Source organism: Xenopus tropicalis, chromosome 7, assembly GCF_000004195.4.
Source record: "Xenopus tropicalis strain Nigerian chromosome 7, UCB_Xtro_10.0, whole genome shotgun sequence".
Taxonomy (NCBI): domain Eukaryota; kingdom Metazoa; phylum Chordata; class Amphibia; order Anura; family Pipidae; genus Xenopus; species Xenopus tropicalis.
Window position 1 is genome coordinate 93,866,267 of NC_030683.2, and position 144,179 is coordinate 94,010,445.

The following is a 144,179-nucleotide window of genomic DNA, read 5'->3' on the forward strand; positions in this document are numbered from 1 at the left end:
GGGGGGGGGGGATCATTCTGCCTCGTGTTTTCTGTGGGCCTTGGGGGGGGATCACTGTGTCTCTGGTTTTCTGTGGGCCTTGGGGGGGGGGGGGATCATTCTGCCTCTTGTTTTCTGTGGGCCTTGGGGGGGAATCACTGTGTCTCTGGTTTTCTGTGGGCCTTGGGGGGGGGGGGTATCATTCTGCCTCTTGTTTTCTGTGGGCCTTGGGGGGGGATCACTGTGCCTCTGGTTTTCTGTGGGCCTTGGGGGGGGGATCACTGTACCTCTGGTTCTCTGTGGGCCTTGGGGGGGGGGGGATCATTCTGCCTCTGGTTTTCTGTGGGCCTTGGGGGGGGGGATCATTCTGCCTCTGGTTTTCTGTGGGCCTTGGGGGGGATCACTGTACCTCTGGTTCTCTGTGGGCCTTGGGGGGGGGGGGGATCATTCTGCCTCTGGTTTTCTGTGGGCCTTGGGGGGGGGGATCATTCTGCCTCTGGTTTTCTGTGGGCCTTGGGGGGGAATCACTATGTCTCTGGTTTTCTGTGGGCCTTGGGGGGGGGATCATTCTGCCTCTGGTTTTCTGTGGGCCTTGGGGGGGGGGGATCACTGTGCCTCTTGTTTTCTGTGGGCCTTGGGGGGGGGGGATCACTGTGCCTCTGGTTTTCTGTGGGCCTTGGGGGGGGGGGGAATCACTGTGCCTCTGGTTTTCTGTGGGCCTTAGAGGGGGGTATCATTCTGCCTCTGGTTTTCTGTGGGCCTTGGGGGGGGGGGTCACTGTGCCTCTGCTTTTCTGTGGGCCTTGGGGGGGGATCACTGTGCCTCTGCTTTTCTGTGGGCCTTCGGGGGGGGGATCACTGTGCCTCTGCTTTTCTGTGGGCCTTCGGGGGGGGGAATCACTGTGCCTCTGGTTCTCTGTGGGCCTTGGGGGGGGGGGGGGATCATTCTGCCTCTGGTTTTCTGTGGGCCTTGGGGGGGAATCACTGTGCCTCTGGTTTTCTGTGGGCCTTGGGTGGGGGGGGGATCACTGTGCCTCTGGTTTTCTGTGGGCCTTGGGGGGGGGGATCACTGTGCCTCTGGTTTTCTGTGGGCCTTGGGTGGGGGGGGATCACTGTGCCTCTGGTTTTCTGTGGGCCTTGGGGGGGGGGGATCACTGTGCCTCTGGTTTTCTGTGGGCCTTGGGGGGGGGATCACTGTGCCTCTGGTTTTCTGTGGCCTTGGGGGGGGGGGATCATTATGCCTCTGGTTTTCTGTGGGCCTTGGGGGGGGGGATCATTCTGCCTCTTGTTTTCTGTGGGCCTTTGGGGGGGAATCACTGTGTCTCTGGTTTTCTGTGGGCCTTGGGGGGGGGGGATCATTCTGCCTCTTGTTTTCTGTGGGCCTTTGGGGGGGAATCACTGTGCCTCTGGTTTTCTGTGGGCCTTGGGGGGGGGGATCATTCTGCCTCTGGTTTTCTGTGGGCCTTGGGGGGGGGGGGGGATCACTGTGCCTCTTGTTTTCTGTGGGCCTTGGGGGGGGGATCACTGTGCCTCTGGTTTTCTGTGGGCCTTGGGGGGGGGGGAATCACTGTGCCTCTGGTTTTCTGTGGGCCTTAGAGGGGGGGATCATTCTGCCTCTGGTTTTCTGTGGGCCTTGGGGGGGGGGGATCATTCTGCCTCTGGTTTTCTGTGGGCCTTGGGGGGGGATCACTGTGCCTCTGGTTTTCTGTGGGCCTTGGGGGGGGGGGGATCACTGTGCCTCTGGTTTTCTGTGGGCCTTGGGGGGGGGGATCACTGTGCCTCTGGTTTTCTGTGGGCCTTGGGGGGGGGGATCACTGTGTCTCTGGTTTTCTGTGGACCTTGGGGGGGGGTATCATTGTGTCTCTGGTTTTCTGTGGGCCTTGGGGGGAGGGGGAAATCACTGTGTCTCTGGTTTTCTGTGGGCCTTGGGGGGGGGAGGGCGGAATCACTGTGCCTCTGATTTTCTAGGGGGATCACTGTGCCACGGATTTTCTTTTGTCCTATGGGGTGGGGGGTCACTGTGCCAGTCTTGAGAAATCTCTCGTCCTCCTGTAGTGGGCTATGGCTTCTCATCCCTTTTTATTATAACTTAAAGTAGAATTCAACCCCCTTGATTTTAAGTCCCCATCTGCCCCCCCCCCTCAGTTTGTCCCCCTCCCTGCCTCCCCCCTGTATAGTCTTGAGCCTGAATCCTTCTCCCTCCAGAAATAGTGACCGGAAAAGCAGAGTAAGTGCGGCGGAGCTCCCAGACGCCATGTTTTTGTCTTCTTTCTCCTCTTCGACTCATCCTGTATCTTTTGGCGAATGCGTATTTTTCAAACCCAGAAATTTGCTACAACTGCGCATGCGCCAGAACGCCGCTCCATTCATGAAGATTAAGAAGATGGCGGCTGGGAGCTCCGCTGCACTCACTCTGCTTTTCTGGTCACTATTTCTGGAGGGAGAAGGATTCAGGCGCAAGACTGTGCAGGGGGGAGGCAGGGGGGGGGGGCAGATGGGGACTTAACATAAAGTGTGCTTGAAATCTCCTTTAATTCACAGAACTATTTAATTTTAGTAATTGTTCAGTGGCATCAGATTTTTCAATTTATTTAGATAAGAATGTGTTAAATTGATTCTTTTTTCTCCTGTTTTACAGCTGCAGAAGTGGTAGTCGTTAAAGAAAAGCTTCGGTTTTATTTATTGTGTGCTAGATTTGTTGTCTGATCCTGCTTCGTGTTTTCATTTATGTTTTAATAAAATTCTAAATAAAATTACTTTTTTGTTTTGAAGTACATTTTTTTTGTCTACTTTTTAGGATTGAATACATAACTTTATTTACTTGGCTAGAAATAAACTATGCACATCTTTATTTGATTGTATTGTAAGTCCTGGCTAAAGACTTTCAGAGTACAGAGAGCTGTAGTTCTGTAATTCTGTAATATGCGTGCAATTCATTTTGCACAAACAGAGAAAAAGTATTTTCACCACACTTTTTTTAATGTGTTAAAATAAAGTAGAACTCTTGTTTAAGCTTTAGATTGTGAGAACATAAATAAATGTATCATTCATGTATCTAATCTATACGTCTGTATTGGCTGCTTTCATTTATTCTTTTAGAATAATCATTGAATCCTCCAGTGCCACTGGTTATTTCTTTGATTTGCAACTATCTACCCCTGTTCCGACAGGCGCTAGTCACTATTTTTTGGCCATAGGAGGATGCCATTAGGCTCAATGTCCGATTTCATTATTTCTAAACTAGTACAGTTCTGCCATGTTTGACATTCTAGGTCAGTGATCCCAACCAGTGGCTCATGTACAAAATGTTGCACTGCAACCCCTTAATGTTGCTCCCACTGGCCTCAAATCAGGTGTTTTTTTTTTTGTTTTTTTTTTAATTCTATTGTTGGAGGCAAGTTTTGGTTCCAGATAAAAAAGGTGTACTTGTAGGGGGGGGGGGGGGGGGGGTACAGCCTGGTGCTAAAGGTTTTTCCACACATGTGCACAGGACTTCACAATCTGGAACACTTTTATTTATACAGGCATGCAGTCATCACACGATTCTTAACAGATACATGTTGTTACCCATCACACCACCGCTGCCTCCCATCAAAAGACTCTTAAACTAAGGCGTGGCTCCTATTTATACCCTGCTGCTCACTAACTCCCTCTAGTGATGGGGGAACTGCACTACACTAAGTTTTCCCTATCTCATCTTTTCCCATCTAGTGGCCGTTCCTGGTATTACACTCTGACAATGTTCATACATACATGTTAACCTCTTACATGCTTTTCCATCCCCTGCATATTCATATAAAAAAAACACTACACATTACTTGGTCACACCCTTACATACTGCCAAAAAGAGCCTCAAAGTAGGTTGACAACCCACATAGGGGCTACCGAATGGTCAATCACTTATTTGACACCCCTTGTCTGAATGTTGCTCACAGGTTCAAAAGGTTGGAGATCCCTGCTCTAGGCACTGCTTCTCCACAGCTGTCTGAACCACTGTTCTGCTCAGAGGGTGTGGATTTTATTATAGCAATGCCAAACCAAGCCATTCAGGGCTTTATTTGCACATCTAAAAAACACAGCTTGAGGTCTACATCTGTGTTTTTTAGATGTGCAAATAAAGGTTAATCGATTTTAATATCACCTGTTGCGGCTTTTTTATGCTGACCTGGAGTGCACTGCCAATGTGTGAAGTCCTTGCCATCCTAGGCCCGGGCCTTTGTGGCCTCGCCACAAATCTGGGCCTGAGGATCAGGAATCAGGGAACCAACAAAGCAGTTTTCAGAGCACCTAGGAGCAAGCACTATAAAAGGCAATGAGTCAGTGCAGAGCAGGAGGTCATATAGCCAGACTAATACTTTACACTGATGACCTATGGCCAGATTAGCATTGGGAGAAAAAGGTATGCCTACTTTCAAATAAAGGGATAGCAATAGCAGTGAACATTGCCCTTAGCTGCCTGCTCATATAGAGTAGAGGTATTACAGACAACATGAAAATACCAGATTATTAATTCAACTCCAGGCAGGATGTGAGAAGTTTCATGGATTGTTTATACAGATACCATTCATTATGCCATATTTACCATTTATTTATGTTTTTTATGCAATAGTTATGTAAAAAAAAGACATTGTTTGCCCAGGTACAGTTACCATACCAACTTATCAGCAGTAAGCTTTTATTGCATCACAGAAAACATTTAACTGGTGTGAAAAAAATTACATTAATAAGGTTAAGGTCACTTAACTGGAAGGCAGTATCTGATTTATGCTTTAACGGACTTGTTTCTATCCCTATACTGGACCTGTCAGGTATTTGCCTATTACAGATTGTCCCTGTACTAAGTTAGAGAAGGTCCTTGGACTGGATGGGAATTAGCTGGTTCTTAAATGAACTGAGTAGTTTCTATGTCTATACTGGACCTGTCAGGTATTTGCCTAATACAGTTGGTCCCTTTACTGTTAGAAAAGGTCCTTAGACAGGATAGGAATTAGCTTGTTTATATATGAACCAACTAGTTCCTATCCCTTTACTAGACCTGCCAGGTATTTGCCAAATACTGATGGTCCCAAAATTGTTAGAAAGGTCCTTAGACAGGATAGGAATTAGCTTGTTCATAAATGAACCAACTAGTTCCTATCCCTTTACTGGACCTGTTAGGTATTAGCCTAATACTGATGGTCCCTTTACCGTTAGAGAAGGTCCTTAGACAGGATAGGAATTAGCTTGTTCATAAATGAAGGGACTAGTTCCTATCCCTTTACTGGACCTGTCAGTTATTTGCCTAATACAGAAGGGCCCTGGCAGGATAGGTCCTTAAGGTGCCCATACACCATAAGATCCGCTCGCTTGGCGATGTCGCCAAGCCAGCGGATCTTCACCCGATATCCCCACCTACGGGTGGGCGATATCGGGTAGCAAGCTGCTTTAAAAAAAAAAAATCCAATCGCTTGGCCCTGGGGCCAAACGATCGGATTACATTTGAGTTTATGGGGCAGTCGGTTCGGGGACCGCATCAACGAGCCGATGCGGTCCCCGATCCGACCGGATTTTCTAACCTGGCCAATCGAGATCTGGCCAATTTCAGGCCAGATATCGGTCGGCCAGGCAGCTCTGTTCTGCCCATACACGGGCCGATTAGCTGCCGAATCGGTCCGATTAGCTGCCGAATCGGCCAGCTTAATACAGTTAGTCCCTGTCCTGTTAGAAACGTCCATAGACAGGATGGGAATTAGCTTGTTCATATATGAACCGACTAGTTCCTATACCTTTACTGGACCTGTTAGTAAATTGCCTAATACAGATGGTCCCTTTATTGTTAGAGAAGGGCCTTAGACAGTATGGGAATTAGCTTGTTTATAAATGAACCAACTAGTTCCTATCCCTGTACTGGACCTCATATGAAGTAGCAATAAAACAGCTGAACACAGGATGATGGATTTCACACATCTTATATAAGAATAACTAATGTCTCAAAAAATAGTTAATTTAATGAGCAGCAAATTAGTTTCTATCTATTTAACATACCAAAAGATTCATATATTGTGTGGGCCTTTACAAGGATGGGAAATAGCCAGCTCTAATAGAATAGACTAGATTCTATCCTTATTTGGGACCTTACTTTGAAGGTCCTTGTACTGGATGGCATTTAGCTTTGTCAGTATAGAATGGACTAATTCCTATCCTGTTCTGGTACCTCACCACTAGAGGCATTTAGGTCCTTTCTAGGGATAGGAACTAGCTCACTGTTTTATGAATTGTCTATTTCCTATCCACTAGAGCAGTGCTGTCCAACTTCTACGGTGCCGAGGGCCGGAATTTCTCTAGCATACATGGTGGAGGGCCGCTAATTGAAGCCAGTTTTGACCACTCCCCTTTTTGAAACCACACCCACTTCACACAATGAAGTTTATCACAATGGTGCTAGCACAGCAAAATCCCAAATGCTTGGTCCTTACTGTGGGGATATCAACTGTCATTCATATGTGAAAGAATTATGTCATATTAAGATATACCCTTAAATTCCATATGCCTCCTCCTCCCCTGTGGATAGCAGAGCAACCCCCAGTACATAATTACACACCTTAGGGACCATTTAATGGCTATTTCCAACTGCTAACAAACTCCCACAACAAACCCCTGCCAGGTTCACCTCCCACAAGCAGCATAGGGCAAGCAGAGTATGGCACACACAGGCAGCACTCTGCCTGTCCTATGCTGTCTGTGTGTGCCATGCTCTGCCTTCCCTATGCTGCCTCTGTGTGCCATACTCTGCCTGCCCTACCCTGCCTGTGTGTGCCATACTCTGCCTGCCCTACCCTGACTGTGTGTGCCATACTCTGCCTGCCCTACCCTGACTGTGTGTGCCATACTCTGCCTGCCCTACCCTTCCTGTGTGTGCCATACCCTCCCTGACCTATGCTGCCCGTGTGTGCCATACTCTACCTGCCCTATGCTGGCTGTATGTGCCATACTCTGCCTACAGTACCTATGTCTGAGGTGTGAAGAAGTGAACAATGGGAGTGATTACAGCCTGAGCCTGAGGTGTGAACACTGCAGGGGGTGGACAATACAGAGATTAAAAGGTGTGAAAAACACAGTGGATTACATTTTTAAACAATACAGAGGGACTACAGCCTGAATCTGAGGTGAGAACCATGCAGGGGGCCAGTTAATCACAGTACTGATACCATTTAATGCTTACTCAAAGGTAAGCCATCAAAGCAGCCAGACAGGTGGGGGGCCACACAGAGGGGGGTCGCAGGCCGCCAGTTGGACAGCACTGCACTAGAGGGAGGGTCCTTTCTGAGGATGGGAACTAGTCGTTTCTGTACAGAATGGACTAATTCCTATCCAGTTCTGGTACCTCACCACTAGAGGTATTAGGTCCTTTCTAGGGATAGGAACTAGCTCACTGCCACATGAACCGTCTATTTCCTATCCACTAGAGGGAGGTCCTTTCCGAGGATGGGAACTAGTCACAACCCTGGTTGCTCTGACAACCTCTTCTTACTTCCGGGTGCCATGATGTCACACGGATCACGTGACAAGGATTCTTGCTGCATGGTGGTGATTGGGTCCGACTGTGTCACATGATACTGTATGCTGAAGGCAGGGCATTGAGGAGCCCTTGAGACGTTTCCATGCTACTTTAGTAAAGCTCTGAAGGTATTTTGCAGTTTTTTTTTATTTTTCTATATATGCATCTGTGTGAGTGTGTGCAGGAGGAAGACTGCTACTGGTACTGCACTGGCAGGTATCCCATTTCTATTTCCGACCTTTTTGTGTGTGCAGTACTCACCAAGTGAAGTTACAGCTCCTACTCTTGCTAGCTAAAGCGAACTTGGTACTTAGCTGTCAGTCATGTGACTTGTCAGTCAGAGAGCCTAGCTGGGTACAGTGCTCTGTCCGTGCTCCTGCAGGCACAGCACAGTAAAAAGCCAAAGCAAAATTACACATTGTCACACTGTAATATACACAGGTAGGTGAAAAAAATACTACTGTCAGTCCCCCGCAGTATTACTGTCTCATTGTGTCCAACTGTGTAGCAGAGCTAGCAATCATGCAGTCAGTGGGATGGGACACCCATTTTGCTCTGTGTGTGTGGGTGGGGGGGGGGGGGGGGAGTCATACAGTATAAGTGTCCCTGGCTGAAATAGCTTCGGCATGATCCCTTTCATGGCCTTACATAACAGCTTTTGTAGAGTGTGTGTGTGTGTGTGTGTGTGTGAAGGGGGGGGGTGCTTTGATCTGCATTTGGAGTCTCCCCCCCAATGTACAAACCCAAGCCAGTGTTTTTTTTTAATGTTTTGGTGCTGGCCTCTCCTTGGACGTCCAATATGTGGTGAGACTTGTGATATGTGAAAACATAATTGTAGCTATAAAATGCTATAGTTTCAGCAATTCCTGGACACAATTCTTTTTTTCGTCCCAACTGTAGATTTGAATACCAAATGAAGTTTCCTGAACAGGATTTAAATATAAATCTGAAACCATATGGTAGATAAATGTTTTTAACATATGATATGTGCTAGTGATAATTATTTTCAATAACATTATGTTCCTGTAGAGTTGCCAATGGATTCAAGCTGTGACTGTTTACATGCCCTGGGAGTTGGTCTGGGAGCATTGGTATCTGTTATACTTGTATGGGCTGCTCATCGCCTAGGGGTTATCTACCAGCTGTTTCACAAGGTATTGTATATTTTACATTAAACAAAAAAGGCCTCAATTACAATGAGCAGAGGTGCAAGTGATGGAGTGCTAAGGGGGCAAAGTTGCACCTCACAAAGCCTATACACTTACACCAGGTCCGTGGTTGGTACTTATGTGCTCTGCTCTGATTTGACCTTTACACCCTTTGTTTTAGATATAGGATTTTTTACACCTTTAGTTGAACTGCAAGTTAATATTTGATGATCATCTTCACCAAGTGTCACATTTATCCAGTTACAGCAAGGTAGTGGCAATAAAGTGGTTGCCTCTGGCCACTGATTTACTGTTTCACCCATAGTAGATTCCTTACCTGCAAGTGGTTCAAACAAAAAAAGCACTAAGCTCTCAGCACAAACTACTCTGTCTGCTTCATCTGTGCCTGAAGCTTTGTTACAGTGTCCTGAATTTTTTTTGCAAAATAAAGCTTTTTCTAAAGAGTTGAGGACTAAACAGACAATTTTGAGGGCTACGTCAAATGTGATGTTTTACACAGTGTTTTTTTTAAAAATGCCTTATGGGGCACAATTACACCAAAAATACATTGCCATGAATGGTACTGTAATTCACCATAATATATTTTTAAAGTAGGGCAGTATGTGTATTAAAACAGTTATGGGCACATTTCCATGCCTAGGAGGTAATATGCTAGGGCATTTGTTTATTTATAGAATTCATTGTGTACTCCTGCACTGGCACATGTTGGCTTATAAATATAGTGTATTGCAACATGCCTAACCAGTTGCTGCAAACTTAGCCAATTTGGGTAAAATCTGTGGGTGTAATGATGCTATGTAATCACACAGAAGATCCGTATCAAAGGAGAACTATTACAGTATAAAACATAATCAGTCAGGAAGTATCATTATCCTCTTCCTATTGCAGGTGTAAAATTCTATTTCAAAATCTTTTTTTCTGTTTCAGCATTTTATAGTAGAATTAACCCTGGTCCCAACTAAGTCTTTCAGCCCTTCTGCAGAAGAAGCCAGAGACCCCCTGCCCTAGCAAGATTAATGCCCCCACATACACATACATCCTTGCAATCCCTTTAATGCTAATGCTTATTCTGATAAGGAATCCATGTTAGGCTGTGGTAGCCATTGGGTCACCAAAAGGAGTTGCCTCAGCTAACATTTGAAGTGTTAATATTCTAATTCTCTGTTAAGCTACATGCTCTACTCATGTTGCTGATTGGCTATAGGCATGTTATAGCTCTGCTCTGTTCAGGGAATGCAGAACAATAATTACACTAGATATCTGTATCCCCAGTTTTGAATTAAATTACATTTACAAAAATTATTGCAAAAAATAGCTTCAAAACAAAGTTTCTGGAACTGTGACTGTAGGAACCATTTTCTGCAAACCCCTTTATCCTCTTGACACTTCTCTTGCTTTGACATTTTGAGAAATCTCATACTGCACAGAAAAACATTAGTAAAATATTGCATTTTAATTTTTATAGAATTCTTAGTAATGATAGTCAGTTCTTCCTTTTATCTTATGTGTATATGTTGTACACTGTCTACAGGTTGAAACTCAAAGTCCTTGCCATGGTGGAGAGGTTGTTGCCAAAGTACTTCAGGCTCATGGCGTGCGTTTTGTTTTCACTTTGCCTGGTGGACATATATCTCCTATAGTGGTCGCTTGTGAAAAGTTAGGAATTCGAATAGTTGACACCAGACATGAGGCTACTGCGGTGTTTGCAGCAGATGCTGTGGCCAGGCTTTCAGGTTTGCACTCCATCTTTGCTCACCTCTATCTGAAAAATCAACTGGCAGTGTATCACAAAATAAAGTGTTTTTCTGTTTTGGTACAGGCACAGTGGGAGTGGCAGCAGTCACTGCAGGGCCAGGTTTGACCAACACAGTAACAGCTATTAAGAATGCCCAGATGGCAGAATCACCACTGCTGCTGATAGGAGGAGCTTCAGCCACACTGCTACAGGTACTGAAAACATAACCTGTTTTTTACAGTTGTGCATTTTGATCTTATTTTTTTTTCCTGATTTTTTTATATAAGATATTAACCACCGCATTTTCTGAAATTCCTCTACACTCAGATGTCTAAAACTAAATACAATAGGTGCTTTCACCTATGGTGAAACACGATTAACAACCTTTAGTATTGTAGCTTTGTATTTGTCTCTATACCACCCTTTGTCTTTAGAGTGGTATAATTTGAGGCTGGTTTTTCAGATTCACATTTTATTCCCTGTAGCATTAACTTTTGCCAAAAATGCTCAGAGGTTAAACTTTCATTAACTGATATTCCATTACATTTTCTTTAAGACAGATGTAATTCTGTATTGTGACATGCGTTTTAGTTCTTTGGCATGTTTGGGTCTGGCATGGTTAATGATCAATTTGAGGAATATTGGCCTAGAACATATTTGTAATTGGATAGAGAACTGGCTGAAGGATAGATTACAAAGAGTGGTGGTAAATGGAACATTTTCTAATTGGACCAGTGTGGTTAGTGGAGTACCGCAGGGGTCAGTCCTTGGTCCTTTGCTTTTTAACTTGTTTATTAATGACCTGGAGGTGGGCATAGAGAGTACTGTTTCTGTTTTTGCTGATGACACTAAATTGTGCAGGATGCTGCCACTTTGCAGAGCGATTTGACAAAATTGGAAAACTGGGCAGCAAACTGGAAAAGGAGGTTCAATGTGGACAAGTGCAAAGTTATGCACTTTGGTAGAAATAATATAAATGCAAACTATCTACTGAATGGTAGTTTGTTGGGGGTATCCTTAATGGAGAAGGATCTGGTTTTTGTAGATAGCAACTTGTCTAATTCCAGGCAGTGTCATTCTGTGGCTACTAAAGCAAATAAAGTGCTGTCTTGTATAAAAAAGGGCATTGACTCAAGGGATGAGAACATAATTTTGCCCCTTTATAGGTCCCTGGTAAGGCCTCACCTTGAGTATGCAGTGCTGTTTTGGGCTCCAGTACTTAAGAAGGATATTAATGAGCTAGAGAGTGCAGAGGCGTGCAACTAAACTGGTGAAGGGGATGGAAGCTTTAAGCTGTTTTCTCTGGAAAAGAGGTGCTAGCGAGGGGACTGGACAGGTACATTAGAGGGGATTATAGGCAGATAGGGGGTGTTGTGTTTTCCCATAAAAGCGATCAATGCACCAGAGGCCACCCCTTTAGATTAGAGGTACAGAGTTTCCATTTGAAGCAGCGTAGGTGGTTTTTCACAGTGAGGGCAGTGAGGTTGGGGAATGCCCTTTCTAATGATGTGGTAATAGCAGATTCTTTTAATGCCTTTAAAAGAGGCCTGGATGAGTTCTTGAACAAGCATAGTATCCAAGGCTATTGTGATACTAATATTTACAGTTAGTATTAGTGGTTGTATATAGTTCATGTATGTGAGTGTATAGATAGGTCAGTATAGGTTGTGTATGCTGGGTTTTCTTGGAAGGGTTGAACTTGATGGACTCTGGTCTTTTTTCAACCCTGTGTAACTACTATGTAACTATGTCCTACGGCCTCTATATTTTAGGTTAAGCAACTGATTTACAGCACTGATATCACAACGAGAATCTGTTTATTCACTGATAATTAAAGCTGGCGAGTGACCCTTAGACCGTTGGTGCTTTTGTAGAAACAGTGCTAGGCAGAGCCAGTTACAAGTTTTTTTTATAATATTCCATAATATCCATTGCCTTTCTGTCTAGTTTTAAATTGAATCATTTTCTAAAGGTTTGCATTAACAAAATGCTTCTGATTTGAATGTTGTTAAACATGTGCTGGGCATATAATATGTCAATTTGGGCAGTTTATAATGTAGATGTCAGCTGCCAAAACCTCAGTAACTAACCACAGGATATTTTGGAGCAACATACAAAACGTATTCTTTATAAGCACATAGTAGTCATTAGTTTTGGTACGCAGTCTGATGCATCAGTGCATGTACATTATATAGGGTATTTGGTCATTAGCCACATAGGCTGCATGGTCCTCTTGGGTCATCTGGTCATTATGTCATTTACCAGTGGTACAAGAACAAGTGTTGGTGCTTTAAGGGGAGCAAATTCTCTTAAGGGCCCTAACGTAGAACACTTGCACTGGATGAAAATGTACCAGTACCACTCACACTGGCATAAGGGAGCCTTGGACCCTACAACTGCTATAAGGAGTCACTAAGTACGGGGTATTCTAGTACATTGTGTTCCATGGCACCCACCTGCTTCACTCTCTGAATGATTCATATGCTAGAAGGTGTTCTAGGGGATGTTCAGGTTTGTCACTGCTCCTCCCACTGCTGTTCTAATTGCTGCTGAGTGCAGCCTGCACTGTGTGACAATCCTTTGTGCTCCATTCTAGAAAAGCAAAGAGTTGTTTCTCAGGGTACAACGATATTGGAGAAAGATGCAGCAACTGCTAGATCTGGTCTATTAAAAGTATATTTTATTTGCATACATTAAAAAGGTATTAACATGAAGAGCACCTGCTGTTGCTTGGACAATATTAAAAAGGACAGTTTACTGCTCATTCATATATTGAACTTTTATAATGAGTGGTGTGAATCACCCCTGCTGATTTTTCCATATTTACATTAAAATATGTAGGCTGTGCTAAGGGAATTCTGTAATCTTCGTTTGATATTTGATTGCATTTTCACTGAATATGTGTATAATTTAAATAAATATTTCTTTAATGATCACCCCTTTTCCTACTGCAGGGTCGAGGTGCACTCCAGGACATAGATCAGATGTCACTTTTCAAACCTATATGCAAATCCTGCTCATCAGTTAGAACTATACGAGAGATTGTACCTGTGCTTAGGAAAGCAATGGCTGAGGCCCAGTCTGGAACACCAGGTGAACAGCGCTCCCCACATTTTTGTTATAAGATCAGAAAAAGGAGTTGATTTGTATTTGAGGTTCCTATTATCATACCATTTAAATTTGATTAAAAGGGATACAGAGGCGCAAAAGTTTAATGAAGCTGATCCAGTAATTTAGCTTTGGACTGTATTTTCAGACCAACATTCTCCTCTGTGGCAATTGTAATAATGTAGGGCACAAAATAGTAAAGGCTTCTAACCACTCTTAGCTGTATTGTAATGCATTTATGTTAAAGGAACAGTAACACCAAAAAATGAAAGTGTATAAAAGTAACTAAAATATAATGTGCTGCTGCCCTACACTGGTAAAAGTTGTGTGTTTACTTCAGAAAGTCTACTATAATTTATATAAATAAGCTGCTATGTAGCCATGGAGGCAGCCAATGAAAGGAGAAAAGGCACAGGCACATAGCAGATAACAGATAAAACACTATTGTATTCTACAGAACTTTTCTGTTATCTGCTATGTAACCTGTGCCTTTTCTCCTTTTTTCCAGCTTGAATGGCTGCCCCCAGGGCTACACAGCAGCTTATTATATAAATTATAGTAGTGTTACTGTAGCAAACACACCAGTTTTACCAGTGCAGGGCAACAGTGCATTATATTTTTATTACTTTAAAGCTCTTTCATTTTTTGGTGTTACTGTTCCTTTAAGAAGCAGCAGGGCCTACAAGTGCTGTCCAATCAGTTTACTGAACAACAATTTCCTTTGTGGACCTGGTGAAAAAGAGAGGGATATAGATATATTCACTCAAAAAAAACCATTGTTAACTATTTGTTTGTAAGTTCACTGTTTTCACTGTTTTATAGCAGTTTCAATAATTGGTTATTTTCGAAGAAAGTTTACTGAAGGACATGCTGGCATTTTATGGCAGCACGGTTAGTACTTCTTCCTTGAAGTGCTGGGAAATTTCTGTTACAGAGTTATACAGTGTTAGAGCTCAAAAGTGTACCTAAATTGCGTGTGACATTAATTTTTGTTTATATTATAGGACCCGTATTCGTAGAATTTCCTATCGATATTTTGTACCCATATCATATAGTTCATAAAGAACTATCACCTAAGGGAGCTCCAAAAGGAATTGTGGGAAAAGCAATCACCTGGTAATGTATAATGGTTATTAATGACATTTGTGGCCTACTTTTAGTGTTTTTGGAGGTTTTTTTCCACTCATTTCAGTCATTTTGGGGGCTAGCTTACCTTCATTCTGTGCTTTCATGAAAGGGAAAGTCCTTTTCTAAGTATATTATTCTCTTTAACCCCATCCCACCCATCTCTTTTTATGCTCAAAGTTGTCCTTATTTTACCTGTTACCTTCCCTTCCCCCTTGAATCTTATGGAATTTTCTAAATCCATTGATATTGTCTTTCTAGTATAGCATCCTGGCAGTTTGCAATGCTGTGTTAGTAGTTAAGGTGTCCTTGTTTTTAGCTGTGGCATACGGAAGTGGGTATGTACACAAGCAAGTAAATGGTTACCATGGTATCTATGTGGGGGTAGCTAAGGCTGTAAATATCAAATGATAACGAGTATTGTGTATGATACTTTTTGTTCATGTTAATCTATGGTAGGTTGACAGTCCTTATTGAGAATTAAAATAGCCCTCCATAAGCTGAAACTGACAGAACATGCAGTAAAACTGATCTGAAACAAACATTTTCTACATAAGAATCAATAATCTAAATTTCAGTTGTGTTAAACTTCCTACTTAAACACTTTTGAGATAGGAACTGAAACAAGAAGTCTGTGCCTGATAACCTACTAATTTTTGCAAGCTAAAGCAATCTTGCAAGAAGATGCTGGCCAGAGTTCATCCACTGAGCTGTCAATTAAGCTGTCTTTAATCTTGCTATGAGCTGTGCTGCCCTGACAAATATTGACACAGAAACAGGGGTTTAAGTACAAGAAGAATCTCAAAAAGTTTTGATAGTTTTGAATTTTTGATTTTTATAGATTGTGATAGTTCTATAAGGTAGTTCTGATATTTACATTATTTCTTCTTTTATTCAAATCTTACCATAGGTACCTGCAGAACCATCTGAACAATTTGTTTGCTGGTGCTTGGGAACCTCGGGATGTATCACCACTTCCACTCTCTATCCCTCAAGCAAGCCCTATGCAGGTCTTTAAAATATAATTTAAAATATCATTCACTTTCTAAGCAAGTGCTCTAGTTTTATTAGTAGCAATGCACAGGCCTGCTCTTCTAAGGAGCAGCAACAGTAGGATACTGTTTGGGTCCCTAGTCTCTAGCTTCTGGAAGTTATGTGTCTGGGAACCTGCCTTCTGAATTGGAACTTCTCCTAGACCAGAGATAGGTGTGGAGTGAGGATTGGGGAGGTTATGTAGGCAGGATATTTTTATATTCCAGCATTTTCTTAAGGGGAATTTGAAATGTGCATTACTTGTGACTGGTAGTCAATTTTGTTAACTATTTTGTTCTCCAGATCCAGCAGTGTATAGAGCTTGTAAGCCGTGCTAAGAAGCCAGTGTTTCTTTTGGGCAGTCAGGTCACATTACCTCCTATGCCAGTAGAAACTCTGCGGTAAGAGAGAAACCATATTTCCTACTGTGTCTTAAACTTGCATCAAACACTTTAATTACTTTAAATATGGCAGTGCTGCCCAACCTCTGTGGTACCAAGGGCTGTAAATTTTCTGACCTATGCGGTGTAAGGCCAGTAATTTAAGTCAAATGTGACCCTGCCTAGTTTTAAAAACCACACCCACTTTTAAGACTATGCCCACGTTAATGATGGTAGAAACTTCAAGTGAGATGGTTATCACATAGTTCAGAAAGCATGTCCTTCTTTTGCCTGCTTAAAGAACAGAATTAATTGTCAAAGTAATGTCCACTGGCCCACAGAATAATTTGGCACAGTAATGTCCAACATCAAATGGCACTGACAACACAGACGTAGTAAAGTCAAGCATCAAATGTCCTATAAATGAGGGCACTGCTACATAAGGCAAGGTAAAAATCTTACCTCAAGTGGCAATGCCCATACTTTACCAGGGGTGACAAACAAAATGCTCCAGATAACTTTTAAAGACAAAATTTGGGTTGCTAAACAAGAAATTTGTCTTTTCAATTGCAGAGAGGCAATCTGTGTTCTCTCCCATAGAAATGCAGCCACCACTCCTGCACCAACACTAAATTTAGTTGACCATTAGCACAAATGCAATGTGAACCCTACTCTTGAATATAGCTGACAACATCCACAAGAGTCATGTTTAGCAACTCGCTTACCTGTGTGATTCTGGCATTACTACTCAGAATAGGTGATTTGGTAGCCCTGTGACTTCTAGTGCAAATGAATATATAGAAATTATAAGATGAAAAACTGAACACTTCTGGTTTAGGCAAGGGCCACATATACTGTATAAATGAGCCTGGCACACCATTAAACTTAACTGTATAGGAGGGATACATTTTCTTTGTGACTTTAAGATTTTAAGTAAGACACCCATATAAACATATCTACAATACAAAGAGGGCCGCTCTCCCATATCAAATGATACAGAGATAGTCATTAAGTATGATACACAAATAGTCTTAATGAATGTGTCTTATGGACCTGTTTTGCACTCCTAGCACTAATGCTGCTTCTACTTTACTAAATATGTACTCTCTCCTCCAACCCATAAATTCTACTTACTCCCACCATGCCCAAGTCATATATCTGCCAACATTAAAACTCACGGAGCAATAACAATTATTAACACAGTAAATCTTGTATTTCAAAGTAGTTTTGTCCTTTGAGTAATTTAAGTTGCATTAACACTTTTACCCAATTTTGCATTTTTTACTCTGAAAAATGTAAAATAAGGGTTTTTACTTTATTACTTTTTCCAGTCTACTTTCTAACACAGAGCATTATTGCTAAAAATTAGACATTGCAGTTGACAGTTGCAATTATTTAGAGAATAGTTATACTAACTGAAACAGTTCTCAGTATTCTAAATATACAGAATGGAGCAATGACATACATTTTGTGTAGTCTGTGAAAGCTCATTTCATAACCCAGGGTTGTCATGAGTGTATGTTTGTGCACTTACTGTAAGGGCTGTGACACGCGGGGAGATTAGTCGCCGCACAACAAATCTCCCAGAAATGCCATTCCACAGACTAGAATGTAAATCGCCGGTGGGATGGCATATGAGGCGCCACGATTGCCCGAAGTTGCAGAAGTTGCATTGAGTATGCCATCCCTCCAGCGATTTACATTTTACATCGCCAGTGGGATGGCATTGCAGGGAGATTAGTCGCCTGCGACAAGGGAGATTTGTTGCGGTGCGACTAATCTCCCCGTGTGTCACAGCCCTAAAATCCAACAAATTCAACTGCTCAATAATGTTGTTGGATCATTCAATTTAGCCCCACCCCACTTGTATTGTAGGCAGCGGCCTTTGCTGCCTACTCCTAGTTATGGCCTGCCATGATGAAGTGCCTTTAACACACAGAAGGCACTTCTGTGCAGTTTCTAAATGACACATTGATTAAGTTGACTACAGCCTAATATAGCTACTAGTAGTCACTGTGGCTACTATGCTGTGAATATATAAAGTTGTGTAAACAGATCATGCACATTGTATGATTATTTTTTACAGAAAATCACTGGAGTCTTTGGGTATTCCTTGTTTCTTGGGGGGTATGGCCAGAGGCATGCTGGGAAGAGACAGCCCTTTGCACATTCGACAAAACCGCAGGGAAGCTTTGAAGGAAGCAGATCTTGTCATTCTGGCAGGTAGGGCATTCAGCTTCAGAAAACACAGATTGCATTCATTGTAAAAGCTGCTACAGCATTGAAACTGTATCATAAGTACTTTGTATAATAGTGCTGTATTATTGTATCATTATTTTGTTACTAGATGTCAAATCTTTTATAACTTATCTCCTCTTCATGCTTATTGTGTAATTAGCGGATCTTTCCCCTATATGTCCATATTAAGCTAGGAGATATCATACTGACCTGAGGGCCAAACAGTTTCATCACAATGATGGAAATGCAGACCAGGACGAGGACCATATCAATGAGCCAATGTACTCGTCACCTGACAGCCTGCATTTCCATCATTGTGAACTGATCATTTGGGTCTTGGGTCAGCATGATATAAGACTGGTTTTTGGCCAGACATTGGTCACGCAGGCTCCATACACTGAACAGAAAATTGCTAACTCAGTCTGGAAGGACAGAGTTTGCCGGTTTTATCCCTAATGATTCTTTTGTGTATCTGTGCAGTATTCTATGGAATACTTTTTTTAACTAGATTCTTAGAAGCGATGTAAATGTTTTAGAACTGATGATTAACATAAATGCCAGTAGGAATGTAGCGCTGGGTGTTTTGTCCTTGTTGGAGGAGAATCAACACGGTTGACCAAACATCCCGTCTGCCATTACCCTGACCCAGTTCTCTATCTATAGGTTCTCTGCATACAAAGATTGCAGTGTTTGGCTGACATTTACTTGTTATGGACTTGTTGGTTGACAAGCCACCAGGGTTTGCTGCTGTAATCAGCCTTCTCTCTGTCATATTACTAGCCATAAAGCAACAAGCGGCATCAACTCTTCAGTCTTTCCTACAACCACTTGTTGTGTTACATAGGGTATGGAATCTGGGTTTCCTTAGTAAGTATGTCATATTGCTGCTCAAACTTACAAGACACATTAAAAGATAGCACAAAAAGTGTAAATGAGTCTTGTATTTGGCCATTGCCTGGATATTACTTAATATACATTATATACATTAAAGCATGTGGATATGGCTTATGCAGTGATTCCTGAGTGGCTGTGCTTATGTGGAGCCAAATAGTGTATAATCTCAATGTTTGGCCTGCTGGAAACATTAGCACTAAACTGCTGCTGCTCACAGGAACTCACATAGATGGACTGCTGTTAGTTACAATGTTTACGGTAATATGCATATTGCAGTTATTGCGGCATCTAGATATTTCTGGGAAATGTGGTGTTTGACCAAATCATTTTGTTTCATACTTAATTTCTATTGCCTTGTATAGTTATGAAATCCTGAAACCAATTATCCATAGAGCATCTCCCATAGACTCCATTCTATGTTTTGTGCTATATTTTCTTTTATCTATTAAGGTACGGTTTGTGATTTTCGTCTTTCTTATGGGCGTGTCCTGAGCCGACGCAGTAAAATCATTGCTGTCAGTAGGGACCGTTCTCAGCTACTGAAGAACTCTGATATGTTCTGGAAGCCAAGTGTTGCAATCCAAGGTAACCTGTATTGAATAATGTCATTTTCACTCAAGAATACAAATTCAATAATGTGAAGATTTCCAAAACCAATGTTTTCCGCCCATCGTTACCAATACTTGCAGTCCTTGTTTTTCCTTGTTTTCTACTTTTGTTCTTGAAATCAGAAGTTGCCAGAACTTTTGTGGATTTCTGTGGAATTTGAGTTTGCCTTTGTGTAACAATTATCTTTTTTTGAAATACCTACCAACGTTCTCAAAAGAAAATTTTTGAAAATGATTTCCTTTTTCTCTGTAATACAGTACCTTGTACTTGATCCCAACTAAGATATAAATAATCCTTATTGGAGACAAAACGAGCCTATTGTATTCATTCAGTATTTAAATGATTTTTAGCAGAGTTAAGTTATGGAGAGCCAAATTATGGAAAGATCAGTTTTCTGGAAAACCCCAGGTCCCAAGTATTCTGGATAACAGGTCCCATACCTGTAGAAATATTGTGCAGTGATATTCCTCTGTGTAATGTTACTCCCAATGTTTTTCCCATGCAGGAGATGCTGGTTCCTTCATAGTTAAACTCTGTGAGGGACTCAATGGATATACTTGTCCCACTGAGTGGACGGAAGGCCTCAAGACAGGGGATGTAACTAAAGAGAAAACTAACCGGTAACTTAACAAAGAAATACAATTGCAGGTTTGCCTATTTGATTTAAAGGACCAGTAATATTTTACATTAAACAAATGCCTTCTAAACACTTTTAATACTAACATAAGCATCATACATAAATGTTAATGTTATAAGTAGACTTTAAATAAGCAACTGCTTTTGTGACATCCTCCGGTCAGCTTCCCCCTCCTCGATCTCCTTGTATAATGTCAACAGCAAGCTCTGCTCCCACAGACATCCAAACAGAGCAGGAGATAAGAAAGCCTTTAATGCCCATCCCTCTCCCTGAACCAACATGAACAAACCTATAAATCACTTTTTAAAGCATTCTTCTCACACCCTAGAGAATGCAAGTAACTAATTTCTGGTTTTAACCATAAGGAAACCAGCCACCGTGTTCCCTTTGTTTGTTGTGCCCTAAAAAATCCAAGGTCATTTTATTTATTAAGTAACCACTTATGATAATGCAATTTCTGTATGTTATATATGTTAATAAAAGTGTTTCAAGGGTTTATTTGTAATGTGAAAAATTTGTGTTACTTTTCCTTTGACAAAAGTCACTGCAGACTTGCTGGTTGCTTTAGAGTTCTATTTACTTGTAAGTAAAACCTTTACTGTTCTATTGCTGACATTTTCTTTCTTGTGCCTCTTCTTCCCCAAGCCCATCATTACCCTCTTTGTGCTAGTCTCCAGCAAGCTAATTACCCCAAGGATAAGCAGCCTTTACACTTGGATGAGGCAGGGGTGGGTGGGGTAAATGGCTCTGACAGGCTTGTGTCCTGATGTAACAATATCTCCAGCCCTCCATGTGTCCTTACTTGCTGTTTCAAGAGCAAGTATCAGTTCACATGGATAGTACTAAACACTCAACCCTTCTTTTTCATGTGTGTTTGTTGATACACTGATCTTTTTACTTTTCTCTCATGCTGTATGGTATAATTAACCAGACATCTACATATACGTTTGATTCCTCACTGTATGCATGTCTTCCTATGTGAGGTCCAGACACTAAATGAAAATGTGAATTTTTTTTTTTTTTGCTTCCAAAATTCTAGACAAAAAGCTGAAGAGAAAACTGAGAGGCATCTAAATCCACTTAAGGTTCTGCATCTAGTGGACGATGCTATGGCGGAGGACAGTATAATAGTTGCTGATGGTGGTGATTTTGTTGGAAGTGCTGCTTACATTCTTCGTCCAAGAGGCCCACTATGTTGGCTGGATCCAGGTGATTGTTATATTTGTAGTTTTTATTTTTGTATGTAAATGCATACTGTGCACGAGGTGCTGCTGTGATAGGGAAGAATAAAGCTATTTATTCTCCTCACAATCTCTCAGACTTTGCTGAGATTAGCTTTTAGCCAGACTGACTAACTTAGGACAGCTGCTGTAATTATTACAGAACTTGCAAGGTCCAAAAATAATGTTTGTAAGCTTTTTAATGTTTTAATTAATTTTTAATTAGATTCTTAATATAACACTGTTTTTGTGTTCTTTCTTTCCCTTAAAAATATTCCATTTATTAAACTTAGAGATATTTTTCAACTATGCCAGTCTTATGCTTTTATTAAGCAGCAATTTCTATATGTTATAATGTTTTAGGGAGCTGCAATACAACAGCTGTATGTTTTTACAAGCTTCACCTGTACCTGTCACTTATTGTTCCTGTGGGCATTAAATCCACCATATCATGGCCAGGGAATAAATCATTTCTGTTAAGATAATTTAATAGGTAATGCAATATAATATCCTTTAAAACAATATTTACAGTGTCAATTCCTAGGTGCCTTTGGGACTCTTGGAGTTGGAGGAGGGTTTGCACTGGGAGCTAAACTTTGCCGTCCAGATTCAGAGGTAACATGGCCATTCTGTATACACATATCTATATATATCAATTTTTCCCTTAAGCAAAACAATTAGCACAATTAACAATTTCCCACTATTATGTATTTGACTCAGTCTCAGTCTTGTGGACAAGGCATTAGACATGGTTTTTATGAGCAGCACTTAAATAACACTTTGCTGTAGGGGTCAGCAAGACATAGGCAGCCCTCCATGGCTGAATTGCTTCTGAGCAGAAAATCCAAGGGGTATCATGTTGGAAGAAGGAAAACTATGTGGGAGACCTAAGAAGTTTAGAAATATAAAAAACTTGCCCAGTAAAATGTAGTAATTACTTAATTCTTGGTTATATACTGTATATCTGTTTCCATTCTTGCATTAGGTTTGGATTGTATTTGGAGATGGATCCTTGGGATACAGTATTGTAGAGTTTGATACTTACACACGGCATAAGGTATTTATATATGAGGTCTTTATATGCTATATGCAATAGTGTGTTTGCTGTTTTGCTGTACGCACTTTCTCCCTTCTGTAATCATTCTGTTCTAAACCATTTTGTGCAGACTCCTGTGATAGCTCTAGTTGGAAATGACGCCTGTTGGAATCAGATTTCACGTGAACAAGTGCCCATGTTAGGAAGCAATGTGGGCTGCAGTCTGGCATACAGTGGTGAGTATTTCTTTCGCTGCTACATTAAGGTATTCTGAGAGAAACGAGGGCCTACATTTATACAAGAAAACTTTTTTTATGTGACAAATATATCTAAGCCTCTGTGACCTAAATTTGCAGTCTATTTATTAATATTGCTTCTAGTTGCAATGGGTGAAGAGCTGCAGGATAGATTTTAAAGACATAAAATGAAAGGTTAAGCAGCAGTGGGGTAACTATAGAGGAAGCAGACCCTGCGAGGGGGGGGGCTCTATAGTTTTACGAAATCCCCTCTCCCCAGCCAAAGATTTTTTTCTGCCAGGGGCCCTGGCATAGAGTTGTTATGCTACTGTTAAGCAGTGTCTTAGAGTAACACTTTCAACATCACATGATATAAAGGGCAACTTCTTGTTTATTCTAAATGTTTTCAAAATGGTGACATAAGTTATTATATTTCATCTAATAATCTGTGCCAGTTAAAATGGTGTAAAATAAGGCTAGAATAATAGTTTTAGCCTTTTTCAGGTCAGGCCTCACTTTGAGGTTCAGTATTTGGTTAGGCCCCCACTCAGCGCACAATTAGGTTTCAGGCATATGAAAACATTGCTTTATCTGCCATTTAGACATTGTTCCATAACAGCATAGAATGCTCAGTTTCACACTGACTGACTTTCAGGCTGGGCTTCCAGGAATATTAATTAAACCTAATAGGCATTATTTCTAAGTACCACCTGTACTGTCTTTCAAAACTAGGCCCCATGGCTAAACCTTACAGTTTAGAACCAATCAGCTAGGGGCTAAATTATACCTAGTCAGGATGTGATTAACTTGGTCACCTGTGTCGTTCTGGCCAAATCTGGGCATACAGTAATAGATCTGCTCATTTAATGATGTAATAAAATTGGATCTTCATCTGATTTGTCCATCTATGTGCTATGTCCCATTGGATTGGTGCCCAAACCATCAGATCTTAATAGGGGCCTGTGCAGAGCTGTTGGGTAAGAACCATATCAGCACACCAATGGTCTGATATGATATCCAGACATGGCTGATAGATATCTGCCCAATTTTTGCCTGACATCAATTGGGCAGCTGATCCTGAGGCCATACATAGGCCAATAAGATGCCAACATACAGGGGCTGATTTATCAAAGTACATTTTTTTTTTTTTTTTTTTTTAAGTATCATACTTTTTAATGTACAAATTTGTATTTGAAAATCCGAAAAAAAAAAACGTATCTTATCATATAATGTCCGAAAAGTACGTTTTTTTCGTATCTGAACAATGATAAAATGCAGGAAAACCTTTCTGCCTGTGATCCTTCAGTGCATGATTTTGGAAGCCTCCCATAGGACTCAATGGCACTCTGCAGCTCCAACCTGGCCCAAGGAAAGTCTCCCATAGGGCTCAATGGCACTCTGCAGCTCCAACCCGGCCCAAGGAAAGTCTCCCATAGGGCTCAATGGCACTCTGCAGCTCCAACCCGGCCCAAGGAAAGTCTCCCATAGGGCTCAATGGCACTCTGCAGCTCCAACCCGGCCCAAGGAAAGTCTCCCATAGGGCTCAATGGCACTCTGCAGCTCCAACCCGGCCCAAGGAAAGTCTCCCATAGGGCTCAATGGCACTCTGCAGCTCCAACCTGGCCCAAGGAAAGTCTCCCATAGGGCTCAATGGCACTCTGCAGCTCCAACCTGGCCCAAGGAAAGTCACGATACTGAAGCTTGAATGAATCCGAAACTTTCGTACTCAGCACGACAAATATGATTTCGTCCCACAAATTGTTGCACTTTTTGTTGCAGAGTACGAAAAAGTTGCGCAAATGTACAAAAAAGTTGCAGAAAATATGTAAAAGTTGTGACCTGTTGTACTTTGATGAATGTGCCCCATAGAGTAAATGAATTTGCAGCTTATATCTACTTGTGTATGGCCACCATTATTGTGAGGTGAGAAAGGAGACAGGGCAACCTCTGCTGCTTATTGTAAAGACTTTTTATTTTCCATCTTTTGACCTTTGTTTTTTTCCATGCAGATTATCATGTTGCAGCAGAGGGATTTGGTGGCAGAGGCTTCCTGGTCACTACTCAGGAGGAAGAGCGAATAAGTGACATCATCAAGGAAGCGCAGGAGGCCTGTCACAAGGGAAAAGCTGCACTTATAAATGTACTGATTGGAAAAACAAATTTTAGAGATGGCTCTATATCTGTATAGGGAACATGATCAACTCTCAGAGCCTCTGGGATTTTTCTCTCCTGCCCTTCCAGTAACAAGCATTTTATATTGGACCTGTATGAGTGACTGCAATGCAGTATGACTGTAGCTAATGGATTAATAGAATAATGAATTATATTTTGCAGGTAGCAAAACAAAAACAAAATAATGGCATTTTATTTTCTTTAATGCACTGACAAAAAATATAACTATTGAGTTGCTGTGAATGAATTAACATTAATGGGAAATGATATTAAATTAATAATCAGGATTTATCTACCTTTAAAGTGATAGCTCACCCTAAGATTATTTTTAGCATAATGTACAAAATTGCATTGCGTGAAAGTTTCCAGCTCTTCAGTTTGGCATTTAAATCTCCATCTTAGTGCCAGGGTTGTTGAAATAAATGTTTAAACGCTGATCTAAAAAATGAAAGATATTGTGTGCAATAAGCCATAGTGTCTAACCATACTTACTATCAGGGTATATTTCCTTTCTAAGTCTGTGTTTAGGATTTATTTGTCCTTTAATTAGCTTAGGTAATAAAATGTATTGTTCTTACTGTTAAAATGACTAAACAAAGGGCACATTTATTATTATTTACTTTACAGCTGAGGCACCAAACTGTAATTCTCCAGCTATTGTTGAGATGCATTTCCCATGAACTCACATGAGGATAATGGGATTTTTGGTTCATTTTCATTGCCCCCCTCCACTTCACAGTCACAACTGGCTGTTGCATTTTGTTTTGCAATGACATACCAAATATGTACAGTACTGTTATAATTTTATAATTAACAACAAGTGTTTTTTAAAATATCATTGAATATGGTGCTATCCCAAACTTATATGGAGAGTCATTTTCCTTCCAATATTTTGGGCAGGTACAATGATGGCCTGTGACTTTACTGTGTACATCACCATTGACTGTATTAAAATCTATGGCCATCATCTTTGGTGATGCAGCCAATCAAAGAGCATTCTTGAGATATTAGCAGTAACAACACAGAGCTTACCTTACTCTCACTGATGTAGCTAATACCAGCTCACGAACAGCCACCATAACTTCTTGCTGACACCAGTAGTAGTGAGTCTTCCTGAGGTGCCAGCAATGGCATCAAAAAGCCTTGCCTGCCTATCTCAGGAAGTGGGTTGTATTGCTAATGTAGCTAGGTCCTAACTGGACCGTACTGGGCACGGAGTCTTCTGTGTGGCCCCAACCTAAAGGGAGCTTTTTTTGTAAGCAACAACAAGCTAAATTTTTACAGACCAGTATAAGTGCACTACATGATTGTTTGCAAATCTATTGCCACTTTTATTTAGCTGTCACATGGAAATAGTACATGGCATTCTGGTAACATAACCTACATATACCTCTGATATATAGATCATGGTTTGGAACAATAAGGGGCACATATGAGTTATAAAGGGAAAATTATGGATGTAGGGATTCTTTGCTTTTAGATTAATTGTTTTAATTTAATTTCCTATTGAAGCATGTTTATTTTATTTTTAGATTCCCATAGAATGACTGAAGTAAAAGCCAGTTATTAGTGTGTAAGCCATTACCTTAAAGAGCCTCATTACCTCAGGCATAAACATTAAGAATACACCAGGACAGAAAAATGCGTCTTTGCTAGGGTCACTCCAGTCGTAGTTTTTCAGTACAGTAAGGACATTTAGGACCCCCTGTGCTTTCCAAATAGCAAATAGCTAAAGGCCTAAATGCTGTCTGTTCTTAATTGTTACTAATACTCACATGGTTTCTTTTAAACGCAGGGTCTATGATCAATGTAAACCCAATAAATACAACTTCTATTGACTCTTCTCTTCTTTAGCTATTGTCATTAAATAGTGCTTACATTTGTGCTTAATTCCTCTTGGAGTCAGAGCAAGAGCCAATACTGAGATGAGTAACAAGTTACTCCCTCCAGTCTGTCTTGTTTGTGACTCACAGTTGGCATTGAGGGGAGGGGGTCTTTTTAGATGCTTTAACAAATCATAACATTTCCAAACTGAATTCTATACGAGTAGGCCACCTTACTGTATCATATGATAAAATGGATCAGCTAAATGGGCATAATTTACCATTAAGTGGCTTAATTGTTCCCTTGTATGGGTTCATCTGTTGACTATGGGGAGAGGGGGGGGGGGCTCATGTCTGCAAAATAAACTATTTGGTCTGCAATGGTATAGGTTGGAACAGTGTAGAATGTATAACTGGCTGTCAATGGGACAAAAAGTCTTATATCCCACAAGCTGGCAAGTTTAGGGGTAATGGTACATATAGCACATTCAGATGCCACAGCACCTGAAACATGACCTCAAAGTTGCTATCTCACTATGTCTAAATTAAACTATTCTTCCTTGGCAATACAGTTGCACTTTTCAGCTTATCAGAGAATAAACAAAGGTAGACAGCAAAAAAATACTGTTACCTGAATTGGAAAGAATGTTGTTTATTCAGTCAACTGCTCTAATGTAGAGATTATTAACTATGCTGGTAAAATAATGTATACATGCTATAACCAACCATACTGTAACCGAATCTAAAGACTTCCTATGTCACATAAAGGAAAATTCTACTATAAGATATCTGACTCTGATATTCTGAACATCTTAGAGACCAGAAAACATTACACTTACATACAGTATGGGTGAATGGAGTACTGGGATACAGTTTTGTGGCAATAGACCTATTGAGCCCATGTACCTTCATGCATAGAAGTCCTCCCATGATAGCCAAACATAGTCATATTTTTGGGTGCAGCCTCTGGAAAAGTGATTTTAATCAGAGGTAGGGCTACAAGCTAGATGGCTTTTAATATATTTTTTCAGATATGTTTATTTTACATTTTCTTGTAGGAGACGTCTATAATCTGTTTGTAAATCTCTATAAATTAATACAATATCCAAATAAACTATTTCAATAGAATTTTCAAAATGTCATGGTTTTTTGTTTTTTTTGCTTGCTGTAACCCAGTAAATATAAAGTAAAATGGTGGTTTGCACATGGATATTTAGAAATCACATTGTGAAGTTCAGTTTGAATTGGATACCTTTTGTTGTTTTGAGGGGAAAACACATTTTTAGGACACCTAGCATGATGAACATATCGCTACCTGCAATACAAATGGCACCTTTGAGGTACATTTAGCATGATGTAGATAGTAATATTCTGAGACAATTTTTGTAACTATTTAAATTTTTGTTCAGAAGTTTTTCAGTTTGGAGCTATCTGGTCACTAGGGTGCAAATTACCTTAGCAACCAGGGAGTGGTTTGAGTGAGAGAATAGTATGTGAATAGAGGACCTGAATAGAAAAATAAGTTAAATACAGTAACAATAAAACTGTAGTCTCACAAAATTATTGTTTTTGGCTGCTTGAGTCACTGACCCCCATTTGAAAGCTGCAAAGAGAAGGAAAATAATTAAAAATCATTGAACAATTAATAATGAAGACCAATTGAATTTGCTATTCTATAACATACTAAAAGTATGACTAAAAGGTGACCATTTTATTTCTGAGCAGAGGTCTGCCTGTTACCAATATGTGTGTTTCCTAAAGACACAGGTCACATGTGACCAACTGATGGTCAGTGGGGTGTCTGTGTGTCCCAGTCCTGCATTTTTAGCTTAAGTGCAATATCCTTAGCTCTAATCTTGCCAAATATTGGGAGTCGCCTTTTACTGTGGATTAATAAGAGATTTTGAACAATGAAGTCAGTATGGTGCCATTACCCTATACAGGATAAGATTTAAAGGGATTCTGCCATGATTTTTATGGTGTACTTTTTATTTCTAAATTACACTGTTTACTTAGCAAATTATTCACTCTACCACTTAGAATGTTATTCTTGAACACAAATGTGTTTTTTTAGCTGTAATATTGGTGTGTAGGCAGCCATCTCAGTGCATTGTGCCTGAGTCTGAGCTTTCAGAAGGAGCCAGCGCTACACATTAGAACTGCTTTCAGGTAACCTATTGTATCTCCTACTCCCATGTAACTGGAGGAGTCCCAAGCTGGACTTGGATTTCTTACTATTGAGTGCTATTCTGAGCTGAGTGATATCACTCCAACAGTATTCCTTTAAGGACATTGGTTTAATTTGGTTTATTTAGCCCATAGATGAAAAAGGAGAGTGTTTCAGGCCCCTCCAGGCACTTTATCATACTTAAATCCTGCTGTATAGGAATAAAAACATGGATACACACACATATATATAAATCAGGTAATAAAGCAGCTAAGAATTTGGAAAATGTGGGGCTAAGCTCCCTCTTTTATGTAAATTGTGGGATTGCACTAATGGAAAATAAAGGGGACTATTGAACAGACTTACTTAACAATTGAACATTAAATATTATACAAACTTGGGGGTTGTTCCTCACTGAGGTTGCAAATTAACTGATTCTAAAAATGCCTATAACAGGTACTTTTTGGAAGACATTTTTAGTGTATGTACTCTTAAAGAGAAACTATACCCCTATATATATATATAGTAAATATTGCCTATTTACATCTTTTCTCTTTAGCCACCATTTAGTGCTGGGCTGTGTGCTCCCTCAGAGATCACCTGACAGGAAATAATGCGGCTCTAACTGTAACAGGAAGTAGTGTGGAAGCAAAAGACAGAACTCTGTCCATTAATTGGCTGATGGGGCCCATGAATGTGTGCCTTGGCTTGTTTGTGTGCACTGTGAATCATACGGTCCCTGGTCCTATGTGCTTAAAATGGCAATTTTCTATTTAGGATTACCCAATAGCACATACTACTAAAAAGTATATTTTTATGAAAATAGTTTATCTAGATGAAGCAGGGTTTTACATATGAGCTGTATTATGCAATATATTTTTATTGAGACCTACATTGTTTGGGGTATAGCTTTCCTTTAAGATCTTGGTTAGCCCCACTTTGGCAGTAATAAATAAAACAATACATATTTGAGTCATGACGCACTTCTACAAGTGTTGGAAGATCAGACTTGGATAGTGAAGACCCAGGTCTCTGATCTTTAAATAATCCATCTTCACACCCGATTATTATCTTATAGATTGAAACATGTGACTATAATTTCCCCTTCAAATGAACTGAGAATCCTAGAGGGTCACATAGTTCTGCCACACACAAAAGTGTATCTTTGGATCATTTGACTCTGTGACTAAATGAACAACCATGTGTTGACTTATTTGTTTAACTGGGTTCTCATTATCTAGTTTTAGAAGTTGTGTAAAAAACAGATCATGTTTTAGGCCATGTTTATCCATAAATGTTATTCTAAGCAACTATTTCATTGGTCTTCATTATTTATTTGATCTAATTTTTTTAATTATTTGCCTTCTTCTTCCAAATCTTTGCAGTTGTAAATGGGGGTCACTGACCCCGGCAGCCAAAAGACTATTGCTCTGTGAGGCTATAGTTTTATTGTAATTGTTACGTTTCTGTTCAGGCCCTCTCCTATTCATATAAAAGTCTCTCATCCAAACCACTCCCTGGTTGCTAAGGTAAATTGCTAAGGCAACCAAATAACTGCTGAAACTCTAGACTGGGGAGCTCCTAAACAGAAAATGAAATAACTAAAAAACTACAAATAATAAAAAAACAATAGACCAATTGCAAAGTGTCTCAGAATATTACTCTCTACATCATACTAAAAATAACTCAAAGGTCAACAACCCCTTTAAAAATTCAAAAGGGTTTGCAAACTTTTAAGCACCACTGTAAATGTACTTCTTAATATTTTTGAATGTTTTTTGAAGGATGGTCTGTTAAATACTGTCAATTAGTAATGCACTCCTGACAAATGTAATCGTATTTCTAAAAATCTACCCAATACCTGTTGGAGAGGCTGCCAAACCAAGGGAGATGCTCTCTGTATCTGGTACTCCTGCCCAGCACTCACTAACAATTTTTGGGTTCTGCAATAGATTTTTTTCACCCAATCTAACTGGATTGGATACCTTTAACCTTATCATAAAGTCTTTTACATAATCCAGAACCTAATTCCAAGTTAATTAAAACATCAGAGATCCCAACAATCACACAATATTTAGGGAAAAGTAATTACATTACTTATATGAGAAATCTGCCTCTTTATATCCAAGGCCACAATATTTCAAGGGGAAAGTTGTTCAATTGTTTTCACATACCCGCTACTCCCTTTCCTCCTTCTTCTCTAGTGAAGAATCTGTCCCAAATTTTTTGTTGCACGTGTCTTTTTTTTGCCACAACCACAACTTTTTTTGACGTGCAACATTTTTTTTTGCTGCAGATTTTTGCTGAAGTTTCACGAAACAATTCGCCAATGGCAAAATGTGGAAATTCACTGCAAATCCATTTACACATGCCTGGCGAAACAATTCACTCATAACTATTTTTTTTAGCTACAGTATGTTGTCCAACAGCCTTACTACTGTTCTATATCCATAATTTGTGGTATTTATTTATAAAGTGTTAGCGCAGCAAGAATAAATCAATGGCAGATATATTATTAGTTTATTCCTAGAAATGTTTTTAATGAGATCCTTTTTCTTGTTGAAAGTTGTTGACAGTCATTAGCAGCACACATTTGGAAATCACTAGTGACTTGGCTACACTCTCTTGGGCTTTCATATTCTCCGTGGGATTGGCTGCAGAGAAAATATATTATTATTAGGTAAATATCGAGAGAGAAGTAGCCTGATCATTAGAGCAAAATGTTTAAGAAACATCACCATTTCCAGAGAGGATATCATTCATTAAAGATATCTTGAGAATTGTGCATTCATTTAATCAGGATCTCTGTTAGTCCCAGAACAAATTAAAATTGGTTTTGCTGTGATTGTTAGTAACAATCTATTCTACTTCCTTGCACGTCAGTACTGTTGTATTGCATTTGTTTATTATGCCCACATGCTTTGTTAGTTATTGCACTTTAATTGCTGTGTGCCAGAAAGCGAAGGCATCAGAAGGTATTTGCACACCATTAACAGTAAGAAGGTTAAGCTGGCCATGCATAGGCCAGTTGGGCATAGGCCACCAAATCATGTATTAATGTCTAATCCCTTTTTTGTTTCAGGCAATTTAATCTAGTTAGTCTGTAATGCTTTCATACAAGCCATGAACCGTGTATAGTAGGATACCGAGCTGGATGAACATCTACCAAAGTGGTAGGATATTGCAAAAAAACACTTTTACCAATAAAATAGTTTAAAAGAGAAGGAAAGTTACAATAACAAAATATTCGGCACCCCCCAGTGACTGTAAATGCTTACCTTTATCCCCCGGCTGGTGCTCCTTAGTTAGTAGAAAACTGCACTGGGCGGGGTGTATGCAAGCGAGCGTTCCTCTTTCTTCTTCAGTCTTCCTGCATGCAAAGTAGAGTGAAAAACTGACCTTAAAGGACAATGATAGGTTAATATAAATTAAAAGTAAGTCTAAAGGCATTCTTTTAAAGTACTTACTGCATATCTAAATTCCCAGATCCCTGCTTGCTTCTCTGAGATATGGTGCTGGCAGCCTACAGCAGTGTGAAGACTACAGTGACATCACTGAAATCTCTCTCCCCTTCCTGTAGGTGCCAGCGGCAGCCTTCCTATTCTCTGAGCATGTGTGTAACTTGATCCTGTCTCCTGTTCTGAGCTACACATGCCCACCAGCCAATCAGAATCTGATCTGTCAGAGGGGAGGGGGGAGGGAATGAAGCACATGTGCAGTATGAAGCAAGGTGGGAAAGGAAGGGAGAATACCTTTTTAGAGATGGCTGCCTGTTCTAGAAAATGTGAAGTAAGTGTGAGTGAGTAAATATTTGATTAGGTGAGCCAAAAGTGTGGCGTTTTTACTAAACAATAGGAGGACTATTGGGCAGTATGCTTTTAAAATTTTGACTTGCATTCTCCTTTAAACAAAAAAACAGACTTTTTTGCTCAACAGCACAAGCATGGGCTTGGGATTGCTGCTCAAGTAAAAGGAATGAAGAGGATCGCTCGCCTGCATTTACTTTTATTTTTAGTTTATATTAAATTTGTCAATTTTACAATAGTTACTTTTTTGAGCATTTGATACAGTACGGCACAGAAGGTTACTGTTTAAATTTAGGAATACTGGCCTTAAACATAATATTGGACATATGATTAAACTTAAGATTGGACAGAGAACTAGCTAAAAGATTGATAAGAAAGAACAGTGTTGTTAGTGGAGTATTCCTGGGGTCTGTCCTTGGTCTATAATGATCTTGAGGTTTGCGTTTGTAAGTATAGGTACTGTCTCTATTTTTGCTGATGATAATAATTTAAGATTTGAATTAACTGGAGAACTAAATTCACCAATAAACTAGAGAATTATACACTAAATGGAAGTGTGCTGGGGGGCTCCTTTTTGTGGAAAACAGACTGTGCAACTCTAGGCAGTGTTAGTGTTTTGTAAAGCAAATAAAGAGCTCTTGCATTAAAAAGTGTTGACTCGAGGGATGAAAACATAATTTAGCATTTTTAACAATTGCTGGTAAGGAATCAGCTAAGTATGCAGTGCAGTTTTGGGTCCCAGTCCTTTAGGATTGTAATGAGCTGGAGATGTGTAACTAGACTGGAAAAAAGAATGGAGAAGTGCAAGCAGAATTTCACATTTCTGTTACATGAAATGGCAGATATGTTTTTTTTTTTTTTTAACATTTTGTGCTCTCTCACTTTAGAGGCATTTCCGGGGGGGGGGGGGGGGGGGGGGCTTTTTAGTTTACCTAGGATTTGAGACTTTTTGTGTATTTCCACCTCTGAAACAAATACCAAATTTTTTATTTTTATTTTTCATGATATAGGGATCTATCCCAGAAAAATATTTTATTTTTATGCACAAAAAAGCAGATGATTTGAAAAGCCTTGTGGCCTTGAATGTGCCAATGCCAGATATGTATAGTTTTATGGAAATTTCTGACTTCTATAGATCAAAAACTCCCAGCAGTAAATTTCCAAATTTTCAAAGCATTACAGCAGAATACGGCATACTTAAGATTCCAAAGCCAAAAATCATGGAACATTAGGTTTAAAACATTTTTTAAAACTACACATTCTGACAAATCTAAAGTGGGCAACCAAGTCTTTCTACTCCTAATTAACAAACATCACAGCTTAGCAGTTTCTACAAAAAGTTATGAAAATTCTGAAAAATCACCTGAAAACTTTCACTTTGCAAGTTAGCGCTTCCCACATAGCATTACGAACTAGTTAGGAATTCTAAGGGTCCACTGAACAGTTTGATGCCCATTGTGCATAGGATTAGCAAACTATCTGGCATTTAGAGACCCCAAAATGAAGTTAGTGCATACAAATTGCCACAGATGTCACTTTAGCTACTGAAAATCCAACACATTTTCTACAAAAAATTAATTGAACCCCAAAACCATATATTTTTGGAAAGTACACATTTGGGCAAAATTAAAATGGGTAACCATGCCTTTCTACTCCAGCCTACAATCACAAGTCACAATGTTGGCAGTTTTGATAAAATACCTGAAAACTACCTCAAAGCTTTCACTTTCTAGCACCTTATCTCCAACATAGCATTAGACACTAAGAAAAATTCTTAAATATGAAAGTCAAGTGTCCACTGAACAGTTTGATGCCCATTGTGCATAGGATCACCAAAGTATCTCACATTTAGAGACCCCAAAATGAAGTTAGTGCTTACAAATAGGCCCAGAGATCACTTCAGCTGCTGAAAATTCAAGACATTTACTGTATTTTTTGTTGGGTAAAAAACAAAAACCTAAGTTGACCCCCCAAACCCATATATTTTTGAAAAGTACACATTCTGATTAAACAAAACTGGGTAAAGACATCTTTCTACTGCAAACTACCAACCTGCAAAGCTATGGTTTTTATGAAAGTTCTGAAATCGTCACAAAGCTTGCATTTAATTATATGCCCCACATTTTGTAACGTACCAACATAAAACATTGTAAATATGAATGCCAGGGTTCTACTGAACAGTTTGATGCCCAATATTCATAGATTTGCCAAACTATGTGGTATACAAAGGCACCCAAATGAAAGAATTTTCACGTTTGACACTCTGACTGCTGAAATATAATCACCTAGTATGTGTATTATGTGTCATAAGACCCCCTAACAGTATGGAGACCCTACAAAACATATGTTTTCCAAAAGTACACATTCTGACACAACAAAGATGGATAAACATATCTTTGTACTGCAAGCTACCTAACTGTAAAGCCATGCTAAACGTAGTGGTTTTTATGAAACTTTTCAAAATCGTCACAAAGCATGCATTTTGCCACATTATATGCCCCACATTACATAAGCACCAACATAAAATATTCTAAATATACACCAGGGATCTACTGAACAGTCTTATGCCCACTATGCATATATGTACCAAACTATGTGGTGTACACAGGCACCCAAACGAAAATAGTGCATATGAATTTTCAGGTCTGACACTCTGGCTGCTGCAATATAAGCACCCACTATGTGCTATAAGACCCCCTAACAGTACGGAGACCCTAGAAAGCCATATATATTGAAGTACACATTCTGATAATACCAAAATAAGTAAATATATCTGTCTACTGTAAACTGTCAAACTACAAAGCTATGCTTAACCTAGCGGTTTTTATGATTTTTTTTTTCAAAATCGTCACAAAGCTTGCATTTTACCGCATTATATGCCCAAATAAAACATTCTACATATAAATGCCTGGGGTCTACGGAACAGTTTGATGCCCAATATGCACAGATTTACCTAACTATGTGGTATGCAGAGACACCCACATCGATATATAGCAGACAAAATTTCCATGGGCAAATATAAGAAACAACTGACAAGAACAATGCAGAATGCAATTAAAATCCAATAAAATCACTAAAATCAATGCTTTTATTTTTTCGCCTAGTGTAATCTGCAGTCAGAATCACAGTCTGAATATTTTGGCTTGGGCAAATTTGTTTTATGGACAGAATCAAGCGAACAACACCTATTCAGAACTGAAAATGCAATAAAATGGCTAAAAAAGCAATAAAATGCACAATAAAATGCACAATAAAATGCAATATAAGCACCAAAATAACACACTAAATGTATTGTGCAGTGCAGTTACCAAATATAATATTCGCAATGGCAACAAAAAGAAGATGCAATAAAAAAAATCCACAAAATACTGTAAGTGTGTGTGTGTACACTTGGCAAAATGTGTGTTATATCTGTGTATGCACATTTGCAAGTAGGTTTAAGCCCAGAGAATGTCTAAAAGTCCCCCAATGCCCCAATAAAGTATGTGTGTGTGTAAGAGTAAATGTAAGGGGCACATTTTCAAAGCAATTTTCCCATAATTGGTGATTTATTAATGTTTCCCATAATTGGTGATTTATTAATGTTTAGTTAACTTTTTTTGTCAAAAAAAAATTCAACAGGTTTGCTCTGTCAAGTACCATTGAGTCCTATGGAGGCTTAGAATAGTAGAGGATTAGAATAGTCAGTGACAGCCTGTCCTTGACACATTTTCTAGGACAAGTTAATCTCCTCATTGTTTTCAGTTTCACCCAGTTTCAAGGAGAAGTTAATCCCCTCATTGGTTTCAGTTTCACCCAGTTTCAAGGAGAAGTCAATCACCTCATTGTTTTCAGTTTCACCCAGTTACAAGGAGAATTTAATCCCCTCAATGTTTTCTATTTCACACGTTTTCAAGGGGAAATTAATCCCTTTATTGTTTTCTATTTCATACATTTTTAAGTGGAACTTAAACACATTATTGTTTTCCAAGAATGAGTTCCAATGCTCCTAAAATGGCTGCTGGGTTAACTCCTTTTTGGAAAAAATCTAGAGGATTCATGGAAATGAACATCTGTTTAAACTCAATTTTTTTGACTTTTAAGAATACTTTCAAATTTTATAAATACAACAATGATCCAGTTTGTGTTAACAGCGACAAAAGAACTGGCACTCAGAGCTACAAACGGGACTAGCCCTTTAAATATCTTTATTGCAGAGGTGCAAGATTTCTTGGCAAAGTGACTATATTCACATCAAAAACCACAGCTTAAGATTCCAGTCCCATAAGAGAATGAAAACATTCTTTTTTTTAAAAAAAAATTACACTTGTATTTATTTATGGATGTAATTGTGTTAATTAATGATGCTGATTATGCAAATGAACTATGTATAAATTGTCGTCACTTCCATTGATTCGTATGCTTGATAAAGGGGTCACTTTGCCCCGAAACGTTGCACCTCCGCAATAAAGATTTTTAAAATGCTAGTCCCAGTTGTAGCTCTGAGTGCCAGTGCTTTTGTCGCTATTTGGAATTTTTTGGAGGGTGCTGATTCCCCCAGCAGTGTGCACTGAGCGCTGATTTTGTTTGGAGAGTCAAGGGTGTGCGAGGAAAGTCGTTTGTTCGTTTACCAGTTTGTGTTAATGTAAAAAGTGTGAGTTTCTGTGTGTAGTATGACACTAACCGGATGTAGTTGGTTGAAGATCGATGAGGAAGGATGGAGGGCCCACAGGAGTGGAGGAGGCTGACTGCCATGTTGGATCCAGTTGGGGTGTGATCTGGGGGGTCCAGGAAGTGCAGGAAGCAGCAGGCACATAGGAAGAACGTGCCTAATGCTTCCCATGGAACCCTGGGCGATCATGCCCCAGGGGCCACTCATTCCCCACCTCTGCTCATTGGCTGGAGAACGAGTGGGAAGTCCTGCAAAATGTAGAATCTTCAATCTGTTGCACTTCAGTCCCTGTATCCGCAAATTGTAGATTCTACGATATGTGGCACTTAAAGGTTTAAGAGTAGCGTTGATGACTTCATGTACAAACATAATATCCAGGGCTACATTAATCTCAAGATCTACAGTTCGTTTCATATATGTACTTTTACCTGGTGGGTAACTAGCAACCATTTTTTTTTTTATTTTGAGACCATTTATTTGGCTCAGACTTCCATCCTGGCGTCATCTTTGTTACAGCTCCTTATGAAATACCATCAAGCTAAGGGGCAGTATACCCTCTTGTTCAACCTACATTCAATGAATAGCGCTTGCTCTAAACATAATTCTCCTATTCTTTTGTTTTAAAAAAAATCTATGTTTTTTTTATATTTCTTGAGCAAAAGAGGGCAAACAGAAAATGTCAAGCTACTCCATGTTTGGTCCTTGCTAGTAATAATATATTGCCTATAAACATCCCTTCTCCCATTGCTGTGACTGTTTTGTTAGCAGTATTTCATTATACATGGGAATTATCAATGCACCATTAATCTATCTACCTGCAAGGACTAAACATGGAGTCTAGTTTCCTCTGTTTAGCCCAAGGAAAAACCATAGAATTTTAGGTTTGGTTTATAAATTAATTGATGTCTTGTATAAAAATGTAATAACTATGTGGCATATGTGAAAATGTTTTTTTTCCACATTTGTGATGTGGGGAACATGTTCATCCCTAGACACAGACCCCCTACTGTAAGTACTGTAATGCTAATTGGCAGTTGTAACACGCTCAGTCTCCCCTGTGTATTTTTAAAACATTTCGACTAATGTATGCAGCAATTATAAGATCATAAACAGACAATGGAGGGGATCTTGCCCCATGGGAATAAGGTGTGGGCTAAATGCACACAGATTTCTGCTGCAATAAAAGCTTGCAAAGAGAACTCCTGAGGCATTCGGTGCATGCTGAATCACTAGTATCTGCATGAATAACTAAGGTAAGTGTGTATGGATTCCTGAATACACACAATAATAAATGTCAGAAAAGTGCATATATATAGTTTTATACAATTCCTATCTTGCAATCTGCACCTACTTAACTAATGTAATGCTCAGGATAACTGATTGGAGATATAAATCAAAAGTAAGAATAATAATATCAGTGAATGATTATCTGACCTTTAATATGTTATTCTTGCACTTAATTACACGTTTCATCTTATGGCTCTGGTTACCCTGCAGCCTTCTGAGCAAAACAGAAGGTTTGGTAACTTTCTTCAATGAAAACTAAATCCACAGTTCCACCCTTTCATTAAAGGTTCTATATAGCTTATAGATTTAAATTATAATAAACATTTATATTGGCTTCAAAACTTGTAATATCAATTAGATAATTTATAGATAAATGATCATATCCACCTCATAATTCAGTTTTATCAGTCAAAGGAACAGTAACACTAAAAAATGAAAGTAATTAAAATATAATGTTCTGGTAAAACTCATGTGTTAGCTTCAGAAACACTACTATAGTAGCTGCTGTGTAGCTATGGGGGGGCAACCTTCAAGCTGGAAAAGAACAAAGGGCACAGGTTACATAGCAGATAACAGATAAGCTCTGTACTATACAATGGTGTTTTGTAGAGCCTATCTGTTATCTGCTATGTAACCTGTACAATTTTGCCCTATTTTAGTTTGAATGGCTGCCCCCATAGCTATACAGCAGCTTTGCTTATAAAAACTACAGTTTCTAAAGCAAACACACAACTTTTACCAGTGCAACAGTACATTATATTTTAATTAAATTCAATTTTTTGTTTTTTTATTGTCATTTAATTTTAGATTTTTGGTGTTACTGTTCCTGTAGCAAGGACTCTTTAACCTGTTACCAATTATGCCTCAATGTATTTGAACAGTGTGCTCAGACTCAGGGGAGAATTCACAAAGCAGCAGTATGAAGAGAACATGGGAGTAGGACAATGAAATGAGGGGAAAAGAGAGAGGAATCATGTTGGCTGTGTATGAGGATTTAGCAAAGTGCAAGTCTATTTGTTGGACATACATTCCATGACTCTGAGTAAAACGCCTGTGTGCAAGAGACAGTACCAGGATTAAAGTAACTGTTGCCATAAAGCATCATCACATTTTCACTAACTGTTGTGAGTGTGTCTCACAGCCCAGGACATCACGTGCTCATCATATTTAGTGCTTATCATAGAAAGGCAGGCACTCATGGAATCCACTCAGGTCAATATGTACAAAATAGAAAAAGACTTTATTCAGCAAAACATCCAACACAAATGCTTTGTATTTCTATTCTTAAATATTGATATCCTGCCCATCTAGGATTACTGTATATACTCGAGTATAAGCCTAGTTTGTCAGCACCCAAAATGTGCTGAAAAAAGTCACCCTCGGCTTATACTCGAGTCGGGTGCCATGGGCCCCTCTAGACTAGCACCCTCTCTCCTTTGTGTGCAAATGAGGCCACCCGCAACCAAATCCTCCAGTGCCCTGGCCTAGGCTCCCACTAGCAATACTTATTCTCTCTTACATCCCTCCGGGACCGGGTCTGCTGCCAGTTTGCCAATGTGCAATGAGCGTGGGGTAGTACTCATATTCTTTTGTTGACCCTCTTCTGTGCTTACAGAGCTAGTTTACTGTATTTCTTTGAAATAATATTGAAAAACATATACCCCACTGATGCCTCAATTAATGTCACTTTATTGGTATTTATTTGTTTATTAAAACTTAGCAGTAGCTGGTGCATTTCCCACCCTAGGCTTATACTCGAGTCAATACATTTTTCCAGTTTTCTTAGGTAAAATTAGGTACCTCGGCTTATATTCGGATCGGCTTATACTCGGGTATGTCTATTTTTTGCCTTGCTGAAGACTATGTTTTTGTAGGGATATCACAATCATGGCGTAATTTATCAACACTGGGAAAATTTGCCTATGGCAGAAATCCATAGTAACCAATCAAATAGTTGCATTCACTAATCTACCTGCAGCTGGCTAAAAAAAACAATCGCTGATTGGTTGCTATTGATTACTGTCCACGTACTAATTTGCTCAGTGTTAAGAAATAAGCCCCTCAGCCTCCAAGCCATATGTATCACTATGAAAATTTATATTTCAGGTAATAAATGACTGTAAATAATAGCTGCATAAGAGTTCATGTGTTTATCGCCATTTAGTTAAATAGGTATTTCCTTGTGTTTGAATTCCACCCCCAGCTTTATGCTGTGACCCCTAGTTCTGGCCATGAGATCTTAATGTCTGAGACTTTCCCGACTCTCTGTAGTTTTTCTCCTCTGGAAGTTATTTTATTGTATTTCTATAGACTGCACATAAAACAGCAATACAACCTCTCTTTCTTGCACAAATTCTTTCTTTTATACACCCTAGAATTTGATTTTCCTTCCCACTTATTTTACTACATTATCTGAAAGTATTTTCCTAGATCCATAGACAGGGTATCTGACAAGTTTCATTTAGTATCTATCTAACTTTCAGGTAGCTGTTCCCTATTATTATTGTTACTGAATTGTATTCATTTTTGAATTTTATTATTATGAATAATAATAATTATATTTAAGATCCAAATCCTTATAATTTTCAAGTCCAGTCCAAACCTATGTTCTGTCTGAAGGTTATTGTGTACAAAAAGCCAACCTTGGTTACCCAGTAACCCATTAAATTAGTCTGGCATGATCTTCCATTGGTATATGGTAGAGCCAGATTTTCATGGTAATCAGGCCACCAAAATAAAGGTTCCATTACAGCCTTCACAGGAGGTTTCCTTCTCAGAACATCCATGGCAAACACCAATTATAGCACTAATTGTAAATGACAAATTAGGCTCTGAGGTTACACTTGACTGATGTGCTTTTTCAGCCAAAATGACTTTGTATGTCACTAAATGTAAACTTAAATACCAAAGGGTATATTCAAAAAGAGTGTATATTTTAATCTTTACGCATCACTCTAAAAGAACAGTTTTCTTTTTATTAAGAAATGACTGATCTGCTCAGATTTACACTTTTTTTCTGATTATAGCTAATAGTTAGTAGATAAGGGGTCCTTCTGTAATTTGGATCTCCATACTTTGTCTACTAAAAATCATTTAAACATTAAAGAAAACCAATAGGGTTGTTTTGCCTTCAATAAGGATTCATGCAGCTTAGTTGGGATCAAGTACAAGGTACTGTTTTACTATTACAGAGAAAATGGAAATGAGTTTTAAAAATGTGAATTATTTGAATAAAATGGAGTCTGTGGGGGATAGTTTCCCCTAATTATCTGGATTATGGGTTTCTGAATAACAGATCCCATACCTTTACTGGTTAATGTAGCAATATGGAAAACACATCAATAACAAGAACAAAATTCAATAAAAAAACAATAATTATTCAGCAATATAAAAGGTGTATCTATAGTTTTTGTTGATGTGTGCAGAACTGTATTTAGCATGGAGCAGGCCTTTTGGGAGGAAAAATGTGGATAAAAAAGCTCAAAAAGACAACATCATAACAATTTTTATATACCTGTGTTATATATGTTGTTTGTATTTTTTCTTTTATTTCAATATATCCATGAGATGTACAAAACTCCAGCTGCTGTTGAATTTCATATCTCTGTACCCTCCAACAGCCTACAGGAGTTCAATACCAGCTGGAGGGTGTCAGAAAGGGCACCCCCATGTCATGTCATTTCAACTCCCAGGCTTCCTTTATTGCCAAAGCTCCTCTTTTAACTAAATGCATGACAATGCAACATGCTTTACTGAAATTCCTCTGGAAAAAACTTTCACTGCTTAACATATCTGATTTCAGATTACGGCATGGATTCTAGAAATAGAAGCACAGTAACCGAGTTTATTATCATAGGATTCCCAACCCTGTATGAATATGGTCCTTTCCTCTTCCCTTGCCTCCTGTTGGTATATCTCCTCACTGTCAGTGGCAACGTGCTTGTATTTACAATAATACGCCTGGATTCCCGCCTTCAAACGCCCATGTACTTCTTCATCAGTGTCTTGGCCTTCCTGGAGATCTGGTATACAGCAGTCACCATTCCAAAGATGTTAATCAACATTTTGTATCCTAGGAAAAGTATATCATTTAATGGGTGCCTCTTGCAGACCTATTTCTTCCATTCTCTTGGAGCAAGCGAGTGTTATCTTCTCACCGCCATGGCCTACGATCGCTATTTGGCAATATGCCAACCTCTGCACTACTCTACAATTATGAGTTCTAAAATGTATTTTCGGCTGACAGCCATCTGTTTTACCTGCGGATTCCTATGTCCCATAACGGAAGTGGCTTTAATTTCTCAGCTCCCTTTCTGTGGCAGCAATGAAATTCAACATATCTTCTGTGACTTCCCACCCCTTCTTAGCCTGGCATGTACTGACACCTCAGTTAATGTGCTAGTAGATTTTGTTATCAATAGTTTTATTATTTTAGTGACATTCCTCTTTATCATGATCTCTTACATTAGAATTATTATTGCCATTTCAAGAATAAGTACCTCAGTGGGGCGAGCCAAAGCTTTCTCTACTTGCGTGTCCCACCTTTCCGTAGTGCTAGTGTTCTTCTCCTGCATTGTATTTATGTATGTGAGACTTACCAAGAGTTACTCTTTGTATTATGACCGGGTGTTAGCAGTCATCTACTCAGTCCTTACTCCTATCTTTAATCCACTCATATATAGCCTACGGAACAGAGACATTAGGATTGCCATTAAATACAGAATATTTAAAAGATGAGAATACATAAAAGAATCAATGCACTTATAGAATATGCATGTCCATCACTAGTATGTCCATGGTTTTATACCTGGACTGGTATTTCACATTACTGTATTTTTGTAATACCAATAACTGTGTTATTGGACCCAAGTCCAGGTTCTATAACCTAATATTCTCAATTGTACATGGTAAAGGTAAAAAATTCAAAAACTATAAAAAATTACCAAATTGAAAAGTTGCTAGGAAAAGGCCATTCTATAACGTACTACAACTAATCTTGAAGGCGAACCATCCCTTTAAAGGGCTTCCAAACCAAAATGTTTTAAAGAGCCCCATACATACCCAATATGAATAAATACTAAATTTATATGCTGAAATCCAGCTACAAAACAGTTCTTCTCTTTAAGCATCATTTGAAATCCTGGCAGGGGAGGAAGGACTAAAACATTAATGTTACAAATTGTAACAGCTTACAGACAGCATGAAGAAACTATATAACCCACAATGCATTGCACTTCAACGTTCCTTTCCTTATTGACATCACATATGCAGGGAATTGTGGGATTGGGGGGATGCAGGCTGAGGCCAGTTGACTACACTTACATTTTATTTGAGTCTCAAAGTAGTCAGCCAGATCAGCAGGGAACAGGGGGCCAGGTGTAGTTAATTGTCCCAAATCATATTATTACATTAAAAATCATGAAAAGGCTGCATATTTTTTTTAATGAATGTATATTGCATAGTTGCTTGAAATTATTTTTACTTTTTTAAAAGCTTAAGTTGTGTTTGGGTGGAGTTCTCCAATAAGATAAAGAATTATTATTTTATTATTAACATTTATTAATAAAGCGCCAACATATTCCGCAGGGCTGTACAATAAGTGGGTTTCAAACATTGGACATACAGAGTAACATATAAAGCAACCAATAACCGATACAAGAGGTGAAGAGAGCCCTGCCCAAAAGAGCTTACAATCTACAAAGAATGCACCTAAAGACATTATAGCCATTGTATAGCCATTCTGTAGTGCCTGCCAATTTGATGTCGTAGATCTGTACACTAGTTCTTGATCCACAGCATTATTATGGACTAATATAGACACTCTAAATATATGGACTTTTCAAATGGGACTAAACACACAACTGGTGCTTTCAGATATCTTTTGGCGCTTTAATAGACGGAATTCTCAATGCGGGCTGTGGATGGAGATGTTTTGGGCTTTTAAGTACTGTTAAGTTTCACAAACCATCTATCTGGGATAAAATGTTATTGTTTTGTCACTTTCTGTGGCTGCAAATAAATCAGTTAAGCACCCGGTGCATCAGTGATTATGTCTGACTCCTGTTGCTTGTAACTGATAGTACACCTGCCATCTAAAAAGATTATGCACCATGGGAAAATGTGTGGAGACAGGAAACTGTTCGAGAACGACACATTGGTGCTGTAACAGACATTAAAAATACAATCAAGAAAACTGTGAAATAAAAAAAGACAATCATTGATGAGTAATTATGTACAAAGTTTCTGTCCCTATCCTATCCTGATCTGCTCATGGATACAAGAGGGGGTCAAATACGGAACCCAGACTAATGACCCTTTACCCACCCAGCCAAAATATGCAGTGTCTTCTGAGCCTCACTGACATCTCTTCTCCTGGCCATGCTTGTTTCGAATCGCCAAACAACTTCTCCTAAATATGATTCATGGAACAAAATAGGAGCTTCTGTCCTTTATTACAACATATGTTTCAAATGATTTTCTAGTTCTTACGTCTGGGCATTAAATTCCTTTCTGTAGGAATGCTGAAGTTCTGGTCAGACTGGTTTTTAGTTTTGGCTTTTACAGCTACATAAAACTTTACAACTTGACATCCATGCATTATCCACTATGCGTTGCCTACTGGCATAAACGTTTTGCCAATTGTTTTAATTAAGAAATATCTCTGGTTTCACTTTACTACTTTTTGTCACTTCCTGTCCCACAGAACCTTTAGAAAAGCTGATAAAATAAATTACCAGTCTGCAAAGAAACCCCTGATAATGATCTGGCTCTTGAGCATGCGGTATGAGAAATAATTGGGCCACTACATGTAAATCATTGCACAGCACTGCTCTGGCTACACTGTGTGGACTGGCAGCCTACAGAAGACTCTGTGTGGCTTTACACTGGGTTTTAAGCAGTCAAAACTTGTCTCCAAGCCAGAAATTAAAAAAATGAGGCCCCTTACTTGTCTATAGCATACTAAAGGTTAATTGAAAGATGAACCACCCCATTAATCAGAGCAGCTCTCCTAGTTGCTCAGCAACTGTCCACCCCCACCCTGTGATCAAGATTGACTTTTCTGTCTTTCACAGGTCTGGTAAACCTGTGAAAACTACTGAAAACTGACAGTATTTAAGCTGAATGCAATTGGTGCAGCCTTTTAAGCTGAATTTCTTTAACAAGTCTCTTGTTTTTCACATAATTGCGTCTGGCATTAAGGATTCACTTCAGTGTTAGTGCTTACGCATTGAAATTGAATATATTTGACTTGAATTGACACATCTATCTGCTTTGATAAATATGACGATTCCTGGACATTTTCCTTATTGGATTTGGATAAACAACAATTGAACTGATGGGCAGTTTGGGATGCCGCTCCTGCCCCTGGTTTTTTTTGCGTTGAAGGGGGCTGCATTGTTAGTGCAGAGATCACCCCTCCAAAGGTATTTTGTGGGAGGGCCCTGTGCAATTTTGTTACGCCACTGGTCACAGTGGGAAATCTTGCCACCTCATTGGCTGGATAAATAATGGAACTCTTTTTTTAATCTTAGGCCTAAGATACCTGCAGTCTGGGAGCAGGTACAGATCAGCTCTTTGATTTGTTGCCCTTGTTAACCCAAATAACACAATGTTGATTCCTTTGTGTATATTTTGGCCACAGGTAGGATAATTAGCACTCACAACCCAGGTGCACTTAACATCTGCACTTGTTATCTTCAATAAGATTAGATACAAAATAAATTAACCAATCAGCAACATGTTATGACCAAGCTTTTCCAACAGGGAATCAATTCCCTCTATCCTGGAAGGTTTTTAAACAGCAAGTAACAGCATGCCAGACAGTCTGACAGAGGAGAGCAGAGAAGGTATGGATACATAATCATATTTCTGCCCATAAGTATATGTTTTCATATGTTTGCACTGTTAAATAAAGTAAATGCATATATAGACATTATAAATTACTTAAAAATATCCAATACTACATTATTAGAATCCATTGGGGTATATTTTGATATTAACTAAATACTATAACAATAAAATGTTTGTAGTTTTACAAAATGTAGCCTAATTGCTTAAACCTTAGATGCCAATGTAATTGTGATTAATTTACTGTGGCTTAATTTAAGTGGATCATGGAAATAAACTAGAGCAACATCAGACCAAATTCTAATGCATACAGCCCTTTATTTCATAGACTTGTAAATGAATCCTTATAAACAGGGAAAAAATAGCCATAAGCAAAAGATAGATAATAGACAGATAGATACAGACAGGCAGACAGAAATATAGGCAGCATGTATATATAGATAGATTGATAAATAAATAAAAATGAAGAAAATGATACTATAGACATTATATATTTAGGTCTATATTTATCTATAACAGATAGGTAGATAAATTAGATCATAGATAGAAAGACAGACTTTACAAAAGATTATACTATAGGTATCGTACCCGTTTTCTGGAAACCTATTATCCAGAAAGCTCCGAATTACAGAAACGCCATCTCACATAGACTGCACTTTAATTTTAGAAAAATATGTTTTTTTCTCTGTAATAATAAAACAGTACCTTGACTTGATCACAACTAAGATATAATTAATCCTTATTGGAAGCAAAACAATCCTATTAGGTTTAATTAGTGTTTAAGAATGGCCGCTTATCTGTAAAGCTCCAGGTCCCGAGCATTCTGGATAAGGGGTCCCATACCTGTACAGCCATATACATGAGATTGGTAGATAGACAGCTAAATAAATAAAGGTATAAAGGAAAATGATAAAAGACTAATTATGTGAAATACATAGAAATACAGATGGATGGCTTGTATAGAGATATACAGATAATGGACAGACAGAATAAATGTGTTTTACTAGTATAATGACAGATACATGGAGGGCTATAACACATTATGACCCATAGGGGCACATTTACTAACCCACGAATCCGAATCCGAATTGGAAAAATTCCGATTGGAAAACGAACTGACTTTTTCGTTACCAATACGATTTGCGCGAAAAAACACTGGTCACAGTGGGAAATCTTGCCACCTCATTGGCTGGATAAATAATGGAACTCTTTTTTTAATCTTAGGCCTAAGATACCTGCAGTCTGGGAGCAGGTACAGATCAGCTCTTTGATTTGTTGCCCTTGTTAACCCAAATAACACAATGTTGATTCCTTTGTGTATATTTTGGCCACAGGTAGGATAATTAGCACTCACAACCCAGGTGCACTTAACATCTGCACTTGTTATCTTCAATAAGATTAGATACAAAATAAATTAACCAATCAGCAACATGTTATGACCAAGCTTTTCCAACAGGGAATCAATTCCCTCTATCCTGGAAGGTTTTTAAACAGCAAGTAACAGCATGCCAGACAGTCTGACAGAGGAGAGCAGAGAAGGTATGGATACATAATCATATTTCTGCCCATAAGTATATGTTTTCATATGTTTGCACTGTTAAATAAAGTAAATGCATATATAGACATTATAAATTACTTAAAAATATCCAATACTACATTATTAGAATCCATTGGGGTATATTTTGATATTAACTAAATACTATAACAATAAAATGTTTGTAGTTTTACAAAATGTAGCCTAATTGCTTAAACCTTAGATGCCAATGTAATTGTGATTAATTTACTGTGGCTTAATTTAAGTGGATCATGGAAATAAACTAGAGCAACATCAGACCAAATTCTAATGCATACAGCCCTTTATTTCATAGACTTGTAAATGAATCCTTATAAACAGGGAAAAAATAGCCATAAGCAAAAGATAGATAATAGACAGATAGATACAGACAGGCAGACAGAAATATAGGCAGCATGTATATATAGATAGATTGATAAATAAATAAAAATGAAGAAAATGATACTATAGACATTATATATTTAGGTCTATATTTATCTATAACAGATAGGTAGATAAATTAGATCATAGATAGAAAGACAGACTTTACAAAAGATTATACTATAGGTATCGTACCCGTTTTCTGGAAACCTATTATCCAGAAAGCTCCGAATTACAGAAACGCCATCTCACATAGACTGCACTTTAATTTTAGAAAAATATGTTTTTTTCTCTGTAATAATAAAACAGTACCTTGACTTGATCACAACTAAGATATAATTAATCCTTATTGGAAGCAAAACAATCCTATTAGGTTTAATTAGTGTTTAAGAATGGCCGCTTATCTGTAAAGCTCCAGGTCCCGAGCATTCTGGATAAGGGGTCCCATACCTGTACAGCCATATACATGAGATTGGTAGATAGACAGCTAAATAAATAAAGGTATAAAGGAAAATGATAAAAGACTAATTATGTGAAATACATAGAAATACAGATGGATGGCTTGTATAGAGATATACAGATAATGGACAGACAGAATAAATGTGTTTTACTAGTATAATGACAGATACATGGAGGGCTATAACACATTATGACCCATAGGGGCACATTTACTAACCCACGAATCCGAATCCGAATTGGAAAAATTCCGATTGGAAAACGAACTGACTTTTTCGTTACCAATACGATTTGCGCGAAAAAACGCGAGTTTTTCGTAGCCATTATGATGCGCTCGTATCTTGTCGCGACTTTTTCGTATTGAGCGCTCGTAAGCGGCGGGCGAAACTTTCAGACTTAGCATGATTTTGGAAGCCTCCCATAGGACTCAATGGCACTCTGCAGCTCCAACCTGGCCCAAGAAAAGTCACCATACTGAAGCTTGCATGAATCCGAATCTTTCGTACTCGGTGCGAAGGCTACGAAAAAGTCGCGACTTTTCGCGCAAGTAGTAACGCTATGAAAAAATCGCCAGATTTTGTGCAACATTCGGAATGGCAACGAAAAAGTCGCGACAATTTTCAGAAAAATCGCCAAATACCGATCATTACGAAAAAAACGCAATCGGACGCATTCGGCCCGTTCGTGAGTAAGTAAATGTGCCCCCTGATGTCCATTACTGAATAAGTATACAAAATGTTCGTATATGTTATAGCTTTCTTTAGATGATTGAATAAGCCACGTGAATGCCTAATGCCTCTGTAGCATAACTACAGAGGGAGCAGGGGGTGCGATCACACCTGGGCCACATCCCCTTAGGGCCCGCTAGTCCTGATTAAGCATATTAGGAGCAGCAGGGCAGGGGAAAGTTTTTGGCGTGCATGTTGAGAGGGCAGCGGTGCGCAATTCTGGAGGGGGGAGGGCCCGGCAGGGGGGCCAATGCACATCCTGCATCAAGCTTGGGCTCATTATGCCACAGTAATGCATATTGTATTCTCTTTCAGTAACAGTATTACCAGGTGGGAAACAATGATGATTAACAGCATGGATGTAGCATAGTACAGAACTTCTTCTAATAAAAGAAAGGGCACGAGAATGCTTTAGTCAGCTGAATAGTCTAGAGGCCAGAATGCAAAGGCAATAAATATGCTCTGGGCATGAGAATGCTCTAGACATTAAAATGCTCTAGGAATACAGATACAGATAATACAGGTATATGATCCATTATCCAGAATCCCATAATCCAGTAAGCTCTAAATTACAGAAAGGCCATCTCCCTTAAGGTGGCCATACACGTGGCGATCCGACGATGTTTCGTACGACCATCGGTCGCACGAAACATCGTAAGATCCGCCACACACCATTCAGGGCTGAATCGGCAGGTAAGGAGGTAGAAACAATAGGATTTCTACCTCCTTCTGCCGATTCAGCTCTGAAGGGAGAATTTTGGTCAGGCGCCTTCTATGGCGCCCGATCAAAATTTTCAAACTTGTCCGATCGGCGAGTCGTCCGATATCAGCAGCTTCCTGCGATATCGGTCGACTCGCCGACATGCCATACACGCACCGATTATCGTACGAAACGAGGTTTCGTACGATAATATCGGTGCGTGTATGGCCACCTTTAGACATTTTAATCAAACAATTCTCATTTTCAAAAATGTTTTTTTTTCTCTGTAATAATAAAACAGTGCCTTGTACTTGACCCCAACTAAGATATAATTAATCCTTATTGGAGGCAAAACAATCCTATTGGGTTTATTTAATGTTAAAAACTTTTATAGAAGAATTAGGGTATGGTGATCAAACAAATAAATAAGGTTGAGGAGACTGCCTCATACAGACAAAAGCAAACAAAAGGAATTCTGGGAATGAATTCCAAACTCTTAAAAAAAATCCCATTTACATGGGTTTATCCTATAGGCTACAGCTCACCCACTGTGTTTGAAGCTGAAGCCAGCATAATAGCTGATCAGATTCCCAACTACAGACCGGATTCACTTTTCTTGAGGCTCATCAGTGTAGTGGGATTTTTTTAAGAGTTTGGAATTCATTCCCAGAATTCCTTTTGTTTGCTTTTGTCTGTATGAGGCAGTCTCCTCAACCCTATTTATTTGTTTGTAGAACCACATGGTGACTCTACCTAAGCTGCTCAGAAAACCCTGCACTATACTGATGAGCCTCAAGAAATGCGAAACCGGAGTGTAAGAACCAAACTGCTAACATAATGGCAATGCATTGAACGTCTCGACATCTCTATTACAGGTCCCTTGCAGGAGAAATGAAGTACCCAGACAACAACTCAGTCACTGAAATCATTCTGTCTGGATTTCCTAATCTACAACACTACAGCCCCTTACTTTTCACAGTACTCCTTGTTATTTATTTATTTATAATAACTGGAAATACTCTAATATGTTTTGTTGTCAAAAAAGAGCATAGCCTACATTCCCCCATGTACTTCTTTATCTGCACATTGTCACTTACGGAGCTTTGTTACACAGGCGTTACCATTCCTACAATGCTGGCAAACCTACTGGAAGAAGAGAAAAAAATCTCATTAAAAGGGTGCCTTCTGCAAGCCTATTTTCTGCATTCCTTCGGATCGGCTGAATGTTATCTGCTTACAACAATGGCTTATGATCGGTACCTTGCCATCTGTAAACCCCTGCATTATTCCTCCATTATGACTATGGGATTGTTCATAAAATTGGCTGCTGCCTGCATTATCTCAGGGTTCCTAAGTCCTGTTATTGGGGCTTTTTTGATATCCTCACTTCCTTTCTGTGGCCCCAACTGCATCCAAACACTATTTTGTGATTTCCTACCATTAATTGCCTTGGCCTGCACCGACACCAAGCTTCATGTTTTGGTTGAGTTTGTGGTCGGTTCCGTGATCATCTTGCTGAGCTGTATTTTTGTTCTCCAATCTTATTCCAGAATTATCCATGTTATTCTGAAAATCAAGTCCAGGAAAGGGCGTCAGAAGACCTTTTCTACATGTGGCGCTCATCTTATTGTTGTTGTTCTTTTCTTTGGTAGCATTTCATTTACGTACATACGGCTTAGCGAGAGTTACTCTGCAGACTACGATCGGGCTGTTGGTGTCGCTTACGCTATATTCACTCCTTTAGCTAACCCCGTAATATACGGCTTAAGAAATCAAGGAATTAAAAATTCTCTGCAAAAACATTTGCGTTTTTCATTGTTATTTTAGGCGTACACAAGGCCCTTAAAAATCCATAATTAAAAGCTAAAAAAATAGTGACTGTCTGTGCTCATTTACAGCAACCCCTCTGGCATTTGCCAGATGGGCGAAACAATATATATATATATATTTTTTAAAATGCCTCCTGCAAGCATATTTGGTTTGTGACATGCATGCGCATAATAAGAGAGTCTCCTCGCATGCTCCTTGTCTAGCACTACGGGGGCCCATTAAAAAAATAAAATTGTTTCCCCCAACCAGGGTTCTATTAGCCTGCACCTCTGTTAGGGCTAATATATTATTTTGTGTTATGTATAGGATGAATTGTTTGATTTGTTTAATGTATAGGATGAATTCTATTCTGCTCTTTAATTGGAACTCATCTCATTACAGACAACTTTTTAAACCCTCCTACATCTCTGTAAATAAAGAGCTTTACAGCTGCCATCTTGGCCCATCTCTTCCATTTATTTCTTGGATCTCCACTATTAAAAAATGATGAGTCGCATGACTTCTCCTTTAAACATTGGTGGCAGGACCAAACAATGGGCCCCAATGCTGTTTAGGGTGGACATCCCACACTCTGTAAGAAAACTACTTTTCTGCCTTCATTAGACAGCAGTAAGTAAAATGTGAACAGCAGTTAATTATAAACAAATTTTCAGGTTCCAAAGCAAGGGCAGGTTGAAACTGGGCCCCTCTAAGGAAAAAAGTATTGTTGTACAACTCTTGTACAAGTACTTGGTTTTCACCCAAAGAATTATGATTATTATGATTATGAAATGGGATGGGACATGCTTACAAACATTGTATTATGGCATAATAAACATGTAGGAGTCAGGTGTTCTATTTTGCAGCTTATTTTGTTACTCAATGTGTTTTGGAAGGATGCTAATCCCTACTATACTGGGCACTGACTGGTATGGCTTTTAAGAGGCCAGAGTGTGCTGGTGTTTTTCTTGTTTTACTTTTCTTAAATCTTCTTATTTTAACCCATTCTGCTTTAGACTCAATACAGTGTCTTTAGATTGTTTTATTTTTGATCTAAAACGAAGTTTTAGATCAACTTTCCATTTCCATCCATGCACAGCACTTGTTTGTCCTTTTTGGATGTGGGGAGTCATTTAACTGTTCCCCAGCTGACAGCTGAAAACTGATATGCTTGGCATTTATATTTGGCTTTACCTGTGTTTGGATACATAAACTAAACATACAATTGGAAAACTGGGCAGCAAACTGGAAAATGAGGTTCAGTGTGGACAAATGCAAAGTTATGCACTTTGGTAGAAATAATATAAACACAAGCTATCTCCTGAATGGTAGTGTGTTGGGGGTATCCTTAATGGAGAAGGATCTAGGGGTTTTTGTAGATAACAAGTTGTCTAATTCCAGGCAGTGTCATTCTGTGGCTACTAAAGCAAATACAGTGCTGTCTTGTATAAAAAAGGGCATTGCTTGGGCTGACTCAGGGCAGCACAGGGCGGCCGCTAATGGTGGTTCCTTTATTAGAGAAAATAGCTGGCAGAGAATAATAAGTAAAGCAAAGGCCCACAAAAATAGGCAACCAACAATGGTAAGAAATAATCCAAATAGCATAATTAACAGATATAACTGTCAAGCAAATAATCTGAAATAATGTTTATGAAAACATGTTAAACACAGTGGCAGATTTACAATTTACAATTTGTACAATTTTCGTACGTTTAAAAAGCACGATACAAAAAAATCATATTAAATACAATTTTTTTTGTATGGTGCTTTTTAAAGTACGAAAAATTTGTATTTCAAAATACGAAAAAATTGTATCTGATCGTATAATGGCCGAAAAGTAAGAATTTTTCGTATGTGATGGATCGTAAACTGCAGGAAAACCTTTCTGACTTTGATCCTTCTGTGCATAATTTTGGAAGCCTCCCATAGGACTCAATGGCAGTCTGCAGCTCCAACCCGGCCCAAGGAAAGTCTCCCATAGGGCTCAATGGCACTCTGCAGCTCCAACCCGGCCCAAGGAAAGTCTCCCATAGGGCTCAATGGCACTCTGCAGCTCCAACCCGGCCCAAGGAAAGTCTCCCATAGGGCTCAATGGCACTCTGCAGCTCCAACCCGGCACAAGGAAAGTCTCCCATAGGGCTCAATGGCACTCTGCAGCTCCAACCCGGCCCAAGGAAAGTCTCCCATAGGGCTCAATGGCACTCTGCAGCTCCAACCCGGCCCAAGGAAAGTCTCCCATAGGGCTCAATGGCACTCTGCAGCTCCAACCCGGCCCAAGGAAAGTCTCCCATAGGGCTCAATGGCACTCTGCAGCTCCAACCCGGCCCAAGGAAAGTCTCCCATAGGGCTCAATGGCACTCTGCAGCTCCAACCCGGCCCAAGGAAAGTCTCCCATAGGGCTCAATGGCACTCTGCAGCTCCAACCCGGCCCAAGGAAAGTCTCCCATAGGGCTCAATGGCACTCTGCAGCTCCAACCCGGCACAAGGAAAGTCTCCCATAGGGCTCAATGGCACTCTGCAGCTCCAACCCTGGCCCAAGGAAAGTCTCCCATAGGGCTCAATGGCACTCTGCAGCTCCAACCCTGGCCCAAGGAAAGTCTCCCATAGGGCTCAATGGCACTCTGCAGCTCCAACCCGGCCCAAGGAAAGTCTCCCATAGGGCTCAATGGCACTCTGCAGCTCCAACCTGGCCCAAGGAAAGTCTCCCATAGGGCTCAATGGCACTCTGCAGCTCCAACCTGGCCCAAGGAAAGTCTCCCATAGGGCTCAATGGCACTCTGCAGCTCCAACCTGGCCCAAGGAAAGTCACGATACCGAAGCTTGAACGAATCCGAAACTTTCGTAACCTTTAAAAAAATACGATTTTTTTGTATTCGGACTATGTGCCCCCTGCCAGGATTTGGAGTTCTGCTGAATCCGAAAAAAGTGGATTCGGTGCAAGACCTGTGAAAACTGCCTGTCTGAATTTTCAGATTAAAAATTTCAGAACTGGAAAAATGAATAAGATGGCAATCATCCAGTCACCGTTTGCCACAATAGAGCCCCACCTTTGATGTCACACAACATATCCCCAATTCCGCATACATTGGCAAAGACAGAGTTACTGTTTCTACCCAGGGCAGCCGAGGCAGTGCTGGAAATGCGGGTCATCCAGGCAGTTCAGTATGGACTGTGGCAAAAGGATGCCCGAAAAGTATCAGGTGCAACCTTTGCAGAGAACTTTGCCATGCATATATTAAGTGCCCTATATTGCGGGAAAGTATTGAAGATGCATTTCTTAAATAGATAAAGGAACCTGACCCCCCAAGCCCAATAGGCTCCTGCCTGAGCTACAGCTTCCACTCCTCCTGTACCCTGGGGTGCTGCAGGGCCTCCCAAATGTAGGCCAACATAATGTTTGGCTAGGGAATTGGATGAGGATTCCTATGATGCCAATAGTTCCTCGTCCTCTAACCTTGAGGACATCCCAGTTGAGGAAGCAGAGATGATTCTCTTTGGGCTCTCTGCTAAGTGGGAGGGTTCTGATGATGACAGAAAGACACAGAGGCAGACGAAAGCCTCCAGAATTTAATCACTCTGTAAATGGCTGTCCCCCTCCAATTTGCTGGAGGGCAAACAAAATACAAATTGATAAATACCTTGCCTATCTTGCCCTCAGGAGGAAGCATGACAGACTGGTGTATGATGGCGGGGATGAAAGGAGTTCTTGTCAGGGCTCTAAAGAACAAAGCCTGCTCTTTTCACGGCATAGAAAGCCAAAGGAGGTCTCTCTCAGGACTCTAAGGGCAGGAGTACACGGGGAGATTAGTCGCGCCGCAACAAATCTGTTGCTGCGGGCGACTAATCTCCCCACAACGCCACCAGCTAGAATGTTTATCGCCAGTGGGATGGCATATGCAGTGCCGCGATTTGCCGAAGTTGCTGCAGTTTCCTCTCAAGGCGACTTCGGCAAATCGCGGCGCCGCGTATGCCATCCCTCCGGTGATTTACATTCTAGCCAGTGGGATGGCATTGCAGGGAGATTAGTTGCCCGCGACAACGGAGATTTGTCGCGGCGCAACTAATCTCCCCCTGTACCCCTACCCTAAAGAAACTGCCACATAAGAGGGGTTCCCCCAAGCAGGCGAGAGACCAAACGCTCTCTGGCTTTCAAAACCATGAAAAAACTAATTTTCCTAAATCCACAAATGGAAAATTACTATTTATTAAAACAGCCTTTTAAAAAAGCATGAATGAAAAAAAATTTGGAAAAAATGCAAAAAGAGGCACATTTTTCATTTTTGTTGCACTAATGGAAGCCTCTAAAACCACAAAAGAGAAAGATTAGGTGCATAAAACATAGAGCCTTGCCCCTGCTTTGTAAATGAACTCAAATATGACATTTCGCCATTATGACGGAGGATCCTTCTTTGCTTCAAACTTTAGAGGTTTTTCGGATTTATGATGCTTTTTTTTGTGGATAATTTCAAAAGTTGCAAGTTTCATGACTTTTCCGTGACTTTCCCACACTTTTTTTCAGTTTAGACTTTTTAATAAATGTCAGACATTTGTGGAAATTAGGTTATTCAAATTTTTAAAAATAATTTTTAGTAAATCTTCCCCTAAGTGTAGGATGATTAGGATTTGGCTGCTGCAGGGTGGCAAGGACTGTATATTATATTATATATTCTATATGCATTGTATTAGATTTCTCCCAACTTGAAAAGCTTGTAATAAGTTGAACTCAAACAAACGTGACTTTTCAGTCGTAGGATTTGTCTGGTCAACTTTGTAAAACTATTGTTTAGGTTTATTTCTGGGCTCCCTTCTTGTATGATGTCAGGCCATGTGTAGGTGTACTTATATAGACCTCCAATTAATTAAATAGTTCTGATATATCAACTTCATTATTGTTGGCTTCTCAGACAATACAAGCCACTATATAATTTCTTTCTGGCATTGCTAAAATATACATGGTAGCCCCCATAGGAAATTCCCTTTTAGCTGCAGTAACCATCTGCACATCCAAGTTACAATCTCCAATGTATTTTTTCATTTGCAACCTCAGTGGTAGACATGTGCCTGACATCCGTGGTGGTGCCGCGTGTGCTCTTCTACAGGCTGCTTTTCAATTGCATGGCACAAGTCTGTTTCTTTAGCACAATGACTTATGATCGGTATGTATCTGTGTGCAAGCCTCAGTATTACATTATAATAATGATGATAATAATAATGAATGAGAATGTGTATTTGGTTGGTATTAGCTTCCTGGATAATTACCTTCATCAGTTCTGTGCTGCACACCCTCTTAAAATCCAGACTGTCTTTCTGTAGAAGCTGTACTGTCCATCACTTGTTTTCTGACCTTGCTCCTCACTTGCCGAGACACTTGCTGAGACACATCAATGAGTTGTCATCTTTACAGAGGGATCGTTGCTTGTCACACTGCTTTTTCTGGTGACCTTGGTTATTTATGTTCACCTAATATCTACCATTCTGAATCAACTCTTTAACTAAAAGCAAAGCTGCATTTTCCATGTGGTCAGCTTATGACTACAGTGGTTATACAGACGATTATTTTTGTGTACTTTTGCCCATCATCTGCTTATTCCCCGACTCACCATAAACTTGCAGAAGCTATGTATACAGTCATCACCCCTATGCTTAACCCATTTATATAAAGTATCAGAAATAAAGACATGAAGAGTGCATTCTATAAAAAAAAAAACAAAAAAAAAAAAAACTATTATCCATCCTAAAATGTTTGTATGAAAGGTCTAGTTGTTCTAGTTATCTTAAGCCTTCAGTTGTGTGTGAACTGCCCTACTCTATATTGTTTTTGTTTCTTAGGGCAATGTCACATGTGGCAACTCTTAAGGGGCAGATTTATCAAAATATGAGTGTGTTTATCAATGAGTGAATAAACTCAACCTGGGCAAGTTTTTATGTATTAAGCTCTAAACTCATATTTTGCTAAAATTGCCCCTAAGTATTTTGTAGCACAGGCTACTCTTCCAGTGGGAAGAAAATACTCCCTATCACACACCATTTCTTTGAAAAATGGCCTGGAATTGTGGGCGCCCCCGTGTCAGGTGACACCAACAATCGCATTTATTTTTACAGTCTTTTAGAAGACTGCAATAAAGCAATGAAAAAAAGAAAGCTCTAGTTAAATAGAAATCTATACAATTTAATCATTTCAATCACAATATTATTTTATAGACCACTTCAGTGCTGAAGAATAACGTGAGGGCATAATTATATAACAGTCCTAGCACTCGTTCATAAATGCATTATTGTAACAAAAACAATTATATCCTGTAAATAGACTTTCATTTATGCAAATAAAGTGGCTTATCTGAGAGGCAGCCTAACAAACACTGGGAGGGAGATGTACATATTATCTAGGGCACTATATTGTACTTGTGTGTAACAAAGCAAATTTAACTTGGAAGAGCTGTATGCAGGCAATACCTTTACTATGCAGTTCATTCTTACTTGTAGTCACATGACATATCAGTTCTTTGGTTTCAATTTCTTTACAAATAACAAAAACAGTTGGTATTACTTTAAAATTGTAGGATGTAGCCCTTTCTTTGCAAAATTGTCTGCCAAGAAAACTGAAAAGAAGTACAAGTAAACTGTTAGAAAAGAGATAATGTCTAAGATAAGTTTTATAAACCTATTTCTAAATCTCAAATTAACTCTACCTTAAGGAAAACAAAAATCCTTAGGACGGCAGTTGGAAGCCATTAATTCTAAGCTAAACACTGGGTATTTAGTGCAGTCAGACTGTGGGCTGCACATTTTTGCCTTATACAGCTGAAGATATGTGGGCCTTTATTCCTTGCATTTTATAGACTCTTCTTTGTATTGTGTTTCTCCTTACAGAGTATTCAAGGACTGCTGCAACAATGAACGAAGTACATGTTTAAAAATGTGTCTGAACATAGTGCAGAGAAATGCAAGGACAAAGAAAAAAAATGATATTTTTTTTTATCCAACTCAACCAGTTGCACAAACTGGACTGGAAAAAGTAGAGCCAGGTGGTGGGATCCATCCCAATAAAAAAAAGGAGCAAATTGATATTTTATGGGAAACAAAAGCAATAACATGATCTTCTAATTGTAATCACATATTCTCAGGGGGTGGGTTAAAGATTGAATCTGAGCAAAAATGGTAAAACAAATAAAAATAACTGACACGGCAATTCAATAATGCACTGCCAAGTGGTATAAAAGTAGTCCAGATCTGTATTGTGGATACACTTCTGTGATCCTAACTCTGAGTTCTTTGTGGTACTCCTGTTACTGGATCTGAACAAATAAGTGTCACTGTGCCATCCAACAAGTCCTCCATGCTGACAGCTACCAGTTCTGTAGTAGTTTGATTGACCTGAGTATCTGGTAGCGCTACTATCACTTGGGAACCTGCCAGATGAGATTCATCCAAAGTTATCACTTGTTCTGTTGCCGCTACTTGGTCCTGTGTCTGAATTACCTACAGAAATGAGATTTAGAAACAAAACTGATTAGCATTTCAGGGCAAAATATTTTATTAAACATCTGCATACAGGGTACACCTGAAACCGATCCCTACGGAATACTGACATATTTAAAAGGGTTACTAATTCAACAACAACAATATCTGAGCAGCACCTTCCTCTGGACCATATATCCTGGAGATCTATATTTTGTAGATATAGCAGTCCATACATAATAGCCAACTGCTTACAGAAGCCATTAGGGCAGCTGGGTTGTTGCATGCTCTGGGCAGCAACCAAATTTCTGGTGTGTTCCATAGGTACTGAAGATTAACTGTAGGCTATGAATTCAGGGGGCTGCAGCCCTGAAAATATGGCAAAATAGAAAAAAAGTATAAGCCACGTGATCAGTAGTATTGAAATCCAACCTTAATAAAGAAGAACTAAACCCTACTTATTCTCAACTTCAACCTATAGGGGAAGCTTCCTCTATAGTTACGCCACTGAGCATGTCTAACATCAGGCATAATTAATATATATAAAAAAAAAATGTGTTTGCTCTTTTGAAAATCAATTTCAATTAAGAATGTTGCTGGAGAAGCACTATTAACTGATGCATTTTGTAAAAAAAACATGCTTTCCCATAACAGACTTCCTCTATTCACAATTGTTAGTTGGCCTCTAAGCTAAGTAACTAATAAAAGCCCAGAGCACATGTTATGTGGGGTAACACCACAATATAATTCCAATAAACACTGCTTGGTGGCAGTTCTAGATGTTTTTTTAAATGAGATGTGGTGAAAAAAAGTTATGGCAGAACCCAACATAACTCTTGCATGAATAAGGGTTGATCAATGGATCTTATAGTAAACATAGCAAGACGTATATTTACCACCTTATAAGACAGAGTTGTCTGTTTGTAAAAACATGTTTAAACTTGCACTCATAGCACAGGAGGAATCATTAGCTAGTGGGCATGAAACACAGCAGTATATAGGAAATTAAAAGGAAATTACCTGTACCATTTGTGTATCTGCTGCTTGATTTTCTGTGAGCACAACTTCAGGGTGATCCGTTTCATAGTGTCTTTCTAGCTGAGAATGAACGGTAAAGAGCTCCCCGCAGATTTCACAGCCAAACGTGTTATCACTCTCATGGAAGTGTTCAGTGGCAACATGGTGCTGTAAGGCTCCAGGGAACTGAAAACTATCAGTACAATAAAGACACTGGAATGGCTGTGTCCCTGAAAGAGGAAAAGAAAAGGACACAATAGGCGAGAGTGCTATAATAAGGGGAGAGAGGGAAAAACACACAAACCTTTATTTACCATTATCTCATCAAAGGCACAGTAACACCAAAAAATTAAAATGTTTTAAAGTAATTAAAATATAATGGACTGTGTTTGCTTTAGAACCACTACTATAGTTTGCATAAATAAGCTGCTAGGGCAGCCATTCAAGCTAGAAAAAAAAAATTCAGCTATGTAACCTGTGCCTTTTCTCCAGCTTGAATGGTTGCCCCTGTGGCTGCACAAGACAATTACACATGTCATGTAAGACTGCCAAGACAATTACACAACAGCTTATCTTCCACGCTGACAAGTATATCACCCTCCTAATGCCAAACAATCACGGCTCTAACAAATTCTAAATGCAGCAGGGTGTATACATTTTATTTACTAATTACTATGATAACACTGCAATTCAAGATCCCTCTTGCAGTGGACTCCAAATCTGGATTCCAAATCTCTCTTCCTATTTTGTTCTGCAAATGACTTTCCCTTGATGTCCAACTGCATTGCTACCTCACATGCCTGCCTCAAAGATTCTCTATGGGATTCCCTACCTTATTCAACATAAATATCCCCTAGTTCTTAGTCCTTTTCCCATAAAAGGACAAAACAAGTCTGGAAGGAAAATAACAAGACCACATAATACCATTCACATTATTTATGAGTGGCTTTCATAATTTGAGTACAAATAACCTTTACTGTTTCCATGTAATAGTGTTGCTGAATAGAAAGGTGCTCTAATAATGCAGGATAATACTAATGATATTTTTTGCACTACTTACCTGAGTGTTTGCACTTGATGTGCACTTGCAGTGCTGCGGAAGTTGGATATGTCTGTTTGCACTTATCACATTCATATACTTTACCATCTACAACCAAGGAGAGACATTTAAAAGCATTACTTATAAAACACAACAGACAGCACTAAGCAACCCTTACAAGTTTACAGTTTACAGATAATCGTGGCTCTTATGTACTGTAGGAACATAATATATAGCCAAATCAGGGAACAACAGAGGTTACTCAAGACTGAATCCCCCATCTGTCAGAGTTACTGTCTTGAAAGCTACAGCAGTCATTATAATAAAAAGGGGAAAAATACAAAATCATTGTATATAATATATACATTAAATTAGTGCTGGGCGGTATGACCAAAAATTGATATCACGGTATTTTTCAAAATTATATCGGTATCACGGTATTTGACGGTATTTTTTTTTCCCCATGCATGATTAGGTGACCACCCCAAACACCCGCCACCCGCACCCCCCCCACCACCCCAAACACCCCCCCCGCCACCCCAAACACCCCCCCATCCGCACGCAGCCCCCCCACCCCCCCATCCGCACGCACCCCCCCACCTCACCCCACCCCACCCCAAACACCCCCCATCCCCTTCACATAAATATAACCCCCCACCCCCCCAAACACAACCCCATCCCCTTCACATAAGTATAACCCACCCACCCCCACCCCAAACACCCCCCCATCCCCTTCACATAAATATAACCCCCCACCCCACCCCCCCCAAACACAACCCCATCCCCTTCACATAAGTATAACCCACCCACCCCCACCCCAAACACCCCCCCATCCCCTTCACATAAATATAACCCCCCACCCCACCCCCCCCAAACACAACCCCATCCCCTTCACATAAGTATAACCCACCCCCACCCATCCCCTTCACATAAAATATAATTACTGGCCAGGCACCCCCCCGACAGCTCACATTGGTATCCGACTCTGAATGCGTCCTAGCGATGGCGCTTTTGTAGAGCGTGCGCGCTGACGTCACGTGCGCGCTGACGTCACGTGCGCGCTGACGTCACGTGCGCACCCGGAAGTATTCAGCACACCGGTATGGGGGTATGTCAAAAATTTATATCGGTTTCAAAAAAAAAACCGGTGATCGGTTTTTACCGGTATACCGCCCAGCACTACATTAAATATAGTGTACTATTAATCCAATGACCCGCTCTTTATCTTTGTGGCATTACTACAGAAAACTAACAACAAATATCTTTTAATCTATTTTATAGGTAAATACTTCACCACATTGCTCAATGCTGAATACAAAAGGGAAAACAATGGTTCTTTAATGAACATATTAGAGGTCAATGCAGTAGTACTGTACTGATTCTACAGGAAGAACTGGCCAGAAATTTTGTTGATGTTGTAGGAGCACTGTACATCTCTACATCGTTGGCTAAATATGCATTATGCAGTGTTCCTTCCAACACTCATATTGTAGTTATCAGATTTTTGTATAAATTCCATTTTTTAGACGATCTAATTAGCCCAATATTGCCCACCTATGCATATCGGGAGAAAATCCGCTTGCTTGGCGACCTCACCAAACGAGCAGATCTTACAGTGTATGGCCACCTTTAGATGCATGAAAATAACCATCTGACATTATCTAATCAGATTACAGGATTGAAGATCACATTTTGCACGCTGTTGCATGGCAAGATCCTGAGGGTCAGATAAATTCTGATCACAAAATCTGCCCAGTCTTTCATGTAGTTCTCCCCAACTGCATTTTTATTGCTTTAAAATGACTTTTTTCACACAGAAAATAACACCAGGTACTCTCACTGCAGGAATACATATACAGTGGTGTGAAAAACTATTTGCCCCCTTCCTGATTTCTTATTCTTTTGCATGTTTGTCACACTTAAATGTTTCTGCTCATCAAAAACTATTAGTCAAAGATAACCTAATTGAACACAAAATGCAGTTTTTAAATGAAGGTTTACATTATTAAGGGAGAAAAAAAACTCTACATGGCCCTGTGTGAAAAAGTGATTGCCCCCCTTGTTAAAAAATAACTTAACTGTGGTTTATCACACCTGAGTTCAATTTCTGTAGTCACCCCCAGGCCTGATTACTGCCACACCTGTTTCAATCAAGAAATCACTTAAATAGGAGCTACCTGACACAGAGAAGTAGACCAAAAGCACCTCAAAAGCTAGACATCATGCCAAGATCCAAAGAAATTCAGGAACAAATGAGAACAAAAGTAATTGAGATCTATCAGTCTGGTAAAGGTTATAAAGCCATTTCTAAAGCTTTGGGACTCCAGCGAACCACAGTGAGAGCCATTATCCACAAATGGCAAAAACATGGAACAGTGGTGAACCTTCCCAGGAGTGGCCGGCCGACCAAAATTACCCCAAGAGCGCAGAGACAACTCATCCGAGAGGCCACAAAAGACCCCAGGACAACATCTAAAGAACTGCAGGCCTCACTTGCCTCAATTAAGGTCAGTGTTCACGACTCCACCATAAGAAAGAGACTGGGCAAAAACGGCCTGCATGGCAGATTTCCAAGGCGCAAACCACTTTTAAGCAAAAAGAACATTAAGGCTCGTCTCAATTTTGCTAAAAAACATCTCAATGATTGCCAAGACTTTTGGGAAAATACCTTGTGGACCGACGAGACAAAAGTTGAACTTTTTGGAAGGTGCGTGTCCCGTTACATCTGGCGTAAAAGTAACACAGCATTTCAGAAAAAGAACATCATACCAACAGTAAAATATGGTGGTGGTAGTGTGATGGTCTGGGGTTGTTTTGCTGCTTCAGGACCTGGAAGGCTTGCTGTGATAGATGGAACCATGAATTCTACTGTCTACCAAAAAATCCTGAAGGAGAATGTCCGGCCATCTGTTCGTCAACTCAAGCTGAAGTGATCTTGGGTGCTGCAGCAGGACAATGACCCAAAACACACCAGCAAATCCACCTCTGAATGGCTGAAGAAAAACAAAATGAAGACTTTGGAGTGGCCTAGTCAAAGTCCTGACCTGAATCCTATTGAGATGTTGTGGCATGACCTTAAAAAGGCGGTTCATGCTAGAAAACCCTCAAATAAAGCTGAATTACAACAATTCTGCAAAGATGAGTGGGCCAAAATTCCTCCAGAGCGCTGTAAAAGACTCGTTGCAAGTTATCGCAAACGCTTGATTGCAGTTATTGCTGCTAAGGGTGGCCCAGCCAGTTATTAGGTTCAGGGGGCAATTACTTTTTCACACTGGGTCATGTAGGTTTGGATTTTTTTTCTCCCTAAATAATAAAAACCCTCATTTAAAAACTGCATTTTGTGTTTACTTGTGTTATCTTTGACTAATAGTTAAATGTGTTTGATGATCAGAAACATTTTGTGTGACAAACATGCAAAAGAATAAGAAATCAGGAAGGGGGCAAATAGTTTTTCACACCACTGTAAATATGCAAAAGAGGAACAATCTGTGTGCACAGTTAGCTATACACTATTTTGTTGGCTTTTTAACATAGCTTATTACACTCTTGGGTCTATGTAAGAGAAATTAGAATTAAATTAATAATCAACATTATAAATGAACCTTTCTATGACCCATCTACTGGTCACTATAACTAATGAGGCTTGCATACTGGTGCTGAAACCTAATCTGTAAAGAGCCAAGACGTCCCCTTTAAAAGTATTTGGTGGATAATTTTGCCCTGAAACCAACCTTAAACTTGTTTATCAACATCACGGTTTTATTTACTGTATGTTGCTTAAATAGTGGTATCTTGTTCTGTGATAGAGCAGCTTAACTTAGTTACAGGAGCACAGGAAATGCGAGCAAATTAGTAATACGGTGCTCAGACATATCAAAACATCATGTGCTGGGAAGATAACAGAATGTAAAATCTAATTCTGTATGAGATCAGAAAAGATTTTCCATTATATTTTATGCTTCCCTCTTTCACACCCTAATTACACAAAGGTATAAATAACAAGCTTTGCAAATCACAGATATACTGAATACTGGCTATATTTCAGTGTTTTTTGCTCGATTGTGAGATTAACTGGCTCTGTATACCCACCAGGATGCTCCGCTTTTGTATGTTTCTGTAGTAGTGCTGCGTTTGGAAAGGTCTGGTCACAGGAACTGCACTGTGTTGAGAACTTGGAGGAACGATGATTCTGAGCAGCAAACAAATCTGGATGATGGGTGCGATTGTGATACCACAAGCCAGACAATTGCTACGGAAAGTCAACATGCTTCAAGTTAGCATACTAATGTCATAAGTACATGCCTATGAGGCCTTGGCCGGACAAATAAATGTACCTGATAAGCTTTATCACAGATTTCACAATTGTAGGGTTTCCCTCCCACGTGAGTGACAACATGTCGTTCAAGCAGGGAAGGAGCACTGAATATTTTGTCACATGTAGGGCATGGGTGGTACTCCTTGGAATGCACAACTTGTATATGTTGTCGATTCTCTTCCAAGGTAGGAAAACTCATTCTACATTTCTGGCAGTCATAAGGATCTTCAATATCTATGGAAATCAAAAACCTGGTTGATATATCAAAATGAATGGTAAAATAACAGCTGAACAAGAAAGAAACAGGGAGGGAGAGTGAGAGAATGAGGGAGACTAAAGGAGAATAGAAATAATGCAGTAAACAGAAACAAATCAGAAAAGGTCAGACAGACCTGCCTTAAAAGGCTTGCAACCTAGTGGTATGGGACAGAAGTTGGGCAGAATGTAACGCTACTTACTATGGAATGTTCTTAGGTGTATAGAAAGACCATTGGCTTGGCTAAAGCCTTTCCCACATTCTCGACAGACATATGGCTTGTCTCCTGTATGCGTCCTAACATGTCGGGTTAGTTCAATGGATTGTGCAAAGACAGCATCGCAATACTGGCATGCATACATCTTTCCTATGGTGGAAACAGTAGTATTTAACAACAACAACAACTAAAGAAAAACTCAGGGCCCAAACAGTTAGTAATTCTGACTTGCAAATAACATGTATTCACATAAATAAATGTACTCTAGGCTAAAACATTACTTCAGGTACAGTAACGCACTTTATTGATGCATAAATTTTCTTTACTGCCTAAACGTGTGTCAACCTTTTTTTACTAATTATAAACAGTAGATTTTAATTAATCTAGAAGTGGTGAATCAATATAAGCAGGCCATGCTGAGTAATTGTGAAAACTTCCCCACTCATCCAATTAGGATTTTTCAGTTAATTTGGCAGTATAGTGGCACAAATTCAGTTAAGAATGATAGTTAATGCCCATATCCAAATGCTAAAGTCTATGATATATGCATTGGCAAATATTTTCTATATTACCTTTTGGTAAGTGCAATTTTTAGTGGGGAAAAAACAAAGTTTTTCCTGTGCAGAATTTAAAACAATGCAGGACTTTACACAGTTAAATACGGTTATGCTATTTATATTGCTCTGACCTGCTACACGGCACTTTACAGATATTGCCCATCAGTCATTTTAGTCCCTGTTCCCCAATCATACTCATACCACTAACATACACTAGGATCAATTAATAGTCATAAGAGAAGGGAAAAAAAAGTAGATTCCTGTCACATTCTATCATTCAACTGCATCAAGACAATAGATTGGCATTTCAGTGTAAAATTACTTATGTTACCTTCAGAATGTTTCTTCTTTGTATGGTAGGAAAGTGCAGCTGCCTGGGTAAAGGTCATGTGACAATGTTTGCAGACAAATGGCCGTTCCCCTGTATGAAGACGTTGATGGTTTTTAAGTGTGGAGTTGGCAGCAAACTTGGCACCGCATTCGTCACAGGAGAATGGCTTTTCATCAAAATGTTCTGTCCTTTTGTGATACTGGAGCCCTATAAGACACAAAAGTCTATTTTAAAAGTAGCTTAAGAAAAGACTAAAAATCAACCCTCTTGTCTTGAAGAGTACAGCAGTGCAGAACAATACAAAATTAACTTTATTATACCCCATGAAACGCAGGTTGCTTTTTGGTATGATCTTTTTTTTTAACCCAGTCTTTTGTGTATAGGCTGGGTTTGCAATTGATACTGCACCATTATTGTTTTTTGTTGTACTTCCTTGTAGCTTATCTACATTTGCACATTGTTACTGGAGCCCGAACAGAGGGGAGATAAAAAAAAAAGAAGGCTGCAGTCTGTCACAGTTTGATTTACTTACACTGGAGGTGTATCCATTCTTATGTCATTACTGATGGCCTCAAAAGCTTTTGGTTTAGTCCCCCTGCACAGTACAACTACTACTAGAACTACAATTTGACATTCTGGCCACACAGAATCTTCACAACTATTGCACAATGAATTTGGATTTACAGTTTTCTGGATTCAGTGCATTTTGCCACTATGTATATTACCTGAAGGATGGGCAAACTCTTTGCCACAGATATCGCATGTAACAAGCAATCGCCTTCTTCCTTTATTTGTACGAGAAGAAACCAAGTAACCATGGACGGCTTCTCGATGCTGGTCTAGCTCCTTTCTAGAAGACTGAATCTCGTTACAATCTTTGCATTGTAAGGGATTTCGTTTTGCCATTCGACACCGCTTCATGTGCACTTCCAGGCGGCAACGGAAAAGGAAAATCTTATCACAGGACTTGCAGATAAAGTTCTTCTTGGAGGAACCCTTTTCCTGCACTGAATCTTTGCTTTCCTTACTGGAATCTCCATCTTCATTTTCATCGTATTTTGTCTGTTCTTCTTCATCATTTCCCTCAGCACTATCTTCAGCAACAACTAGCTGACATTCACTGTTGACGTTCCACCTGCTTACACCTTGAAAACTTTCCTCTCCTTCCATAAGTATTCCTGAGGAGAAAAACAGACCTAAAATGTAGTTAGTCTTATAAAAGACGGTAGCTGCAGCTAAGAACAGTATCATATACTGCTGCATGCTGTGGATGTGCTGACGTGTTCAAACCTGGCAGTGAAATAGTGCATGCAAAACGCAACATAAGTTTGAAGTGTTATGTGATCATTGGTACTTTTAAGGCATCTTGCCGATCCTGACTGATATCAGTTGTTCATACTGGTCTGAAAAATTGATCTGTCCATGCACGATGTTAAATGGTGCATTGTGCAACAGCATATAAGAAAGTGAACGGGGAACACAAGACAAGCATCCATTTTGTATATAACCCCTCATACACAGCCCTTTGTCAGACAGCATACCTGGTCACCCCACATGAATGCCATGTACAGAAAACAAAAACATTTTGTGTTGTGTGCCCAAAAGAATAGAATTATAGGGCTAATAGGTGCTCAACTGCACAAGAGCAATTGCCAATAGCTACTAAACAGCAATTTGCTTTAGACAGTCTACTAGGCCTTAGAAAATGAAAGCAAAGATACGATTGTTTCACTGGGTAACTTAACTGCTGTAATTTAGCACCTAGTTCATAAATCAACCCCAAATGCCTTATGCTACTGTTCACCACTGTAAAAGCACCTTAAATAATTTATTAAAACGTTTGTTTTACTCTGATGGTTTTTATAAATCTCTGGAATTTTGGGGATTTCATGCAAGGGCATCACTCTATTACTGTACTGGGGATTAAGTGTTACTATTTGAAAAAGACTTTACAAAGTCCTTAAAAAGGACTTTACATTCATGTGTATAGGCAGAGCTGAGTGTGGCAACAAGCAATGTTTGATATTTAGCTTTTTTTTTTTTTTTTTTTAATATATAATCATTCTGATAATAAAATCAGGTCCAAAAGTAATGTATTATACACTGATACACAATTGCACAATGGAACTTGCTGGGCCTAATTTTCACAACTTCAAACCATGCAGACAGATAGAAGTCAATACATTACATAAATCAGATATACTGTATCTTAGAATCTATTGTTTGCTGCATTAAAACAATAGCAACATCTATATATGCATTACTCGGGTCTTACCTATCTGCTTTAATTCTTTTATCACTGGCTGAAGATGTGGAGAAGAACCCTGAACAGTAAAAAGCAAACTGCAGAATGACATGGCAGGTACAGTGTGCTGCAGTGCTGCACTCAAAAGCATCTTTGAAGGCAGTTCAGAGTCTTCATTTTGTTGTGGCACCTTTAGAAGCTGAATAAATAAAAGATTATTAGCAGTCAGAAAATATAATACATAAAAAGACTATACTGAGCAGACTTGCCAAAGATAGCACGATCTATTACAGATCTTGTTGTTATGAATTATTTTGGGAACTGTAAAATCATCTGATTCTTGTATGGGTGACTGTCTCATAGATTCCTAAGCTTTTGCGAAACAGATGGCAGCATAAAGCACAACTGATACAGTCAAGTGTAGAAAATAGATGGAAACAGACCAAGAACCTTAGTGCTATGCTGCAATTTTCCTAATAGTAGAAACTACACATTTTCACATGGCCATAGGTTTGCCACCTGGCTGATACTTCACCGAACCAAGTCTGGAGGCTGGCACTGCAAATTTATCAGCAATGTACTTGCCGGTAAAAGGCAAAAGGCCAAAGATCATTTTAGTATTGTTTTCTTTATTAGCCTACAGAACACCACTGGCTTTAATCTACATTTACATTTCTAATTGTTCCATATGCTGTAGCTAACTAGTTGGATTTCATAGCAATACTCCATCCATACACACAGATTGCAGTGTATATCAATGCTATCCCATTCAGACTGTTTAGCTATAGTTGTGGTATCCCCAGTAGTCCAAGTTGGATCTTAGAACTCCTGTATGGCTGCAATGCTATGTTGGATCATGAGATGCATTAGACCTAATAAATCTCATTTAGCATATCCAATCTACTTTGTTTTTATTCATAGTCATAAGAACAACATTTCTATTTTACAAAGGTTTTCAAGTATGCAGTGTATAGCAGCATAGTGAAATAAGTTACCTCCTTAACCAAATCTGTCAAAGCTGTCTCTTTGGAGGGTACATAGCTGAGAATATCACACTGTCCGAAAGCCTGTGCGATTAATTCATTGTGGCGCACTAGTACTTCAGCAGCTTCATTTCCTCTGTTGATTACTGCACCAAAACAAATAGTACATGAATGTAAGGTAGAATATTGACTAGTTTACATTAAAATATACATCCCTTATTACATTCTAAACATGTTGATATAGGAACAATTTCCACAAAATCGGTGACCTATTTTAAAAGGTGCCAGTTGACTTCAGAGTTCTACAGCATAAATCCAAAAGGGGTGGTTCACCTTTAAGTTAACTTTTAGTATGTTATAGAAAGGCCAATTCTAAGCAACTTTTCAATTAGTCTTCATTATAGTTTTTTTCAAAAATTATTTGTCTTCTTGTTCTAAATCTTTCCATTTTTCAAATGGGGGTCACTGACCCTGGCAGCGAAAAACTACTGCTCTGTGAGGCTACAAATTTTGTTATTTTTTTTATACCTTATTTTTCAACGTAGGTCTTCTCCTGTTCATATTCCAGTCTCTCATCCAAACCACTTCCTGGTTGCTAAGGTAATTTGGTTTCTAGCAACCAGATAGCTGCTGAACATAAAGTAAAATAACTAAAAAAAAAATCTACAAATAAAAAATGAAGACCAATTGCAAATTTTCTCAGAATATTAGTCTCTACATCATACTAAATGCTAACTGAAAGGTGGACAACCCCTTTAACCATAAATTGCTACTACAGTTTTAATTAAGCCTAATTTTAATTAAGGCTGTCTGTTTTTCACGGGCATCAGTGTTGCCATTGATTTATTGATTTTATGTTGTTACTGGTCCTTTAAACTTCCTTGGCCAGTCTTGCTGCTTGCTATGTGCAGCAGCTATGAATGCACACCAGCCTAAAGCTGGCTATTATAAGCTAATGACACGCCCCTTCAGACCAAGTCGGCAGCTTATTTGCCCATGTATTGCCACATATCCATTGGGCAGACCTAAAAATCCATCAGTGCATCTTGTATGTTCTGACAATTTGCCACTGGGCCAAATGTTAGATCAGTCTGATATGGCTCAACAAACAGGTGGTCAAACCATGCAAAGATGCAAAATTAGCGTATCTCAGTGTGTATGGATTTGCCCTATTCTGAATCTTAGAGGAAAAAAAAAAAAAGATTTGGTGCATTCCTGTAAATGTAACTTGCTTTATATGAAGCCAAGATTTACATTTCCTTGTGCTGAGTTTTGCTCTCATAAAACTTACCACTCTGAAAGAAAACTTCTGCTCCAGGTTCTTTGCGAATCTCTTCCATCAGTGACTTCAGAGATGGGTTTGACTCTTGCATTGCTAGGAGCAGCAGCCAAAGAGCTGTGACAGCCAACGTTTGCTCATCCAGAACCATGGACACAAGAGTGCTGAAAATCTTTGAGGTTGTATTTTTCTTCACAACTTGTTCCATTACCTTAACATTAAAATCAGTGGTTAAATAAAACACAAGTACCCTTCCTTTACATATATAAAGATTTACCAATTTACCATACCTCTCTTTCATGGGTAGTTAAATTAACAGTTGTTGTAATGGCACTGAGCATTAACTCAGAATCTGTTACCACCTCAGAGAAATTTTCCTGATATTGTCTTAATAACTCTGCTCCATAATCAGTTGTGGTCATTTTGTCTGTAAAAGGTAAAAGCCACATGTCACAATGAGACACTTGCTTGTCATAATAAGACTAATATTACATTGCGGGTCAGTCATGCTGGAGGATCCATTAAAGGGAGTAAAACTTGATGGACATCCCAAATCATTTATGTAACTACAAAAGGAAGACTTTATGAAACATAAAAGGGAGGTTTAGGGTAAATACAATACATTTACAAATAATGTTTGCTATTAAAGGGAACTCCACCAAAAAACAACTTTTTGAAAAGTTAACAATTTAAAGCAACATTGCAATATACATCAATTGAAAAAAATATGCAGCCTTTTCATGATTTTTAATGTACTAATATGGTTTGGAACAGTTACCTAAGCCTGGCCCCCCTGTTCTCCTGCTGATCTGGCCGACTACTTTGAGACTCAAATAAAATGTAAGAGTGGTCGACTGGCCTCAGCCTGCATCCTCCAAATCCCACAATTACCTGTGATGTCAATAAGGAAAGGAACATCACAGTGCAATGCATTGTAGGTTATAATGTTCCTGCATGCTGTTGAGAAGTTGTTACAATTTGTAACATCAAGTAAATGAAATATGCACTTATTTTAATGGAAATTTTATAATGAGGTCATTTAAATTAAAGTCACAATACCAAATTATGTACAGTGACCCTATATTGTTAAGATTATGAAAATCAGGGATCCAACATGGATTTATAATTTATTCTCTGTAGGCACTAAAGCACAAACTGCAAAAAGATGTCCAATTAAATCTGAATAGCAAGCGTAACTGGTTATGTTTACACCAATTAATGGTTTAAACCTATGAGGGCCACAGTCAGCCCTAGTCTTGTTACTGCCCACATAGCCATATAAACAAATGCACAGTATTAGAGAGCTAGCTTTGACTCTATAGTGTTGCCAACAATATCCTCTACTGTCAGTGACATTATTATTATAAACATGAATTTATAAAGCATCAACATATTCCACAGCGCTGTATATACATTTTGGGTCACAAAAGGGTAATTATTATTTTGAGAGAAGTAGATTTGTACCTTTCAAACAAGGATTGCTACTTTGTGGCTCCAACATCTCCAGCAAAGCATGCAGATCAGGAAACGCTTCCCTTACAGCTTGCAGAAGCTTTATCAGGCTATTGGGACTCAACGTCCTTGTTTCTGACGCTTTCCTCACTAATCTCTCCATGGCTTCTCTATGTGATCCACCTTCACAGCAATCAACAATCACCTTATTAAACCAAACAAAAAAAATTAATCAGCTGCAAACTCGTTATGCAAAACAAATTGTTTAAACTGAATGTTTGATATTGAGTAATTCAACGCTGTTACATAATATCTAGCACAATGCAACGACACTAGAGCAAGAATAATTAAAGGCAGAACTGTGAAACTTCTTTCATGTGTAGGCCCATAATCAAACATATCTCAGGGCCAAATAACATTACATTAAACTGTTGATGGCTATAAAGCCCACATGCAATGTGAGGTCTCAGGCTCTGTTTAAATGGATAGTATCTCAAGTAATGTGACAGATCCTGTTAAGTGTACAACATAAAAAGTAAAAGACACACAAATCTGTTCTAAGGGCTGTGGCAAATGGGGTGCATGCTGTGTAGGTCTAGTGAGCATATTGGGCTGCACTGCCATGCATTTCCAGCACAAGTGAATGGGAGGTACTGGTAGCAGTGTTGCCACTTCTCTGCCCTGTGTGTAGAAGTATGTGAATATCTAAGATTCTAAATTGATTTTAAGGGGAAATAATAGAGATGTTTTAGTCAATGGGATGATAAAATCTGAGTGTGGGAGAAACTGCCTTATTTAAACAACAGAAATGTGGCTCTTCACTATATCTAAGTCTGATCTAAACAACACAGGTTTGTGACAGTGTGTCATGGTTAAACAAATGTGAAAAACAGTTATTAATGCTGAAAAAACTATAAGTTTGGATTCCACCAGTGGCAGTCAGGCAGGTTGTGTACAAATGGAAGCAATTCAGGATGGCTTGCCATTATTAATGAATTCTTAATAGTGATGAGCAAAATTTTTTCGGCAGGCATGGATTCATGACGAATTTCTGCGTTTCACCAGTGGTGGATTTTTTTTGCGAAGTGGGCGCAATTTGCTGCGCATCAAAAAAAAAAAATAAAATAAAAATTGTCGCTCATATATAAAATAAAAAGACACATAAGGATAATTTTTCTAAATAAATAACGAAGCACTGATGTTTAAATGGGGTCTCATTATCTAGTTTTAGGATGTGCATGAAAAAACAGATCATGTTTAGGTCATATTCATGTATAAATATCAAACTTTTAATAGCACTGTATGTGATAATGCTAAAAACTTTTGAAAGTGTCAGGGTCTCTAAGTAAAACCACTCCAAATGGGCCTTTCAATTTTTTAATATAAACCTCCTCAGGCACTCTTAGACACATACAATTCCCTTGACAATTGCATTGAGTTTGCAATCTTCATCAAAAGATCCATAGATATCTCAAACAACACATACCTGTTTCTCAAGGGTGCTGAGAAATCCTTCTTCTGCTGTGTCTACACACTCAATAATAGGACTAAGCTCTGTAATGCACTGTATAAGGTCCTCTTTATGTTCCAACAACAGCTCAAATAACGATTTGCCTTTTTCTTCAGTAAACACAGGAGCTGCTTAAAAAAAAAAAAAAAAAAAAAAAAAAAAAGTAAGATAGGAAAACAACATGTCCCTTTACTCCCTAAGGAGTAAATATTCAACTGAATACTGTAATCACATTATTATTGCCTTTTAACATATATTTTTTACACAAGCTTTCAGTTATTTTCCTTCAAACTAGGGGTTCAGTTTAAAAAACAAAAACACTAACAAAAAACCCCCACACAAATGATAAAATTCATTTACTTCAGAGGTGTAACTACTGGGGGTGTAGTGGGCACTCCCGGTGCCAAATCCCCTTGGGGCCTGCCGGAGCTTATTGCGGGCAGCAGGACAGGGTTTTCAGCATGCGTGTCACCAGGTTGCCAGTGTATGTTTCCAGAGGGCCCATGTTCACATCCTGCACCCAGGCAAGGCTGTGGCTAGTTATGCCACTAATTTACTCTGCCTCAGCTAAGCCTTCTTATCGCATTTACTATTGTAATGTAGTAATGTTAGATAAAATTAAAATTGAAATCAGTGGGGCACAGGCTCCAATCCTGAATGCATATCTAGAATCTCTGTCACATAGGATGTTTACCTTTCTGTTTTCTCCAGAAAGCATTATAAATTGATGCAGGAGTATGAAGATAATGTGTATATAAAATACACTACTTTACAAAATATTACACATTCTATTCAGGCAAAAGTAAACAGTCTTTATATTGAGGACAGTATCCCTTCAATAGAAATTTTCACAGACTTACTATTTCTATATTTACCTTCTTCTACTGAGGATTCTTGTTCTGTTGGTTCTTTCTCTAGGAGCGCTTTATTAACACTTGGATGTGTATGCCTGCACAATTTCAGCAAAGCCAGAACGGTATCAACAACAATGCTTTGTCCATCTTTAACTTTTTCTAGAAGTTTTGCAAAAGTTGAACTACCCTCTTCTGCTTGGCAACACTCCATTACTGCCTGCAGCACAAGAAAAATTAAGTATGCAGGAGAGACTTAAGCATTAAATGTAATTTAAAAGAAAGCAAAGAAACTCCGGGCATAAGTGGGGGTTAAACAATGTCACTGTAGAGTAAAACTTCACTGCGGCTGGGACTGATGCATATATGAATAAAGAAAACATGCAGCTGCAATGTACATTTCACAAGTTTGAGCAGAAACTGCTGTCACTTCAGAAGGGTAACTTTCTCTGCAGTATTTACAATAGGAATAATTTCTGAACAGTCATTAAACACCTTATGGCATGCATACAAATGTAACATGACAATGATACTGCAACAAATGGCACAATATTTAGCAAAAGAGTCATTGTACTATGCAGTTTTTTACTGGTTAACTCCTGTGCCTGACATTGCATTTGCATGCAATATATTAGGTGCCTGTGAGTTGAGTGTATGAGAAGCGCACAAATGGAAGCCTGGTAGCAACACCTCCTTAAAGCAGATCTTAATTTCAAGACTAACTTGTACCCTGTACTTTGTACCCTTTGCACAATTTATTAAAGCAGGTTGAACCAGAGTACTGGTGCCAGGCACAAGTTTCAAAAGGAGTGTACAGACAAAACTACCTTGGTGAATCACATTTAAATGTTGCACTAAAAAGCTCTCACATGTATAGCTTGCCAATACAAAACAAAACTAGAGATGTGCTGTACAATCATATAATACTAGCATGTTTAAAATCCTACTCCTCTAAAAGTCTTCAGCAAAAATCATTTCCACTAATGAGCAGTGCATTTTTTTACAACAGTAACCCAAATACTATATATTTAAATTAAGGTGCAGATTTCTCAAAATATGAGTTTAGATTTAGGGGCATGTTTACAAAGATTGGAGATAAATATCACCGGTGATGTTGCCTGTAGCAACCAGAGCTTTGCTTTTGATTCCTAACTTGTAGGTGACTGTTAAATATCACTAATATCAATAATCAGCAATTAGATTTAAAGGAACAGTAACACCAAAAAATAAAAAAGTTTTTAAGTAATCATAATACAATGCACTGTTGCCCTGCACATTTGCTTCAGAAACACTTCTATAGTTTATATAAAAAGCTGCTGTGTAGCCATGGGGGCAGCCATTCAAGCTGGAAAAAGGAGAAAAGGCACAGGTTACATAGCAGATAACAGATAAAACACCATTGTATTGTACAGAACTTATCTGTTATCTTCTATGTAACCTGTGCCTTTTCTCTTTTAAATGGCTGCCCCCATGGCTACACAGCAGCTTCATTTACTAAACTATAGTAATGTTTCTAAAGCAAATACACCAGTTGCACCAGTGCAGGGCAACAGTACATTATACTGTAGTTCCTTTTATACACTTTGATTTTTTGGTGTTACTGTTCCTTTAATCTCCAATCTTAGTAAACATGCCCCATAATAATTAAAAACTCATGCGTTCTATTCATTCCCATGGGATTTTTAGAAGCTTGTTTATCAATGGGTGAAAATTAATATGCCTCTAAAAAAACCCATAGGAATGAACAGAACGTAGAAGAATTTTTTTGTATTAAGATCTAAACTCACATTTTGATAAATCTGCCCAAGTATGGAGATAGTTTTGGCAATGATGGGATGCATGCCAATATTACATTTAGATCAAAACACTGCATGTGCCATAGCCCCAGGAGTTCAATCATCCTGCCAAACTGCCTGAAAGGAAAGAAATTAGAAACAGCCAAGAGACATACATAGAAGGACTAATGTTACTGGTTAGGACCTATAATTTGAGGTAGAAAGACAAAGAATGGTATAAACAGGCATTAAAGGCACTATTTGGGTGGGTTCAACATAGGTATACAGCATTGCTTATTTCTCACAAAGTTACAATTACAGTACAGGTATGGAACATATTATCAAAAGCTTGGGGCTAGGGATTTCTGGATAGTCTTCAAGAGATACTGACACCAAAAACAAAACTCTCATAACATTGTCTTCACATGTGCTTTATAATTTTACCATAAACGTATTTGTCCAATGCTTTTACATTAAAGATCCAATCCCCCATGTTTCTGTATGAGGGGGCTGCCATATTTGTGCAGAACTTCAAACTGACTGGTGGGGAAGGGACTGTTAGGTTTGGGGACTTCAAGGGGGTAGTTCACCTGCAGGTTAACTAAAAGTATGTTACAGAATGTCCTATTCTTGGCAACTTTGCAATAGGTTTTAATATTGTATTATTTCTGACTTATTTGCTATTCTCTTATGACTTTCCAGCTTTCAAAAGGGAATCACTGGCCCCAAAAGCCATAAACAATTGCTCTGCAAGGCTACAATTTTAGTGTTATTTTATATAACTTATCTTTCTATTTAGGTCCTCTACTCTATTAATATTCCTGTCTCTCTTTCAAACCACTGCCTGATTGCTAGGTTATATTGAACCCTAGCAACCAGATATCTGAGAAAATCCAACTGGAGAGCTGCTGAATAAAAAGTTAAATAATTTAAAAACTGCAAATAATAAAAAGAAGTTAGGACCGGTTGCAAATTGCCTCAGAATAGCACTCTGTACATCATACTAAGCTAATTTACAGGTGAACAACTCCTTTAAGTAAGAATTACTTACAAAAGCAGCCCTATCAGCAAAAAATGATTATCATGCCCTACTGGTAACTTTTAAGTCTATTTTTAGTGTCAGCATCATTTTAATATAATGAGAACTATGGTTTCCAGATAGTTGATCCTGCACCTGTATAAAACACTGACCTGCTTTTCAGCTTCTTTCATTTCTTGACACCTTTGTAGATTTTCTATTACGCTCTGGGGATCAGAAAGGGCTTCACTGAAGATACTTTCATATCGTATTAGAAAATCCAACTCACCAGAAGTTCCATCTGTTTCTGGATTTGCAAAAGAGCAGATTGTCAACACAAATAAGCAGTTACCCTGTATGTTCTAAAGAATAATTCAACAAAAGATTACTTAAAAAATAAAACCTATCCTGTACATTCTAAATTGTTTCTTTACCTCTGAAATCCGATCTTCTAGACCATACAGTAAGGGACTATGGTGCATTCTCTTCTCAGGAGTACACACTAACGAAACACCCCCAAAACTTACTGAAACCTTCAGTTATAATAGGTGCTTAGTGATGTCATTTGTGTCACGACTCACAAAACCTTGTGAAAAATATGAGGGTATTAAAAGTTAACTATAAAAGCACTTGGCCTTGTACCTTTCTATGGTCATGGAACTTTTATTGTATGATAGGGGGCACATTTTCATATATATATATATATATATATATATATATATATATATATTCACTATTTCTATTAAAGGACAATATGTTATTGGTCTTCATTTTTTATAAATTCGTGGTTTTTGAATTATTTAGCTTTTGGTTCAGCAGTTCTTTAGTTTGGAATTTTAGCAACCAGACATTGGTTTAGAAAAGGAGACATTATGAATAGGAGAGGGTCTAAATAGAAAGACACGTAATAAGTAACAATAACTATAAAATTGTAGCTTCACAGAGAACCAGTTTTTTTTTTTTACTGCTGGGGCCAGTGACCTGCCATTTGAAAGCCGAATAGTGTCAAAAGAGGAAGGAAAATAATTCAAAAACTATAAAAAAAAAAAAAAAAAAAAGATGACCAATTGAAAATTTGCTAAGAACCTGAAACCTGAAGGTGAACCGCCCTTTAAGCATTAAATATAAAAAACAGAGAAATTATGGCATCTACCTGGTTCATTTAATCTTCTTTTCTTCATAGCAGGTTCAGCTTCCTCCTCCATTTGAGCTGGTTTATCAGATTGGGTAGGAGAGCACAGAGTTGGCATGCTGCAAGAATCCTTTAATATTAAGTCAGACTCTATAATGTTTTCTTTACTTTCTTCTATGCTCTCATGACTGTTATCTTGAACTTCAGACACACACGATACAATTTCAGTTTCCAAAAGACTTGCAATACTGTCAGCTCCATCTGGATTGGACCCTTCAGCTAATTCTGGAACATTTTCATTGTCCGGAGTTACCACTGCTTTCTCTGATATCTGTGAGGAAACAATTTTTTCCAAATTTTCTGAAGTTGCTGCTGTCTCAGTGGATGTTTCAGCGAGTAAATTGCTGGCTGAGTGCAAATCAGCTTCAGTCTCTAGCTTCGTTGCAGGTGGGGGGATGTCTGGACATTTGTCTACATTTGTTTTTTCAGCAGGAGAATCAAAAGGAGCTGCTGTTGAAACCGGAGATACTTTGTGCTCGACAGGTGTCATTTCACTAGAAATATCATTTTTTAAGTTCAAGGTATTCTGTTTAGAGAAAATTTCAGTTTTATTCACAGTTAATGACTGGACAGAACTCTCTTTTAGCTTCTGGCTGTGACTTTGGGTGGAGTGACTCATAAGTTCGGTCAGGAGGTTTTTACAGCTCACAGCCACATCGAACATTTGCAGGCTATCTGCAACCGAAATGATTTTTGTCAAATTGTGTTTTCCAGGAGGCAGCTTCCCTGAGTACATAATTTCCAACAGTAAGGAAAATTCATCTGGGGTAACAACTGAAGCGTCTATGGATATAGTGTCAGTACTTTCCAGCAACGACTTAAAGAGTAAACTGGCAGCAGCAAGCACAAGCTTCTGGGCTCGAAAATGAAAAGTACCAATAAAAATTGTGCAGTCGCAAAACTTTTGCTCCTTACACAATGTGTGCAATTGCAGCAGTAACTGTCTGCTGTAGTTTGGAAGCTCCATTTCATAAATAACAATTAAGAGTAATCTGAATATATTTAATTCTTTCTTAGGGGAATACCTGTAACAAGACAGAAAGAAATATTTAGTATTCTGTAACTGACTTGTGCAAATAATGTACACTGTTCTTATTCACACTAGGCTGGAGTTAGTGTAATTCTGTTTATTTAACAAACGTTCAATATCTTACATCTGTTAAAACCCCCCATTACAGCCCCAAACTCAACATAAAATGCACACTGCGCTCCCCCAGGAGTATGACAATTCCCCAGCAGAGCTGCACTTCACCCTGCACTCCCAGAAGCGACATTACACTATGTTTCTACAGCAGCTCTACACATTACACCGCACTCCCCCAGCAGCCCAGAACATATTACACCGCACTCCCCCAGCAGCCCAGAACATATTACACCGCACTCCCCCAGCAGCCCAGAACACATTACACCGCACTCCCCCAGCAGCCCAGAACACATTACACCGCACTCCCCCAGCAGCCCAGAACACATTACACCGCACTCCCCCAGCAGCCCAGAACATATTACACCGCACTCCCCCAGCAGCCCAGAACATATTACACCGCACTCCCCCAGCAGCCCAGAACATATTACACCGCACTCCCCCAGCAGCCCAGAACATATTACACCGCACTCCCCCAGCAGCCCAGAACATATTACACCGCACTCCCCCAGCAGCCCAGAACATATTACACCGCACTCCCCCAGCAGCCCAGAACATATTACACCGCACTCCCCCAGCAGCCCAGAACATATTACACCGCACTCCCCCAGCAGCCCAGAACATATTACACCGCACTCCCCCAGCAGCCCAGAACATATTACACCGCACTCCCCCAGCAGCCCAGAACATATTACACCGCACTCCCCCAGCAGCCCAGAACATATTACACCGCGCTCCCCCAGCAGCCCAGAACATATTACACCGCACTCCCCCAGCAGCCCAGAACATATTACACCGCACTCCCCCAGCAGCCCAGAACATATTACACCGCACTCCCCCAGCAGCCCAGAACATATTACACCGCACTCCCCCAGCAGCCCAGAACATATTACACCGCACTCCCCAGCAGCCCAGAACATATTACACTGACTCCCCCAGCAGCCCAGAACATATTACACCGCACTCCCCCAGCAGCCCAGAACATATTACACCGCACTCCCCCAGCAGCCCCACACAGATCACCATATGTTCTACCAGCAGCCCCACAAAGATCAAAATACACTCCACAGAAGCCATGTATATATCACATTGCTGGTTTTTACTTTAAGCACCATCTCACATCATTAGAAAGAGGCTTTGTCCCAGGCACCCAGTTTCTGTAAGAACAGCATTCCCACAGCAGCAAAATAAAGATGCCCTTTTGGTATCTGTGCAGCTCACACCCCCACCATTCCCTTCTCACAGCAGCCCTCACCTCTTGCAAAAACTTCCTGTATCTTTCTGGCATTTAAAACCTGTGCCACAACAATTCTACATTCAGATCTCCTGTTCCTTCTCTGGATGGGCCGCAGTAACACCATAGAGTGGCTTTGAGGAAGTCCCGATGTCACAGCCATGTGACCTAAATGTGGGAGGGTTGTGATGTCACCATGGGCGCGTCTAGCTGCCATCACTGCTAAAGACCTTCCCATTGCATGTCACAGTAAGACATCTTAGTAAAGGGAAAGGAGCCACAGCCAATCCAGCGTGTCCCATGTAGAATGGGGTGCTTTAAAGAAGGTGCTCCCTATGGGGCAGTGTATGTAAACTGTGGCGCTGACTCCCAGGGGCTTAGTTTGAGATTTACAGAGTGTCTTGTTGTTCTCTTAGACACTCCTGGAAGCACAGCCTGAAGGTCAATGAAATGTGTGCGAAAAGTTCAACTATTACTTCTGTACTCTGAAACATGTCCTTTCAACATAAACTTAATAAGCTACAATGGAGCGTTAACCAGCCCTGTGTGCTGCCGAACACTTCACTTTATATATGCTACAATGTAGTTGGCAAGTACATGGGATAACATTACCTACTGCCAACAGCCCTGTATGTATCCCTTTGGCCTCACCCAGCTCACCTGTGCATACCCCAGTAGCACTGTACTAATCCACTAATAGTAGCCCTGGCGCAACACCCTGCGCTCTCCCAACAGCAACTCTGGGCACACATCACTGCGCTCCCCCAGCGAATATTTACATACCATTTTTGCTCCCCCGAAACATAATGTACTCCCACGGCAGCTCTGTACATATCAAACTGGGCACCCATATTAGCCCCGAGCAAATCGCACTGCACAGTTGCGTAAGTCCTGTACAAGTCGCTGCGCGCTTTTCTAGCTGCTAAATATATATTTAACATCCCCCCACCGCATCCCTGACATACACCAGTGTCGCCTCAAAGCTGCCCGGACCCTCACTTCTTACAAACCTTTCCCTGTGTAGTGCTGCACCTTCCTGGCATTTAATCCCTGTGCCACCACAGTTCTACATTCACATCCCTGCTTCCGCCTCAGCTTGGGCCGCAGCAGCTTCACAGAGCCGCTTTGAGGAAGTTGTAATATTACAACCATGTGACCAAGATGGGGGAGGAGTCAGTGATGTCAAGTAGAGTGTCTAGCGCGACCTGACATCTTAGGAAAGTGGGTCAGTGAGGTGTAGAGAGGCGGCAGGAGATGTAATGTAGTGTTATTGCCTAAAGTAGCCGAGCAGACATTGGATTCACGTTGTTTCAGTACATTTTGCCTATGAAAGGGTGTCGTGTTACCAGTCTATTGTAAATATTTACCCGTGTGGCAGTTCCTACTAAAGATAAGCACACTAAAACTTCTAAACAGTTATTTTTTTTCTCCAAAATCACCTGTTAATTTATTTTTTACTGAATTATTACTTTATGAATGTTAGAGTACTTAAGGACTGAGAAGATGCAGAGCACCTTGCTGATAATGTAAATAAACCCTGCAGAATTTTGCATGGCATGAAAACTGAAAAGAATGTAGGGGATTTGGGGTTTTTTACAAGTTTTTTAATGAAAACTGCAACATTTCTAGCAAAACCAGCAAATTTGGTTCTGTAACACCAGCCTGGTGGCCTTTATTATATGTTTAATTTGTTATTAAGTCACAGATTTACCAATGACCATATTCCCCCCACCTCCCATTTGTGTTTTTTCAGCTAAAAACATTTTTCGCCATTAATTATACAAAAACTGTGAATGTAAAAATACATCTTCTGAAAGCTGTTACAGTCATGCAGATGTCAAAGGAAATTACCTAGGCAACTTTCATGCAGTCCTTTTACTATTTTACAAGGTATTTCATTTTTTGTAATTTTCTGAGAAGGTATTAGTGATGTCAAAATTGATGATTCATGGTATTTGCGTTATTTTTAGGCATTTCTGTGTCTGCTAGTTTTTTTGTTGTGGTTTTTAATAAATAAGGAAACATTCATGCTTTTTTAAAAAGTACGTTCAGTCATGGTAGAAAAAAAGCTAAAATTACGGAAATGTGAATTTTCATAAATGGGCTTTCATGTTCATCATAAGCTCTTCCAGTATTTTTTGTGCATCCTGAGAAAACTCTTAACAACACCCATTGCCACCCTATTTCTAAGCCGTGACAGTAATGGTATCTCATATCTTTTAGGGATGAGCAATTTAGTTTGAAATAGGTCAGCTAAGAGATGCAAGGGTTATTTTAATGTATTTTATTGATTGCTACATATAAATTATAATTATTGATGATGTTAATGTAGACAGGTCAGCCACATTGTAGTTGAATAAAATACAGTATATTGTATTACTGCCCTTATATATGTGCAAAGGGGCTATCACCATGTGTATAATAGAGGCAATATATTTAGTAAATGTATTAACCCCTGCACTTTTTATTTACTGTTTATTAGTAGCCGGCTGGGTTAGCAGGCAAAGCCTCCCACGTTGAACCTGCCATGGTGGGTGGCACAACAAAATAAGTAACTGCTGGATCATGACTACACAGCAAATCATGATTAAACAGCAAATCATCAGTAAATCACAAGAGAAACAAGCTTAGCTTTTCTGAAGGCTAAAAAACTATTAGAGCATTTAGTATGGGGCCTGGACATCTGTAAATACTGTGTCTGTCCTACAAGTTACCAGGAGTGGCAAAAAGCTGCTCCTGGTAACTTACAAGATGGAAATTCAGATTTTTAAATCACAATTTTGGCTCTTCTAGTGCAGAGAGTGCTATTGGGCTCTCTGCACTAGTGATGTGGCCCCCACCACCTGCTCCAATGCGGAAAAACTAAGTGAGGGGAGGACGGCACCTCAGGGAGGCCCTGACTCATGAAATGCCCCTGGTCATGCTACAGCTGTAAGCATATGCATCTTTACTCCAGAATGCTAGAGTGCACGTGTATGCTTAATTTAAAAAAATGCATCCTTTGGGTTTAATAAGATCACTTCTCGGACTTTTGGCTAAGATCAAGGGGCTGATTTATGAAAGTCTGAATTTCAGACTTTCAGAAGTTTTTTTCTTTTTTCTTTACAGCCGCCAGCTGGAGCCTTACCAAGGCAATCAATGGCATTGCACCCGTACACTTCAGCACTTTTTTTGTGTTTGATTTGTACACCCTGGATTGGTGTTATAGTCCTTTGGGCTTGACCCCAGGCCAAGACTTACGCCCTGGGGGAAGCTTCGGCATAACCCAGGGTAGATGAGGACTCCCCCTAGCTGCAAAGTGAAGGGGAGTCCAACAACTTGGTGGGGCTCACCCTAGGACCTACCCGCCCATGCTGTCCATTGGCTGGACACATGAGCATCGGAGTCCATGCCTTCGGGTAGGACTCTTTGGCGATGATTCAATATCATATGATATGTTTGCATAGCATAATAAAACAGTACCTTGTAATTCATCCTAACTAAGATACAGTATAATGAATCCATATTGGAGGCAAAACAATCCTATTGGGTTTAATTACAGTTTAAACTGGAAAGGAAAGTTTGAGAATAAACTTCATGTTGGTTTGAAAAGCATCAATAAAATCTGATCTGTTGTTTGCTCGGCCCACTTTTCTAACCTTGGACCACAGTTACATAGTAAAAAACACTGTGCAAAGTTTGGGGACCCTGGTTTCAATAGGGTCTGAATGGCAGCAATTTAAATTTCCCCAAGGAAAGTCAACGAGTGACATCTGATTGGCGGTTGGTGGCTCTGCCCACTTTTTCTAACCTGGACCTGCAGTTACCCAGTGACTCTTCAAAGTTTAGGGACCTTAGCATTAATAGTTAAAGAATGGCAACAGTTTAAATTTAAACCAATAAAGTCAATAGGTAAATTGTGATTGGTGCCTGGTGGGTGTGCCCACTTTTTCTAACCTTAAGTCAAAGTCACCCAGTAACAAACAGTGGGCACCCTGGCATAAATACTGTACTGTGAGAATGACAGCATTTTAAATTTAAACCAATAAAATTCAATGGATGAAATCTGATTGGCTGTTAATGGCCCAACCCACTTTTCCTATTTTTGAACTGCAGTCCCCCAGTGAATAACTTTGCATAGTTTGGGGACACAGAATTTTACATTTCACCATTGAAAGTAAATAGGTAAAATGTGATTGGCTGTTGGTGGCTTCTCCCACTTTTTCTAACTAGAAATACGTGGTCATTCAGTGACTCTTTGAAGTTTGGGGACCCTAGCATAAACAGTGTGAAAAAGGGAGCATTTTAAATTTAAACCAAAAAAATTCAATATGTGAAGTCTGATTGGCTGTTGGTGGCTCCACCTACTTTTTAAAAATGCAGTCCCCTAGTGAGAATGGCAGCAGGTTGAATATCCCCATTGAAAATCCATAGGTAGAATCTGATTGGCTGTTGGTGGCTCCACCCACTTTTTTCTTACCCTGAACCACAGATACCTGTGACTAGCTCTGCAAAATTTGGGAACCTTAGTATTAATATTTAAAGAATAGCAGCAGTTTAAATTTAAATGTATGAAGTCTATAGGTGAAATCTGATTGGCTGTTGTTGGCTCCGCCTACTTTTCCTAAACTTGGAATGTAGTCACCCAGTGACAAACTATGCAAAGTTTGGGGACCCTGACATTAAACATGTGAGAATGGCAGCAGTTAAAATTTCCCCACTGAAAGCAATGAAAGAAATGTGGCTTTTGACTACGTACATTGAGTACGTAGTCACCGAGTTACTGACTGCAAAGTTTGGGAACCCTGGCATCAAACCAGTAAGATTCAATAGGTAAAATCTGATTGGCTGTTCACAGCTCCGCCCACTTTTGGGCATCCAACAATCATTATATTTTCATTCAGGCTGACCCCATGGCTATGTGATTCAAGTTTGGGGAGTGTAGCCTCAAAGCTGTAAGATTGGCAGCAGTTTCAACTTCCCTATTAAAGTCAATGGGTAAAATTTGATTGGCTGTTGTTGGCCCCTCCCACTTTGGGGTCATCCAACAAATGTCGCTGTTTCATGTGGGGTGACCCCATGATTATGTTCTTAAAGTTTGGGGGGTGTAGCTTTAAAGCTGTAAGAGTGGCAGCAGTTTGAAAATCTTCCCTGTCAAAGTCAATGGAAAAATTGGGGTGTTCGGAGCGGCGCCACAAAAAGACAGGGGGCGGGATCGCTTAGAAAAGCACAAGCAACCTGCTCCACTATAGGGCGAAGAAGTGTGGAGAGTTTGGGTGTTGTACCCCTAAAACTGTAGGAGGAGTAGCCTTTAGAAAATGGGGGGCGCTAAGAATAATAACTAGAAAGGGAAGTTTGAGAACAAACTTCATGTTGGGTTGAAAAACATGTCACTGAATGGGCTCTGCCCACTTTCTCTGACCTTGGACCACAGTTATATAGTAACATATAGTGACATCTGATTGGCGGTTGTGGCTCCACCCCCTTTTTCTAACCTGGAACTGCAGTTACCCAGTGACTAACTCTGCAAAATTTAGGGACCCTAGGATTAATATTAAATGGATGAAATCTGATTGGCTGTTAGTGGCCCAACCCACTTTTCCTATTTTTGAACTGCAGTCTCCCAGTGACCAACTTTGCAAATTTTGGGGACTCAGGCATAAAAATTGAAAGTAAAATAGATGAAATGTTATTGGCTGTTGGTGGCTCCGCACACTTTTTTGAATTTTGAACGGCAAATACCCAGTGACTAACTCTGGAAACTTTAACAACCCTGGAATTAATATTTAAATAATGGAATCAGTTTAAATATAAACCAATGAAATCTAATGGGTGAAAATGGATTGGCTGTTGGTGGCTCCTCCCACTTGTTCTAGCCCTGAATATGTAGTCATCCAGTGACTGACTTTGCAGAGTTTGGGAACTTTGACATAAATAGTGTGAGAAAGGCAGCATTTTAAATTTAAACAAAAAAAAAAAACACAGAAGGTGAAATCTGATTGGTTGTTGTTGGCCCCACTCACTTTTCTAAACTTGGAACATAGTCACCCAGTGACAAACTGTGCAAAGTTTGGGGACCCTGACATTAAACATGTGAGAATGGCAGCAGTTAAAATTTCCCCACTGAAAACAATGAAAGAAATGTGATTGGCTTTTGGTGGCCCTGCCCACTTTTTCTAACCTTGAGTACGAAGTCACGCAGTGACTGACTGTGCAAAGTTTGCAAACCCTGGCATCAAACCAATAAAATTCAATAGCTGAAATCTGATTGGCTGTTAGTGGCCCCACCCACTTTTTCAAAACTAAAACTGCAGTCCTCTAGTGACCAACTGTGAAAAGTTTGGGGACCCTGGTGTTAATACTGTGAGAATGGCAGCAGGTTGAATTTTCCCATTGGAAGTCAATAGGTAAAATCTGATTGGCTGTTGGTGGCTCCACCCACTTACAAAAATACAAAAAAACCTTAAATGCGTAAAGTAGTCACCCAGTGTCTGACTATGCAAAGTTTAAGAACCCTGGCAACAAACCAATAAAAATCAATAGGTGAAATCTGATTGGTTGTTGGTGGCTCCGCCCACTTTTCAAAACTAAAAATGCAGTACCCTAGGGACCAATTGTGAAAAGTTTGGGGACCCCGGTGTTAATTCTGTGAGAATGGCAGCAGATTGAATTTCCTTATTGAAAGTCAATAGGTAAACTCTGATTGGCTGTTGGTGGCTCCACCCACTTTTTCTTACCTTGAACCACAGTTACCTGGTACCTAACCCTGCAAAGTTTGGGGACCCTGATGTTATTACTGTGAGCTGGTTGGATTTCCACAAGTCCATAGGTAAAATCTGATTGGTTGTTCACAGCTCCGCCCACTTTTGGGCATTCAACAATCATCCTATTTTCATTCAGGCTGACCCCATGACTATGTGATTCAAGTTTGGGGAGTGTAGTCTCAAATCTGTAAGATTGGCAGCAGTTTCAATTTCCCCATAAAAGTCAAAGGGTGAAATTTGATTGGCTATTGCTGGCCCCTCCCACTTTGGGGTCATCCAACAAATGTCGCTGTTTCATTCAGGGTGACCCCATGATTATGTTATTCAAGTTTGGGGAGTGTAGCTTCAAAGCTGTAAGTGTGGCAGCAGTTTGAAAATCTTCCCTGTCAAAGTCAATGGGAAAATTGGAGTGTTCGGAGCGGTGCCACAAAAAGACGGGGGGCGGGATCACTTAGAAAAGCACAAGCAACCTGCTCCACTATAGGGCGAAGAAGTGTGGAGAGTTTGGGTGTTGTACCCCTAAAACTGTAGGAGGAGTAGCGTTTTCAACCCAACATCATAACAATCATAACTTCTTAAGTCACTCTTCTTAACTCATTCAACCAAATTTATTTTCAAATTGCAGCCCTGTTATACATTTTACCGTTAATATACATTTTTTTTATTAATGTATTTTTTTAAACAGCCATTAACTGTCATCAGAAGGACAGTTTATAGCTGAAAAAATGGAAACTCATTTAGACAGATACCTTGGTAAATAAAAACCTCAGCATTTTAAACACAAAGTGAAATAACAATAAAACTTCATACACCATTTAAAGTCATTTTCTTAACTCATTTAACAAAATTAATTTTCAAATTGCAGCCCTATTATACAATTTCACCGTTAATATTAATTTTTTTTATTAATGTATTTTTTTAAACAGTACTGGAAACTGGGTTGTATTCTTTAGTTACCAGTTTTTTTTTAATACAGGTTATTGTTACAAGTAAATTGATTTACTTATTACATAATTCATGCAGGATGGAATGACTAGAAATAGCCTGGGGCTCTAAGCTTTATCCAGAAACCTGTCAGTCTGAGCATCCATATATGGGCAACATTGTGATGTCATAATATGAGTGGCTAAGCTTTATCCCCATACCTGTCAGCCTGAGCATCCATATATGGGCGTCATTGTGATGTCATAATGGCAGTGTAGCAAGAAGACCGTGTCATATTCCGAAAGCTGTCAGTCATTGGATTGCTTTTGATGAGTGTAGATACCTCACATAGCAATGCAATTTTTTAATGTTCTTATTATTTTTCTTATTATTTTTTTGAATCTTATACTTTTAGCACAGGCATGTGTAGAATGCAGCAATAAAGTGAGCCAAGCACTAATAAAGTACCGCAAAAAAGCCCTTAATTTGAGGGTGAAGAATTCTGATATTGGATTACGTGCCTCTCTGATGGTAATGGAAATGGAAAGCAACTACTTTAAAAAATATGCCTCAAATCATTATAGTGGATACATAGGTAAGTAAGAAAAGATAACATATGCAAAGCTATTTAGTATTTTCTTAATGTTATACAAAAGGTATAACTTCAAACCAGGGATATCTTAAAGGAGAAGGAAAGGTTAAGTCACTTGGGGATGCCAAAATGTTAGGCACCCCCAAGTGACTTAAATCGCATACTTTTTACCCCGGGCTGGTGCCCCTGTTCAGAGAGAACAGCACCGGCCCGGAGTAGCTGCGAGCGATTCCTCTTCCGTATTCGCTGCGCGCGCATGCGCAGTAGAGTGAAAAAGCCAAACTTAAACATAGAAGTCGGCTTTTCACTCTACTGCGCATGCGCCGGCCCACGGATTTCACCGGCAGCGCGAAGACGGAAGGAGGAAGGCTCGCTGCAGGTACCCCTAGCTGGTGCTGTTTTCTCCTAACAGGGGCACCAGCCCGGGGTACAAGGTAAGCGATCTAAGTCACTTGGGGGTGCCTAATATTTTGTCACCCCCAAGTGACTTAGCCTTTCCTTCTCCTTTAATATTGTATATTATACAATATATATTCTGACATTTCAGTCCCCTTGGTCCTTTCTTTCTTAAATCTTGAGTTAGAAAGCTCACTTAAGCATACATAAGGTTGCAAAAATTACATATACTACATTAATGATTACACATATTTTGCCATTTAGTGTAACTGTAGTGAGATCATTACAGATAATACCTTCCATTTAAATGCATGGCAGAATGCTGCAAGGGCAATGACACATATTGATTTAAAGTGATATTGAATTTACCAAATTATTTTTTAAACTTCTCATTATTATGTCTATATTCTGCAGACTATCAGGATCTGGGTGCGATTGTCCAAAGATTGCTGAACAAATTACCAAGTGTTATTAACTTTAATGGTTCAGGTATGTATATAGATCCTTGTGTAAGTAAGGTTTAAATACCCAGTACACAGGGGCCCAAACAGCCCCCACCAGCCCACTAAATAATGACCGTGTAAGACAATGTGCTTAGAGACCCTTACTGTGCTAGTATTTAGGAAATAAACTCATTAATATACGCTGTCTCTTATTCTTCTTTAGATGAACAATATTTTGATAATCTTGTCAGTTTTCGCAAGGGAATCATTGAGGATTTGAAACCAGCCTTAAAAAAGGCTCATGATTTAGGTAACGACATTTATTTTCTTGTTAATATTTTAACTTTGTAATATTGTAAAATTGTTTAATCATTTACATTACATTATAATGGAATGATAGTTTAATTTATAACATGATAACTGATTTCAGTTTCTTTTTCTTTTTCAGTCTGTTCACCATCAGAATGTGGTAAGCTTTGATATACATTTTTACTATTTCATTATCTCAATTTCTCCACCCATTTTAGATTTTTTATTATTCCATTAATTTCACTCTGGTTTTCTTTCAGACATGTAAAGCCTGGCAAATAAAACATTTTTTTTTATATACTTTTAATTTTATACAATTTTGCCTGTTTGCAGTATTGACATTAAGGGAATACTGGCCTATTTAGCAAAATTCATATTTGTGTCATTTTCAGAGGTTTTTTCTACCATGAATAAACTCACAAATTAAATTAAATAATAAAAATTTGGAATGAATGAAAATATGAAAAACTCAAAATCCTCATTTTCATAAGAATTTCCGTGCACTTACAAAGGAAAAAAATCTTACAATTTGTTAAGGACAGCTCCCGCTGACTTTTACATGGCTGTCAGCTTTTAGATGTTTTGTATTTAAGTTTTTATGGTCTTTACACTTGGTAGATATCCCAAAAAAATCTTGTTCTAGCGTAATTATTTATATACACAATTTCTTGCTTTAAAAGGTTCAGTTCAGGAACTTTCCATTGACATTAAATAAGGATATTTTAATTGTAATTGAATTGTATCAACATTTCAGGGCAGGTTTATCAAATGTGAGTTTACAGCCTAAAACATGAAAACTCACCCACCTTCTATTAATTTCTATGGGATTTTATTTATTTTTTTCTATTACAGAAAACCTGAAAGAAATGGTCAACTGTGAAGAGTGCAAAACTATGATTAACTCGCTTTGCCAAGGACCAAGTGTATGTAAAGGTAGGTGGATTTTGTTCCCAGTTACTGTAATAGTGTCTTTTTTTTAGCAATTGCTTTTTAATGACATTTCAATTCCTATATGTAACTATCAAAGGATAAAGTAAAGTCAAGTGAATTTGTCCACTTGTATCACCTGATACTGTATGACTCTAGATTATGTAGAATGAGATTTAGGGCTATATTCCAACACAGGTGAATTTTTAAACAAAGTGTACTAGACCCCTGAGGAGAAAGAGAAAGCCACCAGAAAGCTGAATAACTGAGCTGTTTTCTAAGTATTATTTTATTGTTGTTCCTTTCCTTCCTTTAGGAGATCGAGAAAGACGAATTGCAGTTGAGACTGCACAGGTTGATGCGACAGCAGTGAAATTGACCAACATAGCAATGGGCATTGCAGTAATTGCAGGATTTATAGTCTTTGTACTACTTGTAGCAATGTGAGTCTCTCTTATACACTACATTTTGGTAATGTGACCAAATGAAACTGGAAGTAATAAAACAGTAGGGGTCATTTATAGATTTCTGGGGCACAATAGCAAGCACATATTCCCTAAAGGAAAGCTGCACTCTGTTCCTTGCGCCAGATTGCTCTTGCCATTTTGCAAGATCAGAAAGCTGTGTGAACTTTGCATGCTGCATTCTGCTCTGTAAATGACCACTACAATGTAAAAAATGTTTAGCTTTTAAATTAAAGAAGGATGATTTTTTTTTTCATTTGTTTGCAGTGCTTTAATATACACATACTACACCAGGAAAGAAATAGCATTATTTACAGTTGAAACTGAAGAAATGGAAGAGGTGTAAGGTAAGGCAATTTCTGCAAAAAAAAAAGATTGTGTTTTTATTGTGCTCTTTGTGATTTTTACTTTAAATACTTGTGGTCCTTTAGGTTTGAATACCAGATATAATATTGATAAATATGGAGACAATCTATATACTTTATTTTGTGTATTGTACCATTGCTTAACTGCATTTCTCTATAAATGTTAAGGTAATTGTATATGCCTGCATTCTATATTCTCTACACTAGAGGGCTTTTGCTGAGGGTTTGTGTTTCTTTATAAGTGGGAATTGTTTTGACTGCTTCATGCCTATGATTAAGGGTGAGGGTGCCCAAAACATATCAGGCAGTAGCTTCTCATGTTTATAATTTTTAGTGTATACCAGTAAATTAGACTTTTTAAGGGATTCAATCTGGAAGCTGCAATTCCATTCAACGCTTTTTATTAGACATCCAGTAACAGCCATAGGGGTTGATTCACTAAAGTGTGATAAATTTTATCGCACATTTTTTGCGTTAAAATAGACGCGACAATTAGTGCGCTATTCACTACAGTATTACAGCGTGCGTTAAGTCGCATATCGCATGTGTTAATTTTTGTGCAACCGCATGCTTTACTTTTAACGCATGCATTAATTAGCGCGCTGAAAAGAATACTAACACATGATTCACAAACACTTAGGCGCGCTAAATATCGCATTAGGCTATGCAAAAAATAACACCTACTTGAGGCAGGCGATAATTATAGAAAAGTACAGTAAATGAGCTTTTGGCAATAAAATATGGACTTTGCAGTGTTATTTATTCAAGTCTGTGTTGGCCCTAGAGTGATGCAGCCGCCAGTTTGCAGCGAAATGGTCATTTTTAATACAGTAATTTTACGAAAGTATTGGCATGTATGGCTAACATGGCATGCGTTTATTCGCACGACTATTTATATGCGGCTACAATTGATGAAATGTTTCGACAGGCATGGATTTACGGCGAGTTTTTGGACGTGCAGCAAATTTTTCCGTGGCAAATTTTTTCAAAATCCGCCAATGGCAAAACGCATGAAAAAATTTGCCACGGAAAAATTCGCTGCACGTCCAAAAAATAATAGTCGCGGGCAGCAATTTTTTTGGCCGCACGACATTTTTGCCGTTTTGCGAATGGAACAGATTCGCTCATCACTAGCGGCTACTATTTATAAGCAGCTACTAATTATATGCTACCATTTATATGCTAACATTTATATGTTGCGACAATTCATATGCGGCGACTATCTATTTGCGACTATACGTGGGCGTTGATTATCGCATGTACCGTCAAATACCGAACGAAAATAGTCTTTGCGAGTTAAATAACGCATGCAATATCGCACGTAAATTAACGCAAGTAAGCTTATAGTGAATCATATAAATGGCGCACGTTAAAACGCACTTTAGTGAATCAGCCCTATAGTATTAAACAAACACACTGTTTCAGGCTGGACATTAGAACTATTATCGGGAAAGCAGTACATTTGAAAAAACGCAGACTTGTCACATATAATAATCTAAAACAGGTGCATTTTGCATGTTTTTATACATGGACAATGCATGTTGCAAACTAAAGGAAAACAATAAGAGCATTCCACTGTCTGTTTCCTGTATCTATAGAACCTGACTAAATAAACTGTTCATCCTACAAAGATTCCCCAATCAAAGCAGGTTCAGAAAAATGCTTAATTAAAAGAGATAATTTCCTTTTGTTGATTTGGTTTACTATTCACAATTATTAACCTTTCAAATTTAATTGTGAAACAATATTAATTGCTATGTAATGGAGTACATCTAGTCTATATTTAATTAGTAGATAATGTTAAACATAAAATAAAAGAGAACATTTGAAACTGTTTTGCAGAACTCCTGGAAATATGGACACGCAGACTGATAACCCTGCATAAATGAACATTTGTACTTGAGTAACAAGTGGGCCGTAGTATGAGGAGGACACTGGGGGAGGACTTTAGTTCGGCCCTCCGACAGTCTGAGGGACCATGAATATTGTTATGTTCACCCCCTCCCTTTTTCCTGTACCCTATTTGTATAGAACCAAAATTAATAAATAATGTTAAAAAAATTAGCAATTTATGTCGTACTATATTTTTTGTTTTGTGACTTGACATGTGAAGGTTTTTAAATATATGTCAATATTCAGTTAAAAATTTAATTCCTTTATTTGTGCTCTGCAACCAGGAAAGCAGGGAAAATAAGAGCCTGTTTTTTATGCAACATGATATAATAACAGAATGACATATAGCATAGAAAGAGCTGATAAGATAAAGATAGTTTATAATATACAAAAACACAAGACCAGCATAACTTGATACCACTTCAAGTGATGCCATGTCCTATGGATCAGCTTTTGAGAGTTAGTCTACAGCTCATGTGGCCTTATTTGTTAAATCCAACAGTAGCGACCAGCTTGATCACTAAACCAGAATTTGTGAGCTCTAGCTGATTTTGTGGCATTTAGGGATGAAGGATAGTTTTCTTTAGGGAATATCATATTAATGCTGGGTATAGAGCAGGGGTGGGCAAACTACGGCCCGTGGGCCACATCCGGCCCGCTGGCCTTTTTAATCCGGCCTGCCGACTCCGGCCCCCTTAAAATAATTACAGACCCTGATTGGTCCGTAATTAGGCACCCTGGCATCAAACCAATAAAATTCAATAGGTGAAATCTGATTGGCTGTTGATGGCCCCACCCACTTTTTCAAAACTAAAACTGCAGTCCTCTAGTGACCAACTGTGAAAAGTTTGGGGACCCTGGTGTTAATACTGTGAGAATGGCAGCAGGTTGAACTTTCCAATTGAAAGTCAATAGGTAAAATCTGATTGGCTGTTGGTGGCTCCACCCACTTACAAAAATACAAAAAACCTTAAATGCGTAAAGTAGTCACCCAGTGTCTGACTATGCAAAGTTTGGGAACCCTGACAACAAACCAATAAAAATCAATAGGTGAAATCTGATTGGTTGTTGGTGGCTCTGCCCACTTTTCAAAATTAAAACTGCAGTCCCCTAGTGACCAACTGTGAAAAGTTTGGGGACACCGGTGTTAATTCTGTGAGAATGGCAGCAGATTGAATTTCCCCATTAAAAATTCAATAGGTAAACTCTGATTGGCTGTTGGTGGCTCCACCCACTTTTTCTTACCTTGAACCACAGTTACCTGGTGCCTAACCCTGCAAAGTTTGGGGACCCCGGTGTTATTACTGTGAGAATGGCAGCAGGTTGGATTTCCGCCAAATCAATAGGTAAAATCTGATTGGCTGTTTACAGCTCCGCCCACTTTTGGGCATTCAACAATCACCATATTTTCATTCAGGCTGACCCCATGACTATGTGTTTCAAGTTTGGGGAGTGTAGTCTCAAAGCTGTAAAATTGGCAGCAGTTTCAATTTTCCCATAAAAGTCAATGGGTAAAATTTGATTGGCTGTTGTTGGCCCTCCCACTGTGCGTTTTTTTAAAAAAAACTTGAATGCGTAGTCACCCAAAGTTTGGGAACTCTGGCATCAAACCAATAGAAATCAATAGGTAAAATTTGATTGGGTGTTGGTGGCTCCGTCCACTTTTCAAATCTAAAACAAATGTTGCTGTTATATTCGGGGTGACCCCATGATTATGTTATTCAAGTTTGGGGGCTGTAGCTTCAAAGCTGTAAGTGTGGCAGCAGTTTGAAAATCTTCCCTGTCAAAGTCAATGGGAAAATTGGGGAAAAAGACGGGGGGCGCAATCGCTTAGAAAAGCACAAGCAACCTGCTCCGCTATAGGGCGAAGATGTGTGGCGAGTTTGGGTATTGTACCCCTAAAACTGTAGGAGGAGTAGAGTTTAGAATATGGGGGAGCGCTAAGAAGAAGAAGAAGCAGAAGAATAAGCCAAAGTCGAAGAACAGTATGTTGGGGTTTTCAACCCAACATCATAACAATCATAACTTCTTAAGTCACTCTTCTTAACTCATTCAACAAAATTTATTTTCAAATTGCAGCCCTGTTATACATTTTACCGTTAATATACATTTTTTTTATTAATGTATTTTTTTAAACAGCCATTAACTGTCATCAGAAGGACAGTTTATAGCTGAAAAATGGAAACTCATTTAGACAGATACCTTGGTAAATAATAACCTCAGCATTTTAAACACAAAGTAAAATAACAATAAAACTTCATACACCATTTAAAGTCATTTTCTTAACTCATTCAACAAAATTAATTTTCAAATTGCAGCCCTATTATACATTTCACCGTTAATATTATTTTTTTTTATTCATGTATTTTTTTAAACAGTACTGGAAACTGGGTTGTATTCTTTAGTTACCAGTTTTTTTTAATACAGGTTATTGTTACAAGTAAATTGATTTACTTATTACATAATTCATGCAGGATGGAATGACTAGAAATAGCCTGGGGCTCTAAGCTTTATCCAGAAACCTGTCAGTCTGAGCATCCATATATGGGCAACATTGTGATGTCATAATATGAGTGGCTAAGCTTTATCCCCATACCTGTCAGCCTGAGCATCCATATATGGGCGTCATTGTGATGTCATAATGGCAGTGTAGCAAGAAGACCGTGTCATATTCCGAAAGCTGTCAGTCATCGGATTGCTTTTGATGAGTGTAGATACCTCACATAGCAATGCAATTTTTTAATGTTCTTATTATTTTTCTTATTATCTTTTTGAATCTTATACTTTTGGCACAGGCATGTGTAGAATGCAGCAATAAAGTGAGCCAAGCACTTATAAAGTACCGCAAAAAAGCCCTTAATTTAAGGGTGAAGAATTCTGATATTGGATTACGTGCCTCTCTAATGGTAATGGAAATGGAAAGCAACTACTTTAAAAAATATGCCTCAAATCATTATAGTGGATACATAGGTAAGTAAGAAAAGATAACATATGCAAAGCTATTTAGTATACAAAAGGTATAACTTCAAACCAGGGATATCTTAATATTGTATATTATACAATATATATTCTGACATTTCAGTCCCCTTGGTCCTTTCTTTCTTAAATCTTGAGTTAGAAAGCTCACTTTAGGCATACATAAGGTTGCAAAAAGTACATATACTACATTAATGATTACACATATTTTGCCATTTAGTGTAACTGTAGTGAGATCATTACAGATAATACCTTCCATTTAAATGCATGGCAGAATGCTGCAAGGGCAATGACACATATTGATTTAAAGTGATATTGAATTTACCAAATGATTTTTTAAACTTCTCATTATTATGTCTATATTCTGCAGACTATCAGGATCTGGGTGCGATTGTCCAAAGATTGCTGAACAAATTACCAAGTGTTATTAACTTTAATGGTTCAGGTATGTATATAGATCCTTGTGTAAGTAAGGTTTAAATACCCAGTACACAGGGGCCCAAACAGCCCCCACCAGCCCACTAAATAATGACCGTGTAAGACAATGTGCTTAGACCCTTACTGTGCTAGTATTTAGGAAATAAACTCATTAATATACACTGTCTCTTATTCTTCTTTAGATGAACAGTATTTTGATAATCTTGTCAGTTTTCGCAAGGGAATCATTGAGGATTTGAAACCAGCCTTAAAAAAGGCTCATGACTTAGGTAACTACATTTATTTTCTTGTTAATATTTTAACTTTGTAATATTGTAAAATTGTTTAATCATTTACATTACATTTACATTATAATGGAATGATAGTTTAGTTTCATTTATAACATGATAACTGATTTCAGTTTCTTTTTCTTTTTCAGTTTGTTCACCATCAGAATGTGGTAAGCTTTGATATACATTTTTACTATTTCATCATCTCAATTTCTCCACCCATTTTAGATTTTTTAATATTCCATTACTTTCGCTCTGGTTTTCTTTCAGACATGTAAAGCCTGGCAAATAAAACATTTTTTTTTATATACTTTTAATTTTATACAATTTTGCCTGTTTGCAATATTGACATTAAGGGAATACTGGCCTATTTAGCAAAATTCATATTTGTGTTATTTTGAGTTTTTTTCTACCATGAATAAACTCAAAAATTAAATTAAATAATAAAAATTTGGAATGAATGAGAATATGAAAAACTCAAAATCCTCGTTTTCATAAGAATTTCCGTGCACATACAAAGGAAAAAAATCCTGAAAACGTCTAAAAGCGCAAATTTTACAATGTGTTAAGGACGGCTCTCATTGACTTTTACATGGCTGTCAGCTTTTAGATGTTTTGTATTTAAATTTTTATGGTCTTTACACTTGGTAGATATCCCCCAAAAATCTTGTTTTAGAGTAATTATTTATATACACAATTTCTAGCTTTAAAAGATTCAGTTCAGGAACTTTGCATTGACATTAAATAAGGATATTTTAATTGTAATTGAATTGTATCAACATTTCTGGGCAGGTTTATCAAAATGTGAGTTTACAGCCTAAAACATGAATACTCACCCACCTTCTATTAATTTCTATGGGATTTTATTTATTTTTTTCTATTACAGAAAACCTGAAAGAAATGGTCAACTGTGAAGAGTGCAAAACTATGATTAACTCGCTTTGCCAAGGACCAAGTGTATGTAAAGGTAGGTGGATTTTGTTCCCAGTTACTGTAATAGTGTCTTTTTTTTAGCAATTGCTTTTTAATGACATTTCAATTCCTATATGTAACTATCAAATGAAAAAGTAAAGTCAAATGAATTTGTCCACTTGTATCACCTGATACTGTATGACTCTTGTGATTATGTAGAATGAGATTTAGGGCTTTATTCCAACACAGGTACATTTTTACTAGACCCCTGAGGAGAAAGTGAGAAAGCCACCAGAAAGCTGAATAACTGCTCTGTTTTCTAAGTATTATTTTATTGTTGTTCCTTTCCTTCCTTTAGGAGATCGAGAAAGACGAATTGCAGTTGAGACTGCACAGGTTGATGCGACAGCAGTGAAATTGACCAACATAGCAATGGGCATTGCAGTAATTGCAGGATTTATAGTCTTTGTACTACTTGTAGCAATGTGAGTCTCTCTTATACACTACATTTTGGTAATGTGACCAAATGAAACTGGAAGTAATAAAACAGTAGGGGTCATTTATAGATTTCTGGGGCACAATAGCAAGCACATATTCCCTAAAGGAAAGCTGCACTATGTTCCTTGCGCTAGATTGCTCTTGCCATTTTGCCAGAGCAGAAAGCTGTGTGAACTTTGCACACTGCATTCTGCTCTGTAAATGACCACTAGAATGTAAAAAATGTTTAGCTTTTAAATTAAACAGGATGATTTTTTTTTCATTTGTTTGCAGTGCTTTAATATACACCTACTACACCAGGAAAGAAATAGCATTATTTACAGTTGAAACTGAAGAAATGGAAGAGGTGTAAGGTAAGGCAATTTCTGCAAAAAAATGATTTTTTTTATTGTGCTCTTTGTGATTTTTACTTTAAATACTTGTGGTCCTTTAGGTTTGAATACCAGATATAATATTGATAAATATGGAGACAATCTATATACTTTATTTTGTGTATTGTACCATTGCTTAACTGCATTTCTCTATAAATGTTAAGGTAATTGTATATGCCTGCATTCTATATTCTCTACACTAGAGGGCTTTTGCTGAGGGTTTGTGTTTCTTTATAAGTGGGAATTGTTTTGACTGCTTCATGGCTATGATTAAGGGTGAGGGTGCCCAAAACATATCAGGCAGTAGCTTCTCATGTTTATACTTTTTAGTGTATACCAGTAAATTAGACTTTTTAAGGGATTCAATCTGGAAGCTGCAATTCCATTCAACGCTTTTTATTAGACATCCAGTAACAGCCATAGGGGTTGATTAAATTCATTAAATTTCATCGCACATTTTTTGCGTTAAAATAGACGCGACAATTAGCACGCGATTCACTACAGTATACCGCGTGCGTTAAGTCGCATATCGCATGCGTCAATTTTCGTGCAACTGCATGCGTTAGTTTTAACGCATGTGTTAATTAGTGCGCTGAAAAGAATACTAACGCATGATTCACAAACACTTAGGCGCGCTAAATATCGCATTAGGCTATACGAAAAATAACACCTATTTGAGGCAGGCGATAATTATAGAAAAGTACAGTAAAATAAATGGACTTTGCAGTGCTATTTATTCAAGTATGTGTTGGCCCTAGAGCAGGGGTGGGCAAAGTTTTTGGCTCGGGGGCCACATTTACTCACAGGCGGGCCAGGCCGGGCCAACGTCCTCCCACCAGCTCCCCCTCCACCAGCATCCTCCATCTCTCCGACCTGCAGCTCCCTCCATCGTTCCGCTGCGTCTGTTCCCCGGCTCTCCGCTGCATCCTTTTTTATGGTTGCGCCCCCTGCGTATTGACATCACGAGCACGCACGAAGCGCAACCAATCAGGGCCCAGAAATTATTTAAAGGGACCCGGAGTCGGCGGGCCGGATTAAAAAGGCCAACGGGCCGAATGTGGCCCGCGGGCCGTAGTTTGCCCACCCCTGCCCTAGAGTGACGCAGCCTCCAGTTTGCAGGGAAATAGTCATTTTTAATACAGTAATTTTACGAAAGTATTGTCATGTATGGCTAACATGGCGTGCGTTTATTCGCACGACTATTTATATGCGGCTACAGTTGATGAAATGTTTCGCCAGGAATGGATTTGAGGCGAGTTTTTGAACGCGCGGCAAATTTTTTCATGCATTTCGCGAGTTAAATAACGCATGCAATATCGCACGTAAATTAACGCAAGTAAGCTTATAGTGAATCGTGCGTTAAGTCGTGAAAATTTAGACGCAATAAAATTTTTAACACACGCTTTAAATGGCGCACGTTAAAACGCACTTTAGTGAATCAGCCCTATAGTATTAAACAAACACACTGTTTCAGGCTGGACATTAGAACTATTATCAGGAAAGCAGTACATTTGAAAAAACGCAGACACATATAATAATCTAAAACAGGTGCATTTTGCATGTTTTTATACATGGACAATGCATGTTGCAAACTAAAGGAAAACAATAAGATCATCCCACTGTCTGTTTCCTGTATGTATAGAACCTGACTAAATAAACTGTTCATCCTACAAAGATTCCCCAATCAAAGCAGGTTCAGAAAAATGCTTAATTAAAAGAGATAATTTCCTTTTGTTGATTTAGTTTACTATTCACAATTATTAACCTTTCAAATTTAATTGTGAAACAATATTAATTGCTATGTAATGGAGTACATCTAGTCTATATTTAATTAGTAGATAATGTTAAACATAAAATAAAAGAGAACATTTGAAACTGTTTTTCAGAACCCCTGGAAATATGGCCACGCAGACTGATAACCCTGCATAAATGAACATTTGTACTTGTTACATGAGTAACAAGTGGGCCGTAGTATGAGGACACTGGGGGAGGACTTTAGTCTGGCCCTCCGACAGTCTGAGGGACCATGAATATTGTTATGTTCACCCCCTCCCTTTTTCCTGTACCCTATTTGTATAGAACCAAAATTAATAAATAATGTTAAAAAAATTAGCAATTTATGTCGTACTATATTTTTTGTTTTGTGACTTGACATGTGAAGGTTTTTAAAAATATGTCAATATTCAGTTAAAAATGTAATTCCTTTATTTGTGCTCTGCAACCAGGAAAGCAGGGAAAATAAGAGCCTGTTTTTTATGCAACATGATATAATAACAGAATGACATATAGCATAGATAAAGATGGTTTATAATATACAAAAACACAAGACCAGCATAACTTGATACCACTTCAAGAGATGCCATGTCGTATGGATCAGCTTTTGAGGGTTAGTCTACAGCACATGTGGCCTTATTTGTTAAATCCAACAGTAGCGACCAGCTTGATCACTAAACCAGAATTTGTGAGCTCTAGCTGATTTTGTGGTATTTAGGGATGAAGGATAGTTTTCTTTAGGGAATATCATATTAATGCTGGGTATAGAGCAGGGGTGGGCAAACTACGGCCCGTGGGCCACATCCGGCCCGCTGGCCTTTTTAATCCGGCCTGCTGACTCCGGCCCCCTTAAAATAATTACAGACCCTGATTGGTCCGTAATTAGGCATCCTGTGCATAGGGTTATAATGAACTAGGATTTTCTACATTTTTATTTGCTTCTATGCATTTAGAATACATAACAGTAACTTATTGCCTTAACTAAAGAAATCACTGCAATTCATAGGAGATATTTGTATGAACCCCTGAAATATTAGCTACTTCCTGAGTATAAAAAATCTATTGAATGGTGGATTACCCCAATAACCACAACTTTGATTTAATGTGTTGAAATACAAACGTGTCTCTTTTTATGTGAATTCTGTAATGCAGTGCTGTTCAACTTCTGTGGCACTGAGGGCCAGAATTTTTCTGGCCTACATGGTGGAGGGCCGATAATGGAAGGCAGTTTTGACAACTCACCCTTTTTAAACTGCACCCACTTCCAACCACGTTATCACAAGAGCTTTTAAGACCATACCCACATTAATGGCGGTAGTGCAGCAAAAACACAAATATAAAATATACTGTATAGCTTAAAATGGACTCTATGGGAGATAGCCTTCCCATAATTCAGAGCTTTCTGAATAACAGATTTTCCTTTTCGGCACTACAAAAATCCTGTGTCTCTGCTATGTAAGAGAGCAGGTATAACAGTAGTTTGATCTGCCTCAAAGCAGGGTCAGGACATGGTATGCTATAAACTGCCCCCACCAGGGAACCTGTCTGAACCACATTCAGAATCCTTAGAAAAGATTGGGCGATCTGACCATAGTGGTGGTGAATGTGGTAGGAACCTTATATTGTAAGTGTTCTGTCTCAGCATCTCTCTAAGCTTATGATTGTCTTTAACAGAGATCTTAGGAAAGTCTTTTAGTCTTTGGAATAAGCCAGATTAAATTACTTCTGGGCTCCCATAGTCTTGTTCCAAATGTTCCCAGGCAGCATCAAGGCCTGCTTCAAAGTTATGAATGTAGACAGATTTAAGTCTCTTTACTTGTTCTGAAGATTGTCGCCCCAACCACTTTATTAGCAAGTCAAGTTCTGCTTGGGGTTCAATATCCAAGTTCTTGGTTACTGTCTTAAATGTAGATCTCCAACTCCTATAGTTCTCTGGGTGGTCATCAAAACTAGATAGTCCGGTTGCAATCAATTCTCGCCGGGTCATATACTTGCTGAACTCTGCAATGTCGGTGTCTTCGGTTTTTACACCCACAGGAAGTACTGATGGTGCACCATCTTGGATCAAGGTTGGTATCCGATGCTGGCCAGTAAGTGGAGGGAAAGGTATAGCAGATGGGTTCAGTCCAGGCAATGGTCTGGCGTCTGAAGGTCCTTGTGCATTTGAAGTTGATGAGAGCTGTATTGCAGGAGGCAAAGAGTTCACTCTGAAGTCTTCTGCTGTGCTCTTGTAATCTCTACTCACAAGGGGTTGTGGCGGCACATGAGCTGCATTGGTTGGTACACTTGATTTTGTGGCATGCGGCAGTAGTGGAGTGTCTGTGTTGGGAGGTGCATACTGACTTGCTAGAGGATTATGAGATGGATCTGCAACCGTAGGCGGCACTATATAATTATGGTTCTGGGTCAAGACAAATTGTAGTGTCCTTTCAACAGGATCTTGACAGGCGACCAAGCTAGGACAAGACGCTCCTTCTTCTTCCAATAGGGCTTGTTCCAAGACAAATAATTCCGCTAAGGCTACTTCCTTTTCTCTTTTCTTCTGAAGGATTTCTAGATGAGCCTCTGTTTCTGCTTGTATTCTTGCTTGAATGCATTTAGCTTCTGCCTGTGCTTCAGCTTCTTTCTGCTTACCTTCTGCCTGTGCTTCGGCTTCCTTAAGCTTAGCTTCTGCCTGTGCTTCAGCTTCCTTAAGCTTAGCCTCTGTCTGTGCTTCAGCTTCCTTAAGGTTAGCCTCTGTCTGTGCTTCAGCTTCCTTGCATTTAGCTTCTGCCTTGAAAGCTGCTTCTCTTTCAGAACAGGTGGATTGAACCTGGGCTACTGCAGCCTTTTGGCGAGCTTTGAGTATTTGGTCGCTCAGTGATGACCTTACAGAGCAGGACCCTAACGACTTAGAAGAGGATTTATGATGTGAGCGGACAGATCTAGATGATTTTCCTGAGTGTCTGGAAGAAGCAGATATACAGGATATAGTCTCATGTAGCTGTGCTAATCTACCCTCTATCTGAGCCTTTGCTTCAAGATATGTGCTATGTCTCTGCTGCTCGGTAGAAGTAAAGTCTTTTAATTCTAGTGAAGCTTCCTCCATTTTGGAATGTGACAAAAGGGAAGAGTACTTTTCAGAAAGTCTTTTATAATTCTCAAATGCCTTCTTAACCCTTGAGAGGGCGGCGTTCAATTGCTCAGTGTTGTTGCTAGTTTCATTAGCGGCTGTTATACAACTTGAAGTTTTCTTCCATAATGCAATGAGATTATCAGCTGTCTCTGCCTTATTTGCTTCATAAGCCTCCCTTGCTTTCAAGGATGGATGAGGGGCCCTAACTGGACGTCCAGAATGAAGCAAGGTGTCTGCTTTATCATGAACAAATGCAGGCTCAGTAGAGTAGAATCAGACATGACAAGTGCTGCAGTTTAGTGTATTGGACATCTGCCAAAGCTCAGCTCTGTAGGTATTGATACTTTCTTTGTAAGCAGGCTGGGCCTTAGAGCTGGGGCTACAAGCCAGCTCAAACTGGATTCTTGGCAATGAAAAACACAGTTCAAAATCACCTTGTGTAAGGTAAGAATATAGTTCTTATAATAAATGCAGATATTGAATTCACAGTCCAAACAGCTTGACAATAATGAAACCTTGTGACTTTATATAGCAATCATAGACAGTCTTGCACAGTTGAGAATGCACTTATGGCTGTCCAACAGCACAGACCGGCAATGGGTGATACTGTGGGGAATATTCAGCAGGTAGCTGGCTTCTAGTGCAGTGCAATGCTTCTGGTAAGTGTAAGCAGTAACACACAGGCAGTGCTAGGCCTCAGTGCACAGTATGAAGATGAATTCCTGTCTTAGGGTGTTTATTCTTCACACAGGCAAATGATTACTCACGGTTGTGAAGCTGCAGAGTATAGCCATGCGATGGATGCTTCTAGAAATTTACTGTTCTGTCTCAGCATCGGTTGTACCTGCCACAGGCCCAGTGTAGACCCAGTCTGTGAGGATGGTTTTGGTTTTTTCCTATGCTTCAAGGTAACAAGGGTATAAACATAGAGACTTTTCCATAGGTAAATTTCTAATGAAGTTACACAGCTTACATACACTGCAGTCTCTTCATAACACACTATAAACAAAAGGGGAGTTACAGAAAGAAAATGGAGGGTGGGAGCAACTATCTTGCAAGAAACAGCAGGGGTGAAAGGATGATACCAAATAACATTATAACAATAACATGTAATAACAAATGCTGGGCAGTAAAAGCTGCGTGGCAGCACAGTAAGCTCAACTGGGGCAGGGACTGAGCGACTGATGTGTACTCTCTGTATAACGCTGCAGGATGTCGGTTCTATATAAAAAAAAAAAACAAAAAAAACCCCAAAACATAAATGACAGTCCTGATAAGAACTTTGTTGAGATTCCATGCCCTGAAAACAGCATGCTTTGATCTTCAGAGCCCTGAGAATTACTCTCTTTTGTTCTGCACCCGGAAGAGAGCATACTGTGCTGCCACTGGGGTTTCCTATTTACTTTCCACGTCTTCTTCTCCAATCTCTCCTCTGTCTCTATCTTTGCTGCCTTTCCTGTCAGCTCAAAGGGGTGGGACTCCTCCCCAGGCCCGGACTGGCAATCTGTAGATTCTGGCAAATGCCAGAGGGGCTGCTGCAAGATGCCATATGGAGTAACTATTTTTTTGGGCTTGTTTGTTGCTGTTTGGGCCTCTGTGTGTTTGCGATACAAGGGCCTATTTTGTGTCCCAGTCTGGGCCTGCACCTCCCTTTTCCTACACAAAAACAAGACATAGCCATCTGCAGCACAAATGAGGGGAAAAAGCATCTTTAGTTGCTTTACAGTGTATTTTGTACCATTTCTGTAACTCACCATAATATTTTTTGTTGTTGCAAACCTAATGGTTCCTGCTTGAGCCAGATGGCCAAGAATTTGTAAGTGATATCTATTACCTAACATTTATTATTTCTGCTGTGTAAACTGCTTACAAAGAAGAACTAAAATCCTTCCAGGAATAGGGTAAAAAAATATACAAATGGGTTATACAGTTTAGTGTGCAATCCCATTGGTATATTCACAGTGAAATGAATGTCTCGAAATTGCATTTCTGGAGCTCTCAGTTAGGCTCATTGACTGATGCGGTCTATGTGAAAAGACTGACCCAAACGGCCTTGTTTTTTTTTCAGACAATGCATGATTTTGCCCCAGACTTCCAGCATAATTGTAATTGTGCCCTCATGCAAAAATGTAGCAGGCTAAAAAATTTCCGTGTGCAAACTTATTGAAGCAATTACAAAAACAGCAGTACCCAGACTGCACCAACAACATGGCCACCACATGAGCAAAGCATAGGTGTATAATTACACTGCATATTATTGCACATGACTTCACAGTGCAAAAAAGCATGTGTGCAGCACTAATGTAAAAGTGGAACATTGCACGTATCGCCTGGTTAACAGCAGTTGTGAAGAACAGTGATCGCTTGAGCCTCTAAGCTCTATAACTCAGCTTTCACATCAAGTACTATATGCCACAGTATGCTTGATTATGCATGCATCTGTAAACTTGGCTACTTCTAGGTTTTATGTGCACCAGATAAATGAAAAAGGTATATATCCATTCTGCAATCCCTAGCACATAATACAGTGAGAGCAATGGGTTAGGCTTTTCTGTAGCACTTCATATATTTATACATCATTGCCTGCCCCAGTGAAGCTTAAAGTCCCTATCACATTTACCAACGCTACAGCGTGTGTTTTGTGTACACATTTACCAGGAGCCAATTAAAGGAACAGTAACACCAAAAAATTAAAGTGTTTTAAAGTAATTAAAATATAATGTACAGTTACCCTGCACTGGTAAAACTGGTAAGTTTGCAACAGAAACGCTACTATAGTTTATATAAATGAGCTGCTATGTCAACACGGGGGCAGCCATTAAAGCTGGGAAAAAGGAAAAAAGGCACAGGCACATAGCAGATAACAGATAAGCTTTGTAGAATATAATGGGGTTTTATCTGTTATCTGCTAAGTAACCTGTGCCTTTTCTCCTGTAAATGGCTGCCCCCGTGGCTACACAGAAGCTTTATTTATATAAACTATAGTAGTCTTTCTAAGGAAAACACACCAGTTGTACCAGTGCAGGGCAGCATTACATTATATAGTAATTACTTTTATATGCTTTAATTTTTTGGTGTTACTGTCCCTTTAACCTTCCTGTATAAATTTTGAGTGTAGGAGGAAACTGGAGGAAGCCCATGCAGGGGTGGTAGAATATACAAACCCGCTGGAATCATGCTACCCATTGAGCCACCATACTAACACAGCAAGGGTAGACAATATTAGAGTGCTAGCACATTTTACAATAAAAGAAATGGCTACTAGCACGTGCAACCAATTAAAAGAAGTGACCATTGTCTTCTTCATTGAAAAAACAAGTGTGTAACCACTTTTTGACTAAAATAGACAAATTCCAGCTATAGGTAGAGCATGGGGTACATTGGACTCCTCTTCCACAGGATGGACCTTCACTAAGGGGAAGTTACTGTATGGAGGGTGTTGCGTAACTACCTACAACATGTAAGTGCAAAGCTTAAATAAATGAATTGATGGACTCCAGGAGTTCTTGCAAACAAAATAGTAACTGTTTATTTGTCCCAGACAAATGATGGAAATTGCAGGTTGAAAATACTCACACTCTTATGACTTAATACAATACAGCAGTACAATTGATGGTATTGTAGAATAAGCAGTAAAGTATGGTGTCCACTGGTTTATCCCTCTCATGCAGATTATGTGCAGGGTAAAGACAACCAACAGAGTGACAGGAGGTAAATTCACCAGTTTATCCCTCTCATGTAGAGTATGGGCAGGATGAAGACTAACCTAGTCCCCGGCACTATTGTGTCCCTATGCTCAGGCACAAGCCTGTAGGAGACTACTCCTTTACTCCCCTCTCCTGGGTGGAGCAAGAAAGCTGCTCTTTCTAAATAAGTACTATCTAACTGGACAAAGACCCATGTATCCAGTTTATAGTTTTGCATATGTGCCTTATTGGTTTACAGATGACTCCGCCCTTAGCACTCCAATATACAGTAGTGTTTAGCAAATATCCATTTACAGTGAAGTCTGTTACAGGGACCCCGTGAATGAGGACCAATTATATAGTTATACTCTGTTGAGCACTAGGAAAGTGAGGTAGTGAGGAAAGGAAGCAAGAACAGCTTTTGGCTCCATCCAGGTTAGCTGGAAGGTATTCAACCTGAGGATTGAGGTATGTATCCAGACTGCCCTCCATAGTGGTGCTGAGCTGACCAGGTGCTTTACCCTGCCCAGTCTTCGAAAAGAGGTGGGATAAACCAAGAAAAGTTGTGCCTGACTCAGTTGCGGGGGCTGCATCAAAATTGTTGTCCTAAAAGTCCTGTGGTTGTCATTTCTGCCATGAAAATTACATACAGGCCAATCCTAGTGCGAATCCTAGTTTGGAGGTCAATCAGCAGTAGCAGTCAGTAGACACAGGAGTGCTCACTTTGAAACAGGTGGCCGGAGGAAGCCAGGGGTGCAGAATCTCTAGATCTAATGATCATTTTGACACGCAGCTTTCACTGATGGTAACCTCTAAATTTTTCATGCTGTGCTCAGTTTGCACCTGGTAAGTGACATGGTCTCTTTAAAGACACAAATGAAGTAAGATATGTATATAAGAGCACAGATCAAACCAGAGGCTACATGTGTCTACAAAAATATAAATGAGAAAATCTCCTGTTCTCAGATTTAATGCCCAAAAGACACCCATATACCATCGTATTTTTGTAATCCTCTAAAACTTTCTTTAGTTTGTTAGAAATTAGTGTAACCTATATTTCAGCTCAATAGCTGCCTTCCCGGACTAGTACCAGCACACACATGTTAATGAACTCACTTAGATACATTCCCTTCTGCCCAGCAACTAAGATGTTTGTGGTAAATGGTACTGGCAGATTTACTTTCTGATAGATTCAATAGTGATTTAGAAACAAAAATACACACATACAAACACACAAACACACAGAATTTAATAGAAACTGTAGCGAGGAAATAAAGGGAGACCGGTTTATAACTAAGGTGGATTTTGGCAATATTTAGTAATAAGTTAAGAACTAGAAAAGGGGGAGAAAGGACCAGGTTTGGGTGGAAAGATGATCAGTTCAGTTTTTAAGTTCAGTTAAGAAACATCAGACCCTGCAATGTAACTCTTTGTAAAATCTTCATAGAGAAGAATGCCAAATGAATTTGCTACAGACAGCAAAGAATAAGATGTGTTCAGCTGAAAGGCGATCTTCCATATACACCACTGCCACGTACCTGAATTACTGAAACTACTGACAAATATACCTCAATTCACCACTGGTTCTTTGTGAGCAATGTGCTAACTTAGAGCATCTGGGGAGAGGATGGCTAGTAATTATAACAATACTAAATCGTGGGGAAAAAACATAATTTAATCTATTCGATCTCAAATTCAGAGCAATGATAGTGTAAAGTAAAATATCTTTATATTCAGAATTTCTCCTAAAAAAATCATTTTATCAAATACTTTATTGATAAAAAATCCCCTATGTTCACAGGAATGCGTTTGAAGATCCCAGAAAAGCCAAAGAATACCAATAAGTCATCATGTAGATTGAGACAAGCTTTCGGAGTACTTGTTATGCCTCCCCTTTTATATGTTCAGCTAGAGCAGCCTTTATCTTGACATCTGGTGCACACAACCACATCATTTATTCCACTGAAATTATTTCTGTGCAGTGTGAGCCAAATGTCAAGATAAAGATCGTGTATCTATAACCCCAAAACTATGGCGAATTAAAGAAATAAGTGCCATTAGCAGGACACCAGGTCCTAAGCATGGCATTCCAAAAAATATTAAAATAAACTACTGGTATGGGATCTGTTATCCAGAAACCTGTTATCCAGTTCCAAATTACTAAAGGCTGTCTCCTATAGACTCCACTTTAAAGGAAAACGATTCTATTGGGTTTATTTAATAGTTAAATGGCATAAGGTATGGAGATCAAAATTACAAATAGACCCCTTATTTGGAAAACCCCAGGTCCCAAGTCATGGGAAAGCATGTTTTGTTTTTTTTTTTAAAACACATCAGTTAATAGAGCTTCTCCAGCAGAATACTGCATTAAAATCCATTTTTCAAAAACACAGATTTTTTTTATAGTTAATTTTGAAATTTCACATGGGGCTAGCCATGTTCTTCATTCCCCAGGGTGCTACAGCCATGTGACCTGAACCCTGATAAACTTCAGTCACTCTTTACTGCTGCTCTGCAAGTTGGAATGATATCACCCCCCCAGCAGCCAACCAGCAGAAACAATGGGAAGGCAGCAAAATAGCAGCTCCCAGTAGGTATCAGAATAGCACTCGATAGTAAGAAATCCAAGTCCAGCTTGGAACTCCTCCAGTTACATGGGAGTAGGAGAAACAATAGGTTACCTGAAAGCAGTTCTAATGTGTAGCGCTGGCTTCTTCTGAAAGCTCAGACTCAGGCACAATGCAATGAGATGGCTGCCTACACACCAATATTAGAACTCTTGTTGGTTCAAGAAAAATTTTTTTGATGGTAGAGTGAATTATTTGCTTCGTTATCTATGTCTTTGAAGCGGGTTTTGGGGCTGGTGAAAAGCTAAAAAAGAAAAAAAAAACAGCTTAAATTTGGTGAAAGTTTAAGCCCCTCACCCAGGGCCAGAAGTAGGGGTAGGCAGAAGAGGCCTCTCTTTTTACTTACCCCTAGTTCCGTGCCCTTCCCCCCCCACTGCATCACCCCCTCCAGCGGCCCCATCCACCCCTGTGTGCGTTCACTCACTTGCGCATGCATCTCACCCATTTTAGGGTGCCCGGCGCTGCCCTCACCCCCTTCCTAACCATGTGCCATAAGGCAAGGGCTTATAAAAATATATGTGAGTACATTCATGGGGAACCTCTAATACCAGGCATAGTAGGTGGGGCAGAATAAGTAAATAGCCAGGGGTTAGTAACCTGTGGTAGTATACTCTGACCACCAATGCCCGTAAATAAAGAAATAAATGGACTCCCTCCCTCTCTGTGACACTTAACCACTTATTATAATTTTCAGTTACAAGTAACTACAAAAACAGAAAGAAAGAATAAAAAGAGAAGTGAGGTAGAGGTACTAGATACAATTAACCAGTGTAAAGGTTGAATTCAATCTGACATTCTGCAAATCTAGTCTGGTGCATGAAATTTCTCTGGGCAAACTCTCGCTAAATAAGTCAGTTTCAGTTAGGAGGATCTGTATTGCCCAATGTGCATTATAGAATTTCATATCCTATAATGCACTATGAGGTATTAAATGGCAGCAGCTTCAGTTGCATAAAAATGGAGGTTAGAAGATACTGAACCATTAAATATAAATCACTACTCTGATATCTGAAGTAGTGCTGCATAGTATTACGAAATGTCCGCCTCTGCGCATACATTATTTGGAACAGCAGAGGGCAGTATTGACATGTACAATATAGACAAATACAAAATACATTTACATATACTATTTATTGGAGCATTAGCAGATTACATTTCACTCAGTTAACCAAATGAAACATTACAGAGGTGAATTTGACTACGATTATAATATATTACAGTATACATATATACATATAGGGTTTAACATTTGATAGGAAAAACACTTCTAAAAATACAGTGCACATAGTGTCATTTTTTTATTTCCTATTTATTACAAATCAAAGTTGTACCTGGTGTTCATTTACTAAAATGTTATAGAGAGAGATAGTAACTTGTGCTCAAGTTTTTTCACTTATGTGTTCGCTTATGATCACTTCCAGGCTATGCAAGCTGGTTCACAAAGTTAAACTGCAGAATTATCCGCCAACCGCACCAAAATTGATGCCAGTTTCTCTTGCCAAACACAGACTGCTATGTGAAATAACACATTTTTTTATATGACCAGGGAACATGAATATGTATTATTAGGGAAGAGTGATGTTATTATTGAATTGATTGATAATAAGTAATATAATATAAAAAAGATTATTAACTAATATTAATTGCTTATCATTTATGAGATAATACATGAATAACTTCCTAACAATTGCTAGTCCCTAACAATAAATGTGTAAATCATTAGAACACTTTCCTAGCAGTAAGGAAAGTGTTAATAAATCTGATAAAAGATAAACTGCAGGGAAACCTTTTGGAATCCCTAGTTAGAATTTGAATAAATCTTCCCCTTGATGTAGGACTCACTTATGGTCAATCTTTTCTCCAAATCATACACAAATAAATCTGCAAACAAAGAAACTACTGCTAACACTATGCACATGCCCTGGCATTGTCAGTAAGACTTACATTTATACTAGAAACAGGTGCAAAATATTGTCTTATAAATAACATTTAACACTATGACTGGAAACTCAATAAAAATTTCGTTATACTATATTTCTTACAGGTAGATCCATTGTGTCCCGGATGTAATGCTCTGCCAGCTCAAGTTATGTTGAAGTTATGTTGAGATTGCCCTCTGTTTATAGTATCTATCTTACACACACTAGTACAGATAAGCACATATTTTTATTACAATTCCTAATTTATGAACCTATATTGCTATGAAAACATACACATGTGAACACAGTCTAGGATTCAAGCGAATATGAACAATGAACAACAGATATTCAACATGCTTTGGCAGATCCTAGTACTCCATCGTCTGAATACCATATATTCTTTTTTAACAATGTGCTGCAGTTATATATATTAAATTATAACTTCATGTAAAATTGGGTCAGGTCTGGCACTCCTGTTGCATTGAGCGATTGACCTAATAAGACCTGATTAGATAATTGTGAATAGATGTGTCCTGCAGTGGGAATATTAGCTTTCCCTTTTCTGCCCAGCTGTCACCCTGGATGAATATTAGATAACAGCAGTGTAAGAACTGCTAATATCTTAAAATTAAAAAAAAAAACAAACAAAAAAAAATACCCACAATAGAGCACAGCAGAACCTTCTTCTGAATACAATTCTGGCTGTGTTTGACATTGCTATAGTCATACAGTTGTCAGTGTTGGGTACAAAGACCAAATAGTGTCATAAAGTACCCACAGCATTTGCATTTGAGGCATTAATAAATTACTCCTTGAGTGTGTGATGCCAGAAAAGATAGCTAATATAGACATAATCTGAGGCTAGGGAGTCCAACTGGTGAATGTGGATCAAAAGTGGCTTTGCAATGTCCATGTATAAAAACTGGTGATCAGAATATGACCACTGTAACTGAAAGCAGGAAAAACAGAAAGAAAAGGGTCATTTATTTTTATTGTTATTATTAACATGTATTTATAAACTGTCAACATATTCTGCAGCTCTGTACAATAAATAGGTTCAGTGGTGTAACTAAAATTTGTGGGGCAGAGGAAATTTAGATGCCCCTGTGGTTTACTCTCTTCCCCATCGCTTCCCTTGCAGTCCCCCTGGTGGGCTCATTCACTCCATCCCTCTGGCGCTCGCTCCTTTCCTCCCAGTCCCGCCCGCTCACTCGCTCCCTCCCATTTTCACCAGCTCCCTCCACCCACTCCAGTGATGTGATGCATTGCGTGACCAGGATGAGCCAATTTTAGAGGTGACAGCCTCTTTCAGGACTCGGGGTCCCCCCGCATTGAGGGGTCTTTGGGGGCCTTATTTACGCTACTGAATAGGTTTATACATTAAAGATACAGAATTACATACAAAGCAACCAATAACCAATTTAAGCGGTGAAGAGGGCCCTGCTTACAAGGAGAAGGGGTTGAGATACAAGGTGTGGGAATGGGCAAGATAAAAAGTATGCAAGGTGAGAGATGTAGCACAGGGTATTGCATTTAGCAGCACACTGAAGTTATGCTAAACTAAATGAGGGGTAGCTTCTCTAATTAAATGTTTTTTTAAAGATGTTTTGAAGGCAGAAAGTTTCAGAGAAAGTCACAAAGAACATGGGAGAGAATTCCACAGAGAGGGTTTCAGCATTTGCTTGAATGCATGTGTGTGAGGAGGGAATGAGAAAAGAGTTGAGGAGCAGGTCAGTAGAATAGCATATCAAGTGGCTTGGTATTTAGAGATAAGTTCAGAGATTTAGGGTGGAGCAGAGTCATGAATTGTTTAAATTGCAGGGAAAAAAATGGTAGCAGAAACCATTGCAGGGATTGGCAGTAGCCTGGCAGAGGAGAAGTAGTTGCTGAGGTGTATGGCAGCAGTATTCATTATGAACTGGAGTGGACAGTCTCTGTAGGGGAAGGACAATTAATAGAGGGTTACAGTAGACCACATGTGATATTATGAAAGAGTGATTTAGAATTTTATGAATTTAATGGGTGCTGGATGGGTAATAGAGTACCAATTCTGTCTTAGAGAGGTTTTATTTAAGGTCGTGTTGGGACATCCAAGTAAGGATAGCAGCAAGACAAGACATGAGTTAAAATCGGTTGGTTGAGATTAGGAGTGGAAAGAGAAGTAATTTTACATTGCATACATAGCTAAATTATCCAAAGATGTGACTCATTGATTGCAGAATTATTATTAGCTTCTGACTTCATGTACGTTTCTATATCAAAGGAAATTTGTTTCTGAGGGCTATAAATGATGTAAGTGGGTTCAAGTTGGTTAGAACTGCTACTCAAGTGTCCCACACACCGTGTAAGGGTTGGTCAGTTCTGGTACTGAAGAGCAGACACATGGGATAGACCTACAAAAGTGGTAGTATTTTTGTGCTTTACAGGAAAGCTTAAGGATCCCTATATGCATTAAACAGCAGCCAAAAATTGCAGATGATGGTGAATTGGATCCTGGGCATGGCACAAAACTTATATTATTAAATGAATGTTTAACAAATAATGTCTTCCTCACCAGAAGATGTAAATGAAAAAGTTTATAACACGGAGATTGCCTCAGTAGGGAAAGTAAACCCCAGAGACGCATTTATGGTACAGATTTTGTAATACCATGGATAATCCTGTCCCTGTGGCATACTACTCTGTTTCAAGTTGATGTGCCAAATTCATACAATGTGTTGGCACCTTGCCAGCTGTAAAAGAAATATTTTTCTGCAGCTTTATGAAACTCATTTATGAAATGACTGCATCATTAGTTTTACAAAACGTAGAAACTAATTATCAAACCATCTTACCTGCAAGAAATGTACATCTTGATCTGCAAATGACATTCAGTATGTTTATGTGAAATGCTGGTTTATTGTAGGATCGTTTAGAGCCAAGGTCTAAAAAGACATTTTCCTATCACACAACAGGGGAAAAATGGAAAGCATGTTTAAAAGCTGTTAAGTTATTTCAAGTATTTTGTGTCTTGAAACGCTACTCATTCTCAAGCACTATTTCACTCATAAATTCTTCTTCAGAATATATCACTTTATGAATACCTGGGGAGAGGCTTAGTGAGGTAATGTGATTTTTTTTCTAAGACAGGAAACACAGTTATGTAAATCACGTATGCCTAAAATAATACAAACATATTGAATTTTATAAATGTACAGAATATTCCACCCAGATCATTATATTCCAAAATGAACAACCTATTTATATGTTCAGTGGAGTGCCCTCTTTATGTAGACACTTTTGCAGAGGGTTTATAAAACATCTTATGGCACACATAATTGTAATGTGCTTTGCACATTACCCCTTATTATCTTTATGTAACTTATGTTGTAACTGGGTTCCCTTTCTTTTTTAATTCCACTTTGACTTGGTAGGCTGAAGGCAATATAACAGAATATATGGTGCACAAAGATTTATTAGATGAATAAAGCCCTTATTTGAAGCAGCGTAGGTGGTTCTTCATAGTAAGTTGGGTTGAAAAAAGACATACGTCCATCACGTTCAACCATAATGCCTATATATAACCTGCCTAACTACTAGTTGATCCAGAGGAAGGCAAAAACCCCATCTGAAGCCTCTCTAATTTGCCGCAGAGGGGAAAAAATTCCTTCCTGACTCCAAGATGGCAATTGGACCAGTCCCTGGATCAACTTGTACTAAGAGCTATCTCCCATAACCCTGTATTCCCTCACTTGTACTGAGAGCTATCTCCCAAAACCCTGTATTCCCTCACTTGCTAAGAATCCATCTAGCCCCTTCTTAAAGCTATATAATCTATCAGCGAGTACAACTGATTCGGGGAGGGAATTCCACAACTTCACAGCTCTCACAGTAAAAAATCCTTTCCGAATATTTAAACGGAACCTCCCTTCTTCTAAACGGAGTGGGTGCCCTCATGTCCGTTGGAAGGACCTACTGGTAAATAAAACATTAGAAAGGTTATTATATGATCCCCTTATATATTTATACATAGTTATCATGTCACCCCGTAAGCGCCTCTTCTCCAGCGTAAACAGACCCAACTTGGCCAGTCTTTCTTCATAACTGAGACTTTCCATACCCTTTACCAGCTTAGTTGCCCTTCTCTGGACCCTCTCTAACTCAATCATGTCCCGTTTGAGCACTGGAGACCAGAACTGAACAGCATATTCTAGATGGGGCCTTACCAGTGCTCTGTAAAGGGGAAGAATTACCCCCTCCTCCCGTGAATCTATACCCCTTTTAATACAGCTCAAAACCTTGTTTGCCCTTGCAGCTGCTGCCTGGCATTGCTTGCTACAGCCAAGTTTATTATCTACAAGGACTCCAAGGTCCTTCTCCATTATGGATTTGCCTAGTGCAGTCCCATTAAGGGTATAAGTGGCTTGCATATTTTTACATCCCAGGTGCATGACCTTACATTTATCCACATTAAATCTCATCTGCCACTTAGCTGCCCAGATTGCCAGTTGGTCAAGATCCTGCTGCAAGGATGCCACATCCTGGATAGAATTGACTGGTCTGCAGAGTTTCGTGTCATCTGCAAATACTGATACATTACTTATTATACCCTCCCCTAAGTCATTTATGAACAAGTTAAACAAAAGTGGACCCAGTACAGAACCCTGAGGGACCCCACTGAGAACCTTACTCCAAGTAGAGAATGTACCATTAACAACCACCCTCTGTACCCGATCCTGTAGCCAGTTTTCTATCCATGTGCAAAAGACTTCACTAAGACCAATAGACCTTAGTTTAGAAAGCAGTCGTTTGTGGGAAACGGTATCAAATGCTTTGGCAAAATCCAAATAGATGATATCTACTGCATCCCCACTGTCTAGCTTCTTACTTACCTCATCATAAAAAGCAATTAAATTGGTCTTACATGACCTGTCCTTCATAAAGCCATGCTGATTACTGCTCATAATGACATTCTCCACTACATAATTTTGTTTGTGATCTCTTAACAAGCTTTCAAATAACTTGCCCACCACGGATGTCAAACTTACTGGCCTATAATTGCCAGGCTGAGAACTTACTCCCTTTTTAAATATAGGAATGACATTCACCTTCTTCCAATCCGTAGGTACCATACCTAATGAAAGCGAGTCTGAGAATATCAGAAACAAGGGCCACTGTAATTCTGACCCTAGCTCTCTCAGTACTCGAGAGTGTATTCCATCTGGCCCAGGTGCCTTGTTTACATTTATCTTGCGTAACCCTTTAAGCACCATATCCTGTGTCAACCACTGTGTAGTTGGAGCTGAGGCAACAGTGCAGCTATTGGGTGGGACTTGGCACTCTGGCTCCTCTACTGTATACACAGAAGAAAAGAACTGGTTAAGCACATCTGCCTTTTCTGTATCCGCTGTAACCATATTGTTACTATAACTCAATGGGGCCACACCCTCAAGCTGCATCTTTTTACTATTAATATACTTAAAAAACTTTTTGGGGTAAGTCTTGGCCTCGGCCGCGATGCGCTCCTCATTTTCTATCTTTGCCTTCCGGATTGCTGTTTTACAACACTTGTTATAGTGTTTATATTCATTAAACACAGCTGCTGTCCCCTCTGACTTATATTTCTTTAAAGCTTTCCTTTTTTTCCCTATTAACTTCTTTACCTCAGAGTTAAGCCACATAGGGTGATTCTTAACACTTCTACTTTTTCTTATTAATGGAATAAATTGAGAACAGTTATGATTTAATATCATTTTAAATGACAACCATTTCTGCTCTGTGTTTTTATCAGAAAACATAATGCCCCAATCTATGCCCTGAAGCGCTGCCCTTAAGGAGCTAAAATTTGCCTTCCTAAAATTCATTGTCTTTGTTGCCCCTGTGTAAATTTGTTTCCTGCACCAAACATCAAATGAAATAACATTATGCTCACTATTACCCAGGGGTTCAACCACTTGCACATTTGCTATACGTTCCGGGTCATTAGAGATCACTAGATCCAAGCATGGTTCCTGGTTGGCTCCTCAACAACCTGTGACATAAAGTTGTCATGCAGCAAGTTTATAAACTAGTTCCCATTTACTGTCCTGGCAGTACTATGGCTCCAGTCAATATCAGGATAATTAAAATCCCCCATTATTATCACCTGCCCTAAACTAGCAGCCTTTTCTATTTGCAACAGGAGCTGGGCCTCCTCCTCTTCACTTACATTAGGGGGTCTATAGCATACCCCTACAATTAGTTTGGTAGATTCTTTACTATTTGTGAGAAGCTCAACCCATAAGGATTCAGCTCCCTCTGTTACCCCCATCACTTCCTCTTTAATATTTGCTTTTAGTTCCTGCTTAACGAACAAACACACCCCTCCTCCTTTTCTATTGCCCCTGTCCCTCCGTAACAATGTATAACCCCCAATATTAACAGCCCAGTCATGAGACTCATTCAACCAAGTTTCAGCAACACCAATCACATCATATTTCCGCTCCAACGCCAGCACCTCCAGCTCTCCCATTTTACCAGTCAGACTCCTTGCATTGGTAAACATACATTTAATACTGGTACCAGCGTGAGAATGACGTGTAAACAACTTATGGGCCTCCCTGCCATTATCAATATCATGGTGAGGGCAATGAGGTTGTAGAATGCCCTTCCAAGTGATGTTGTGATTGCAGATTGTATTAATGGTTTTAAGAGAGGTTTGGATGATTTCAGTATCACAATAGCCTTGGATATTATGTTTGTTCAAGAAATGGAATGGAATGGAGTTAATGGAACTATGTAACTTTTATATGTTTCACACTTTTCTGACTAAAGTATAATCCTTTAACTCCCAAAGATCCTGATTTATGGAAGACCACCCCCAAATCGTGGACCTCAAAATTGGCATGGCTCACTGGAAAGTCAGCATAATTTAAGGTGGGTTGCTGGCCCTTGAATTGGATACTGGGCGTGGCACAAAACTGATATTATTAAAGGAATGTTTAATAATATATACAAGAATTAGGTGCTTGTACTACACCCCTAAAAAGGGAGCACAGTGACAGCCACAGGGCATCACTTACTGACTAAGTAAAGCAGTGCGTAGTGGGTAGTTGGGAAAGGCAGATCTAGCTAGAGCACTGTCAGCTTCCATGAGCATGTATTAGAAAATGCCTGCATAAAAAACTCTCTGACTTTGTATGTCTTTAAATGTGTAAAACAAAAACACATATCTTCTGTGAGAAATGATGTGTTTGGTTTTAGTTAACAGCAGCTGAATTTCATGTTTATAATTCTAATGCCATCATTTTATAAGGAGAAATAAAATCTAGATATATTAGGGGATTATTTAAAAAGGATTAAGTCTCTAAAAAATATACTGATGTTATTGATGTTATAACTGTTTGAAAGTATAAACATTTATTAAAACATATATTATTTAAGATTATTTCCCTGTAAAACTAAGACATGAAAAAGCATAAGAGTTACTGATGACATTTCACTATAAAGACTAGAAGTACAGAAATTTTTCATCTGTTTATTAACTATCAATTTTGGATTATGTCTGCATACGATGTTATCAAATAGTAAAAAAATCCAAAGGGGTAGATTTATCAAATTTCCCTCTGGGAATACTCTAAGTTTCTTCCCAGACATTCTAGTTTTGGTGGAATCAATCCAAATGGCTGATCAATTGTTTTGATATATGTTGTGTGGCATACCAAATCCTATAGAAAGGTATGTGGAATAACTTTTTTTTTTAAAAAAAAGGTTTACTTTTTAAATTGAAAAATATCCATAATGATTATTATTTATTTAATTAAAGGCTAGGGCTTTAGGATATAGATTTGATCCAGTATATTCTAGATATGTTCAGATTATTATACAGCCTTTTTGAACCCTAGTGAAGATATAAGCTGTTTAAAGAGATTAACAGTTTCTTGTGGTCACTGGTCTTCCACTTAAAGTTGAAGATCTAGACAATATCTTACTATATTAACCATAAAGCTCCTGCATGCCCACAGATACAGCTGCCATATGATGCCCTATGTAGACAGGTTTTCTATGCATTTCTTATATGTAGCCTCTACTTTATCATCAGTGCTCTTGCACAGAGTACTTTCTTTGACTGTGATGACTGCCTGAGGACACCCATGTAGGCCCAGTTAAGAGGATGCACAGGACAACTGTCACAATAGAAGTACAATGCTGGGGCAGAACTAGGCCACACTTTCTTTACTTTGCAGCTTTGCCAGTGAACTTTTTTTGCGAATCCACACTAGAGTTTCTCCATGCAGTTTTTCACCAAAAAAAACCTCCCAGCAGACATCAATAATCGACCCCTTGCCTTCAATATCTGTTGCTTTGCTTCACTTTGGAGAGACAGCTGCATAACTAATGGAAAACATATTGGGAGTTTTGGTAAACCTCATTTGGAGAATCTAGGAGAAAGGTTATCTAGATGGTACATTTTTTTTCTATGAGGAACAGTTGTAGCATAGTGGAAAGGAGCTTTTCTTACAATGTAGGGCAATGTATATGCTATTGTAAAGCTAAAGATGCCTTAACAATGTAATTCTCATTGTCAGCACCCAAGCCTCATCCATTTCAATCAAAACAACCAATATGGCAGTTATAGTTACAAGTGTCTGTAGGCATTTATGCCTCATAAATGTAAATTTAATTATTAGTTCCACTGAAAAAAGTTGTAAATAGAATTATTAGACTCATATTTTTATAGAACAGACAAAAATGTGTTGTATTTTCTTCATACAGGGAGGACAAAAAGTCTATTCACACTTCCCCATTTCAGCAAGCACCTCCTACTTGAGGCTGGCCTAATAGTTCAACAAATACTATCATATGTCAAAATCAAAAGGTTTTATTGGTTGTTAAAAATGTGTACTAAGGCAGAATAGTCTTGGCAAAAATGATGACCCTTTGCCATCGGTCTCTGTTTGGGACTTGACCAGGTATTGACTGCAGTGACTGGAAAATTCTGGGAAAAGGTCCTCTCTTACCTTTAGCACATTTGCCCTCGAGTGCTTATCCCTGTGCCCATACAGCCCTACGTAATTTAAGTACGGTTTAAGAACCAGAGGGATTGATAGAAGTTAGCTAACTACTCCACAATAGTATTAAAATATATCATTTTATAAAACATGGATATATTTAATGACAGTATACGGCAAAGTACTAATTAGGAGTACATAAAAAGGGAAATATGAAGTTTAAAGTAAGCATTTTTTGATGATAGCATCGTTCTCATCAGCAGAATTTGTGAAGACTCTGTAAAAATGACTTGGCATCATAAAACAAGGAAAGTATGAGATGCCAGCATCCCTTTAATTCTTTTTAAGAGTAATTAGGAATGTGATTGACAACCATATGCTTCTTAATAATAAAATCAATGTGTGTTTTGCTTATAATTCTTTAAACAATTGTTAGGAAGCTAGAAATGCTAAATGGCTGGAATTATGAACTGTAAATACTTGGTTCCCAAGCTTTGTCTCTCATTTATGTTTTTAAGTGCGGGGAATTGTGTGTGTTTTCTGTGCCAGTATCGATGCGTGCATGTAACAGAGTGCTCAGCTCTTACATTTTTGTGGCGTCTGCTGCAGATTTAAAATAAAAAAATAAGAGAACAATAAAATGTTACCCTTTACAGGCGCCAGTGCAGACGATGAAATTGCTAATGAGAAAAATGTTTCCAAAATGCCTTGCCATTTAATTCAAACCAGATAGATAACAGCCATCATCTTCTCTGAAAGAGTTGAATGTGTTCCTTATCTGCTACAGCTATGGCTAAAGGTTGAAACCCCTAAAGAACATTATAAGGTGTGGTTCCAGAAAACAATAACAACTTCTACAAAAATCTGTACTGCGAAAATGTAAATGGAAAGTAAAATATGATCTTGGCTGCTTTAACCTGGTTGATTACTAAAACATTTCCTATCAGTGCTCCTCTTGTTTGCCATGTGCATAAAATTTATGCTTTTGATGCATATTTTATAAATTGTGTACACAATTTGGTGGTGGCTGCCTCCAAAGCAGTGCTCTATTGTGAGCACCCAAAAGTTCTGCTGCTGGTTTCACATGAAGTCTTGGAGATATTCTTTTGTTTTCATGTGTATAGTAGCAACCATTTTTGTATTGTGAATGGTATACCTGCAGCTTTGTTACTAAATACATACTCATGGGTTAGGAGCTACTCATAGCAATTCCATTTGCTTTCTATAGAAGGTGATCCATGGCAATTGTTTATGTTTTGACCATGTTTTGCGTAGCTCCTCCAATCACAATACTTTAAGTTTCTTTGGTGTTACAGGCTAATTATTAATTACTGATGCAATGAGCCTCAGAAAGCTGCACACTGTAAGCAAGTCTTTTGTGTTATGTTTAGTCAGTTTTTTGCCCCTTATCACACCAAGAATATGCAGGCAGAGCATTATTCAATTAAAAATCAGTAGGAGGGTGACTTTTTTTTTGGGGGGGTGGGAAGCAAATCTTTGAAAGATATTAATCATTAAGGGTAGTGATTTATCATCTATGGGGAAATTGCTGGTCCCAAAGGAGACAAATTGCTGGAAAATACCTTGCAATCAGGATCCATTAGATTCGCCACATGTAAAAAAAACTTGGACATGTCAGAACCCATTTTCTCGTGAAAAGCCAGGATCACATGCATGTAAACTGTGCAACCAAACTCCTCTTGTGCCATTGCCCTAAGTCATTTGGACTCAGTAAACATTATGGCTTCATTTTCTTTCATTTGATTAGGCTGGAGGTGATTTAACTCCTTGGATTTACAGTTTATGCTGTAGCAGGCTAGGAGCCTAATGACATCAGTGACATTATCAAAGCCAAATTACAGTATCTATGGATGTATATTTGTATTTTTATAGTTCTACTGTGTATTTGTTACATTACAGTCATGGTACAAACAAGTGAACAAACACTGCAATAAATAATAATAATAAATAAACACTGTAAAAATATATAGAGAAGCAAATATAAGGTGGCACATATTGGCACATTTTATTAGAATACTCCCTCCTATGTTCCAAAATAATTCGGTATGTATGTATGTATATCTTTATTTATAAAGAGCTACTTATGTATGCAGCGCTGTACAGTAGAGTACATTAATACAAACAGGGGGTTAATAAGATAATAATAGATAAATACAAAGTATAACAATAAATACAAGATAAATACAGCTGCAATAAGTTAAGAGTCGAGGACACAAGAGAAAGGAGGTCCCTGCCCCGTAGAGCTTACAATCTATATGGGAGGGTAACTTACAGATACAAATAGGCAAATATAAGTGCTGTAGGTCACAGTGGTTGACACTACAATATAAGTGCCAGTTCCCAGATCAGGTGCTGGGTGAGTGCTCCAAAAGGTAGTCTTTAAGTTTAGTTTTAAAAAGACTGAGGGAGGAATCTCTCCGGAGGAAATCAGGGAGGGCATTTCAAATGTAAGGGGCAGCCAGGCAGAAAGGTTTAAGGTGGGAAACAGCAGTTGTAGTGGGGGGCGCAACCAAATGATTGTTCTGTGAGGAACGAAGGAGTCGGCCAGGAACATATGTAGACACAAGGGAAAAGATGTAGTGAGGAGCAGAGGAATGGAGGGCTTTGAAAGTTAAGAGAAGAAGTTTGTAAGATATTCTTTGTTTAATAGGAAGCCACGTTAAGGACTTTAGCAGGGGAAGGGCCTGAACTCTCCTGGATGAGAGGAGGAGAATTCTGGCAGTTCTATAGACTAGAACTTTCAAATGCTTCAGCTGGAGCCATCTTGATTCACACATTCATAATATGAACTGACTTGTTTTGAATAATGGTGGCGGTTAATGTAAAGCACATCTCTTAATGGTTCAGATTATTGCTGAAGTTTTTCAGTGCAGATGTCCATAACATCCATCATCAACTAATTTTAATCTGTTAACTACAGGTTTAAAGACAAAATCAAATATATGATTGGTTGCTCTAGGTTGCACCACTGCTTTAGGTAACTTAGTATCTAAATATACATGGTCAGAATAATCATGCTAATGTAGAAAAAGCTCATTTACAAAGGGTCACTTGTGCATGCTAGCTTAGCATAGATGATTTTATAGTTTTTTTGGTTAAGGCCGCTTTTGTGGCCAACATTAGTTTGGTCACACCAATGTGTTTAACATTTATTTAGATATGGTCTCATACTCACATTTCTGAATCTGAGTATGCAAATGAACTATACATGAAAGGATAATGAAAGGAAAATGCCAGACGAGGCGTAGGGTGGATATTTTCAGCAAGCAGAAAAGCGCTTGCTGAAACTACCGCCCTACGCCTCCTACATGTGCCTGCACCCGAATGAATGGAATACACTCGGGTGCAGGCACATGTAGCCGAAATACGAATAAAACGCAAGGCTTTTAAACTCTTGCGTTTTTATGCGTATTTTCACTGCATGTGCCTGCACCCGAGTGTAGGGCGGAATTTTCGCATTAGCCAAAGTTTCTAGGTAGCAGATCATGACATTGTGACACATTTATTTGCATGATGAGCCCTAAGCTCATCTTGTTATTCCTGTGCTTTTTGTACATGAACTTTTGTATTCATAAGGTTCAAATGCATATTGTGGTATTACCTCACTTTTTTCAGTGCCCTGTAACTTAAACCCAGGTTACCACACTGACACGGCATAGAAACAAATTTATATTAATCCAATAAGTCATTATGATCATTGTTTGACTCAAGACCACACACATTGTAACCAGCTCTGAGTTAAACAATGAAGATAAAAATACAAATCAACATATCTGTTAGATCATGTAAATTCTAAGGGTATCAGTATTGACATTTTATATGTACTCGTACATATGGAGAGATTAATTGACATCAGCAAAACAGTTGCTGGTACCTCAAACCACAGCTGGAGAGAATGTTGCCTACTAATTTTATTAGCTAGACAGTTTCTTGTTTTTTTCTTTAGCTTAATCAGTAAGATATAAAAATCCTGAACTGATTTATTCTATTTGCAACGCTAAGTACATAAATCATGAGTATTCCTTTGTCCATCCTGCACAAGAAGGTCATGGGGTTACTGAAAAAAATCTATCAAACTGAAAACTAAAGATTAGTACTGCGCAATTCATAAATAATAGGATTTTTATGTCCAAACATTCAACTATTGTTTCCAAATATTATCCATCTCCATCTATTTTGGATATGGTAATCATTAACTTAAAGGAATTACTTAAAACAAAGAGTTTCCAACTTTTGACAATATTGTACAGTATTATCTGAATGCTTTGTCCCTGACCTGGTAGAATTTATAGACCTATTTTGTGTTTCCATTGCCTTGTTGCTTTGCTGACGCCTCAATGCCTTTTTGAAAAGATCATAAGTGCCTCATAGTGTATTTATAAACTGTGGAGAGGGAACAAAGTTGCTTCTTATGGTGTGGCTCTTCACAAGAAAGAAATTGTGTAGGGCTTCCATAGTTGACTGCTAGCTTATTTAAAGAAAATCTATTTTATTACTTGATTTTAGTAGATATCTGGTAGAGCTCATTAAGATCATTAAAGGAAAGGTTCTGATATGGTTGGTTCAGAATTAACGGCAAAAGTTATTGGAAAATAGACAGAAATTCTTGGTGACATTATCATCATTTAAAACAGATGCATTTTTGTATATGCTTGTAGCAAAACAGTATCAGAATTTATTTATGGAAATAAAAATGATGATACCGGTATCGGACCCCTTATCCAGAAACCCATTATCCAGAAAGTTCAGAATTACGGAAAGGCTGTCTCCCATAGACTCCATTTTAATCAAATAATTCACATTTTTAAAAATGGTTTCCTTTTTCTCTGTAATAATAAAACAGTACCTTGTACTTGATCCCAACTAAGATATAATTACCCCTTATTGGGGGCAGAACAATAATATTGGGTTTAATTACTGTTTAAATAATTTTTTTAGTAGTAGACTAAATTATGGAAAGACCTCTTATCCTGAAAACCCCAGGTCCCGAGCATTCTGGATAATGGGTCCCATACCTGTATTTGAAATTAAATTTTACTCCTTTATAATGAATACTATAAAAGTAATACAACCCACAGTGTGAGACAGGGACAAGTGAAGTTCATCCAGGTGCAGTTATGTATAAAGGGAAATGACCCTATGGTAAATGCAGTTCGATCTAGGGAAGTCTAAAGTTGGGTACATACAGGCAGTTAAATGGGGGTCATTTATAAAGTTTAAGCAGTGCATATTTTTTTTGCAAATGGTTGTTTGCACGTTTTCCCTAACGCTTACATTTTGCACTGCTATGCTTATCTTTCCTTTTTTTGCAAATCGCAGCGAAATGCGAATTGTGCACAAAAATTTGAAAAAAAGGAGATTGTGATTTGCATGCGCATGCCCCCTGTGCTCGTTTATTATGTGCGAAAATAGCACCGATTTTCTGTTTGCCAATATAAGTTCCCAATTTGTGAAATCAGTTTAATTAATCTTTTTTCCGCCACTAAAGTTGTGGCGTAATTTGGACGCTGAGTATGCGCATAAATGTTTGCAATTTGTGAATATGCCACATTTGAAAACTTTCGCACTGTGAATAAAAAAATTGCAATTATGTTTGCACATTGAATGCACCAGTTTTGTCCGGCTTTATAAATAAAAACATGGGCAACCAATCTGACCAGGGTCTGACCAGCCATTTTGCTTCTAATATGTATAGCCAATGAGCTGCCAAGTCTGCTTCTGTGTACCTAGAAGAAGATTTGCACCCCCCATTGATACATGCAGAACATAATTTGTAGGCAATTAACACAGTTAATGCAAATTAGCCCGCTATTATGCTGGAATTCGGAGATTTGCATGTTTTGTATTTTACAAGCATTTATATTTTAGCCCTAAGATGTACAGCGACAGTACAATTTACAGGACTGTGTTCTCGTCGTCATTTCTCTTTCCTTTTGTCTTTTTTACACTGTTAGAATATTTTCTGTTTTACTTGCAAAGGAAATGGTTGCTCATGAGAATGAAATCCCACTTCAAGCATCATGGACCTAATTTATTTAATAGCTCTTCACTCATGCTAATGTACGCCCACTTTTGCCCTTTGGATGTCAAATGCTATTTAAGCTATTCACTTTCTGTAAAAGTCCAAAGCGTTTGCCAAAGCTCAAATAAATCCTTAAGGAAATATTAAAGAAGATATGGCTTTATATTATACTTGATAAGACATTGTCCTGTTAGCGTATTATTCTTTCTTGACTTGCAACATACTGCATATTTTTGGGAGTGTGTATGTTGAAGTCATTATTTTGTGCCAAATTTACACTTTGTGCCTAAAAAAATGACATTTAAAAAAGTTACTGTCACTTTTTATGTTTGCATGGAGAAATCAGTTTCTTAGTATTCATGTCACTATTCCAATTTATTTTCTGGCAACAAAATGAAGCCCTGTTTTGTTATATAGCAGGGATTTTAGACATTTTAGAGGTGAAACCCTTTATATGAAAGGCTCTGATTTACCAATTAGAGGGAAAGAGATAGTGATTAGCTGATGCACTGAATATGAAATAAATAACACAACCCTACTAAAGCTTTTGTTGATGTTTTATAGTGGTGTGACAATAATCCCTGCAACTACTGGGGAGGCTTGGGGAAACAGGGCTAAGTATTGCCTACTTGATCAAAGGTATGGGGTATCCTGAATGTAGTGGGGGGGTGGGCAGAAATAAGTTTTGCTCAGTGGTAAGGAGAGTTAAAATGTGATGAGAGTAGGCCTGTAATTGATTTCATTCTATACATAAGAGTCTTTGAATACAAGACTTTTTTTTAATTTTGTATCTCTAATCTCTAAATACATACTGTGAGGAAAGAAAAGATTAATTAACATGCGTTGCACTGCAGTATAAGATATAGAGCCACACAGGACAGAAATCACATTACAAAACACTTTGGGGCAAATACCCTAAAGTCTGTCCCCTGCTGTCAGTTGGGTAGAAAATTCTTGTGCATCTTGGGAAATACTGCTATTAATACAGTGTATTATGAGATTTGCCAGTTTTACAGTCTTCTCCTTTAGTTTAGAAACTGTGTCAGAGATCATCTGAAAAGTGGCATGCACTTTCCTAATTGTTGTTATAGCAAGAAGTGCTACATTTCTTCATTTATTTAAGGATTTCACATATCTTGACTAGTGATGAGTGAATCTGTCCCCGTTACATTGTCAATAGGCATTAACATGCAACTTTTTGTTTTTACTGTGCAGCTATTTTTTTTGCAGCCATTGGAGTCTATGGCCATTTTTTTGTGGCAAAACCTGGTGAAAAAATTTCGCTTATCTAGTCTCGACTCTCTTATTCAAGCCAGAGCAGATGCAAGTGGTCATTGGTCTGAACCCTGATAACATTGCTAGTGGGATGATGAACTTAAAACTTGATTAGAATGATTCTTTTGCCTATAATTAATTAATAAAATGTGAATTTAGTACAGCAAAAAAAAGATTGTTTTTATAATGCTTATCAGTGCTTCACTCCCCCCAGCACTTGCAGAATCTGCTTGCTGTCCAGTTGCATCTCTTCTTCTGAAATCTGGTGTAACCCAAACTAATACCATGGCAGAGTGCCATCTGTTAAATTGTCACACTATATCATTAATAATGATAATGAATCAGTTTTGTTAGTTTATTCTTCTCTAATTGCACCAAATTAAAGTGCAATTTAACTTTTTCTATAATACCAGCATTGGCATTAGGTTGACGCAGTGCTGTGTTTCTAACCCACAAAATAACCATATATTTGAAATGGATCCACGTAAGTCTTCTCTTCAGTGTAAGTCTACAACCCTCCAAACTTTCTACACGTGAATGCATGAACAGTTATATGATATGCTCAAATAAAAAACATAAATAAACTGTAAAGTGTATTTTCAGCTTGTTTCCAAGTGTTGCCAACACATTTGGTAGCAAGTGCTCTACTTGATTATATTTCCAGTTTACATGATGCATAAAAAAACCTGACCTCTTTAGTCAGTAGTTGGCCAGCTTGAACACATTCTGATATATGGACAAACAATCCCCGTTTTGTTTAAGGGGGAGGGCATTTCTTAGTAACTTAATGGACAAAATGTTTTAGGGAGGTTTACTAAAAGTTTGTTTTTAAGAAACCACAAATAAACTCATTTCCATGAATAGCAGTAATTTATCAAAAGATCTGAACTGAAAAAGCAGGAATGTGAAAAAGTTGCAGAAAAGTTGCAAAAACCGTGACTAGACTTTTTTTGTATTGTCGCACAAAAGCCAGTGTCAAAAACACCTTCAAAGCCATGAAGCAAAGAAAGATCTTCGAATTGTAAAAGGAACATCTGCTATTGACTTCTACATGACCTCAACAGGTTTTAGCTGGAGTATTTTCAGATTCACATTGTTGCAGTTTTGTCGCATAATAAATCTTGGAAAGTTGTGCTTTTCTCCAACTTTTTGGGGTTTTCGGCAACAAAAAGCCAGACCAGAAAAAGTCATGGTTTACTAAATGCCCCCTTAAATGAACAGTAACACTAAAAAATAAAAATGTTTTAAAATAATTAAAATATAATGCACTGTTGCCCTGCACTGGTAAAAGTTGTGTGTTTGCTTCAGAAAGACTACTATAGTTAATAGAAATAGCTGTTGTGTAGCCATGGGGGCAGCCATTTAAATTGAAAGAAGGAGAAAAGGCACAGGTTACATAAGGAGATACCAGATAAACTGTGTAGAATACAATGGGAATCTGCTACTTATCTGTTATCTGCTTAGAAACCTGTGCCTTTTCTCCTTTTTTCAAATTAAATGGCTGCCCCCATGGCTACACAGCAGGGTATTTATATAATTGCAGTAGTGTTTATGAAGAAAACACACAACTTTTACCAGTGCAGGGCAATAGTATATAATATATTAATTATTTTTATACACTTTAATTTTTTGGTGTTACTGTTCCTTTAAATGTCCTAGATAGATAGATAGATAGATAGAGGGTGAGTGCAGAGGACCTCTTGTTTTAGAAGTTAGAAGCCACCTATGCACTTACATACTTAAGGACATAGTACTATACTAAGGTACATTGTATAAAGGTTCTGTGTCCCTATCAGGTAAATAATGAATGAGGGACATGGTACCAACACTGCATTGTCCTTAGGGTCACTGCTCGGCCCTCCACAGGCCAGCACAGTGGTGGAACAGAGGACTTCTGACTGGAAACACCCCATGTGTATGGAACAAATCCCTGAACTGCCTTGTTTGGTTAAGAAATTTAAAATACTTTGCAGAAGTGGAGCATTTTCCGCGTAATTTAATTTTTCTGTACCAAACTTCATCTTTATCTTAATACAAACACATGGCATAATACTCTTGGTTGTTAATTAAAATGCTCAGGGGGGTAGTTGGCTGATATTTTGCCAATAGTAACTAGAAGTGAACTTCTGGTCAACCTGTAATAAGGAATAGTTGCAAAGTTGAGGTTAGCATTAATACTTCATCAACAAGGGACAACTGCTGGTTTAATGTCTGGGCACTGGTACCAAATGCCCTAAGAATTAGAGGAGCATCTAATTAATATTGCCACAAATATTAATCCTAAGAACTAGATAGACAGTGTCATCAGGTTCGGTGCTAGAAACCAAAGATAGGTTTCTGATATGCAAGTTGCAGTTTGTTTGTTTTTTTCCCAGATACAGTACATACAATTCCTCATTCCTACAGTTTCACCTATTTAAATACATGAGACAATTATAATCTTGACCTTGAATTAGTATTTAATAAAATGCCAACATCTATGACACCTAGGGCCAGATTCAATTCAGTGAGAACAAGGTTTAAAACTCATGGACAAGACTCAATTTGAGATGCAATTCAATTCAGAAGTCTATGGGAAAAAACAGGAACTGAATTAGGAGAAAAGGTTTTTCCTCCTCTTGAATTGAATCTTGTCCATGAGTTTCCATGTGATAAACCACAAGATAACTTTTTCTCACTGAACTGAATCTGGCCCCTAGTTTTATTCAGTACATGAAAATATAATATCCCATTCAAAGATGTTTCCATGCCACCATACATATTTGTATTGCTTATGGCGCTCATAAGAATTATTTTAAACCTAAGCAGTAATGGATTTTCTTGCCATTTATTAATCTACATAAAATTTGACCTATGGATGCCTACCACTCGATCATCTCTAACACAAAATACATCTTGACACGATGTAGATGTGACTGCATTACATGAGGTAAGAGGAATGCCTCACTTACTTAAAAAAATAATAGAATTCTGGACAGAAGACTACATGGAAATGCATTGATTCAGCAAACCTTTAATATGCCATGTATGGAAGAGGGGAAAATGCCTGAGGTAATATGTGCAGAACATTTATTCCAATATCACATAAATCAAGCTTTCATCATTTAAGTACAGATCTGTTTTAAATGTCATTTCACTGTGTTTATGTATGCATGCCCAGCCTTTCAAAAACAAACTTTGAGTGCCTTTGTCCAAACAAGTTCTCTACTACAGAGTTTGTCGGATGGTTGGTATGGAGCTCACATTCCTGCAGTGATCTTAGCCTGGAGAGATTGAACTTGGCTGTAGAACACCAACATTCTTGTGGCACTTTCCTGCCAACTTAGGTTCTAGCCACTGGCATTTGACCTTGTGGTGCAGGGAAATCTTTTGCCACCTGATCTATCTCCTGCCAAGAAAAGGTTACACAAGTTTAATTGAATAAAATATATTTGATACAGAGACATAGGTAAACACAAAGATAGACTGCACCATAGTTTTGCAGAATGGAATTTAGAAAGGCCAGACTGAGGAATAAAGAAACAAATAACCTACCTAAATATACATACCAACGTTTAGTGCTTCACATCAGAAATATATAGAGAAAATACTGAAAGATAATAAAAAAAACTTTACATTGTATGACCTAGAAACCCTACAAATCCAACTAAATACTAAGGTGGAACAAGTACTTTTACTTCCATATTACTTGAAGATTATGAAATGTCATGTAAGTATAGGTGGGACAAGCAGTGTATTATGATCAATAAAGGTGTTTTGACTGCTAAAAGCTTCTCCAAGAAATGCTATGTAATAATGCCTATAATTGTTTAAGGAAATTGCTATAATTATGGATCGTGGAATATGAATAAATAACATCAGAGATCCACATTGTTTTCTGATGCTTGCTTGCATGTATCATGAACAGAGGGATTCTCATTGGAAGTGTTTGCATTCACCTGCACTTGGATTATTCAATTTTGAGTTAACTTTAAGAATTATTCAGGATTATTCAGTTTTGAGTTAACTTTAAGAATTATGCATGATTATTCAGTTTTGAGTTAATTTTAAGAAATATAATTATAATTGCTTTAAATTATTTTTTAAATTGTTTTCTTTTTCTCTATAATAATAAAACAGTACCTTGTACATGATGGTATCTAAGCGGCATAAAGCCATATTAGTGCTTCTATTGGCATAATTTATTGTTTAAAATATATTAAGTAGATTTGAGTTATTGTTATTCAAATTATGGTAGAAACCCCTTATTTGGAAAACTCCAGGTCACAGCATTCGTAATAACAGATCCTGTTATTCTTTTCTTCCTCTCTGCCATCATCTCTATCCATCCCTAGAACACGCCAAAGTTATATATCATAAAATAAGCAGGGTCATGCCCTGTATATATTACCACCTACTGTATATTCCTCACCTCTATCTACAGGATCAAATAGGAACTCTGCAAGGCTTAATCTCTGTGGTCTATAAACTTTGGCAGACATTGCCTCAGTGTATCGGTGAGTCTCTTATTTATGGGGAACACAACACAGCATTTACAAAATCTTTTAGCCTATTGTTTTTGCCCTTTTTCCAGAGAGCTATACCTGCTTCCTATTGTTGGTAGCCCAGCCTCATGGTTGGCAAAATTTTGCTATTGTGCTTGATGGTAAAGTGATTAAGTTCCCTCTTTTGGTACAAATACATAAATATAGCTCTACCTGCTAACTGTTACATGTTTACACCTGTATTGTATGATGGCTTGCTGGCGAAGTTAATCTCTCTTCCATATGTTTTGCTTTACTTATTATGTGATTGTTCAGCACTAATGTAGACAATGCTAATATGCAGGAAAGATAACCTGTAGGCTTTCCTTGCAAGCTCATTTATGACCCTCAATGACTTGGGGTTGCATGAAAATAGACAAAGATGTGACATGTATCTACTTCATTCATTAAAGGTACTTGTCTGCAAAGCCTCTTCTTGATCTTCCACATATTTTCACTTGGCGCCACTTCGTCTTTGAGACTCATGTTGACAGTTGAGCGTAAGTGCTCCTGTTGACACTAAGGAACACCGAAAAAACCGCCAACTTGAGTCTGTAGACTTGATAATTTACACCTGCACCTAAATAATTGGGGACAGACATCATTTGATGTCAGGCGCATGAAATGACACAATTTTCAGCACAATTGCATTTGATTTGTGTTGAAGTACAATGGCAAGTGTAATGTGAAGCAAAGGACGCAGTTACAGATTCTGATTTTTTAGCGCTAATAGTTGCAGAAAAAAAAATTGCTACTTTTGTGAGATTTCCTATGCGTCAAAATGGCTAAAAATCTGAATTCGACAATTCTCCACCTAAAACTTGCCAAGATCCTGTAGAAGTAAATGGCAGATGTCGCTTCTCTTTTCCTCTATTGCTTTGAAACTTTAGAGGTTTGGGATTTTTGACGCTGGTTATTTGTACAACAATTCGGAAAAGTAGAGGTTTTGGTGCGACAATTTGAAAAAGTTGTGCATTTGCACATCTTTTGCGACTTTTTTTGGAAAAAAAGAGAGATGTTAGAGATTTAGTAAATCTGCCTCCATGTGTTTTATTATTGTTAGCATTTTTTATAAATGGCTGACAAATTGTGTTGCTTTTTTACAGATATTACATATAATCAGTCACTGTCCCAGTGGAGTTGAAATCTAAGGTCCCTATTGTATTCACACAGACTTGTGCAGTTGTGTTAGAAGTAGCATTCTGATGCTTGCAAGCACTGACTGCATATTGTATTCAATTTTATTTAGCGGTAAAGGTATTTTGCACATTCAACAGGGTTTTTGCCCACCAAACTGTGTAGAGTGCATTGGTATCACAAGCCCACAGAATAGAGGGAAGAGGATTAAAGGGGTTGCCCAAATTTAAATGAACTTTTAGTATGATTTAGAGAATGGAATTTGGAATTTTTGTGGTTGTTATTTCATTTTTTGTTCAGCAGAATTTTAGTTTGGAATTTCAGCAGGTCTCCGGTTGCTAGGGTCTGGTTTGGTTTACCCTAGCTACCTGACATTAGTTTGAATGAGAGACCGTTATATGAATAGGAAAAGGTTTTAATGGAAAGATAAGTAACAATAAGAATAAGTTTTTAGCCTCACAGAGAAATCCTTTTTTGGTTGGTAGCGTCAGTGACCACCATTTGAAAGCTGCAAGGAGGCCAAGGAGGAAGACAAATAATTAAGAAACTATATAAAATAAAAAATGAAGACCAATGAAAAAGTTGCTAAGAAATGGACACTCTCTAACAGACAAAAAATTTACTTAAAGGTGCGCCACCCCTTTAAATGAATGACAGATACATGCAGAAGTTACCATATGCGAGGGTAACGTTTGTGCTCTTTCGTTTATATCTGATTCAGTGATTTTTAGAGATGATAAATACAAATGAGAAATAATAATAAAAGTAGTTTTGATGGCTGAATGACTGGATTTTTTCAACTTGAGTCACAGTAAAATAACTGTGGTGGGAAAGCATAGTACAGATTGAAATATGGGATGACGTATGACCCTTCAGGATAGCGTGTAAAATAAATTTAGAGTGAATGATGACCAAGGTCAAGCCGGATTTGCAGATTGTTTCCACATGTAAAATATTCCATCATATGTGCTTCTATCAAGCTCTCGTACAACTTTTGATTGGTTAATAAATCAAAGAAACAAGAATATCATATATTCAAACAAGAAGCCTATAATGAAGATTGTGACCAGCTACACCAAGGTGCCAGCATTGCCAGTCCTATAATGCATAGTAAGCACAATACATTCTTTCATATTCATTCATAAACAAGTGTGTCATGTTTTTAATCATTTTTTGGCAAATTTCTAGTATAATACATTTCTACATATTAATGAAAATAAGACTTTCAAGATTTCCTATTTTTGTCCTTGATCATTTAAAAGCTTGCTGCCAAAATAGTGAGAGGAGGAACTTACTTGGGAAAAAATAGAACAGAAGCCAGGGGCGCTGCTGCCACAAGGCGAGTTGAGAAACCAATTTTTAATCAAAATTTCAGCTCTGCTAGTGCAGATGTGGTCCCCCCTCACACCTCTGCGAAGAAACTGCAGTGTTGGGTGTAAAGGGGTAGGGGGCAGCATCTGAAACGCCACCTCAAGGCGGCAAGGAGCCCAAAAACGCTCCTGCAGGAAGCATAAGGAAGAAGAGTTGCTACTTCACAAATTTACTAGACCAGAACCCAAACTGGACATTTGGTACAAATGGATCAGGTCAGACTTTATACAGTAAAGGTAAAAGCAACAAATCGCCCTAGTAGGGGAAATGCACACTGTGACCCAACAACTTCTTATACCAAGCCTACAGGCAACTTCTTCATTTCATATTTAAGTTAATTCAATACAATTCAATACAAAAGTAATAAATGTTTAAATACTGTAGGTTTTAGAACCCCATATCGACAAATCAACAGGAAAGCCTTTTACAGGTCAACTGTTTAAAGCGATAGTTTACTTTTAAGTTAACTTTAAGTGTTATAGAATGGTCAATACTTAGCAACTTTTAAACTGGTTTATAGATTCTTAAATTATTTGCCTTCTTCTTCTGCATCTCTCCAGCTTTCAACTCTTTCCAGCTTTCCACCTGACCTTAGCAACAAAACAAATATAGCTCCGTGAGCATGATTTCTTTTTATCATTATTGTTTCCTTATCTGGAAACTCGTTATCCAGAAAGTTCCGAATTACAGAAGGGCCATCTTCCATAGGCTCCATTATAAGAAAATAATTCTAATTTTTAAAAATGATTTCCTTTTTCTCTGTAATAATAAAACAGTTCCTTGTACTCGATCCCAACTAAGGTATAATTAATCTTTATTGGAGGCAAAACAATTGTATTGGGTTTTTTCAATGTTTAAATGATTTTTAGTAGACTTATGTTATGGAGATCCAAATTACAGAAAGATCCCTTATCCGGAAAACCCCAGGTCCCGAGCATTCTGGATAACAGGTCCCATACCTGTATTCATCTTTCCATTCAGGCCTCTCCTGTTCATCCTCCAGTTTTTCATTCAAGCTACTGCCTGATTGCTAAAGTATATTGGATCCTAGCAACCAGATACCTGCTCATATTCTGGAGAACTGCTGAACAATAATGCCTCAAAATAATATTCTCTACATTTTACTAAAAGTTAATGTTAAGGTGACGTTAAAAAAAAGTACATCTGATTGGTTGCAATAGTTTACTTGAGCTGATTAGTGGTGAACGAAACTGGACCATTATGCTTAACTGAAAACATTTCTAAATCCGCAGGCAGTGGAACAGTAAGAGGCGCATATGTCTTAATTTGCAGTGCAGTTGAGTGGCTATGTAGTTACGTTTTTTGTTTCTGAAGTACAAGACCCCATTCTGCAATGACTACTTATTCATTTTCTTTTGGCTTTGACTAGTGATAAGACAATCTGTCCCGCAAAACTGAAAAAATTCACAAACTGTCGAAAAGACAATTTTGACACATGCAACTTTTTTCCACAGCTAATTTTTGTGCCCATTTTTCAAAAAAATCTGTCGATTTTTTTTGTCAAAAAATTAAATTTTTCTGCTGAGATCACATTGCCTTACCTCTATTATATATATACTAGTATTTTAATATCATGTTTTCTGATGCTTTATATGAGGAGTCAGGCATAAGCATTTCCATATGGGCATTAAGTGCCACCTTAAACTGTGAGACTTCAGGGGTACAGGCTGCATGACTGGGATGAACATTCATGGCTAACCTCGATAGAAACACTAAAGAGGCCTTATGTCAGAACATTTATTTTAAAGGAAAACTAAAGCTTCACTAAAGAAATAGGCTAGATATGTTGTACATTATGTTTTGGGTTTCAGTACCAGCCCAAGGCAGCCACAGCCCTTTAGCAGGGAAGATCTGTGCCTCCAAACATGCCCCAGTAGCCCCCCATCTTCTTTTCTGCTGAATCACTCTGTACTGCTCCCAGTTACTGAGCTTGGGGACCCACTCACAATATACTGTATATATAGAATATAAATGTCACAATATAAGGCTGATTCGTAATTCATTCACATTATGTGGCAGCTCTGAAACCAGTGCAATTAGCATCAAAATGTAATAATCAGCCCTGTAGCATCAGTTTATATGACAGACAACCTCATTTTCTGCTTGATAATTTGAGATGGCCCCTAAGCTCAGCATCTGACAGCTGCATTACGACTATAGAGATTCTGAAACTTTAAGCTGTTACTTCCTATGCAAAATATGGCATTTCTAGCCATATTCATCATTAGGGTTTAGTTCTCCTTTAAGCATTTTAAACAAATTTCTAAATTTATTTTATAGTTATATAAGTTCTTACATCAAGGAAACTAAGGGGCTGATTTACTAACCCACGAATCCGACCCGAATTGGAAAAGTTCCGACTTGAAAACGAACATTTTGCGACTTTTTCGTATTTTTTGCGATTTTTTCGGCGTCTTTACGAATTTTTCGTTACCAATACGATTTTTGCGTAAAAACGCTAGTTTTTCGTAGCCATTACGAAAGTTGCGTAAAATCTGGCGATTTTTCGTAGCGTTAAAACTTGCGCAAAAAGTTGCGCTTTTTTCGTAGCGTTAAAACTTACGCGAAACTTCGCACCTTTTAAGTTTAAACGCTACGAAAAAGGCGCAACTTTTCGCGTAAGTTTTAACGCTACGGAAAAATCGGGCGATTTTACGCAACTTTCGTAATGGCTACGAAAAACTAGCGTTTTTACGCAAAAATCGTATTGGTAACGAAAAATTCGTAAAGACGCCGAAAAAATTGCAAAAAAGACGAAAAAATCGCAAAATACCGATCATTACGAAAAAAACGCAATCGGACTCATTTCGACCCATTCGTGGGTTAGTAAATGTGCCCCTAAAAGTCATTCAAGCCCAACTTTTGATTTCAGTATTTATTATAGATTTCATTTATTAATTATTCATCTGTTTGTTCGTGTTATTAAAGCTTTGCCAATTACCCCTAAAATGAGTAAAGGATTGTTCTTTTCCCTTCTTGATTTTTCTCACATAAAATGCATGTTGATTAATTCACATAACCCCAAATAGCCTGTTTTTCCAAAAAGGTTTCCAGACCTACTTTGAAGGAATTTAAAGTATCTGCCAACACAACCTATCTGGCAGAGAATTTCCAAATTTGTGCTCTCTGTGTGAATAACATTATAACATTTGTTGAAATCTCCTTTCCTCACATCGTCCAGGTTGGCCCCTTGTTTTCTAGGTGTACCTCAGAGTGTGAAACAAATCCCAGGATAGTTATGCATTTTGTACTGATCTTGAATAAATTTGTAAATGGTTATCATCACCCCTTCAAAACCTTTCTACTCTAAAGGGGAAACAGCCTTTCTTCTTGATTCAAATGTACTATTCCATATTCTATTTATATAATTGCAGGGCACTGTTTTGTGTAAAGAGTATTAAAGAGGAAAATGATGCTTATTCTTTTATATTCGTAATAAAATATAGCAGCGACATGCATAATTTCTAACTTCAAGGGCCAATAGAGCAAAAAAAATAAAAAATAAAAACATTTTTTTTAAGGCAGTGGTTATCCATCTTTTTCAATGCAAGCCCCCTTAAGGGCACCCCTTGGCTAGTTTCCCACTTGCAGGTTCAACCATCAGTTCTTTCTTATCTGAGTACAGATATAGGAAAATGTTGGTATATCAATAATTCAGTCATATCATAATAATATCTAAGACACCAAATATATATTCACCTTACATCTTACCCTAACCGACCTTCCCGATGGGCTTTCACTGTGTGTATGTAGAAGAGCAGACATATTACACACTGGGGCATGTTTATTAAAGGGTGAAAGTCACAAGATTGTTTGTAACAAACATGAACATTCCCCCCAACATCATCAATCTACAAGTTTTAACAAATTAACTTTTAACATTGGTGAAAAATTCTCTTCAAATTGGAGCATATTTACATCTTATTTCCAGTGAATATTCACCAGTTTTTACCATAAGCACAAGAATACATTTTTGCCAAGAGAAATATCCCCAGGTTGAGGCTGGGAAACTACCAATATAAAGTTGGAGCAGACAATATTGCATCTCATTATCTGCATCATCTTCTCTGTACTAATTTCCCACATCAGTCATTTCTGTATGGCTTAAATTCTCTACAGAATATTCCCCAATACATTTGTTTGAAAATTCACCACACTTTTAAATGAATATAAGATGTACTGCAAAAATGCACCTGACAAACTGAGATGAACTTTGGGGATGTTAAACGAGAAGAAAATTAACACTTTAGTAAATACTCCTCATTTCTCCTTATCAAGTGAACTTTTATTCATTCAGATTAATCACTGCAGCAGTGGAGCACTGCACACACATGTACCTCACAAGGTTTAATTTCATCAGGGCCAATAACATTATCAGTTTTCTTTTGAAATTTTTTTATTATGAAATAAAACAAGAGAACAGAGGAAACACACTCAAACCAGGGAGAACATGCATTCTCTATTAACTGAAGCAACCAATTAGCAATTAGGCTTCTTGCACATTTTTGTGATGCGTTTGACATGCCTTCGAGACGCAGATTTGAGTGCACCAGAACAAATCAGCTAACTGATTCCATTATATTCTGCCTGGTTGTACTCATGAGCATCCAGAGGTGCGTTTTATGGCATTAAAGGAGAACTAAAACCTAAAAATTAATATGGCTACACATGCCATATATTTTATATAATGAAGTTATTGAAGCAGCGGTTCAACATCTCTATAGTAGTAATAATGCAGTCCTTTAAATTTGTCACAGGGGGTGACCATACTGGACATAATGGACACTTCTGTTAGAAGTGCCTGTGACACTCACATGCTCAATGTGCTCTGAGCAGCTGTTGGGAAGATGAGCTTAGGGGTCATCTCAAATTATCAAGCAGAAAATTAGGTTTGTCTGTAATATAAGCTGATCCTAACGGGCTGATCCTTAGGGGCTGATTTACTAAGACACGAATTCAAATCTGAATTGGAAAAATTCCGATTGGAAAACGAACATTTTGCGACTTTTTCGTATTTTTTGCGATTTTTTCGGCGCCTTTACGACTTTTCGGAAATTGTCACAACTTTTTCTTTACCAATACGATTTTCGCGAAAAAACGCGAGTTTTTCGTAGCCATTACGATTCGCTCGTATCTTGTCGCGACTTTTTCGTATTGAGCGCTCGTAAGTGGTGGGCGAAACTTTCAGACTTAGCATGATTTTGGAAGCCTCCCATAGGACTCAATGGCACCCTGCAGCTCCAACCTGGCCCAAGAAAAGTCACCATACTGAAGCTTGAATGAATCCGAACGCTACGAAAAAAATCGCAACATTTTGCGCAACTTTCGGAATGGCTACGAAAAAGGCGCGACTTTTCGCGCAAGTTTTAACGCTACGAAAAAATCGCCAGATTTTGCGCAACATTCGGAATGGCAACGAAAAAGTCGCGATAATTTTGCGAAAAATCGCCAAATACCGATCATTACGAAAAAAACACAATTGGACGCATTCGGCCCATTCGTGGGTAAGTAAATGTGCCCCTTAGTGTGATGCTAATTGCACTGGTTTCAGAGCTGCCACGCAGTAATCATCTGTGTTAATTACTAATCAGCCTTAAATTGTGACATTTATATTCTATATATACAGTATATTGTTAATGGGTCCCTAAGCTCAGTAAGTGACAGCAGCACAGAGAATGTGCAGTGAATCAGCAGAAAAGAAGATGGGGAGCTACTGGGGCATCTTTGGAGGCTCAGATCTTCCCTGCTAAAGGGCTGTGGTTGCCTTGGGCTGTTGCAGAAGCACAAAATGTAATTTGCAACATTTCTAGCTTTACTTCTCCTTTAATGTTTCATCACGTTTTAAACGCCTTGTGCTTGACACTCATTAAGGAGCCAATAAAATAGAGGGTTGGGTTTGGAACTGTCAAAAACACACTTAGGTGCATTTAAAAAAAACCCATATAAATGCAATATATAAGTCTTTCTAAGCTCAGCATGTATTTCTAAATGTATAAAAAAAAGTCTGTGTTCAAGAGCACTGAGTAATTCAAAGCAAATATCTGATCGGTTGCTCTAGTTAACAGTACTATTGGCATTTAGAACTGATGTCAAAAAATCACGCACACTGCCGCTATGTACATAGTTTCCTGGATGAAACTAGACCCAGAACCCAAGCTCTGTGCGGCAGCGTTAATGTTCACTGTGCTACATATAAAGGAAAATGTAAAGTGGGCTTTGGCATACATGGCATTTTGACTGCCATGGTGCTCACGGAGATAATTGTAGTGTTAAAAACTGTCCTTCATTGCCTGTTACCACTTCCCATTAAAACAAATTGGGAGTTCTTGCTCTATGGAAAAAGCCTTGAACAATGGAAAGGCACCACTCTGGAACTGTACATCATGACTGCTTCCAACAGTGTCTACATAGGCAGAACATTTGGATCACCCAATTCTCCCATCAAAATGCAATGTGTGCCATATGCCTGCTGTTGGCTGCTACCCTACTTGCTAATAATCACAAGTAAGTCATGCTGTGTGTGTTATCATTTACATATATATTGAAACTTTGACCCGCTTCTCAAATCACTGCCAAAACATCTGTTCCAATTTTTAGAGGAATCTTATATTCTGTAGGATATTTTGGAAGTGTGTGAGTAGGTATTACTGGAATCCTTAAGGATGGAAGTCAGGTTTACTGGAATCTTCTGATTCAAAGCTGCGTCATCAATTCCAGTTTTGTTATTTTTATGCAATGCCATATGATAATGGATTATTCTAATTAGATACATGCCTGTATTGATTATCATGTAAGTACAGTTTAGTTGGTTGTTATCTGTTATCTATTCAGTGTATGGTGCCATAATTTGGCAAAAGTGGCACAGTTGAACATAGTCTGAATATCAAAGCTTATTTGGAACAGTTTTACGGCACCTCATTTTTTTTTTTACAAGAAACCAAATCATATATATCAGTAGAATGTGTCTGTTACTAAATATGGAAGAATCACATCACCTTAGAATTTCCCCACTTTGG

General features: G+C 38.6%; 6 protein-coding genes across 12 annotated transcripts; 5 read left to right on the forward strand and 1 right to left on the reverse strand.

Annotated features, from left to right (window-relative positions):
* Positions 1 to 7,575: 7,575 nt before the first annotated feature.
* On the forward strand, positions 7,576 to 28,060 carry ilvbl (ilvB (bacterial acetolactate synthase)-like). 3 transcript variants are annotated; one of them, NM_001126740.1, is given in 16 exon segments: positions 7,576 to 7,643; positions 8,545 to 8,669; positions 10,216 to 10,417; positions 10,504 to 10,631; positions 13,374 to 13,512; positions 14,532 to 14,643; positions 15,563 to 15,662; positions 15,988 to 16,085; positions 18,151 to 18,287; positions 19,647 to 19,781; positions 20,311 to 20,425; positions 21,482 to 21,651; positions 22,207 to 22,277; positions 22,648 to 22,719; positions 22,829 to 22,934; positions 24,944 to 25,692. In NM_001126740.1, coding segments are annotated over 15 exon segments (1,881 nt in total). In that variant the 5' UTR covers positions 7,576 to 7,643; positions 8,545 to 8,552; the 3' UTR covers positions 25,123 to 25,692.
* A 14,590-nt stretch (positions 28,061 to 42,650) lies between these two features.
* LOC105947904 (olfactory receptor 6N2) lies at positions 42,651 to 43,577 on the forward strand. The gene has a single exon (XM_012967376.3). The coding sequence runs from the start codon at positions 42,651 to 42,653 to the stop codon at positions 43,575 to 43,577; it is 927 nt and encodes a 308-aa protein (XP_012822830.2).
* A 2,387-nt stretch (positions 43,578 to 45,964) lies between these two features.
* On the forward strand, positions 45,965 to 52,768 carry LOC101734698 (olfactory receptor 6N2-like). The gene is made up of 3 exons (XM_031906248.1): positions 45,965 to 46,687; positions 48,145 to 48,227; positions 51,381 to 52,768. Exon 3 carries the CDS (start codon positions 51,397 to 51,399, stop codon positions 52,330 to 52,332), a length of 936 nt encoding a protein of 311 aa, XP_031762108.1. The 5' UTR covers positions 45,965 to 46,687; positions 48,145 to 48,227; positions 51,381 to 51,396; the 3' UTR covers positions 52,333 to 52,768.
* A 5,694-nt stretch (positions 52,769 to 58,462) lies between these two features.
* Positions 58,463 to 83,324, reverse strand: zbtb40 (zinc finger and BTB domain containing 40). Of its 4 annotated transcripts, none has more exons than XM_012967133.3 (18): positions 83,195 to 83,324; positions 79,771 to 80,834; positions 78,791 to 78,924; positions 75,849 to 76,044; positions 74,950 to 75,101; positions 73,476 to 73,668; positions 72,302 to 72,438; positions 72,024 to 72,222; positions 70,745 to 70,878; positions 69,780 to 69,948; positions 68,230 to 68,682; positions 67,505 to 67,711; positions 66,602 to 66,766; positions 66,163 to 66,377; positions 65,918 to 66,077; positions 61,850 to 61,936; positions 60,793 to 61,019; positions 58,463 to 59,793 (listed from the first exon to the last, which is right to left on the reverse strand). In XM_012967133.3, exons 2-18 carry the CDS (start codon positions 80,774 to 80,776, stop codon positions 59,572 to 59,574), a joined length of 4,056 nt encoding a protein of 1,351 aa, XP_012822587.2. In that variant the 5' UTR covers positions 80,777 to 80,834; positions 83,195 to 83,324; the 3' UTR covers positions 58,463 to 59,571. The 4 variants fall into 4 exon arrangements, with proteins under 4 accessions (XP_012822587.2, XP_012822588.2, XP_002937082.3 ...); XM_012967134.3 differs by having other exon boundaries at positions 60,799 to 61,019; positions 74,950 to 75,104; XM_002937036.5 differs by having other exon boundaries at positions 74,950 to 75,104.
* Positions 83,325 to 83,404: 80 nt separating this feature from the next.
* On the forward strand, positions 83,405 to 95,411 carry LOC116412291. Of its 2 annotated transcripts, XM_031906252.1 has the most exons (9): positions 83,405 to 84,074; positions 90,267 to 90,446; positions 91,254 to 91,328; positions 91,506 to 91,592; positions 91,731 to 91,751; positions 92,444 to 92,524; positions 92,835 to 92,961; positions 93,250 to 93,329; positions 95,190 to 95,411. In XM_031906252.1, exons 2-8 carry the CDS (start codon positions 90,380 to 90,382, stop codon positions 93,326 to 93,328), a joined length of 537 nt encoding a protein of 178 aa, XP_031762112.1. In that variant the 5' UTR covers positions 83,405 to 84,074; positions 90,267 to 90,379; the 3' UTR covers position 93,329; positions 95,190 to 95,411. The 2 variants fall into 2 exon arrangements, with proteins under 2 accessions (XP_031762112.1, XP_031762111.1); XM_031906251.1 differs by lacking the exon at positions 83,405 to 84,074 and having other exon boundaries at positions 89,415 to 90,446.
* A 1,811-nt stretch (positions 95,412 to 97,222) lies between these two features.
* Positions 97,223 to 102,816, forward strand: LOC116412447. The gene is made up of 8 exons (XM_031906684.1): positions 97,223 to 98,210; positions 98,587 to 98,661; positions 98,837 to 98,923; positions 99,073 to 99,093; positions 99,810 to 99,890; positions 100,194 to 100,320; positions 100,607 to 100,686; positions 102,591 to 102,816. The coding sequence occupies exons 1-7, from the start codon at positions 97,970 to 97,972 to the stop codon at positions 100,683 to 100,685; spliced, it is 711 nt and encodes a 236-aa protein (XP_031762544.1). The 5' UTR covers positions 97,223 to 97,969; the 3' UTR covers position 100,686; positions 102,591 to 102,816.
* The last annotated feature ends 41,363 nt before the right edge of the window (positions 102,817 to 144,179 follow it).

Coding starts and splice junctions, on each gene's coding strand:
- ilvbl (XM_012966058.3), top strand. CDS start 8,553: ATGGATTCAAGCTGTGACTGTTTACATGCCCTGGGAGTTGGTCTGGGA. Junction 19,782..20,310: donor GCCAAGTGTTGCAATCCAAG/GTAACCTGTATT, acceptor TTTCCCATGCAG/GAGATGCTGGTTCCTTCATA. Junction 21,652..22,206: donor ACTATGTTGGCTGGATCCAG/GTGATTGTTATA, acceptor GTCAATTCCTAG/GTGCCTTTGGGACTCTTGGA.
- LOC105947904 (XM_012967376.3), top strand. CDS start 42,651: ATGGATTCTAGAAATAGAAGCACAGTAACCGAGTTTATTATCATAGGA.
- LOC101734698 (XM_031906248.1), top strand. CDS start 51,397: ATGAAGTACCCAGACAACAACTCAGTCACTGAAATCATTCTGTCTGGA.
- zbtb40 (XM_002937036.5), bottom strand. CDS start 80,776: ATGGAGCTTCCAAACTACAGCAGACAGTTACTGCTGCAATTGCACACA. Junction 68,683..69,779: donor AAAAGAATTAAAGCAGATAG/GTAAGACCCGAG, acceptor TTTTCTCCTCAG/GAATACTTATGGAAGGAGAG. Junction 66,078..66,162: donor TCTGTGATAAAGCTTATCAG/GTACATTTATTT, acceptor GACTTTCCGTAG/CAATTGTCTGGCTTGTGGTA.
- LOC116412291 (XM_031906251.1), top strand. CDS start 90,206: ATGCAATTTTTTAATGTTCTTATTATTTTTCTTATTATTTTTTTGAAT. Junction 90,447..91,253: donor TCATTATAGTGGATACATAG/GTAAGTAAGAAA, acceptor TATATTCTGCAG/ACTATCAGGATCTGGGTGCG. Junction 91,752..92,443: donor CTGTTCACCATCAGAATGTG/GTAAGCTTTGAT, acceptor TTTCTATTACAG/AAAACCTGAAAGAAATGGTC.
- LOC116412447 (XM_031906684.1), top strand. CDS start 97,970: ATGCAATTTTTTAATGTTCTTATTATTTTTCTTATTATCTTTTTGAAT. Junction 98,211..98,586: donor TCATTATAGTGGATACATAG/GTAAGTAAGAAA, acceptor TATATTCTGCAG/ACTATCAGGATCTGGGTGCG. Junction 99,094..99,809: donor TTGTTCACCATCAGAATGTG/GTAAGCTTTGAT, acceptor TTTCTATTACAG/AAAACCTGAAAGAAATGGTC.